The sequence below is a fragment of the Hypanus sabinus genome, unplaced genomic scaffold, assembly GCF_030144855.1.
Source record: "Hypanus sabinus isolate sHypSab1 unplaced genomic scaffold, sHypSab1.hap1 scaffold_1155, whole genome shotgun sequence".
Lineage (NCBI taxonomy): Eukaryota > Metazoa > Chordata > Chondrichthyes > Myliobatiformes > Dasyatidae > Hypanus > Hypanus sabinus.
The window spans coordinates 1-136,168 of NW_026779213.1; the positions used below are offsets into that span (position 1 = coordinate 1).

Below are 136,168 nucleotides of genomic sequence, written 5' to 3' on the forward strand. Positions count from 1 at the left end.
GGGGATGTGCTCAGTGACGGGGGGTGTCGGTTATACGGGGGGTCAGTGACGGGGTGTCGGTGATACGGAGTGGTCAGTGACGGGATGTCGGTGATACGGAGGGGTCAGTGACGGGATGTCGGTGATACGGGGATGTGGTCAGTGACGGGGTGTCGGTGAGACGGTGGGGTCAGTGACGGGGTGTCGGTGATACGGGGGGTCAGTGACGGGGTGTCGGTGATACGGAGGGGTGAGTGACGGGATGTCGGTGATACGGGGATGTGGTCAGTGACGGGGTGTCGATGATACGGGGATGTGGTCAGTGACGGGGTGTCGGTGATATGGGGATGTGGTCTGTGACGGGGTGTCGTTGATACGGGGATGTGGTCAGTGACGGGGTGTCGGTGATACGGGGATGTGGTCAGTGACGGGGTGTCGTTGATACGGGGATGTGGTCAGTGACGGGGTGTCGGTGATATGGGGATGTGGTCAGTGACGGGGTGTCGGTGATACGGGGATGTGCTCAGTGACGGGGTGTCGGTGATACGGGGATGTGGTCAGTGACGGGGTGTCGGTGATACGGGGATGTGGTCAGTGACGGGGTGTCGGTGATACTGGGATGTGGTCAGTGACGGGGTGTCGGTGATACGTGGGGGTCAGTGACGGGGTGTCGGTGAGACGGGGGGGGTCAGTGACGGGGTGTCGGTGATACGGGGGGGTCAGTGACGGGGTGTCGGTGATACGGGGATGTGCTCAGTGACGGGGTCTCTGTTATACGGGGGGGTCAGTGACGGGGTGTCGGTGATACGGGGATGTGGTCAGTGACGGGGTGTCGGTGATACGGGGATGTGGTCAGTGACGGGGTGTCGGTGATACGGGGATGTGGTCAGCGACGGGGTGTCGGTGATACAGGGATGTGGTCAGTGACGGGGTGTCGGTGATACGGGGATGTGGTCAGTGACGGGGTGTCGGTGATACGGGGATGAGGTCAGTGACGGGGTGTTGGTGAAATGGGGATGTGGTCAGTGACGGGGTGTCGGTGATACGGGGATGTGGTCAGTAACGGGGTGTCGGTGACACGGGGATGTGTTCAGTGACGGGGTGTCGGTGATACGGAGGGGTCAGTGACGGGGGTGTCGGTGATACGGAGGGGTCAGTGACGGAGTGTCGGTGATACGGGGATGTGGTCAGTGACTGGGTGTCGGTGATACGGAGGGATCAGTGACGGAGTGTCGGTGATACGGGGATGTGGTTAGTGATGGGGTGTCGGTGATACGGGGGGGGTCAGTGACGGGGTGTCGGTGATACGGGGATGTGGTCAGTCACGGGGTGTCGGTGATACGGGGATGTGGCCAGTGACGGGGTGTCGGTGATACGGGGATGTGGTCAGTGACGGGGTGTCGGTGATACGGGGATGTGGTCAGTGACGGGGTGTCGGTGATACGGGGATGTGGTCAGTGACGAGGTGTCGGTGATACGCGGATGTGGTCAGTGACGGGGTGTCGGTGATACGGGGATGTGGTCAGTGACGGGGTGTCGGTGATACGGGGATGTGGTCAGTGACGGGGTGTCGGTGATACGGGGATATGGTCAGTGACGGGGTGTCGGTGATACGGGGATGTGGTCAGTGACGGGGTGTCGGTGATACGGGGATGTGGTCAGTGACGGGCTGTCGGTGATACGGGGATGTGGTCAGTGACGGAGTGTCGGTGATACGGGGATGTGGTCAGTCACGGAGTGTCGGTGATACGGGGATGTGGTCAGTGACGGGGTGTCGGTGATACGGGGATGTGGTCAGTGACGGGGTGTCGGTGATACGGGGATGTGGTCAGTGACGGGGTGTCGGTGATACGGGGATGTGGTCAGTGACGGGGTGTCGGTGATACGGGGATGTGGTCAGTTGACGGGGTGTCGGTGATACGGCGATGTAGTCGGTGACGGGGTGTCGGTGATACGGGGTGTTCATTGACGGGGTGCCGGTGATACGGGGATGTTGTCAGTGACGGGGTGCCGGTGATACGGGGATGTGGTCAGTGACGGGGTGTTGTTGATACGGGGATGTAGTCAGTGACGGGGTGTCGGTGATACGGGGATGTGGTCAGTGACGGGGTGTCGGTGATACGGGGATGTGGTCAGTGACGGGGTGTCGGTGATACGGGGATGTGGTCAGTGACGGGGTGTCGGTGATACGGGGATGTGGTCAGTGACGGGGTGTCGGTGATACGGGGATGTGGTCAGTGACGGGGTGTCGGTGATACGGGGATGTGGTCAGTGACGGGGTGTCGGTGATACGTGGGGGTCAGTGACGGGGTGTCGGTGAGACGGGGGGGTCAGTGACGGGGTGTCGGTGAGACGGGGGGGTCAGTGACGGGGTGTCGGTGAGACGGGGGGGTCAGTGACGGGGTGTCGGTGAGACGGGGGGGTCAGTGACGGGGTGTCGGTGAGACGGGGGGGTCAGTGACGGGGTGTCGGTGATACGGGGGGGTCAGTGACGCGGTGTCGGTGATACGGGGGGGTCAGTGACGGGGTGTCGGTGATACGGGGATGTGCTCAGTGACGGGGTGTCGGTTATACGGGGGGTCAGTGACGGGGTGTCGCTGATACGGAGGGGTCAGTGACGGGATGTCGGTGATACGGAGGGGTCAGTGACGGGATGTCGGTGATACGGGTATGTGGTCAGTGACGGGGTGTCTTTGATACGGGGATGTGGTCAGTGACGGGGTGTCGGTGATACGGGGGGTCAGTGACGGGGTGTCGGTGATACGGAGGGGTCAGTGACGGGGTGTCGGTGATACGGGGATGTGGTCAGTGACGGGGTGTCGGTGATACGGGGATGTGGTCAGTGACGGGGTGTCGGTGATACGGGGATGTGGTCAGTGACGGGGTGTCGGTGATACGGGGATGTGGTCAGTGAAGGGGTGTCGGTGATACGGGGATGTGGTCAGTGATGGGGTGTCGGTGATACGGGGATGTGGTCAGTGACGGGGTGTCGGTGATACGGGGATGTGGTCAGTGATGGGGTGTCGGTGATACGGGGATGTGGTCAGTGACGGGGTTTCGGTGATACGGGGATGTGGTCAGTGACGAGGTGTCGGTGAGACGGGGGGGGTCAGTGACGGGGTGTCGGTGATACGGGGGGTCAGTGACGGGGTGTCGGTGATACAGAGGGGTCAGTGACGGGATGTCGGTGATACGGGGATGTGGTCAGTGACGGGGTGTCGATGATACGGGGATGTGGTCAGTGAAGGGGTGTCGGTGACATGGGGATGTGGTCTGTGACGGGGTGTCTTTGATACGGGGATGTAGTCAGTGACGGGGTGTCGGTGATACGGGGATGTGGTCAGTGACCGGGTGTCGGTGATACGGGGATGTGGTCAGTGACGGGGTGTCGGTGATACGGGGATGTGGTCAGTGACGGGGTGTCGGTGATACGGGGATGTGGTCAGTGACGGGGTGTCGGTGATACGGGGATGTGGTCAGTGACGGGGTGTCGGTGATACGGGGATGTGGTCAGTGACGGGGTGTCGGTGATACGGGGATGTGGTCAGTGACGGGGTGTCGGTGATACGGGGATGTGGTCAGTGACGGGGTGTCAGTGATACGGGGATGTGGTCAGTGACGGGGTTTCGGTGATACGGGGATGTGGTCAGTGACGAGGTGTCGGTGATACGTGGGGTCAGTGACGAGGTGTCGGTGATACGGGGGGTCAGTGACGGGGTGTCGGTGATATGGGGATGTGGTCAGTGACGGGGTGTCGGTGATACGGGGATGTGGTCAGCGACGGGGTGTCGGTGATACGGGGATGTGGTCAGCGACGGGGTGTCGGTGATACGGGGATGTGGTCAGTGACGGGGTGTCGGTGATACGGGGATGTGGTCAGTGACGGGGTGTCGGTGATACGGGGATGAGGTCAGTGACGGGGTGTTGGTGAAATGCGGATGTGGTCAGTGACGGGGTGTCGGTGATACGGGGATGTGGTCAGTAACGGGGTGTCGGTGATACGGGGATGTGGTCAGTGACGGGGTGTCGGTGATACGGAGGGGTCAGTGACGGAGTGTCGGTGATACGGAGGGGCCAGTGACGGTGTGTCGGTGATACGGGGATGTGGTCAGTGACGGGGTGTCGGTGATACGGAGGGGTCAGTGACGGAGTGTCGGTGATACGGGGATGTGGTCAGTGACGGGGTGTCGGTGATACGGAGGGGTCAGTGACTGAGTGTCGGTGATACGGGGATGTGGTCAGTGACGGGGCGTCGGTGATACGGAGGGGTCAGTGACGGAGTGTCGGTGATACGGGGATGTGGTCAGTGATGGGGTGTCGGTGATACGGGGGGGTCAGTAACGGGGTGTTGGTGATACGGGGATGTGGTCAGTCACGGGGTGTCGGTGATACGGGGATGTGGTCAGTGACGGGGTGTCGGTGATACGGGGATGTGGTCAGTGACGGGGTGTCGGTGATACGGGGATGTGGTCAGTGACGGGGTGTCGGTGATACGGGGGGGTCAGTGACGGGGTGTCGGTGATACGGGGATGTGGTCAGTGACGGGGTGTCCGTGATACGGGGATGTGGTCAGTGACGGGGTGTCGGTGATACGGGGATGTGGTCAGTGACGGGGTGTCGGTGATACGGGGGTGTCAGTGACGGGGTGTCGGTGATACGGGGATGTGGTCAGTGACGGGGTGTCGGTGATACGGGGATGTGGTCAGTGACGGGGTGTCGGTGATACGGGGATGTGGTCAGTGACGGGGTGTCGGTGATACGGGGATGTGGTCAGTGACGGGGTGTCGGTGATACGGGGATGTGGTCAGTGACGGGGTGTCGGTGATACGGGGATGTGGTCAGTGACGGGGTGTCGCTGATACGGGGATGTGGTCAGTGACGGGGTGTCGGTGATACGGGGATGTGGTCAGTGACGGGGTGTCCGTGATACGGGGATGTGGTCTGTGACGGGGTGTCGGTGACACAGGGATGTGGTCAGTGACGGGGTGTCGGTAATACGGGGATGTGGTCAGTGACGGGGTGTCGATGATACGGGGATGTGGTCAGTGACATGGGGTCAGTGACGGGGTGTCGGTGATACGGGGATGTGGTCAGTGACGGGGTGTCGGTGATACGGGGATGTGGTCAGTGACGGGGTGTCGGTGATACGGGGGTTCAGTGACGGGGTGTCTGTGATACGGGGATGTGGTCAGTGACTGGGTGTCGGTGATACGGGGATGTGGTCAGTGACGGGGTGTCGGTGATACGGGGATGTGGTCAGTGACGGGGTGTCGTTGATACGGGGATGTAGTCAGTGACGGGGTGTCGGTGATACGGGGATGTGGTCAGTGACGGGGTGTCGGTGATACGGGGATGTGGTCAGTGACGGGGTGTCGGTGATACGGGGATGTGGTCAGTGACGGGGTGTCGGTGATACGGGGATGTGGTCAGTGACGGGGTGTCGGTGATACGGGGATGTGGTCAGTGACGGGGTGTCGGTGATACGTGGGGGTCAGTGACGGGGTGTCGGTGAGACGGGGGGGTGAGTGACGGGGTGTCGGTGAGACGGGGGGGTCAGTGACGGGGTGTCGGTGAGACGGGGGGGTCAGTGACGGGGTGTCGGTGATACGGGGGGGGTCAGTGACGGGGTGTCGGTGATACGGGGATGTGCTCAGTGACGGGGTGTCAGTTATACGGGGGGTCAGTGACGGGGTGTCGGTGATACGGAGGGGTCAGTGACGGGATGTCGGTGATACGGAGGGGTCAGTGACGGGATGTCGGTGATACGGGTATGTGGTCAGTGACGGGGTGTCGGTGAGACGGGGAGTCGGTGATACGGGGGGTCAGTGACGGGGTGTCGGTGATACGGGGGGTCAGTGACGGGGTGTCGGTGATACGGAGGGGTCAGTGACGGGATGTCGGTGATACGGGGATGTGGTCAGTGACGGGGTGTCGATGATACGGGGATGTGGTCAGTGACGGGGTGTCGGTGACATGGGGATGTGGTCTGTGACGGGGTGTCGGTGATACGGGGATGTGGTCAGTGACGGGGTGTCGGTGATACGGGGATGTGGTCAGTGACGGGGTGTCGGTGATACGGGGATGTGGTCAGTGACGGGGTGTCGGTGATACGGGGATGTGGTCAGTGACGGGGTGTCGGTGATACGGGGATGTGGTCAGTGACGGGGTGTCGGTGATACGGGGATGTGGTCAGTGACGGGGTGTCGGTGATACGGGGATGTGGTCAGTGACGGGGTGTCGGTGATACGGGGATGTGGTCAGTGACGGGGTGTCGGTGAGACGGGGGGGTCAGTGACGGGGTGTCGGTGATACGGGGGGGTCAGTAACGGGCTGTCGGTGATACGGGGGGGTCAGTGACGGGGTGTCGGTGATACGGGGATGTGCTCAGTGACGGGGTGTCGGTTATACGGGGGGGTCAGTGACGGGGTGTCGGTGATACGGGGATGTGGTCAGTGACGGGGAGTCGGTGATACGGGGATGTGGTCAGTGACGGGGTGTCGGTGATACGGGGGGGTCAGTGACGGGGTGTCGGTGATACGGGGATGTGGTCAGTGACGGGGTGTCCGTGATACGGGGATGTGGTCAGTGACGGGGTGTCGGTGATACGGGGATGTGGTCAGTGACGGGGTGTCGGTGATACGGGGATGTGGTCAGTGACGGGGTGTCGGTGATACGGGGATGTGGTCAGTGACGGGGTGTCGGTAATACGGGGATGTGGTCAGTGACGGGGTGTCGGTGATACGGGGATGTGGTCAGTGACGGGGTGTCGGTGATACGGGGATGTGGTCAGTGACGGGGTGTCGGTGATACGGGGATGTGGTCAGTGACTGGGTGTCCGTGATACGGGGATGTGGTCTGTGACGGGGTGTCGGTGACACGGGGATGTGGTCAGTGACGGGGTGTCGGTAATACGGGGATGTGGTCAGTGACGGGGTGTCGATGATACGGGGATGTGGTCAGTGACGTGGGGTCAGTGACGGGGTGTCGGTGATACGGGGATGTGGTCAGTGACGGGGTGTCGGTGATACGGGGATGTGGTCAGTGACGGGGTGTCGGTGATACGGGGGTTCAGTGACGGGGTGTCGGTGATACGGGGATGTGGTCAGTGACTGGGTGTCGGTGATACGGGGATGTAGTCAGTGACGGGGTGTCGGTGATACGGGGATGTGGTCAGTGACGGGGTGTCGGTGATATGGGGATGTGGTCTGTGACGGGGTGTCGTTGATACGGGGATGTAGTCAGTGACGGGGTGTCGGTGATACGGGGATGTGGTCAGTGACGGGGTGTCGGTGATACGGGGATGTGGTCAGTGACGGGGTGTCGGTGATACGGGGATGTGGTCAGTGACGGGGTGTCGGTGATACGGGGATGTGGTCAGTGACGGGGTGTCGGTGATACGTGGGGGTCAGTGACGGGGTGTCGGTGAGACGGGGGGGTCAGTGACGGGGTGTCGGTGAGACGGGGGGGTCAGTGACGGGGTGTCGGTGATACGGGGGGGTCAGTGACGGGGTGTCGGTGATACGGGGATGTGCTCAGTGACGGGGTGTTGGTTATACGGGGGGTCAGTGACGGGGTGTCGGTGATACGGAGGGGTCAGTGACGGGATGTCGGTGATACGGAGGGGTCAGTGACGGGATGTCGGTGATACGGGTATGTGGTCAGTGACGGGGTGTCGGTGAGACGGGGGGGGTCAGTGACGGGGTGTCGGTGATACGGGGGGTCAGTGACGGGGTGTCGGTGAAACGGAGGGGTCAGTGACGGTATGTCGGTGATACGGAGGGGTCAGTGACGGGATGTCGGTGATACGGGTATGTGGTCAGTGACGGGGTGTCGGTGAGACGGGGGGGGTCAGTGACGGCGTGTCGGTGATACGGGGGGTCAGTGACGGGGTGTCGGTGATACGGAGGGGTCAGTGACGGGATGTCTGTGATACGGGGATGTGGTCAGTGACGGGGTGTCGATGATACGGGGATGTGGTCAGTGACGGGGTGTCGGTGACATGGGGATGTGGTCTGTGACGGGGTGTCGGTGAGACGGGGGGGGGTCAGTGACGGGGTGTCGGTGATACGGGGGGTCAGTGACGGGGTGTCGGTGATACGGAGGGGTCAGTGACGGGATGTCGGTGATACGGAGGGGTCAGTGACGGGATGTCGGTGATACGGGGATGTGGTCAGTGACGGGGTGTCGGTGATACGGGGATGTGGTCAGTGACGGGGTGTCGGTGATACGGGGATGTGGTCAGTGACGGGGTGTCGGTGATACGTGGGGGTCAGTGACGGGGTGTCGGTGAGACGGGGGTCAGTGACGGGGTGTCGGTGATACGGGGGGGTCAGTAACGGGGTGTCGGTGATACGGGGGGGTCAGTGACGGGGTGTCGGTGATACGGGGATGTGCTCAGTGACAGGGTGTCGGTTATACGGGGGGGTCAGTGACGGGGTGTCGGTGATACGGGGATGTGGTCAGTGACGGGGTGTCGGTGATACGGGGATGTGGTCAGTGACGAGGTGTCGGTGATACGGGGATGTGGTCAGTGACGGGGTGTCGGTGATACGGGGATGTGGTCAGTGACGGGGTGACGGTGATACGGGAATGTGCTCAGTGACGGGGTGTCGGTGATACGGGGATGTGGTCAGTGACGGGGTGACGGTGATACGGGGATGTGGTCAGTGACGGGGTGACGGTGATACGGGGGGTCAGTGACGGGGTGTCGGTGATACGGGGATGTGGTCAGTGACGGGGTGACGGTGATACGGGGATGTGGTCAGTGACGGGGTGTCGGTGATACGGAGGGGTCAGTGATGGGGTGTCGGTGATACGGGGATGTGGTCAGTGACGGGGTGACGGTGATACGGGGATGTGGTCAGTGACGGGGTGACGGTGATACGGGGATGTGGTCAGTGACGGGGTGTCGGTGATACGGGGATGTGGTCAGTGACGAGGTGTTGGTGATACAGGGATGTGGTCAGTGACGGGGTGTCGGTGATACGGGGATGTGGTCAGTGACGGGGTGTCGGTGATACGGGGATGTGGTCAGTGACGGGGTGTCGATGATACGGGGATCTGGTCAGTGACGGGATGTCGGTGATACGGGGATGTGGTCAGTGACGGGGTGTCGGTGATACGGGGATGTGGTCAGTGACGGGGTGTCGGTGATACGGGGATGTGGTCAGTGACGGGGTTTCGGTGATACGGGGATGTGGTCAGTGACGGGGTGTCGGTGATACACGGATGTGGTCAGTGACGGGGTGTCGGTGATACGGGGATGTGGTCAGCGACGGGGTGTCGGTGATACGGGGATGTGGTCAGCGACGGGGTGTCGGTGATACAGGGATGTGGTCAGCGACGGGGTGTCGGTGATACAGGGATGTGGTCAGTGACGGGGTGTCGGTGATACGGGGCTGTGGTCAGTGACGGGGTGTCGGTGATACGGGGATGAGGTCAGTGACGGGGTGTTGGTGAAATGCGGATGTGGTCAGTGACGGGGTGTCGGTGATACGGGGATGTGGTCAGTAACGGGGTGTCGGTGATACGGGGATGTGGTCAGTGACGGGGTGTCGGTGATACGGAGGGGTCAGTGACGGTGTGTCGGTGATACGGAGGGGTCAGTGACGGTGTGTCGGTGATACGGGGATGTGGTCAGTGACGGGGTGTCGGTGATACGGAGGGGTCAGTGACGGAGTGTCGGTGATACGGGGATGTGGTCAGTGACGGGGTGTCGGTGATACGGGGATGTGGTCAGTGACGGGGTGTCGGTGATACGGGGATGTGGTCAGTGACGGGGTGTCCGTGATACGGGGATGTGGTCTGTGACGGGGTGTCGGTGACACGGGGATGTGGTCAGTGACGGGGTGTCGGTAATACGGGGATGTGGTCCGTGACGGGGTTTCGATGATACGGGGATGTGGTCAGTGACGTGGGGTCAGTGACGGGGTGTCGGTGACATGGGGATGTGGTCTGTGACGGGGTGTCGGTGATACGGGGATGTGGTCAGTGACGGGGTGTCGGTGATACGGGGATGTGGTCAGTGACGGGGTGTCGGTGATACGGGGATGTGGTCAGTGACGGGGTGTCGGTGATACGGGGATGTGGTCAGTGACGGGGTGTCGGTGATACGGGGATGTGGTCAGTGACGGGGTGTCGGTGATACGGGGATGTGGTCAGTGACGGGGTGTCGGTGATACGGGGATGTGGTCAGTGACGGGGTGTCGGTGATACGGGGATGTGGTCAGTGACGGGGTGTCGGTGAGACGGGGGGGTCAGTGACGGGGTGTCGGTGAGACGGGGGGGTCAGTGACGGGGTGTCGGTGATACGGGGGGGTCAGTAACGGGCTGTCGGTGATACGGGGGGGTCAGTGACGGGGTGTCGGTGATACGGGGATGTGCTCAGTGACGGGGTGTCGGTTATACGGGGGGGTCAGTGACGGGGTGTCGGTGATACGGGGATGTGGTCAGTGACGGGGTGTCGGTGATACGGGGATGTGGTCAGTGACGGGGTGTCGGTGATACGGGGGGGTCAGTGACGGGGTGTCGGTGATACGGGGATGTGGTCAGTGACGGGGTGTCCGTGATACGGGGATGTGGTCAGTGACGGGGTGTCGGTGATACGGGGATGTGGTCAGTGACGGGGTGTCGGTGATACGGGGATGTGGTCAGTGACGGGGTGTCGGTGATACGGGGATGTGGTCAGTGACGGGGTGTCGGTGATACGGGGATGTGGTCAGTGACGGGGTGTCGGTGATACGGGGATGTGGTCAGTGACGGGGTGTCGGTGATACGGGGATGTGGTCAGTGACGGGGTGTCGGTGATACGGGGATGTGGTCAGTGACGGGGTGTCGGTGATACGGGGATGTGGTCAGTGACGGGGTGTCGGTGATACGGGGATGTGGTCAGTGACGGGGTGTCCGTGATACGGGGATGTGGTCTGTGACGGGGTGTCGGTGACACGGGGATGTGGTCAGTGACGGGGTGTCGGTAATACGGGGATGTGGTCAGTGACGGGGTGTCGATGATACGGGGATGTGGTCAGTGACGTGGGGTCAGTGACGGGGTGTCGGTGATACGGGGATGTGGTCAGTGACGGGGTGTCGGTGATACGGGGATGTGGTCAGTGACGGGGTGTCGGTGATACGGGGGTTCAGTGACGGGGTGTCGGTGATACGGGGATGTGGTCAGTGACTGGGTGTCGGTGATACGGGGATGTAGTCAGTGACGGGGTGTCGGTGATACGGGGATGTGGTCAGTGACGGGGTGTCGGTGATATGGGGATGTGGTCTGTGACGGGGTGTCGTTGATACGGGGATGTAGTCAGTGACGGGGTGTCGGTGATACGGGGATGTGGTCAGTGACGGGGTGTCGGTGATACGGGGATGTGGTCAGTGACGGGGTGTCGGTGATACGGGGATGTGGTCAGTGACGGGGTGTCGGTGATACGGGGATGTGGTCAGTGACGGGGTGTCGGTGATACGTGGGGGTCAGTGACGGGGTGTCGGTGAGACGGGGGGGTCAGTGACGGGGTGTCGGTGAGACGGGGGGGTCAGTGACGGGGTGTCGGTGATACGGGGGGGTCAGTGACGGGGTGTCGGTGATACGGGGATGTGCTCAGTGACGGGGTGTTGGTTATACGGGGGGTCAGTGACGGGGTGTCGGTGATACGGAGGGGTCAGTGACGGGATGTCGGTGATACGGAGGGGTCAGTGACGGGATGTCGGTGATACGGGGATGTGGTCAGTGACGGGGTGTCGGTGAGACGGGGGGGTCAGTGACGGGGTGTCGGTGATACGGGGGGTCAGTGACGGGGTGTCGGTGAAACGGAGGGGTCAGTGACGGTATGTCGGTGATACGGAGGGGTCAGTGACGGGATGTCGGTGATACGGGTATGTGGTCAGTGACGGGGTGTCGGTGAGACGGGGGGGGTCAGTGACGGCGTGTCGGTGATACGGGGGTTCAGTGACGGGGTGTCGGTGATACGGAGGGGTCAGTGACGGGATGTCTGTGATACGGGGATGTGGTCAGTGACGGGGTGTCGATGATACGGGGATGTGGTCAGTGACGGGGTGTCGGTGACATGGGGATGTGGTCTGTGACGGGGTGTCGGTGAGACGGGGGGGGTCAGTGACGGGGTGTCGGTGATACGGGGGGTCAGTGACGGGGTGTCGGTGATACGGAGGGGTCAGTGACGGGATGTCGGTGATACGGAGGGGTCAGTGACGGGATGTCGGTGATACGGGGATGTGGTCAGTGACGGGGTGTCGGTGATACGGGGATGTGGTCAGTGACGGGGTGTCGGTGATACGGGGATGTGGTCAGTGACGGGGTGTCGGTGATACGTGGGGGTCAGTGACGGGGTGTCGGTGAGACGGGGGTCAGTGACGGGGTGTCGGTGATACGGGGGGGTCAGTAACGGGGTGTCGGTGATACGGGGGGGTCAGTGACGGGGTGTCGGTGATACGGGGATGTGCTCAGTGACAGGGTGTCGGTTATACGGGGGGGTCAGTGACGGGGTGTCGGTGATACGGGGATGTGGTCAGTGACGGGGTGTCGGTGATACGGGGATGTGGTCAGTGACGAGGTGTCGGTGATACGGGGATGTGGTCAGTGACGGGGTGTCGGTGATACGGGGATGTGGTCAGTGACGGGGTGACGGTGATACGGGAATGTGCTCAGTGACGGGGTGTCGGTGATACGGGGATGTGGTCAGTGACGGGGTGACGGTGATACGGGGATGTGGTCAGTGACGGGGTGACGGTGATACGGGGGGTCAGTGACGGGGTGTCGGTGATACGGGGATGTGGTCAGTGACGGGGTGACGGTGATACGGGGATGTGGTCAGTGACGGGGTGTCGGTGATACGGAGGGGTCAGTGATGGGGTGTCGGTGATACGGGGATGTGGTCAGTGACGGGGTGACGGTGATACGGGGATGTGGTCAGTGACGGGGTGACGGTGATACGGGGATGTGGTCAGTGACGGGGTGTCGGTGATACGGGGATGTGGTCAGTGACGAGGTGTTGGTGATACAGGGATGTGGTCAGTGACGGGGTGTCGGTGATACGGGGATGTGGTCAGTGACGGGGTGTCGGTGATACGGGGATGTGGTCAGCGACGGGGTGTCGGTGATACGGGGATGTGGTCAGCGACGGGGTGTCGGTGATACAGGGATGTGGTCAGCGACGGGGTGTCGGTGATACAGGGATGTGGTCAGTGACGGGGTGTCGGTGATACGGGGCTGTGGTCAGTGACGGGGTGTCGGTGATACGGGGATGAGGTCAGTGACGGGGTGTTGGTGAAATGCGGATGTGGTCAGTGACGGGGTGTCGGTGATACGGGGATGTGGTCAGTAACGGGGTGTCGGTGATACGGGGATGTGGTCAGTGACGGGGTGTCGGTGATACGGAGGGGTCAGTGACGGTGTGTCGGTGATACGGAGGGGTCAGTGACGGTGTGTCGGTGATACGGGGATGTGGTCAGTGACGGGGTGTCGGTGATACGGAGGGGTCAGTGACGGAGTGTCGGTGATACGGGGATGTGGTCAGTGACGGGGTGTCGGTGATACGGGGATGTGGTCAGTGACGGGGTGTCGGTGATACGGGGATGTGGTCAGTGACGGGGTGTCCGTGATACGGGGATGTGGTCTGTGACGGGGTGTCGGTGACACGGGGATGTGGTCAGTGACGGGGTGTCGGTAATACGGGGATGTGGTCCGTGACGGGGTTTCGATGATACGGGGATGTGGTCAGTGACGTGGGGTCAGTGACGGGGTGTCGGTGACATGGGGATGTGGTCTGTGACGGGGTGTCGGTGATACGGGGATGTGGTCAGTGACGGGGTGTCGGTGACATGGGGATGTGGTCTGTGACGGGGTGTCGGTGATACGGGGATGTGGTCAGTGACGGGGTGTCGGTGATACGGGGATGTGGTCAGTGACGGGGTGTCGGTGATACGGGGATGTGGTCAGTGACGGGGTGTCGGTGATACGGGGATGTGGTCAGTGACGGGGTGTCGGTGATACGGGGATGTGGTCAGTGACGGGGTGTCGGTGATACGGGGATGTGGTCAGTGACGGGGTGTCGGTGATACGGGGATGTGGTCAGTGACGGGGTGTCGGTGATACGGGGATGTGGTCAGTGACGGGGTGTCGGTGAGACGGGGGGGTCAGTGACGGGGTGTCGGTGATACGGGGGGGTCAGTAACGGGCTGTCGGTGATACGGGGGGGTCAGTGACGGGGTGTCGGTGATACGGGGATGTGCTCAGTGACGGGGTGTCGGTTATACGGGGGGGTCAGTGACGGGGTGTCGGTGATACGGGGATGTGGTCAGTGACGGGGTGTCGGTGATACGGGGATGTGGTCAGTGACGGGGTGTCGGTGATACGGGGGGGTCAGTGACGGGGTGTCGGTGATACGGGGATGTGGTCAGTGACGGGGTGTCCGTGATACGGGGATGTGGTCAGTGACGGGGTGTCGGTGATACGGGGATGTGGTCAGTGACGGGGGTGTCGGTGATACGGGGATGTGGTCAGTGACGGGGTGTCGGTGATACGGGGATGTGGTCAGTGACGGGGTGTCGGTGATACGGGGATGTGGTCAGTGACGGGGTGTCGGTGATACGGGGATGTGGTCAGTGACGGGGTGTCGGTGATACGGGGATGTGGTCAGTGACGGGGTGTCGGTAATACGGGGATGTGGTCAGTGACGGGGTGTCGGTGATACGGGGATGTGGTCAGTGACGGGGTGTCGGTGATACGGGGATGTGGTCAGTGACGGGGTGTCGGTGATACGGGGATGTGGTCAGTGACGGGGTGTCCGTGATACGGGGATGTGGTCTGTGACGGGGTGTCGGTGACACGGGGATGTGGTCAGTGACGGGGTGTCGGTAATACGGGGATGTGGTCAGTGACGGGGTGTCGATGATACGGGGATGTGGTCAGTGACGTGGGGTCAGTGACGGGGTGTCGGTGATACGGGGATGTGGTCAGTGACGGGGTGTCGGTGATACGGGGATGTGGTCAGTGACGGGGTGTCGGTGATACGGGGGTTCAGTGACGGGGTGTCGGTGATACGGGGATGTGGTCAGTGACTGGGTGTCGGTGATACGGGGATGTAGTCAGTGACGGGGTGTCGGTGATACGGGGATGTGGTCAGTGACGGGGTGTCGGTGATATGGGGATGTGGTCTGTGACGGGGTGTCGTTGATACGGGGATGTAGTCAGTGACGGGGTGTCGGTGATACGGGGATGTGGTCAGTGACGGGGTGTCGGTGATACGGGGATGTGGTCAGTGACGGGGTGTCGGTGATACGGGGATGTGGTCAGTGACGGGGTGTCGGTGATACGGGGATGTGGTCAGTGACGGGGTGTCGGTGATACGTGGGGGTCAGTGACGGGGTGTCGGTGAGACGGGGGGGTCAGTGACGGGGTGTCGGTGAGACGGGGGGGTCAGTGACGGGGTGTCGGTGATACGGGGGGCTCAGTGACGGGGTGTCGGTGAGACGGGGGGGTCAGTGACGGGGTGTCGGTGATACGGGGGGCTCAGTGACGGGGTGTCGGTGATACGGGGGGGTCAGTAACGGGGTGTCGGTGATACGGGGGGGTCAGTGACGGGGTGTCGGTGATACGGGGATGTGCTCAGTGACAGGGTGTCGGTTATACGGGGGGGTCAGTGACGGGGTGTCGGTGATACGGGGATGTGGTCAGTGACGGGGTGTCGGTGATACGGGGATGTGGTCAGTGACGAGGTGTCGGTGATACGGGGATGTGGTCAGTGACGGGGTGTCGGTGATACGGGGATGTGGTCAGTGACGGGGTGACGGTGATACGGGGATGTGGTCAGTGACGGGGTGACGGTGATACGGGGGGTCAGTGACGGGGTGTCGGTGATACGGGGATGTGGTCAGTGACGGGGTGACGGTGATACGGGGATGTGGTCAGTGACGGGGTGTCGGTGATACGGAGGGGTCAGTGATGGGGTGTCGGTGATACGGGGATGTGGTCAGTGACGGGGTGACGGTGATACGGGGATGTGGTCAGTGACGGGGTGACGGTGATACGGGGATGTGGTCAGTGACGGGGTGTCGGTGATACGGGGATGTGGTCAGTGACGAGGTGTTGGTGATACAGGGATGTGGTCAGTGACGGGGTGTCGGTGATACGGGGATGTGGTCAGTGACGGGGTGTCGGTGATACGGGGATGTGGTCAGTGACGGGGTGTCGATGATACGGGGATCTGGTCAGTGACGGGATGTCGGTGATACGGGGATGTGGTCAGTGACGGGGTGTCGGTGATACGGGGATGTGGTCAGTGACGGGGTGTCGGTGATACGGGGATGTGGTCAGTGACGGGGTTTCGGTGATACGGGGATGTGGTCAGTGACGGGGTGTCGGTGATACACGGATGTGGTCAGTGACGGGGTGTCGGTGATACGGGGATGTGGTCAGCGACGGGGTGTCGGTGATACGGGGATGTGGTCAGCGACGGGGTGTCGGTGATACAGGGATGTGGTCAGCGACGGGGTGTCGGTGATACAGGGATGTGGTCAGTGACGGGGTGTCGGTGATACGGGGCTGTGGTCAGTGACGGGGTGTCGGTGATACGGGGATGAGGTCAGTGACGGGGTGTTGGTGAAATGCGGATGTGGTCAGTGACGGGGTGTCGGTGATACGGGGATGTGGTCAGTAACGGGGTGTCGGTGATACGGGGATGTGGTCAGTGACGGGGTGTCGGTGATACGGAGGGGTCAGTGACGGTGTGTCGGTGATACGGAGGGGTCAGTGACGGTGTGTCGGTGATACGGGGATGTGGTCAGTGACGGGGTGTCGGTGATACGGAGGGGTCAGTGACGGAGTGTCGGTGATACGGGGATGTGGTCAGTGACGGGGTGTCGGTGATACGGGGATGTGGTCAGTGACGGGGTGTCGGTGATACGGGGATGTGGTCAGTGACGGGGTGTCCGTGATACGGGGATGTGGTCTGTGACGGGGTGTCGGTGACACGGGGATGTGGTCAGTGACGGGGTGTCGGTAATACGGGGATGTGGTCCGTGACGGGGTTTCGATGATACGGGGATGTGGTCAGTGACGTGGGGTCAGTGACGGGGTGTCGGTGATACGGGGATGTGGTCAGTGACGGGGTGTCGGTGATACGGGGATGTGGTCAGTGACGGGGTGTCGGTGATACGGGGGTTCAGTGACGGGGTGTCGGTGATACGGGGATGTGGTCAGTGACGGGGTGTCGGTGATACGGGGATGTGGTCAGTGACGGGGTGTCTGTGATACGGGAATGTGGTCAGTGACGGGGTGTCCTTGATACGGGGATGTGGTCAGTGACGGGGTGTCGGTGATTCGGGGATGTGGTCAGTGATGGGGTGTCGGTGATACGGGGATGTGGTCAGTGACGGGGTGTCGGTGATACGGGGATGTGGTCAGTGACGGGGTGTCGGTGAAATGGGGATGTGGTCAGTGACGGGGTGTCGGTGAAATGGGGATGTGGTCATTGACGAGGATGTCATGCACGTTGGGAGGTCTGTGACTGAGGGGTGGAGTGGTGGTCAGTGACAGTGTGTGCTGGAGAAGGTCAGACACTCATTTGAACTGAACACTGGTCGTCAATGGGAGTCAGGGACAGTGAGGAAACTGAAAGGGCATGAACAGACCGGGGTGGAGACGCCCGATACCCACCGGGGTGGTGGAGATTGCGTTTGCCAGCTGGCAGGGCAGTCCCCAGGCACCACATGTTGTTGGGCATATTTAGGGCAGAGATTGGTAGATTCTTGATCAGTCAGAGGGTTTGGATGATTGGACGAAAGTGCGATGTTAGTGAAATATTAGTGCAGCAGACTTGCTGGGCCCAATGGCCTAATTCTGTTCTTATATCCTGCGTTGGGTGGTGACTGAGGACGGGGAGACTCTGGTGACTCAGATGTAATCATTTCAGGGTTGGGTGTTTCACCGTTCATCGGGAAGGGAGACTCACTGATTATTGACCTGGATTGACCAAAGGCACATGAATCAGAATCTCCACCTCTGGGAATGAATGTGGACAACATCTCTCACCTCATTGATGTAAGCCTCTCTCTCCCGGGGGTCTCTCAGGTTGTTTCGCCCAATGTACAGTACCTGGGCACTGTTAATCATCTCCTCACACTCCTCATCTGACAGGAGCCCTTTCACTGGGAGATTGAGAGAAGAGTTCAGTCAGAGCAGATCCAGAGACAGCAGACTCACACGGTGTGAATGGTGGTTGGGTTGAACCAGGCTGACCCCAGGTTCCCCTCCTGCCCATCGTTCCAGTAACCAGTCCCTCTCCTGATCCACCACCAGCCTCTCTCTGTAAGCACGGGGACCCAGGCTGAGCCCAGGTTCCCCTCCTGCCCATCGTTCCAGTAACCAGTCCCTCCCCCATCCACCACCAGCCTCTCTGTGTAAGCACGGGGACCCAGGCTGACCCCAGGTTCCCCTCCTGCCCATCGTTCCAGTAACCAGTCCCTCCCCCATCCACCACCAGCCTCTCTGTGTAAGCACGGGGACCCAGGCTGACCCCAGGTTCCCCTCCTGCCCATCGTTCCAGTAACCAGTCCCTCTCCCATCCACCACCAGCCTCTCTGTGTAAGCACGGGGGCCCAGGCTGACCCCAGTTTCCCCTCCTGCCCATCGTTCCAGTAACCAGTCCCTCTCCTGATCCACCACCAGCCTCTCTGTGTAAGCACGGGGGCCCAGGCTGACCCCAGGTTCCCCTCCTGCCCATCGTTCCAATAACCAGTCCCTCCCCCATCCACCACCAGCCTCTCTGTGTAAGCACGGGGACCCAGGCTGACCCCAGGTTCCCCTCCTGCCCATCGTTCCAGTAACCAGTCCCTCCCCCATCCACCACCAGCCTCTCTGTGTAAGCACGGGGACCCAGGCTGACCCCAGGTTCCCCTCCTGCCCATCGTTCCAGTAACCAGTCCCTCCCCCATCCACCACCAGCCTCTCTGTGTAAGCACGGGGACCCAGGCTGACCCCAGGTTCCCCTCCTGCCCATTGTTCCAGTAACCAGTCCATACCCCATCCACCACCAGCCTCTCTGTGTAAGCACGGGGACCCAGGCTGACCCCAGGTTCCCCTCCTGCCCATCGTTCCAGTAACCAGTCCCTCCCCCATTCACCACCAGCCTCTCTGTGTAAGCACGGGGACCCAGGCTGACCCAGGTTCCCCTAATGCCCATCGTTCCAGTAACCAGTCCCTCTCCCTTTCACCACCAGCCTCTCTGTGTAAGCACGGGGACCCAGGCTGACCCCAGGTTCCCTCCTACCCATCGTTCTAGTAACCAGTCCCTGCCCCATCCACCACCAGCCTCTCTGTGTAAGCACGGGGACCCAGGCTGACCCCAGGTTCCCCTCCTGCCCATCGTTCCAGTAACCAGTCCCTCCCCCATCCACCACCAGCCTCTCTGTGTAAGCACGGGGACCCAGGCTGACCCCAGGTACCCCTCCTGCCCATCGTTCCAGTAACCAGTCCCTTCCCCATCCACCACCAGTCTGCCTGTGTAAGCACGGGGGCCCAGGCTGACCCCAGGTTCCCCTCCTGCCCATCGTTCCAGTAACCAGTCCCTGTCCACATCCACCACCAGCCTCTCTGTGTAAGCACGGGGACCCAGTCTAACCCTAGGTTCCCCTCCTGCCCATCATTCCAGTAACCAGTCCCTCCCCCATCCACCACAGCCTCTCTGTGTAAGCACGGGGACCCAGGCTGACCCCAGGTTCCCCTCCTGCCCATCGGTCCAGTAACCAGTCCCTACCCCATCCACCACCAGCCTCTCTGCGTAAGCACGGGGACCCAGGCTGACCCCAGGTTCCCCTCCTGCCCATCGTTCCAGTAACCAGTCCCTCTCCCTTTCACCACCAGCCTCTCTGTGAAAGCACGGGGACCCAGGCTGACCCCAGGTTCCCCTAATGCCCATCGTTCCAGTAACCAGTCCCTCCCCCATCCACCACCAGCCTCTCTGTGTAAGCACGGGGACCCAGACTGACCCCAGGTTCCCCTCCTGCCCATCGTTCCAGTAACCAGTCCCTCCCCCATCCACCACCAGCCTCTCTGTGTAAGCACGGGGGCCCAGGCTGACCCCAGGTTCCCCTCCTGCCCATCGTTCCAGTAACCAGTCCCTGTCCCCATTCACCACCAGCCTCTCTGTGTAAGCACGGGGACCCAGGCTGAGCCCAGGTTCCACTCCTGCCCATCGTTCCAATAACCAGTCCCTCCCCCATCCACCACCAGCCTCTCTGTGTAAGCACGGGGACCCAGGCTGACCCCAGGTTCCACTCCTGCCCATCGGTCCAGTAACCAGTCCCTCCCCCATCCACCACCAGCCTCTCTGTGTAAGCATGGGGACCCAGGCTGACCCCAGGTTCCCCTCCTGCCCATCGTTCCAGTAACCAGTCCCTCTCCTGATCCACCACCAGCCTCTCTGTGTAAGCACGGGGACCCAGTCTGACCCCGGGTTCCCCTCCTGCCCATCGTTCCAGTAACCAGTCCCTCTCCTGATCCACCACCAGCCTCTCTGTGTAAGCATGGGGACCCAGGCTGACCCCAGGTTCCCCTCCTGCCCATCGTTCCAGTAACCAGTCCCTCTCCTGATCCACCACCAGCCTCTCTGTGTAAGCACGGGGGCCCAGGCTGACCCCAGGTTCCCCTCCTGCCCCATCGTTCCAGTAACCAGTCCCTTCCCCATCCACCACCAGCCTCTCTGTGTAAGCATGGGGACCCAGGCTGACCCCGGGTTCCCCTCCTGCCCATCGTTCCAGTAACCAGTCCCTCCCCCATCCACCACCAGCCTCTCTGTGTAAGCACGGGGACCCAGGCTGACCCCAGGTTCCCCTCCTGTCCATCGTTCCAGTAACCAGTCCCTCTCCCTTTCACCACCAGCCTCTCTGTGTAAGCACGGGGACCCAGGCTGACCCCAGGTTCCCCTCCTGCCCATCATTCCAGTAACCAGTCCCTCTCCTGATCCACCAGCCTCTCTGTATAAGCACGGGGACCCAGGCTGACCCCAGGTTACCGTCCTGCCCATCGTTCCAGTAGCCAGTCCCTCCGCCCATCCACCACCAGCCTCTCTGTGTAAGCACAGGGACCCAGGCTGACCTCGGGTTCCCCTCCTGTCCATCGTTCCAGTAACCAGTCCCTCCCCCATCCACCACCAGCCTCTCTGTGTAAGCACGGGGACCCAGGCTGACCCCAGGTTCCCCTCCTGTCCATCGTTCCAGTAACCAGTCCCTCTCCCTTTCACCACCAGCCTCTCTGTGTAAGCACGGGGACCCAGGCTGACCCCAGGTTCCCCTCCTGCCCATCGTTGCATTAACCATTTCCTCCCCCATCCACCACCAGCCTCTCTGTGTAAGCACGGGGACCCAGGCTGACCCCAAGGGGTAAAAGTAACCCCATCTAGTGGAATGGATTGAAGAGAAATTTGACCCGAAATCCTGGTTGAAAGTTGGATACTGTGGAGGGGGGGGGGCTTCCCCTCTCAGAGGGAGAGTAATGACATCCAGAGAGGGATCTAGATCTTTCGGTGATAGAGCACAACAGTACAGAAACAAGCCCTTCAGCCCATCTAGTCCTTGCCAAACTATTATTTTGCATTGTGCCATCTACCCGCACCGGGACTGTGTCCCTCCAAATTCCTCTCATCCATGTACTTATCCAAACTTGTGTTACATGTTGAAATCAAACCCAGATCCACCACTTCTGCTGGCAGCTCGTTGTACACTCTGACTACCCTCCGAGTGAAGAAGTTCCCACTCGGGTTTCCCTCAAATATTTCACCTTTCACCCTTAACCCATGAACTCTAGTTCCAGTCCCACCCAACCTCAGTGGAAAAAGATTGTTCACATTTACCCTCTCTGTACCCCTCACAATTTTGTATACCTCTGTCAAATCTCCCCTCTGTCACCTACATCCCCGGGACTAAACTCCTGACCTATCCAACCTTTCCCCAAAACTCAAGACCTCAAGTCTTGGCTACATCCTTGTGAATTTTTTCTGCTCTCTTTCAATCTTATTGATATCTTTCCTGTAGGTAGGTGACCAGAACTACATAAGATCTTCCAAATTAATCCTCACCAATGTCTCGTACAACTTCAGCATAGCATCTTAACACCTGCAGTCAGTACTTGTATTTATGAAGGCCAATGTGCCAAAAGCTCGCTTTACAACCCTATCTACCTGCGGCACCACTTTCAAAGAGTTATGGATCTGTATTCCCAGATTCCTCTGTTCCACCGCACCGTTCCCTGTGTGAGTCTGAACCTGTTTCACATTCCCAAAAGTAAATCAAAAACGCACAAAATCCAATCCCTCCTTCCCGCACAGTCCAAATCCCTCCATCTTTCTCACATCCATCTGTCAATCTAAACGTCCCCTAAAAGCCCCTAATGTATTTGCCTCTACCATCATACCAGGCAGCGATTTCCAGGCATCCACCATTCTGAGTAAAAAAACGTTACCCCTCACATCCCCCTTGAACCTACCCCCTCTTGCCTTCAATGCATGCACTCTGGTATCAGATATTTCTGCCCTGGGAAACACCAAGACAGAGTAAGGACTCCCCCCGCACCCCCCACCGGGCTGAAAGTGGTGGGGTTTGGGAGAGGGGAATGCCAGTCGCTCCATGCAGACCCCAACCACCCGAAGGCCAGATACATCAGAAAGGGTCCCTGTGATCAGGAGTACCTGACGATCCCCTATCAGAACTCAGTGGTTACCTGGGATCATCTCATAGGTTTTGCACGTGGTGTCCGTCGGCTTCTCCTGCCCGGCGTTGGGGCTTGTCCTCCTATCCGAATCTGGGACAAGAGAAGGTCCAGGTGAGAAATGGAGTTTGGGGGATAGGTCCAGGGCTGAGACTGATTCTTCCTGCAACGTCCACACACCAGCCAGTTCTGTTCTTCCACCACACTCCCCCAGTCACAGTTCCATCACTCTGACACACTCCACACACAGACTCCTTCCCAATTCCCCCATTTGCTCATTCGCAACCCCCTCCGTCACTCAGAAGGACAGGCTCGAGGGCAGAGGAAGTGGGGTGACTCTCTTGGTAAAAAATCAAGTCAAATCCTTGGAAACAAGTGAATAAAATTGGAAGATGGTGAATCCTTGTGGGTTGAGTTTAGGAAATGCAAGCATAACAAGACCCTCCTGGGGGTTATATACAGGATTCTCAACAGTAGCCAGGATGTGGGGCAGAAATTACAATGGGAGATAGAAAAGGCAGGACAAAAGGGCAATGTTACAATGGTCATGGGCGATTTCAATGTGCAGCAGATTAGGAAACTCAGATTGGGGCTGGATTCCAAGAGAAGGCATGAGAGTGGAGCTGGCCAAAGTTGATTGAAAGGGAATACTTGCAGGGATGATAGTAGAACTGCAATGGCTGGAATTTCTGGAGCAATTCGGAGAGTGCAGGATAGATAAACCCAAAGAAAAAGAAGTCTCTTAAATGGAGGATGATGCAACCATGATGACAAGGGAAGTGAAAGTCAGCATAAAAGCAGAATAGAGGGCAGAGAATAGAGCAAGAATTAGTGGGAGGTGCGAGGATTCAGAAGCTCTTAAAAACCAATAGAAGGTAACTGGAAAAAACAATAAGGAGAAAAGATGAAATATGAAAGTAAGCCAGCCAATAATATAAAAGAGCATGCAAACAACGTTTTTCAGATATATCATGAGTAAAAGAGAGGTGATAGTAGATATCGGATCGACGGAAAATGATACTGGAGAAGTAGTAATGGGGGGCAAAAAATGGTGGATAAATTTAGTAAATGTCTTCAAGTTTACATTCTAGTTCAGTTTATTGTCATTCAACAGTACACATTTAGCACCAAACGAAACACAGTACATATAAAACACACACATCATAGAGCCATAGAACATTACAGCACAGAAACAGGCCTTTCGGCCCTTCTTGGCTGTGCCAAACCATTTTTCTGCCTAGTCCCGCTGACCTGCACCTGGACCATATCCCTCCAAACCCCTCTCATCCATGTACCTGTCCAAGTTTTTCTTAAATGTTAAAAGTGAGCCCGCATTCACCACTTCATCTGGCAGCTCATTCCACACTCCCACCACTCTCTGTGTGAAGAAGCCCCCACCCAATGTTTCCCTTTAAACTTTCCCCCCTTCACCCTTAACCCATGTCCTCTGGTTTTTTCTCCCCAGGCCGCAGTGGAAAAAGCCTGCTTGCATTCACTCTATCTATACCCATCATAATTTTATATACATCTATCAAATCTCTCCTCATTCTTCTACACTCCAGGGAATAAAGTCCTATCCTATTCAACCTTTCCCTGTAACTCAGTTTCTCAAGTCCTGGCAACATCCTTGTAAACCTTCTCTGCACTCTTTCAACCTTATTAATATCCTTATTAATTCGGTGACCAAAACTGCACAGAATACTCCAATTTCGTCCTCACCAATGTCTTATACAACCTCACCATAACATGCCAACTCTTATACTCAATACTTTGATTAATAAAGGCCAATGTACCAAAAGCTCTCTTTACTATCCTATCTACCTGTGACGCCACTTATAGGATATTTTGTATCTGTATTCTCAGATCCCTCTGTTCTACTGCACTCCTCAGTCCCCTACCATTTACCTTGTATGTTCTACCTTGGTTTTTCCTTCCAAAATGCAACACCTCACACTTGTCTGTATTAAACTCCATCTGCCATTTTTTAGTCCATTTTTCCAGCTGGTCCAAATACCTCTACAAGCTTTGAAAACCTTGCTCACTGTCCACTACACCTCCAATCTTTGTATCATCAGCAAATTTGCTGATCCAATTTACCACATTATCATCCAGATCACTGATATAGATGACAAACAACAATGGACCCAGCACTGATCCCTGTGGCACACCACTCGTCACAGGCCTCCACTACCACTCTCTGGCTTCTCCCATTGAGTCAATGTCTAATCCAATTTACTACCTCACTATGTATACCTAGCGACTGAATCTTCCTAACTAACCTCCCATGTGGGACCTTGTCAAAGGCCTTACTGACGTCCATGTAGACAACATCCACTGCCTTCCCTTCATCCACTTTCCTGGTTACCTCCTCAAAAAACTCCAATAGATTTGTTAAACATGATCTAACACGCACAAAGCTGTGTTGACTCTCCCTAATAAGTCCTTGTCCATTCAAATACTTGTAGATCCTATCTCTTAGTACTCCTTCCAATAATTTACCTACTACCAACGTCAAACTTACCGGCCTATAATTTCCCGGATTACTTTTAGAGCCTTTTTTAAACAACGGAACAACACGAGCTATCCTCCAATCCTCCGGCACCTCACCCGTAGATACCAACATTTTAAATATATCTGCCAGGGCCCCTGCAATTTCAACACTAGTCTCCCTCAAGGTCCAACGGATTTAATCTGTCAGGTCCTGGGGATTTATCTATTCCGATTTGCCTCAAGATAGCAAGCACCTCCGCCTCTTCAATCTGTATAAGTTCCATGAACTCACTACTTGTTTGCCTTATTTCCATTGACTCCATGCCAGTTTCCTTAGTAAATACAGACGCAAAAAAAAGCTTTTAAGATCTCCCCCATTTCTTTTGGTTCCATACACAGCCGACCACTCTGATCTTCAAGAGGACCAATTTTATCCCTTACTATCCTTTTGCTCTTAATATACTTGTAGAAGCTCTTTGGATTATCCTTCACCCTGACTGCCAAAGCTACCTCATGTCTTCTTTTAGCCCTCCGGATTTCTTTCTTAAGTATTTTTTTGCACTTTTTATACTCCTCAAGTACCTTATTTGCTCCCTGTTTCCGATACATGTCACACATCTCTCTTCTTCTTTATCAGAGTTCTAATATCCTGAGAGAACCAAGGTTCCTTATTCTTATTCACTTTAACCCTGACAGGAACATACACTCTCAAAATTTCTCCTCTGAAGGCCTCCCACTTCCCAACGACATCCTTGCCAGAGAACAACCTGTCCCATCTACGCTTTTTAGATCCTTTCTCATTTCTTCATATTTGGCCTTTTTCCAGTTTAGAACCTCAACCCGAGGACCAGATCTACCTTTATCCATGATCAAGTTGAAACTAATGGTGTTATGATCACTGGAACCAAAGTGTTCTCCTACACACACTTCCGTTACCTGTCCTAACTCGTTTCCTAATAGGTCTCGTATTGCACCCTCTCTAGTTGGTAACTCTATATATTGATTTAGAAAACTTCCCTGAACACATTTTACAAACTCTAACCCAGCTAGACCTTTAACAATATGGGAGTCCCAATCAATATGTGAAAAATTAAAATCCCCTACTATCACAACTTATGTTTCCTGCAGTTGTCTGCCATCTCTCTGCAGATTTGCTCCTCCAATTCTCACTGACTATTGGGTGGTCTATAATACAAATTAATATACAACACACACAAAATGCTGGTGGAACACAGCAGGCCAGGCAGCATCCACAAGGAGAAGCACTGTCGACGTTTCGGGCTGAGACCCTTCGTCAGGACTAACTGAAAGGAAAGATAGTAAGAGATTTGAAAGTAGTGGGGGGAGGGGGAAATGCGAAATGATAGGAGAAGACCGGAGGGGGTGGGATGAAGCTAAGAGCTGGAAAGGTGATTGGCAAAAGGGATACAGAGCTGGAAAGGGAGAGGATCATGGGACGGGATCATGATCGGGATCGTCCCATGATCCTTTCCCTTCTCCAGCTCTGTATCACTTTCGCCAATCACCTTTCCAGCTCTTAGCTTCATCCCACCCCCTCCGGTCTTCTCCTATCATTTCGCATTTCCCCCTCCCCTTCCCACTACTTTCAAATCTCTTACTATCTTTCCTTTCAGTTAGTCCCGATGAAGGGTCTCGGCCCGAAACATCGACCTTGCTTCTCCTTATAGATGCTGCCTGGCCTGCTGCGTTCCACCAGCATTTTGTGTGTGTCGTTTAAATTTCCAGCATCTGCAGATTTCCTCGTGTTTGCTATACAAATTAATACCACCACTTGTAAATTCATAAATAATAAGGGGCATTTGCGACACAGGTTAAAAAGTAGACAGCATCATGCTTCAAGTGTGATTTGGCCTGGCAGGAGGCTGGGAGTTTGGCATCTGACAGCCTGGGGGAAGAAGCTATTTTCCATCCTAATGGTTCTTGCATCAGTCTTTACGATGGAAGAAACCAGTCATACACCAGAAATCGGAGAGTGTCTCGGGGTAGAAGTAAGTGAACTTGCTAATACTAAGGAGAAGGTGCTTGGGAAGCTGATAGGGCTGAAGGTAGGTAAGTCACCTGAACCAGATGGACTGCACTCCAGGGTTTTGCAAGAGCTGAAGGCATTAGCAGAGGAATTGGAAAGTGTCACAGGGGAGAAGTGAGTGTCGTTGCTCATACTAAGGAAAAGGTTCTTTTAGAAGTTGAAAGTTCTGAAAGTCGGACCAGATGGACTACACCCCAGTGTTCAGAATGAGGTAGGTGAAAAGATTTTGGAAGTAGTGGTCCCCCTTAACCTTTCAACTAATCTAGATTCTGGAATGGTTCCGGAGGACTGGAAAATTGTAAATGTTACTCCACTCTTCAAGAAGGGAAGGAGGCAAAAGAGAGGAAATTATAGGCCAGGTAGCCTGACTTCATTGTCAGGGAAAATGTTGGAGTCCATGATTAAAAATGAGGTCTCAGGATACTTGGAGGCACACGATAAAATAGGCCATAGTCAGCATCGTTTCTGTTGGAATTCTTTAAGGAAATAACAAGCAGGATAGACAAATGAGAATTAGTGGATGTTGTGTATTTGGACCTTTGACAAGTTGCTGCACATGATGCCACTAAACAATCGCCCATGATAGTACAGGAAAGATACGAGCATACTGTAGTTAGAAGATTGGCTGACTGACAGAGGGAAAGAGTGGGATTAAAGGCCTTTTCTGGTTGGCTGTCGATGACTGCTGGTGTTCCATAGGGTTCGATATTGGGACGGCTTCTCTATCTGCATTCTATTCTGAGTTTCCTGTTTATTATGGTAACTAGTCACATGAGTGGGGATGGGGTAAAAGTGAAGGGAATAAGTTCCGCCTGCATGGTTTGTTCATTGCAGTTTGTCGCATCTTTTGTTGATCACTCGATAAAGCTCAATCACGCTGAACTTACACTTAGGTACACTTAAGTTTAATCGCCTCAAGACTGCATGTTTGCTAATTGCTAATAAAGGATTGAATACACATCCTCGACATTTGGAGCAATAGTTATTGGAGTGAGGATGTGTCATGGAAGTATAACAAATGTGTAGGGTCACTGGCAGCAGCAATTGCTTTCGATTTGGTTTGACTTGGCTGTGACGACTCCTTTCCATATTATATGTCAATGCTATGGATGACAGAATAGATGGCTTCGTGGTCAAGAGCATTTTTCCGACCCTTATCTGAGAAAGGATGTGCTGGCATTCCGGATGATCCAGAGGATGTTGATGAGAATGATCCCGGGATTGAAAAGGTAAAAGTATGAGGAGTGTTTGGTGGCTCTGGGCCTGTACTCGCTGGAGTTTAGAGAACGAGTGCAGGTCTCATTGAAGCCTATCGAATACTGAAAGATTGATATGGAGTGGACATGGAGACAATGTTTTCTATAGTGGGGGAGTCTGGGACCAGAGTGGGCACCACCTCAAAATAGAAGGACGTTCCTTTAGAACACAAGTGAGCAGGAATTTTATTACCAGAGAGTGGTGAATCTATGGAATTTATTGCCACAGGCGGCTGTGGAGGCCAAGTCATTGGGTTCTTGGTCAGTAAAGGCATCAAAAGTTACAGGAGAAGGCAGGAGAACGGAGACGAGAGGAATAGTAAATGCAATGTGATGGAATGGCGGAGCAGACCCGATGGACTGAATGGCCTAATTCTGCTCATGTATCTGATGGTCTTTTCCCTTTCCGTTTGTGTTCATCTCCCCACTTTCGGAAAAGGGACCTAAATGCACGACTGAGAATTGTCCAGACGGGGGACGAGCCACTGACACCGGTGATCCCCACCCACGGGAAACCACATCCCACAGGGGAGACGATGTACGACTGAGAATTGTCCAGACGGGGAACGAGTCACTGACACCAGTGATCCCCACCCCACGGGAAACCACATCCCACCGGGAGATGATGTACAACTGAGAATTGTCCAGACAGGGGACGAGTCAATGACACCGGTGATCCCCACCCCACGGGAAACCACATCCAACAGGGGAGACGATGCACGACTGAGAATTGTCCAGACAGGGGACGAGTCACCGACACCGGTGATCCCCACCCCACGGGAAACCACATCCAACAGGAGAGACGATGCACGACTGAGAATTGTCCAGACAGGGGACGAGTCACTGACACCGGTGATCCCCACCCCACGGGAAACCACATCCAACAGGAGAGACGATGCAGGACTGAGAATTGTCCAGACGGGGGACGAGTCACCGACACCGGTGATCCCCACCCCACGGGAAACCACATCCAACAGGGGAGACGATGCAGGACAGAGAATTGTCCAGACGGGGGACGAGTCACCGACACCGGTGATCCCCACCCCACGGGAAACCACATCCAATAGGGGAGACGATGCACGACTGAGAATTGTCCAGACAGGGGACGAGTCACTGACACCGGTGATCCCCACCCCACCGGAAACCACACCCAACAGGAGAGACGATGAACGACTGAGAATTGTCCAGACAGGGGACGAGTCACTGACACCGGTGATCCCCACCCCACGGGAAACCACATCCCACAGCGGAGACGATGCACGACCGAGAATTGTCCAGACAGGGGACGAGTCACTGACACCGGTGATCCCCACCCCACGGGAAACCACATCCAACAGAGGGATCTCAATACAGGACAGAGAATCGTCCAGACAGGGGACGAGTCACTGACACCGGTGATCCCCACCCCACGGGAAACCACATCCAACAGGGGAGACGATGCACGACTGAGAATTGTCCGGATGGGGGACGAGTCACTGACACCGGTGATCCCCACCCCACGGGAAACCACATCCAACAGGGGAGACGATGCAGGACAGAGAATCGTCCAGACAGGGGACGAGTCACTGACACCGGTGATCCCCACCCCACGGGAAACCACATCCAACAGGAGAGACGATGAACGACTGAGAATTGTCCAGACAGGGGACGAGTCACTGACACCGGTGATCCCCACCCCACGGGAAACCACATCCCACAGCGGAGACGATGCACGACTGAGAATTGTCCAGACAGGGGATGAGTCACTGACACCGGTGATCCCCACCCCACGGGAAACCACATCCAACAGGGGAGACGATGCAGGACAGAGAATTGTCCAGACGGGGGACGAGTCACTGACACCGGTGATCCCCATCCCACGGGAAACCACATCCAACAGGGGAGACGATGCAGGACAGAGAATTGTCCAGACAGGGGATGAGCCACTGACACCGGTGATCCCCACCCCACGGGAATCCACATCCAACAGGGGAGACGATGCACGACCGAGAATTATCCAGACGGGGGACGAGTCACTGACACCGGTGATCCCCACCCCACGGGAAACCACATCCAACAGGGGAGACGATGCACGACTGAGAATTGTCCAGACAGGGGACGAGTCACTGACACCGGTGATCCCCACCCCACGGGAAACCACATCCCACAGGGGAGACAATGCACGACTGAGAATTGTCCAGACAGGGGACGAGTCACTGACACCGGTGATCCCCACCCCACGGGAAACCACATCCCACAGGAGAGACGATGCACGACTGAGAATTGTCCAGACAGGGGACGAGTCACCGACACCGGTGATCCCCACCCCACGGGAAACCACACCCAACAGGGGAGACGATGCACGACTGAGAATTGTCCAGACAGGGGACGAGCCACTGACACCAGTGATCCCCACCCCACGGGAAACCACATCCAACAGGGGAGACGATGCACGACTGAGAATTGTCCAGACAGGGGACGAGTCACTGACACCGGTGATCCCCACCCCACGGGAAACCACATCCCACAGGGGAGACAATGCACGACTGAGAATTGTCCAGACAGGGGACGAGTCACTGACACCGGTGATCCCCACCCCACGGGAAACCACATCCCACAGGAGAGACGATGCACGACTGAGAATTGTCCAGACAGGGGACGAGTCACCGACACCGGTGATCCCCACCCCACGGGAAACCACACCCAACAGGGGAGACGATGCACGACTGAGAATTGTCCAGACAGGGGACGAGTCACCGACACCGGTGACCCCCACCCCACGGGAAACCACATCCAACAGGGGAGACGATGCACGACTGAGAATTGTCCAGACGGGGGACGAGTCACTGACACCGGAGATCCCCACCCCACGGGAAACCACACCCAACAGGGGAGACGATGCACGACTGAGAATTGTCCAGACAGGGGACGAGCCACTGACACCGGTGATCCCCACCTCATGGGAAACCACATCCAACAGGGGAGACGATGTACATCAGCTACAAGGACATCCAGTGAGAGAGATTCTCCATTCCCCACAGAAACAAGGTCTTGGTTCCTGAGGATGTATCTCCTGCTGGGACAGAAGGCAGATCCCGGCTGAGTTCAACAGTAGACAATCCTTTGGCTTGTTCCTCTGTGGAATTCCAGTGGACTGGAATAAAGGACCACAGACGTGGGAGGGGGACGGAGAGGAGACAACAGACCTGGTGACCAGACCAGGACGGGGGAAGAAACCAAAACCATTCGGTGTCACTTCACCGATTCGCTCTCTCAAACCTCCGTCACTCCACGTGACTCCCCTCAGTGGGAGTGAGGAGGAATTTCCAGGACTGAAACCGAGGAGAATCATTCCCTTTGCTGAACCCAACCATGGATACCTGAGCTTGCAGACCCTGCTGGGGTGGTGGACAAACCCGGACCAGGTCCTCCAGTCGCAGACCCCTGGGGTTCCTGAGTTGTGTCCGACTGGGAATCTACAAAGAGAGAAACAGGGTGGGTGGGGAGAGGCGAGCAGCGGATCAGGGTGGAGAGAGTAAATGAGATGGAGAGTGGTCATCACGACGATAAACATGTCTAATCTACCAGTGTGAAACTGGATCAGACACAACATAATTCTCTCAGGCACTCCGCACCTCCCTCTTCAGTCAATCCTCTCCTCTCAACTCAGTGCCCATTCCTCACTTCTCCCCCCACTCACCCCTCTCTCCTCCATCTCCCACCCTCCCTCACCCTACAACGATCTTTCTCATCCACTTAAATCCTCTCACCCAGCAAACTGCTCCTCTTAGTCCTTGTTCTCTGACATCATCATCATGTGTTGTATGACATGGATGACCAAGATCTATCGATGACCATGATTGTTCCTGATTGACCATAACAGAAGCAGTTTGCTACTTACTGCCTTCTACTTGGCAATATCTTTAGAAAATGGCTGCTCCAGCCATTATCAATACTCTTCAGAGATTGTCAGTCTGGCGTCAGTGGTTGCAGACCCAGGGCATGTGATATGCACCGGCTGTTCAACAACCAGCCACTACCTGCTCCCATGTCTTCCCGTAACCCTGATCAGGCAGCTGGGGAGCGGGTAAGGAGGGTTGCTACACTTCAGCCACACTTGAGTAGCAGGGTAACAGAAGGAAGGAGCACCTTACACCTCCTTTGGTAGAGATGTATCTCCACCCCACCAGTTCTCTGCCATCTTATAGCAACCAACCCCGTGGACTGTTCACCACAACAACACTCACTGCCTTTGGAGAGACTGTGCATGTTGGTGAAATTTGATGCAAGATGGAGAGAAGGATCAGCTGAACAATCACTATCACCTCACCAGGACGCACATCCAGCAGGTGAATCAGTCTATAAGAGGTTCGATGTCACAGAGCGAGAAACTGAAAAACCCCAATGGTCACGAGACCTGATACCTGAGGATCTCTGTCCCACTGAGACAGAGGATGGTGATGGGATGTGTTGTCCTGTAGATGATCCATCGGGATGATCCATTGTGGAAACCTTCACATCTGGAACAAAGTAACAGAGACATGGGAGAGTGGCAGAGATTAAACAGGGACAATAATTCATAAAGATGAGAGATTCTGCAGATGCTGAAAATCCAGAGCAACACACACAAAATGCTGGAAGAACTCAGCGGGTCAGGCCGCATCTCTGGAGGGGAATAAACAGTGAATGTTTTGGGCTGAGGTCCTTCATCAGCACTGGAAAGGAAGGGGGAAGAAGCCAGAATAAAGAGGTGGGGAGGAGTACAGCTGGCAGGTGACAGGTGAAGCCAGGTGAGTGGGAAGGTGGGTGGGTGAGGGAGGGGTGATTTGAGAAGCTGGGAGGTGATATGTGGAAGAGGAAAAGGGCTGAAGGAGGAGTAATCCAACTGGAGACAACAGAATAAAGCAATGGAGGAGGGGGACCAGAGGGAGATGATGGGCAGGTGAGGAGAACAGAGTGGGAATGGATAAAGAGAGAAGTGGAAAGGGGGAGAAATTACCAGAAGTTAGAGAAATCAGTGTTCATGCTGTTAGTCTGGAGGCTACCCAGACACAATATGAGGTGTTGCCCCTCCAATCAAAGTTTGACCTCATCATGTCAGTGGCGGAGGCCTTGGACAGACACGTGGGAACGGGAATGGGAAGTTGAATTGAAATGGGAGCCACTGGGACAATAATTTGAAAAGGAGGTCTCTGATCTGAAGAGATACCAAAACCATCCAGTCCCTGTTCAGCAACTCTCCCTGGTGAATGTCTGTGACCGGTCACTACTCTCAGTCAAAGCCCAGATGAATAGAGGATTGCAGAAGGGAAAGATAATTCCCTTCAATGACCCCCTTCCCAATGCAGATACCTGAGTTCACAGACCCCGGTGGAGTTGTGGTTAAACCCAGTCCAGATTCTCCAGTTGCTGATCTCTGGGGTTCCTGAGTTCTGTCCAGCTGGGAATCTGTACGTAAGCTCGAAGACCCTGCTGGGGCGGTGGTCAAATCCAATCCAGATTGATCTGTCACTGATCCCTGGGGTTCCCGAGTCGTGTCTGACTGGGAATCTGTGATAAGAAGATATACAAAGGAAGGGTAAAGTAGTGAACAAGTTTTACCTTCAATCAGGAAGCAATTCAATGGTAGGAACAGGAGGCTCTAGTCCAGGTCAAATCTTTCCTCTGAAATACACACACTCCCGCCTGCTTGGCTCTTTAATTCCTCTCCTCACATCTCCTTCTCTCAGCATTCACTCTGTCTGCATCACTCTCTTTTCAGTCTCTCCTTCCCTCCCTCCAGTTGGAGCATCCTCTCACTGATCTCTCTGCCCAACACTCCTCACACAGTCATCACTCTCTCTTCACGCCTCATTCCTCCTACTCCAGCATCCCACTTCTCTCTCCATCCCTCTCTCCTGTGTGTTTTCACCCATTTCCTTCTGTCCACATACCGAATTATGCAAATCCCTCTCCGGTCATTTCTATGTCTCATCAGTCACCGTGCAATTCCTCACAGTCATTCCTCCCTTCCTCTCTCTGACCATCCTCCCCTCTCACCTCCATCACTCCTCCCCTCCCTCCTGTGTCACTCAGTCACTCCACACCTCTCCACTCATTCCTCCCAGCCTACTCTCTCCAACCCCCACCAGAGCCTCATCCCTCACGACTCACCAAACCCAACCCAACAGACAGGAGAGAGGAACCACTGACTCCATCATTCACACCCCTACCCACAATGCACTGTACATCCAGTAAGTGAACTGGTCCATGGGAGGTTCAACCTCACAGAGTGACAGAGACTGAATGAACACAGACCGACATGAGACTTGGTACCTGAGGATGTGTCTCCCGCTGGGACAGAGGACAGTTCCTGGGTGTGCTCTCCAGTCGATAACTCTTTAGGCTGTTCCCATGAGTAAGTTTTCAGATCAGGAATAAAGGAACAGGAACACGGGAATGCGTCCAACCCTCCTGGCACACTGAAGTCCCTGCTAAATAGCTCAGCAATATCCTGACCCTCCTCGTGCCCCCGATGCCCAGGGCCAGCACTCACTCACTCACATTGCAAACATCTAGTGTACTCTAATGGTCAATCTGCCAACATCCTCTCCCATATCAGGACCTGCTGAATATCCTCGGATATCCAGTCCCCCTGCAGGAATTATCTCTGAAAGACGATGACCCAAGAAGGCAGAATCCATCATTAAGGACTCTCACCACCCAGGACACACCCTCCTCTCGTTGCTACCATCAGGGAGGGGGTACAGGAGCCTGAAGACACAAACTCAACACTTTTAGAAGTTTCTTCCCTTACATCAGATTTCTGAACGATCCATGAACTCTTGAATACGACCTCACTATTCCTCCTTTTGCACTAGTGTTACGAATGTGAAGCAACTCTGAGGGGCCGAAGGGTACAAAGTCCTTTTTGAGAATCGCAAGATCGCTATTAATTCGGGTTTGGAACCCAGGAAATGAGAGAGAGACACTAGAATACACAAGGCTTGGAATGTGTCCTGGCCTCAGCGGAACGGAACCACTGATAACGGCCATTGTCTCTTGGAGACGGAATTGTGTATTGAGTACTGTACTATTCATTGAAGCCCCTCAGGGGACAACCAGAGTGGTCTGGTTGAGGGATTACATCATCCCAACCTGACTGACATCTGAGACCCTGTGAGTAAGGATAAGAGAGGGTCTGGGGAACAACCCCTTTAGACACACCAGGAGAAACACTAGAAATCCCGTGACAGCGTTTTATAGCAAAAGACGGTGAGAGCTCGTGTGTGTCCTCCCTTGCCTGGGTGGCGGGCTCATCACGGAAGAACGGTTTAGCTAAAGGAGAGGTCACACTTGAACGGCCACACCAACGAGACACCGACGGACCGAAATCATAAAGGAAAGCCGGCAAGTTTTTCTCCAAATCTCTCTCTCTCTCTCCAACAATTGCAACACAGCGGTCCCCAACGGCTGCAGCCTGCATGAACTGAGTGAACTTTATATTTCCATCAGACCATACATTATCCCCTAGACAACGATAGAGCTTATTTCTTATTGATTATTATTATACCCGCACTTTTAGATTTAGTATTGACGACGTATATTATCGGTATATTTGCATTAATATTATTTTTGTGTATTTTTACTAATAAATACTGTTAAAAATAGTATCATCAGACTTCAACGGACGCCTCCATCTTTGCAGGTAAGTGACCCAGTTACGGGGTTCATAACACTAGTTATTTATTTTTTTGATTGGAATGTACAGGAATATTTTTTTATGTCTTGTACTGTACTGCTGCCAAAAAACAATAGATTTCACAAGAGACGTTAGTGATAATAATCCTGATTCTGATCCTGAATCTCTGACCACTGACCATAAATCAATGTCCTCTAGTTATATTCACCCTGATCAGTGGTAATATTCCCAGCAGGACGTCCCACACCACCAGCTTCAGAAACATTTATCACCCACAACCATCAGACTCCTGACCGGCGTGGATAACTTCACTCACATCAACTCTGAACTGGTTCCACAACCTACAGACTCACTTTCAAGGAATCTACAACTCATCAGTTCAGTATTATTTAATATTTTATTTGTACAATTTGCTTTCTTTTGCACGTTGGTTGTTTGTCAGTCATTGTTTTTGTATAGGTTTTCATAAATTCTGTTGTATTTCTTTATTTTCCTGTAAATGACTGCAATAAAATGAATCTCAGTGTAGTGTATGGTGACAAATAAGTACTTGGATAATAAATTTTACTTTCACTCTTAGTCAACCCTATCTGTACCCCTCGTAATCTTCCATACATTTTTATATATCCTCAGAATCAGAATCAGACCAATTATCACCACTGGGCATCACTGGAAATTTGTTGTTTTACAGCAACAGTGCAGTGGAAAACTTGAATTTCCTTTAAACTACTTAAAAATATTTATTCATTTATAGGAAGGTACAGCAGGGTAACGGGTCCTTTCAGCCCAACAAGTCCGTGCTGTCCTATTACACCCATGCGGACAAACATTGTGCAAAAGACAACAAACTGTGCAAATACAAAAAGATTACAGTAATATATGAATAAACAATAAGTATCGGGAACATGAGGTGAAAAGCCCTTGGAAGTGAGTCCATAGGTTGTGGGAACGGTTCAGTAATGGGGTGAGTGTTGAGTGAAATTATCCTCTCTGGTTCAAGAGCCTGATGTCTGAGGGGTAATAACTGTCCCTGAACCTGGTGGTGTGGGTCCTGAGGCTCCTGTGCCTTCTTCCTGATGGCAACCACATGAAGAGAGCATGTCCTGGGTGGTGGAGGTTCCTGATGATGAATGCTGACAATTCTCCATGTCGATATGCTCAATGGTGGGGAGGGCTTTATCTGTGAAGGACTGGGCCATCAATTGTTTACAGATTCAGCACAGTAACTGGCCCAATGAGCCCCACCACCCATGTGACCAATTAACCTACTAACCCAGACGTCTCTGTAATGTGGGAGGAAACCGACACAGTCACAGGGAGAATGTATAATCTCCTTACAGCCAGTGACGGTAACAATTAAACAAATAGTGAAAATGTCCTGCCTGAACATCACTCCAAACCTCACCCACCGGACACTTTCATTTCCCCACCCCTGAGCACCAGGTCTCAGCCCCCTGCTCTGTCACTGAGCCGTCTCCACATCTGCCAGACCGGCCTCCATCCAAGGCAGGTCATTCCCGATGAGTGAATCACCCTTTCCGGAGAGCTCATGTACTCCTGGGATTGTCAGTGGGGATAGAACGGACTCCATCGTTCACATCCCACTGAGAGACACAGATGACCACTGAATCAGCTCACGAGAGCCTGTCGACCACAGAGTTGTGGAATGACCCTCCTCTCCACTGTCACAGGACTTACCACCTGAGGATGTGTCTCCCGATGGGACAGAGGGCGGTTCCTGGGTAACCCCTCCAGTCAATGACCCTTTGACCTGTTCCCTTGGAGAAGTCCCCAGGTCTGAGATAAAGGAACTAAGACGTGGGAGAAAGAATATCACCAGAACATCGTACCTCTGAGTCTCCTCCAAAATCTTCATCACTACGGGTGACTCCCGTCATTCGGAGTCGGGATGAAATTCTGGGACTGACCATGGGGATCAGCGTTCCCGTCGATGATCCCCACCACCAGTTCCTGAGCTGTGGACCGTCCTGCATCCATCGTCTCTCTCCCCCCCACCACCCCCAAAACTGTCCCTCCCAGTATCCCTCCTTCCTCCAGTCCCCATCTCATGCCCCAGACCTCTCTCCCATCCACAGCCACAATCTCCCTCCATTGTCCTCATTCCTTCTCCCTCCTCATCACTCCCCTTTCTCTCCCCACCACTCTCCCTCCTCTCCACTTTCCCACTTCCCTGCACCACAGTCATTCCCCTCCAGCCCCTCCATTCTCCTCAATGTGCCCTCCCCTCTTCCCCCCAACAATCTTCACATGGTCCCTATGTGTGACCTGGAAGCCTGGGAGTCTCAGGTCACCTTATTGCAGGAAGGATGTGGAAGACTTAGAGAGAGTGCAGAATAGATTTACCAGGATGATGTCCCGATTACAGAGCAGGTCTTCTGGGGAGAGGTTGAGTGAGTAAAGGCTTTTCTCTTTGGAGTGAAGGACGATGAGAGGTGACGTGATGGAGATGTACGAGATGGTAAGAGGCATAGATCGAGTTATCAGCCAGACTTTTCCCCAGGGAGGAAGTGGCTGAATCCAGAGGGTGTGATTTTAAAGTGACTGGAGGAAAGTATGGGTGGATGTCAACGTTCTTACACAGAGAGTGGTGGGTGCGTGGAACACCCTGCAAGGGGAGGTGGTACAGACAGGTACATCAGGGGCATTGAACAAAGTCATAGACGCATGGATGACAGAAACATGAAGGGTTATGTAGGAGGGAAGGGTTAGATTGATCTCAGAGTGTGTCTGCACAACATTGTGGGCCGAAGGGCCTGTGCTGTGCTGTACTGTTCTGTGTTCTATGATCTCTGTCACAGGTCAGACTGGGCAGTTTCATTCTGACCCCGGTGTGAAGGGGGATACGGGAAAGGTGATCACAGACCATGGGCAGGGCAGCCGACTGGAAAACTCAGCCCGTGGTGTGTGTTGGTGACTCAGGACGTCCCAGAATTTCCCCACAACTACCACACTGCTGTGTCTCTGGGGAACGGTGACCTACCTGTACAGTACACAGTGTTACTCCTGGTTGTCGGCCACAGCCGATACACAAAGTAACCGGAGCAGTTTTTCACCCTGATCTCCCGGCTCCAGTGACAGGAGGCTTGAGCGTGACTGAAGCAGACGGTCCTGGTCACCTCCCCCTCTCCCACGTTGGGATGGGAACCTGGAATGAGATTTATAAACACTGTAAAATGTACCCGGTCCCACAGTACAGCGGGGAATGTGAATCAGGACCCACTGTAAATCAGTGGTTCACAACCCACGGTCCGGTCCGGCCTCAGTCAGCACTGAGCTGCTGCCCTCTCCCTCTCCACCCCACCCTCCCCGCAGCAGCACCTTCATCTTCTGAATGAGCCTCCCATGAGGGACCTTGTCAAACATGTTATGAGGGGAAGGCATGAGAATGGGACTAAGAGGGAAAGCAAATCAGCTATGATGGAATGGTGTTGCAGACTCAATGGGCTGAATGGACTAATTCTGTTCCTCTGTCTGGTGAAATTATGGTTGAAAGTATTTGAGGACAACAACCTCAGCTGTAACTTCATCAATCGTCTCTGTCAACTCCTCGAAAAATCAAGCAGGTCAATGAGTCACAACTTGTCCCTTAAGAAGAAATGTTGACTGTCACTAATTCACCCAGGGACTTCCAAAAGTTCAGAAGTCCAGTCCCTCAGAATCCTCTTCACTAGCTTCCCTACCACTGACATGAGACTTGCTGTCACACAATCATAGAGTCATAAAAAACTGGAATACAGAAAAAGGTCCCTCGGCCCATCCAGTTCGTTTTGACCCATTTACACTGCCTCGTCCCATCAACTTGCACCTGGTGACACATCACTCCATACCCCTCCCATCCATGTACCAACCAAACTTCTCTTCAAAATTGAAATCAAAATGGCATCCACCACTTGCTCAGGCAGCTCCATCCACACTGTAGTTTCCAGGATTATTCCAGTTTCCTGTCATTTTCTCCACATTTGAACTGAACGTTCAGTCCATTTTGCATTCTTATTTACTTATCTATTTGGCAATCAAGCGTGAAGTAGGAGCTTCTGACATTTTGAGCCACACCACCCCAGTAACCCTCGACAACCCTATTATTGACCCAAACCTAATCATGGGACAATTTAAATCTCTTTTATTTATTTATCTATTTGACAATAAAACACGGAGTAGGGCCTTCTGACCCTTCGAGCCACACTGCCTCTGCAACCCTCGACAATCCCGAAAAATCCGATCATCATCATGGGACAATTTACAGTGACCAATGATCCCACCCGGTACATCTTTGGACAGTGGGAGGAAACCGGAGAACCCGGGGAAAACCCATGCATTCCATGGGGAGGACGGACAGAGACTCCTTACAGATGACACTGAATTGAACTCTGAACTCCGACACCCCGAGCTGTAATAGTGACGTGCTAACCGCTACGTCACCATGGCAACCATGAATTTATCCCACAAATGGTGAATGATGATGTCTGCAGACTCCCCCAACTCCCTGGAGATTGCCCCACCACTGAAATGGGTCTGGGGTCATTGAAACTCCTCCGGGTGGTATCCAGAATGGGGTCAGTGGGCAGATCAGTTCTGTAACCCAACTCCAGGAAGTTGTCACTCCTCCACCGGACTCCATGACGATACAGGACCGTAGAGCGGTCTGAGTGACTGTGGGGAGACCTCTCAGGGAGATGGGGTTCTGAGTCTATGCTAGGGTCCTCTGAAGAGATCCGGGTCATCAGTTTGACCCTCCCCAAAAATAACCGAGCCCCACTGATGTAAACTCTGACCCTACCGTTTAACCAGCCTGGGGTCTCCCCGGAACAGCGACCCTGTGGAACAACCGTCTCGGGAATCTTCCATCCTCCAGAACTGAAACAACAATCAGAGAGTCAGTCCCTGATCTGAGGGAGTTTATTCACTCAGAGAGACATGGGAAATTACACTCACCCTGTCCGTACCCTGTCTCTGGTCAATAATCCCCCCAATCCTGGGAATTCCCTCTCTGTTGTACCTCCCCGTTGTCTCTACCCCGAGAATGTGGGATCTCCCCTCTCCCTGTATTTACTTCCCATCTCAGTGTAGTCACTGATGATCCCAGTCTCCCTGCATTTCCCATTCACACACCCCTTGTTCCCCTGTTTACATTCCCCTTCTGTGTCCAATTTCTCAGTGATTATCTCCTCACTTTACCTGTTAAATCTGTACCATCTGACTGTAAGATTTCTATCATTTCTCCATTGTCCATTGGTACACACAGTGTGGGTACAATCTGTGCTCCTCCAGGGCTGATCCAGGACGGTGTGGTTTACACACGGATCACCGAGTGTGGAGTCTATGACTGAGGGACAGAACGGTGTTCAGTGTTAATGTACAGCTCACGTTCCCAATCCTCTTTCTCTGGCAACCACAACCCCCATCTGCACTTCCACCCTCAGCAACCCCTGGGCAACAATATTTATTTCTACACATTAGAGGGACGTAAGTTTCAGAGGCTTTAACTGCCCCACCGGAGGTACCCACTGTACTGTGGGACCGGGTACATTTTACAGTGTTTATAAATCTCATTCCAGGTCCCCATCCCAGCGTGGGAGAGGGGGAGGTGACCAGGAGACAGGAGATCAGGGTGAAAAGCTGCTCCGGTTACTTTGTGTATCTGCTGGGGCCGACACCCTGGCATTACGCTGTGTACTGTACAGGTAGGTCACCGTTCCCCAGTGACACAGCAGTGTGGTAGTTGTGGGGAAATTCTGGGACGTCCTGAGTCACCAACACACACCACGGGCTGAGTTTTCCAGTCGGCTGCCCTGCCCGTGGTCTGTGATCACCTTTCCCGTATCCCCCTTCACACCGGGGTCAGAATGAAACTGCCCAGTCTGACCTGTGACAGAGATCATAGAACACAGAACAGTACAGCACAGCACAGGCCCTTCGGCCCACAATGCTGTGCAGACCTACTCTGAGATCAATCTAACCCTGTTTCCATCCAAGGGGTCAGTGTGGACATGGTGGAGGATTACAAATACCTGGGGATACGAGTGGACAATGAACTGGACTGGTCAAAGAACACTGAGGCTGCCCACAAGAAGGGTCAGAGCCGTCTCTACTTCCTGAGGAGACTGAGGTCCTTCAACATCTGCCAGATGATATGGAGTATGTTCTATGAGGCTGTGGTGGCCAGTGCTGTCATGTTTGCTGTTGTGTGCTGGGGCAGCAGGCTGAGGGTAGCAGACACCAACAGAATCAACAAACTCATTCGTAAGGCCAGCGATGTTGTGGGGGTGGAACTGGACACTCTGACGGTGGGGTCTGAAAAGAGGAAGCTGTCCAAGTTGCATGCCATCTTGGACAATGACTCCCATCCACTCCATAATGTACTGGTTAGGCAGAGACTCATTCCACCGAGATGTAACACTGAGCGTCATAGGAAGTCATTCCTGCCTGTGGCCATCAAATTTTACAATTTGGACTTATTTTTTCCACTTGGCATGATTAACTTATTACTATTTAATTATTTATATTTTTATATTGCAATATTTCTTCGCTATTCTTGGTGGTGCGGTTGCAACAAAACCCAATCCGAAACCACCACCTTTGACTGGACAGCATACTGTCGAAGTACTAAAGACATTGCTGGGTTACAGTGATAACTTTATCAAGGAATTACTTACGGCTGAGGCAGTCACTCAGCATGAACTAAACTGAGGGCTAATCTATACTAGAAAACTGGTTTTTATCTTTCTGAGGTCAACCTCTTTCACACTTTAGATCTTTTACAATTGCATACAATAAATGAACCAAGGTAAATTGAGCTCTAGATTGTTGAAAGGCTGATCAGCCGCGTTTTCTGTAATGTAATTAGCCGCAGAGTGATCAATGAAGATGCATAACACGTGCCTGGTGTGGACCTTCAAAGCTGGTGCCCTAAAGGCCATATAACATTGGAGCAAAATTAGGCTATTCAACCCATCAAGTTTGCTCTGTCATTCCATCACAGCTCAATCCCATTCTCCTGCCTTCTCCCTGTAACCCTTGACAGCCTGACTAATCAAGAACATATCAACTTCCGTTTTAAATATACCCAATGACTTGGCCTCCACAGCTGTCTGTGGCAATGAATTCCACAGATTCACCACCCTCTGGCTAACGAAATTCCACCTCAACGCTGTCCTAAAGGGATGCCCTTATATTCTGAGTCTGTCCCTCTGGTCATAAGTTCACCCATTATAGGAAACGTCCTCTGCACATCCACTCTATCTTGGCCTTAAAGTATGATAAAGTATGTCTGTCTAACCCTTCCCTCCTACATCACCCTCCATGTTTCTGTCATCTACGTACCTATCAGTTTCTTAAATGCCCCTGATGTATCTGTCTGTACCACCACCCTTTGCAGCCTGTTCCACAAACCCACCACTCTCTGAGTAAAGAACTTTACCTCTGACATCCACCCTATACTTTCCTCCAGTCATTTTAAAATTACACCCCCTGGTATTAGCCACTTCTTCCCTGGGGAAAAGTCTGGCTGTCCACTTGATCTCTGCCTCTTACCATCTTGTCCACCTCCATCAATCACCCCTCATCCTCCTCAACTCGACAGAAAAAGCCCGCACTCACTCGACCTCTCTTCACAAGACCTGCTCTCTAATCCAGATATTGTCCTGGGAAATCTATTCTGCACTCTCTCTGAAGCTTCCACATCCTTCCTACAATGAGGTGACCTGTCACCCTCTCACACACAATGAGCATGTGAAGATCGTAAAGGGAAGAGAGGAGGGGACATTGAAAAGAAGGGAGGGGTAAGAAGGGAATGACTTCCCCCCCACACCTCTAATCACCTCGCTTCATCCCACACACAGGACCTTAATCCTCCCCTGATGTCTCCTCCCCACCCTTCTTCCTCTCCCCTTGTTCTTCCCTCCACCCCAGTCTTTCCCCTCCTACTCCTCCATTCTCCTTCACTCTTCCCCATTCCCTCACTCCCCACCGTGGCCTTTACAATGTTTCCCTGCTCCCCATGTGTGTCAGGGCAGACTGGGCTGGGTGGTTCTGCTCACCTCATTATGGGAAGGATGTGGAAGCTTTCGAGAGTGTGCTCAGGCTTTTATCACTGGAGTGAAGGAGGATGAGAGGGGACTTGATAAAGGTGTGAAAGATGGGAAGAGGAATGGATCGAATGGACAGCCAGCTATTTCTCCCCCAGGACGGAAGTTGCTAATACCAGGGGCCATAATTTTCAAAGGTAAGGTATTTTCTTCTTTTTTTTACACACAGAGAGTGGTGGGTGCATGGAACGTCCTGCCAGGGGTGGTGTTAGATTCAGATATATCAGGGACATTTAAGAAATACTGAGATAAATATTGACGTTATCCACACTGGTTCTATTGTACAGCACTCCCCAGACACCATCTTGACCATCGATTGTACAACACTCCCCAGACACCATCTTGACGATCTATTGTACAACACTCCCCAGACACCATCTTGACCGTCTAATGTACAACACTCTCCAGACACCATCTTGACTGTCTATTGTACAACACTCACCACCATCTTGACCATCGATTGTACAACATTCCCCAGACACCATCTTGACCATCGATTGTACAATACTCCCCAGACACCATCTTGACCATCTAATGAACAACACTCCCCAGACACCATCTTGACCGTCTAATGTACAACACTCCCCAGACACCATATTGACCGTCTATTGTACAACACTCACCACCATCTTGACCATCGATTGTACAACATTCCTCAGACACCATCTTGACCATCGATTGTACAACACTCCCCAGACACCATCTTGACCATCTATTGTACAACACTCCCCAGACACCACCTTGACCATCGATTGTACAACACTCCCCAGACACCATCTTGACCATCTATTGTACAACACTCCCCAGACACCACCTTGACCATCTGTTGTACAACACTCCCCAGACACCATCTTGACCATCGATTCTACAACATTCCCCAGACACCATCTTGACCATCGATTGTACAACACTCCCCAGACACCATCTTGACCGTCTACTGTCCAACACTCCCCAGACACCATCTTGACCATCGATTGTACAACATTCCCCAGACACCATCTTGACCATCGATTGTACAACACTCCCCAGACACCATCTTGACCGTCTACTGTCCAACACTCACCAGAAGCCATCTTGACAATCTGTTCTACAACATTCGCCAGACACCATCTTGACCATCGATTGTACAACACTTCCCAGACACCATCTTGACCATCGATTGTACAACACTCTCCAGACACCATCTTGACAATCTATTGTACCACACTCCCCAGACACCACCTTGACCATTGATTGTACAACACTCCCCAGACACCATCTTGACCATTAATTATACAACACTCTCCAGACACCATCTTGACAATCTATTGTACCACACTCCACAGACACCACCTTCACCATTGATTGTACAACACTCCCCAGACACCATATTGACCATCTATTGTACAACACTCTCCAGACACCATCTTGACCATCGACTGGACAACACTCCCCAGACACCATCTTGACCGTCTATTGTACAACACTCCCCAGACACCATCTTGACCATCTGTTGTACAAAACTCCCCAGATACCACCTTGACCATCCATTGTACAACACTCCCCAGACACCATCTTGACAATCTATTGTACAACATTCCCCAGACACCATCTTGACCATCTATTAAACAACATTCCCCAGACACCAGCTTGACCGTCGATTGTACAACACTCCCCAGACACCATCTTGAAAATCTATTGTTCAACACTCCCCAGGCACCACCTTCACCATCTATTGAACAACACTCCCCAGACACCATCTTAACCATCGATTGTACAACACTCCCCAGACACCATCTTGAAAATCTATTGTACAACACGCCCCAGACACCATCTTGACCATCTATTGTACAACACTCCCCAGACACCACCTTGAGAATCTGTTGTACAACACTCCCCAGACACCATCTTGACCATCGATTGTACATTCCCCAGACACCATCTTGACCATCGATTGCACAACACTCCCCAGACACCATCTTGACCGTCTATTGTACAACACTCCCCAGACACCATCTTGACCATCCGTTGTACAAAACTCCCCAGATACCACCTTGACCATCGATTGTACAACATTCCCCAGACACCACCTTGACCATCGATTGTACAACACTCCCCAGACACCATCTTGACAATCTATTGTACAACATTCCCCAGACACCATCTTGACCATCTATTAAACAACATTCCCCAGACACCAGCTTGACCATCGATTGCACAACACTCCCCAGACACCATCTTGACCGTCTACTGTCCAACACTCACCAGAAGCCATCTTGACAATCTGTTCTACAACATTCGCCAGACACCATCTTGACCATCGATTGTACAACACTTCCCAGACACCATCTTGACCATCGAATGTACAACACTCTCCAGACACCATCTTGACAATCTATTGTACCACACTCCCCAGACACCACCTTGACCATTGATTGTACAACACTCCCCAGACACCACCTTGCCCATTGATTGTACAACACTCCCCAGACACCATCTTGACCATTAATTATACAACACTCTCCAGACACCATCTTAACAATCTATTGTACCACACTCCACAGACACCACCTTCACCATTGATTGTACAACACTCCCCAGACACCATATTGACCATCTATTGTACAACACTCTCCAGACACCATCTTGACCATCGACTGGACAACACTCCCCAGACACCATCTTGACCGTCTATTGTACAACACTCCCCAGACACCATCTTGACCATCTGTTGTACAAAACTCCCCAGATACCACCTTGACCATCGATTGTACAACACTCCCCAGACACCATCTTGACAATCTATTGTACAACATTCCCCAGACACCATCTTGACCATCTATTAAACAACATTCCCCAGACACCAGCTTGACCGTCGATTGTACAACACTCCCCAGACAACATCTTGAAAATCTATTGTTCAACACTCCCCAGGCACCACCTTCACCATCTATTGTACAACACTCCCCAGACACCATCTTAACCTTCGATTGTACAACACTCCCCAGACACCATCTTGACCATCTATTGTACAACACTCCCCAGACACCACCTTGAGAATCTGTTGTACAACACTCCCCAGACACCATCTTGACCATCGATTGTACAACATTCCCCAGACACCATCTTGACAATCGATTGCACAACACTCCCCAGACACCATCTTGACCGTCTACTGTCCAACACTCACCAGAAGCCATCTTGACAATCTGTTCTACAACATTTGCCAGACACCATCTTGTCCATCGATTGTACAACACTCTCCAGACACCATCTTGACAATCTATTGTACCACACTCCCCAGACACCATCTTGACCATTGATTGTACAACACTCCCCAGACACCACCTTGACCATCGATTGTACAACACTCCCGACACCATCTTGACAATCTATTGTAGAACACTCTCCAGACACCATCTTGACAATCTATTGCACCACACTCCCCAAACACCATCTTGACCATTGATTGTACAACACTCCCCAGACACCATCTCGACAATCTATTATACCACACTCCCCAGACACCACCTTCACCATTGATTGTACAAAACTCCCCAGACACCATATTGACCATCTATTGTACAACACTCTCCAGACACCACCTTGACCATCGATTGTACAACACTCCCCAGACACCATCTTGACCGTCTATTGTACAACACTCCCCAGACACCATCTTGACCATCCGTTGTACAAAACTCCCCAGATACCACCTTGACCATCGATTGTACAACATTCCCCAGACACCACCTTGACCATCGATTGTACAACACTCCCCAGACACCATCTTGACAATCTATTGTACAACATTCCCCAGACACCATCTTGACCATCTATTAAACAACATTCCCCAGACAGCAGCTTGACCATCGATTGCACAACACTCCCCAGACACCATCTTGAAAATCTATTGTTCAACACTCCCAGGACACAACCTTGACAATCTATTGTACAACACCCCCAGACACCATCTTAACCATCGATTGTACAATACTCCCCAGACACCATCTTGAAAATCTATTGTACAACACTCCCCAGACACCATCTTGACCATCTATTGTACAACACTCCCCAGACACCACCTTGACCATCTATTGTACAACAATCCCCAGACACCATCTTGACCATCGATTGTACAACATTCCCCAGACACCATCTTGACCATCGATTGTACAACACTCCCCAGACACCATCTTGACCGTCTACTGTACAACACTCCCCAGACACCACCTAAACCATCGATTGTACAACACTCCACAGACACCATCTTCTCCATCGCTCGTACAAAACTCCCCAGATACCACCTTGACCATCGATTGTACAACATTCCCCAGACACCACCTTGACCATCGATTGTACAACATTCCCCAGACACCATCTTGACCATCTATTGCACAACACTCCCCAGACACCATCTTGACCGTCTACTGTCCAACACTCACCAGAAGCCATCTTGACAATCTGTTCTACAACATTCGCCAGACACCATCTTGACCATCGATTGTACAACTCTCCCCAGACACCATCTTGACCATCGATTGTACAACACTCTCCAGACACCATCTTGACAATCTATTGTACCACACTCCCCAGACACCACCTTGACCATTGATTGTACAACACTCCCCAGACACCACCTTGACCATTGATTGTACAACACTCCCCAGACACCATCTTGACCATTAATTATACAACACTCTCCAGACACCATCTTGACAATCTATTGTACCACACTCCACAGACACCACCTTCAACATTGATTGTACAACACTCCCCAGGCACCATATTGACCATCTATTGTACAACACTCTCCAGACACCATCTTGACCATCGACTGGACAACACTCCCCAGACACCATCTTGACCGTCTATTGTACAACACTCCCCAGACACCATCTTGACCATCTGTTGTACAAAACTCCCCAGATACCACCTTGACCATCGATTGTACAACACTCCCCAGACACCATCTTGACAATCTATTGTACAACATTCCCCAGACACCATCTTGACCATCTATTAAACAACATTCCCCAGACACCAGCTTGACCGTCGATTGTACAACACTCCCCAGACACCATCTTGAAAATCTATTCTTCAACACTCCCCAGGCACCACCTTCACCATCTATTGTACAACACTCCCCAGACACCATCTTAACCATCGATTGTACAACACTCCCCAGACACCATCTTGAAAATCTATTGTACAACACACCCCAGACACCATCTTGACCATCTATTGTACAACACTCCCCAGACACCACCTTGAGAATCTGTTGTACAACACTCCCCAGACACCATCTTGACCATCGATTGTACAACATTCCCCAGACACCATCTTGACAATCGATTGCACAACACTCCCCAGACACCATCTTGACCATCGATTGTACAACATTCCCCAGACACCATCTTGACCATCGATTGTACAACACTCCCCAGACACCATCTTGACCGTCTACTGTACAACACTCACCAGAAGCCATCTTGACAATCTGTTCTACAATATTTGCCAGACACCATCTTGTCCATCGATTGTACAACACTCTCCAGACACCATCTTGACAATCTATTGTACCACACTCCCCAGACACCATCTTGACCATTGATTGTACAACACTCCCCAGACACCACCTTGACCATCGATTGTACAACACTCCCGACACCATCTTGACAATCTATTGTACAACACTCTCCAGACACCATCTTGACAATCTATTGTACCACACCCCCCAGACACCATCTTGACCATTGATTGTACAACACTCCCCAGACACCATCTTGACCATTAATTATACAACACTCTCCAGACACCATCTCGACAATCTATTATACCACACTCCCCAGACACCACCTTCACCATTGATTGTACAACACTCCCCAGACACCATATTGACCATCTATTGTACAACACTCTCCAGACACCACCTTGACCATCGATTGTACAACATTCCCCAGACACCATCTAGACCATCTATTGAACAACATTCCCCAGACACAACCTTGACCATCGATTGTACAACACTCCCCAGACACCATCTTGAAAATCTATTGTACAACACTCCCAGGACACCACCTTGACCATCTATTGAACAACACTCCCCAGACACCATCTTAACCATCGATTGTACAACACTCCCCAGACACCATCTTGACCATCCGTTGTACAAAACTCCACAGATACCACCTTGACCATCGATTGTACAACATTCCCCAGGCACCACCTTGACCATCGATTGTACAACACTCCCCAGACACCATCTTGACAATCTATTGTACAACATTCCCCAGACACCATCTTGACCATCTATTAAACAACATTCCCCAGACACCAGCTTGACCATCGATTGCACAACACTCCCCAGACAGCATCTTGAAAATCAATTGTTCAACACTCCCAGGACACCACCTTGACCATCTATTGTACAACACTCCCCAGACACCATCTTAACCATCGATTGTACAATACTCCCCAGACACCATCTTGAAAATCTATTGTACAACACTCCTCAGACACCATCTTGACCATCTATTGTACAACACTTCCCAGACACCACCTTGACCATCTGTTGTACAACAATCCCCAGACACCATCTTGACCATCGATTGTACAACATTCCCCAGACACCATCTTGACCATCGATTGTACAACACTCCCCAGACACCATCTTGACCGTCTACTGTACAACACTCCCCAGACACCACCTAGACCATCGATTGTACAACACTCCACAGACACCATCTTCTCCATCGATTGTACAACACTCCCCAGACACCATCTTGACAATCTATTGTACAACATTCCCCAGACACCATCTAGACCATCTATTGAACAACATTCCCCAGACACAACCTTGACCATCGATTGTACAACACTCCCCAGACACCATCTTGAAAATCTATTGTACAACACTCCCAGGACACCACCTTGACCATCTATTGAACAACACTCCCCAGACACCATCTTAACCATCGATTGTACAACACTCCCCAGACACCATCTTGAAAATCTATTGTACAACACTCCCCAGACACCATCTTGACCATCTATTGTTCAACACTCCCCAGACACCACCTTGACCATCTGTTGTACAACACTGCCCAGGCACCATCTTGACCATCGATTGTACAACATTCCCCAGACACCATCTTGACCATCGATTGTACAACACTCCCCAGACACCATCTTGACCGTCTACTGTACAACACTCCCCAGACACCACCTAAACCATCGATTGTACAACACTCCACAGACACCATCTTCTCCATCGATTGTACAACACTCCCCAGACACCATCTTGACCATCTGTTGTACAAAACTCCCCAGATACCACCTTGACCAACGATTGTACAACATTCCCCAGACACCACCTTGACCATCGATTGTACAACATTCCCCAGACACCATCTTGACCATCTATTGCACAACATTCCACAGACACCATCTTAACAATCTATTGTACAACATTCCCCAGACACCATCTTGACCATCTATTGAACAGCATTCCCCAGACACCACCTTGACCATCGATTGTACAACACTCCCCAGACACCATCTTGTAAATCTATTGTACAACACTCCCCAGGCACCAGCTTGACCATCGATTGTACAACATTCCACAGACACCACCTTGACCATCGATTGTACAACAGTCCGCAGACCCCACCTTGACCATCGATTACCCAACACACCCCAGACACCACCTTGACCATCGATTGTACAACACTCCCCAGACACCATATTGACCATCTATTGTACAACACTCCCCAGACACCATCTTGACAATCTATTGTACAACATTCCCCAGACACCACCTTGACAATCTATTGTACAACACTCCCCAGACACCACCTTGACCATCTATTGTACAACACTCTCCAGACACCATCTTGACCATCGATTGTACAACACTCCCCAGACACCATCTTGACAATCTATTGTACAACATTCCCCAGACACCACCTTGACCATCTATTGTACAACACTCCCCAGACACCACCTTGACCATCTATTGTACAACACTCTCCAGACACCATCTTGACAATCTATTGTACAACATTCCCCAGACACCACCTTGACCATCGATTGTACAACACTCCCCAGACACCATCTTGAAAATCTATTGTACAACACTCCCCAGATACCACCTTGACCATCGACTCTACAACACTCCCCAGACACCACCTTGACCATCTGTTGTACAACACTCCCCAGACACCATCTTGACCATCTGCTGTACAAAACTCCCCAGACACCATCTTGACCATCGATTGTACAACATCCCCCAGACACCACCCTGACCATCGATTGTACAACACTCCCCAGATACCACCTTGACCATCTATTGTACAACACTCTCCAGACACCATCTTGACCATCGATTGTACAACACTCCCCAGACACCATCTTGACCATCTGCTGTACAAAACTCCCCAGATACCACCTTGACCATCGATTGTACAAAATTCCCCAGACACCATCTTGAAAATCTATTGTACAACACTCCCCAGACACCATCTTGACCATCGATTGAACAACACTCCCCAGACACCACCTTGACCATCGATTGAACAACACTCCCCAGACACCATCTTGAAAATCTATTGTACAACACTTCCCAGACACCACCTTGACCATCGATTGAACAACACTCCCCAGACACCATCTTGAAAATCTATTGTACAACACTCCCCAGACACCACCTTGACCATCGATTGTACAACACTCCCCAGACACCACCTTGACCATCGATTGAACAACACTCCCCAGACACCATCTTGAAAATCTATTGTACAACACTCCCCAGACACCATCTTGAAAATCTATTGTACAACACTCCCCAGACACCACCTTGACCATCGATTGTACAACACACCCCAGACACCATCTTGACCATCGAGTGTACAACACTCCCCAGACACCATCTTGACCATCTATTGTACAACACTCCACAGACAACACCTTGACCATTTGTTGTACAACACTCCCCAGACACCAACTTGACCATCAGTTGTACAAAACTCCCCAGACACCATCTTGACCATCGATTGTACAACATCCCCCAGACACCATCTTGACCATCAGTTGTACAAAACTCCGCAGACACCACCTTTACCATCGATTGTACAACACTCCTCAGACACCATCTTGACCATCTGTTGTACAAAACTCCCCAGATACCAGCTTGACCATCGATTGTACAACATTCCCCAGACACCACCTTGACCATCGATTGTACAACACTCCCCGGACACCATCTTGACCATCTATTGGACAACACTCCCCAGACACCACCTTGACCATCGATTGTACAACACACCCCAGACACCACCTTGACCATCGATTGTACAACACTCCCCAGACACCATCTTAACCATCGACTGTACAACACTCCCCAGACACCATCTTGAAAATCTATTGTACAACACTCCCCAGACACCACCTTGACCATCGATTGCACAACACACCCCAGACACCATCTTGACCATCGATTGCACAACACTCCACACACACCATCTTCACCATTGATTGTACAACACTCCCCAGACACCATATTGACCATCTATTGTACAACACTCCCCAGACACCATCTTCACCGTCTACTGTACAACACTCCCCAGACACCATCTTGACCATCTGTTGTACAAAACTCCCCAGACACCACCTTGACAATCTATTGTACAACATTCCCCAGACACCACCTTGACCATCTATTGAACAACATTCCCCAGACACCAGCTAGACCATCGATTGTACAACACTCCCCAGACACCATCTTGACCGTCTACTGTACAACACTCCCCAGACACCATCTTGACCATCTGTTGTACAAAACTCCCCAGATACCACCTTGACCATCGATTGTACAACATTCCCCAGACATCACCTTGACCATCGATTGTACAACACTCCCCAGACACCATCTTGACCATCTGTTGTACAAAACTCCCCAGATACCACCTTGACCATCGATTGTACAACATTCCCCAGACACCACCTTGACCATCGATTGTACAACACTCCCCAGACACCATATTGACCATCTATTGAACAACATTCCCCAGACACCAGCTTGACCATCGATTGTACAACACTCCCCAGACACCATCTTGAAAATCTATTGTACAACACTCCCCAGACACCATCTTGACCATCTATTGTACAACACTCGCCAGACACCTCCTTAACCATCTGTTGTACAACACTCCCCAGACACCATCTTGACCATCGATTGAACTACACTCCCCAGACACCATCTTGACCATCTATTGTACAACACTCCCCAGACACCACCTTGGCCATCTGTTGTACAACACTCCCCAGACACCATCTTGACAATCTATTGTACAACATTCCCCAGACACCATCTTGACCATCTATTGAACAACATTCCCCAAACACCACCTTGACCATCTATTGTACAACACTCCCCAGACACCATTTTAACCATCGATTGTACAACACTCCCCAGACACCATCTTGAAAATCTATTGTACAACACTCCCCAGACACCACCTTGAGCATCGATTGTACAACACTCCCCAGACACCACCTTGACCATCGATTGCACAACACTCCCCAGACACCATCTTGAAAATCTATTCTACAACACTCTCCAGACACCACCTTGACCATCTATTGTACAACAAACCCCAGACACCATCTTAACAATCGACTGTACAACACTCCCCAGACACCATCTTGAAAATCTATTGTACAACACTCCCCAGACACCACCTTGACCATCTATTCTACAACAATCCCCAGACACCATCTTAACAATCGACTGTACAACACTCCCCATACACCATCTTGAAAATCTATTCTACAACACTCCCCAGACAACATATTGACCATCTATTGTACAACACTCCCCAGACACCACCTTGACCATCTGTTGTACAACACTCCCCAGACACCATCTTGACAATCTATTGTACAACATTCCCCAGACACCATCATGGCCATCTATTGAACAACATTCCCCAGACACCACCTTGACCATCGATTGTACAACACTCCCCAGACACCATCTTGAAAAACTATTGTACAACACTCCCCAGATACCACCTTGACCATCTATTGCACAACACTCCTCAGACACCATCTTAACCATCAATTATACAACACTCCCCAGATACCATCTTGAAAATCTATTGTACAACACACCCCAGACACCATCTTGATCATCTATTGTACAACACGCCCCAGACACCATCTTGAAAATCTATTGTACACCACTCCCCAGACACCATCTTGACCATCTATTGTACAACACTCCCCAGACACCACCTTGACAATCTGTTGTACAATACTCCCCAGAGACCATCTTGACCATCTATTGTACAACTCTCCCCATACACCATCTTAACCATCGACTGTACAACACTCACCAGACACCGTCTTGAAAATCTATTGTACAACACTCCCCAGACACCACCTTGACCATCGATTGCACAACACACCCCAGACACCATCTTGACCATCGATTGCACAACACTCCCCAGACACCATATTGACCATCTATTGTACAACACTCCCCAGACACCATCTTCACCGTCTACTGTACAACACTCCCCAGACACCATCTTGACCATCTGTTGTACAAAACTCCCCAGACACCACCTTGACAATCTATTGTACAACATTCCCCAGACACCATCTTGACCATCTATTGAACAACATTCCCCAGACACCAGCTAGACCATCGATTGTACAACACTCCCCAGACACCATCTTGACCGTCTACTGTACAACACTCCCCAGACACCATCTTGACCATCTGTTGTACAAAACTCCCCAGATACCACCTTGACCATCGATTGTACAACATTCCCCAGACATCACCTTGACCATCGATTGTACAACACTCCCCAGACACCATCTTGACCATCTGTTGTACAAAACTCCCCAGATACCACCTTGACCATCGATTGTACAACATTCCCCAGACACCACCTTGACCATCGATTGTACAACACTCCCCAGACAGCATATTGACCATCTATTGAACAACATTCCCCAGACACCAGCTTGACCATCGATTGTACAACACTCCCCAGACACCATCTTGAAAATCTATTGTACAACACTCCCCAGACACCATCTTGACCATCTATTGTACAACACTCGCCAGACACCTCCTTAACCATCTGTTGTACAACACTCCCCAGACACCATCTTGACCATCGATTGAACAACACTCCCCAGACACCATCTTGACCATCTATTGTACAACACTCCCCAGACACCACCTTGGCCATCTGTTGTACAACACTCCCCAGACACCATCTTGACAATCTATTGTACAACATTCCCCAGACACCATCTTGACCATCTATTGAACAACATTCCCAAAACACCACCTTGACCATCGATTGTACAACACTCCCCAGACACCATCTTGAAAAACTATTGTACAACACTCCCCAGATACCACCTTGACCATCTATTGTACAACACTCCCCAGACACCATTTTAACCATCGATTTTACAACACTCCCCAGACACCATCTTGAAAATCTAATGTACAACACTCCCCAGACACCATCTTGATCATCTATTGTACAACTCTCCACAGACACCACCTTGACCATCTGTTGTACAACACTCCCCAGACACCATCTTGACCATCTATTGTACAACACTCCCCAGACACCACCTTGAGCATCGATTGTACAACACTCCCCAGACACCACCTTGACCATCGATTGCACAACACTCCCCAGACACCATCTTGAAAATCTATTCTACAACACTCTCCAGACACCACCTTGACCATCTATTGTACAACAATCCCCAGACACCATCTTAACAATCGACTATACAACACTCCCCAGACACCATCTTGAAAATCTATTGTACAACACTCCCCAGACACCACCTTGACCATCTATTGTACAACAATCCCCAGACACCATCTTAACAATCGACTGTACAACACTCCCCAGACACCATCTTGAAAATCTATTGTACAACACTCCCCAGACAACATATTGACCATCTATTGTACAACACTCCCCAGACACCACCTTGACCATCTGTTGTACAACACCCCCCAGACACCATCTTGACAATCTATTGTACAACATTCCCCAGACACCATCATGGCCATCTATTGAACAACATTCCCCAGACACCACCTTGACCATCGATTGTACAACACTCCCCAGACACCATCTTGAAAAACTATTGTACAACACTCCCCAGATACCACCTTGACCATCTATTGCACAACACTCCTCAGACACCATCTTAACCATCAATTGTACAACACTCCCCAGATACCATCTTGAAAATCTATTGTACAACACACCCCAGACACCATCTTGATCATCTATTGTACAACACTCCCCAGACACCATCTTGAAAATCTATTGTACACCACTCCCCAGACACCATCTTGACCATCTATTGTACAACACTCCCCAGACACCACCTTGACAATATGTTGTACAATACTCCCCAGAGACCATCTTGACCATCTATTCTACAACATTCCCCAGACACCATCTTGACCATCTATTGAACAACATTCCCCAGACACCACCTTGACCATCGATTGTACAACACTCCCCAGACACCATCTTGAAAATCTATTGTACAACACACCACAGATACCACCTTGACCATCTATTGTACAACACTCCCCAGACACCATCTTAACCATCGATTGTACAACACTCCCCAGACACAATCTTGTAATCAATTGTACAACACTCCCCAGACACAATCTTGTAATCTATTGTACAACACTCCCCAGACACCATCTTGACCATCTATTGTACAACACTCCCCAGACACCACCTTGACCATCTGTTCTACAACACTCCCCAGACAGCAGCTTGACCATCTGTTGTACAAAACTCCCCAGACACCATCTTGATCATCGATTGTACAACATCCCCCAGACACCACCTTGAGCATCGATTGTACAACACTCCCCAGACACCATCTTGACCATCTGTTGTACAAAACTCCCCAGACACCACCTTGACCATCGATTGAACAACATTCCCCAGACACCACCTTGACCATCGATTGTACAACACTCCCCGGACACCATATTGACCATCTATTGTACAACAGTCCCCAGACACCACCTTGACCATCGATTGTACAACACTCCCCAGACACCACCTTGACCATCGATTGTACAACACTCCCCAGACACTATCTTGAAAATCTATTGTACAACACTCCACAGACACCACCTTGACCATCTATTGTACAACACTCCCCAGACACCATCTTAACCATCGACTGTACAACACTCCCCAGACACCATCTTGAAAATCTATTGTACAACACTCCCCAGACACCATCTTGACCATCTGTGGTACAACACTCCCCAGACACCATCTTGACAATCTATTGTACAACATTCCCCAGACACCATCTTGACCATCTATTGAACAACACTCCCCAGACACCACCTTGACCATCGATTGTACAACACTCCCCAGACACCATTTTGAAAATCTATTGTACAACACTCCCCAGATACCACCTTGACCATCTATTGTACAACATACCCCAGACACCACCTTGACCATCGATTGTACAACACTCCCCGGACACCATATTGACCATCGATTGTACAACACTCCCCAGACACCATCTTGAAAATCTATTGTACAACACTCTCCAGACACCATCTTGACCATCTATTGTACAACACTCGCCAGACACCTCCTTAACCATCTGTTGTACAACACTCCCCAGACACCATCTTGACCATCGATTGAACAACACTGCCCAGACACCATCTTGACCATCTATTGTACAACACTCCCCAGACACCACCTTGGCCATCTGTTGTACAACACTCCCCAGACACCATCTTGACAATCTATTGTACAACATTCCCCAGACACCATCTTGACCATCTATTGAACAACATTCCCCAAACACCACCTTGACCATCGATTGTACAACACTCCCCAGACACCATCTTGAAAAACTATTGTACAACACTCCCCAGATACCACCTTGACCATCTATTGTACAACACTCCCCAGACACCATTTTAACCATCGATTGTACAACACTCCCCAGACACCATCTTGAAAATCTATTGTACTACACTCCCCAGACACCATCTTGATCATCTATTGTACAACTCTCCACAGACACCACCTTGACCATCTGTTGTACAACACTCCCCAGACACCATCTTGACCATCTATTGTACAACACTCCCCAGACACCACCTTGAGCATCGATTGTACAACACTCCCCAGACACCACCTTGACCATCGATTGCACAACACTCCCCAGACACCATCTTGAAAATCTATTCTACAACACTCTCCAGACACCACCTTGACCATCTATTGTACAACAATCCCCAGACACCATCTTAACAATCGACTGTACAACACTCCCCAGACACCATCTTGAAAATCTATTGTACAACACTCCCCAGACACCACCTTGACCATCTATTGTACAACAATCCCCAGACACCATCTTAACAATCGACTGTACAACACTCCCCAGACACCATCTTGAAAATCTATTGTACAACACTCCCCAGACAACATATTGACCATCTATTGTACAACACTCCCCAGACACCACCTTGACCATCTGTTGTACAACACCCCCCAGACACCATCTTGACAATCTATTGTACAACATTCCCCAGACACCATCATGGCCATCTATTGAACAACATTCCCCAGACACCACCTTGACCATCGATTGTACAACACTCCCCAGACACCATCTTGAAAAACTATTGTACAACACTCCCCAGATACCACCTTGACCATCTATTGCACAACACTCCTCAGACACCATCTTAACCATCAATTGTACAACACTCCCCAGATACCATCTTGAAAATCTATTGTACAACACACCCCAGACACCATCTTGATCATCTATTGTACAACACTCCCCAGACACCATCTTGAAAATCTATTGTACACCACTCCCCAGACACCATCTTGACCATCTATTGTACAACACTCCCCAGACACCACCTTGACAATATGTTGTACAATACTCCCCAGAGACCATCTTGACCATCTATAGTACAACATTCCCCAGACACCATCTTGACCATCTATTGAACAACATTCCCCAGACACCACCTTGACCATCGATTGTACAACACTCCCCAGACACCATCTTGAAAATCTATTGTACAACACACCACAGATACCACCTTGACCATCTATTGTACAACACTCCCCAGACACCATCTTAACCATCGATTGTACAACACTCCCCAGACACAATCTTGTAATCAATTGTACAACACTCCCCAGACACAATCTTGTAATCTATTGTACAACACTCCCCAGACACCATCTTGACCATCTATTGTACAACACTCCCCAGACACCACCTTGACCATCTGTTCTACAACACTCCCCAGACAGCAGCTTGACCATCTGTTGTACAAAACTCCCCAGACACGACCTTGACCATCGATTGAACAACATTCCCCAGACACCACCTTGACCATCGATTGTACAACACTCCCCGGACACCATATTGACCATCTATTGTACAACAGTCCCCAGACACCACCTTGACCATCGATTGTACAACACTCCCCAGACACCACCTTGACCATCGATTGTACAACACTCCCCAGACACTATCTTGAAAATCTATTGTACAACACTCCACAGACACCACCTTGACCATCTATTGTACAACACTCCCCAGACACCATCTTAACCATCGACTGTACAACACTCCCCAGACACCATCTTGAAAATCTATTGTACAACACTCCCCAGACACCATCTTAACAATCGACTGTACAACACTCCCCAGACACCATCTTGACAATCTATTGTACAACATTCCCCAGACACCATCTTGACCATCTATTGAACAACACTCCCCAGACACCACCTTGACCATCGATTGTACAACACACCCCAGACACCATCTTGAAAATCTATTGTACAACACTCCCCAGATACCACCTTGACCATCTATTGTACAACATTCCCCAGACACCACCTTGACCATCGATTGTACAACACTCCCCGGACACCATATTGACCATCTATTGTACAACAGTCCCCAGACACCACCTTGACCATCGATTGTACAACACTCCCCAGACACCACCTTGACCATCGATTGTACAACACTCCCCAGACACCATCTTGACCATCTATTGTACAACACTCCCCAGACACCACCTTGACCATCTGTTCTACAACACTCCCCAGACACCATCTTGACCATCTGTTGTACAAAACTCCCCAGACACCATCTTGATCATCGATTGTACAACATCCCCCAGACACCACCTTGAGCATCGATTGTACAACACTCCCCAGACACCATCTTGACCATCTGTTGTACAAAACTCCCCAGACACCACCTTGACCATCGATTGTACAACATTCCCCAGACACCACCTTGACCATCGATTGTACAACAATCCCCGGACACCAGATTGACCATCTATTGTACAACAGTCCCCAGACACCACCTTGACCATCGATTGTACAACACTCCCCAGACACCACCTTGACCATCGATTGTACAACACTCCCCAGACACAATCTTGTAATCTATTGTACAACACTCCCCAGACACCATCTTGACCATCTATTGTACAACACTCCCCAGACACCACCTTGACCATCTGTTGTACAACACTCCCCAGACAGCATTTTGACCATCTGTTGTACAAAACTCCCCAGACACAATCTTGACCATCGATTGTACAACATCCCCCGGACACCACCTTGAGCATCGATTGTACAACACTCCCCACACACCATCTTGACCATCTGTTGTACAAAACTCCCCAGACACCACCTTGACCATCGATTGTACAACATTCCCCAGACAACACCTTGACCATCGATTGTACAACACTCCCCGGACACCATATTGACCATCTATTGTACAACACTCCCCAGACACCACCTTGACCATCGATTTTACAACACTCCCCAGACACCACCATGACCATCGATTGTACAACACTCCCCAGACACCATCTTGAAAATCTATTGTACAACACTCCACAGACACCACCTTGACCATCCATTGTACAACACTCCCCAGACACCATCTTGACCATCTATTGAACAACATTCCCCAGACACCAGCTTGACCATCGATTGTACAACACTCACCAGACACCATCTTGAAAATCTATTGTACAACACTCCCCAGACACCATCTTGACCATCTATTGTACAACACTCCCCAGACACCTCCTTGACCATCTGTTGTACAACACTCCCGAGACACCATCTTGAAAAACTATTGTACAACACTCCCCAGATACCACCCTGACCATCTATTGTACAACACTCCCCAGACACCATTTTAACCATCGATTGTACAACACTCCCCAGACACCATCTTCAAAATCTATTGTACAACACTCCACAGACACCATCTTGATCATCTATTGTACAACTCTCCACAGACACCACCTTGACAATCTATTGTACAACACTCCCCAGACACCATCTTGATCATCTATTGTACAACTCTCCACAGACACCACCTTGACCATCTATTGTACAACACTCCCCAGACACCATCTTGATCATCTATTGTACAACTCTCCACAGACACCACCATGACCATCTGTTGTACAACACTCCCCAGACACCATCTTGACCATCTATTGTACAACACTCCCCAGACACCATCTTGAAAATCTATTGTACAACACTCTCCAGACACCTTGACCATCTATTGTACAACACTCCCCAGACACCATCTTAACAATCGACTGTACAACACTCCCCAGACACCATCTTGAAAATCTATTGTACAACACTCCCCAGACACCACCTTGACCATCGATTGTACAACACTACCCAGACACCATCTTGACCATCTGTTGTACAAAACTCCCCAGATACCACCTTGACCATCGATTGTACAACATTCCCCAGACACCACCTTGACCATCGATAGTACAACACTCCCCAGACACCATCTTGACAATCTATTGTACAACATTCCCCAGACACCATCTTGACCATCTATTGAACAACATTCCCCAGACACCAGCTAGACCATCGATTGAACAACATTCCCCAGACACCACCTTGACCATCGATTGTACAACACTCCCCGGACACCATATTGACCATCTATTGTACAACATTCCCCAGACACCATCATGACCATCTATTGAACAACATTCCCCAGACACCAGCTAGACCATCGACTGTACAACACTCCCCAGACACCATCTTGAAAATCTATTGTACAACACTCCCCAGACACCATCTTAACAATCGACTGTACAACACTCCCCAGACACCATCTTGACAATCTATTGTACAACATTCCCCAGACACCATCTTGACCATCTATTGAACAACACTCCCCAGACACCACCTTGACCATCGATTGTACAACACACCCCAGACACCATATTGAAAATCTATTGTACAACACTCCCCAGATACCACCTTGACCATCTATTGTACAACATTCCCCAGACACCACCTTGACCATCGATTGTACAACACTGCCCGGACACCATATTGACCATCTATTGTACAACAGTCCCCAGACACCACCTTGACCATCGATTGTACAACACTCCCCAGACACCACCTTGACCATCGATTGTACAACACTCCCCAGACACCATCTTGACCATCTATTGTACAACACTCCCCAGACACCACCTTGACCATCTGTTCTACAACACTCCCCAGACACCATCTTGACCATCTGTTGTACAAAACTCCCCAGACACCATCTTGATCATCGATTGTACAACATCCCCCAGACACCACCTTGAGCATCGATTGTACAACACTCCCCAGACACCATCTTGACCATCTGTTGTACAAAACTCCCCAGACACCACCTTGACCATCGATTGTACAACATTCCCCAGACACCACCTTGACCATCGATTGTACAACAATCCCCGGACACCAGATTGACCATCTATTGTACAACAGTCCCCAGACACCACCTTGACCATCGATTGTACAACACTCCCCAGACACCACCTTGACCATCGATTGTACAACACTCCCCAGACACAATCTTGTAATCTATTGTACAACACTCCCCAGACACCATCTTGACCATCTATTGTACAACACTCCCCAGACACCACCTTGACCATCTGTTGTACAACACTCCCCAGACAGCATTTTGACCATCTGTTGTACAAAACTCCCCAGACACAATCTTGACCATCGATTGTACAACATCCCCCAGACACCACCTTGAGCATCGATTGTACAACACTCCCCACACACCATCTTGACCATCTGTTGTACAAAACTCCCCAGACACCACCTTGACCATCGATTGTACAACATTCCCCAGACAACACCTTGACCATCGATTGTACAACACTCCCCGGACACCATATTGACCATCTATTGTACAACACTCCCCAGACACCACCTTGACCATCGATTTTACAACACTCCCCAGACACCACCATGACCATCGATTGTACAACACTCCCCAGACACCATCTTGAAAATCTATTGTACAACACTCCACAGACACCACCTTGACCATCCATTGTACAACACTCCCCAGACACCATCTTGACCATCTATTGAACAACATTCCCCAGACACCAGCTTGACCATCGATTGTACAACACTCACCAGACACCATCTTGAAAATCTATTGTACAACACTCCCCAGACACCATCTTGACCATCTATTGTACAACACTCCCCAGACACCTCCTTGACCATCTGTTGTACAACACTCCCGAGACACCATCTTGAAAAACTATTGTACAACACTCCCCAGATACCACCCTGACCATCTATTGTACAACACTCCCCAGACACCATTTTAACCATCGATTGTACAACACTCCCCAGACACCATCTTCAAAATCTATTGTACAACACTCCACAGACACCATCTTGATCATCTATTGTACAACTCTCCACAGACACCACCTTGACAATCTATTGTACAACACTCCCCAGACACCATCTTGATCATCTATTGTACAACTCTCCACAGACACCACCTTGACCATCTATTGTACAACACTCCCCAGACACCATCTTGATCATCTATTGTACAACTCTCCACAGACACCACCATGACCATCTGTTGTACAACACTCCCCAGACACCATCTTGACCATCTATTGTACAACACTCCCCAGACACCATCTTGAAAATCTATTGTACAACACTCTCCAGACACCTTGACCATCTATTGTACAACACTCCCCAGACACCATCTTAACAATCGACTGTACAACACTCCCCAGACACCATCTTGAAAATCTATTGTACAACACTCCCCAGACACCACCTTGACCATCGATTGTACAACACTCCCCAGACACCATCTTGACCGTCTATTGTACAACACTCCCCAGACACCATCTTGACCATCTGTTGTACAAAACTCCCCAGATACCACCTTGACCATCGATTGTACAACATTCCCCAGACACCACCTTGACCATCGACTGTACAACACTCCCCAGACACCATCTTGACCATCTATTGTACAACACTCCCCAGACACTACCTTGGCCATCTGTTGTACAACACTCCCCAGACACCATCTTGACAATCTATTGTACAACATTCCCCAGACACCATCTTGACCATCTATTGAACAACATTCCCCAGACACCAGCTAGACCATCGATTGTACAACACTCCCCAGACACCATCTTGACCGTCTACTGTACAACACTCCCCAGACACCATCTTGACCATCTGTTGTACAAAACTCCCCAGATACCACCTTGACCATCGATTGTACAACATTCCCCAGACACCACCTTGACCATCGATTGTACAACACTCCCCAGACAACATCTTGACAATCTATTGTACAACATTCCCCAGACACCATCTTGACCATCTATTGAACAACATTCCCCAGACACCAGCTTGACCATCGATTGTACAACACTCCCCAGACACCATCTTGAAAATCTATTGTACAACACTCCCCAGACACCATCTTGACCATCTATTGTACAACACTCCCCAGACACCTCCTTGACCATCTGTTGTACAACACTCCCCAGACACCATCTTGACCATCGATTGTACAACACTCCCCAGACACCATCTTGACCATCTATTGTACAACACTCCCCAGACACCACCTTGGCCATCTGTTGTACAACACTCCCCAGACACCATCTTGACAATCTATTGTACAACATTCCCCAGACACCATCTTGACCATTTATTGAACAACATTCCCCAGACACCAGCTAGACCATCGATTGTACAACACTCCCCAGACACCATCTTGACCGTCTACTGTACAACACTCCCCAGACACCATCTTGACCATCTGTTGTACAAAACTCCCCAGATACTACCTTGACCATCGATTGTACAACATTCCCCAGACACCATCTTGACCATCTATTGAACAACATTCCCCAGACACCACCTTGACCATCGATTGTACAACACTCCCCAGACACCATCTTGAAAAACTATTGTACAACACTCCCCAGATACCACCTTGACCATCTATTGTACAACAATCCCCAGACACCATTTTAACCATCGATTGTACAACACTCCCCAGACACCATCTTCAAAATCTATTGTACAACACTCCACAGACACCATCTTGATCATCTATTGTACAACTCTCCACAGACACCACCTTGACCATCTATTGTACAACACTCCCCAGACACCATCTTGATCATCTATTGTACAACTCTCCACAGACACCACCTTGACCATCTATTGTACAACACTCCCCAGACACCATCTTGATCATCTATTGTACAACTCTCCACAGACACCACCATGACCATCTGTTGTACAACACTCCCCAGACACCATCTTGACCATCTATTGTACAACACTCCCAGACACCATCTTGAAAATCTATTGTACAACACTCTCCAGACACCTTGACCATCTATTGTACAACACTCCCCAGACACCATCTTAACAATCGACTGTACAACACTCCCCAGACACCATCTTGAAAATCTATTGTACAACACTCCCCAGACACCACCTTGACCATCGATTGTACAACACTACCCAGACACCATCTTGACCGTCTATTGTACAACACTCCCCAGACACCATCTTGACCATCTGTTGTACAAAACTCCCCAGATACCACCTTGACCATCGATTGTACAACATTCCCCAGACACCACCTTGACCATCGATAGTACAACACTCCCGAGACACCATCTTGACAATCTATTGTACAACATTCCCCAGACACCATCTTGACCATCTATTGAACAACATTCCCAGACACCATCTTGACCATCTATTGTACAACAATCCCCAGACACCATCTTAACAATCGACTGTACAACACTCCCCAGACACCATCTTGAAATCTATTCTACAACACTCCCCAGACAACATATTGACCATCTATTGTACAACACTCCCCAGACACCACCTTGACCATCTGTTGTACAACATTCCCCAGACACCATCTTGACAATCTATTGTACAACATTCCCCAGACACCATCATGGCCATCTATTGAACAACATTCCCCAGACACCACCTTGACCATCGATTGTACAACACTCCCCAGACACCATCTTGACCGTCTACAGTACAACACTCCCCAGACACCATCTTGACCATCTGTTGTACAAAACTCCCGAGATACCACCTTGACCATCGATTGTACAACATTCCCCAGACACCACCTTGACCATCGATTGTACAACACTCCCCAGACACCATCTTGACCATCTATTGTACAACACTCCCAGACACTACCTTGGCCATCTGTTGTACAACACTCCCCAGACACCATCTTGACAATCTATTGTACAACATTCCACAGACACCATCTTGACCATCTATTGAACAACATTCCCCAGACACCACCTTGACCATCGATTGTACAACACTCCCCAGACACCATCTGAAAAACTATTGTACAACACTCCCCAGATACCACCTTGACCATCTATTGTACAACACTCCCCAGACACCATCTTGAAAATCTATTGTACAACACTCCACAGACACCATCTTGATCATCTATTGTACAACTCTCCACAGACACCACCTTGACCATCTATTGTACAACACTCCCCAAACACCATCTTGATCATCTATTATACAACTCTCCACAGACACCACCTTGACCATCTATTGTACAACACTCCCCAGACACCATCTTGATCATCTATTGTACAACTCTCCACAGACACCACCATGACCATCTGTTGTACAACACTCCCTAGACACCATCTTGACCATCTATTGTACAACACTCCCCAGACACCACCTTGACCATCGATTGTACAACACTCCCCAGACACCACCTTGACCATCGATTGCACAACACTCCCCAGACACCATCTTGAAAATCTATTGTACAACACTCTCCAGACACCACCTTGACCATCTATTGTACAACAATCCCCAGACACCATCTTAACAATCGACTGTACAACACTCCCCAGACACCATCTTGACCATCTATTCAACAACATTCCCCAGACACCACCTTGATCATTGATTGTACAACACTCCCCAGACAACATATTGACCATCTATTGTACAACACTCCCCAGACACCACCTTGACCATCTGTTGTACAACACTCACCAGACACCATCTTGACAATCTATTGTACAACATTCCCCAGACACCATCTTGACCATCTATTGAACAACATTCCCCAGACACCAGCTTGAAAAACTATTGTACAACACTCCCAGATACCACCTTGACCATCTATTGCACAACACTCCTCAGACACCATCTTAACCATCAATTGTACAACACTCCCCAGACACCATCTTGAAAATCTATTGTACAACGCTCCCCAGACACCATCTTGATCATCTATTGTACAACACTCCCCAGACACCATCTTGAAAATCTACTGTACACCACTCCCCAGACACCATCTTGACCATCTATTGTACAACACTCCCCAGACACCACCTTGACAATCTGTTGTACAATACTCCCCAGAGACCATCTTGACCATCTATTCAACAACATTCCCCAGACACCACCTTGACCATCGATTGTACAACACTCCCCAGACACCATCTTGAAAATCTATTGTACAACACACCCCAGATACCACCTTGACCATCTATTGTACAACACTCCCCAGACACCATCTTAACCATCGATTGTACAACACTCCCCAGACACAATCTTGTAATCTATTGTACAACACTCCGCAGACACCACCTTGACCGTCTATTGTACAACACTCCCCAGACACCATCTTAACCATCGACTGTACAACACTCCCCAGACACCATCTTGAAAATCTATTGTACAACACTCTCCAGACACCATCTTGACCATCGATTGTACAACACTCCCAGACACCATCTTCACTGTCTACTGTACAACACTCCCCAGACACCATCTTGACCATCTATTGTACAACACTCCCCAGACACCACCTTGAGCATCGATTGTACAACACTCCCCAGACACCACCTTGACCATCGATTGCACAACACTCCCCAGACACCATCTTGAAAATCTATTCTACAACACTCTCCAGACACCACCTTGACCATCTATTGTACAGCAATCCCCAGACACCATCTTAACAATCGACTGTACAACACTCCCCAGACACCAATCTGAAAATCTATTGTACAACACTCCCCAGACACCACCTTGACCATCTATTGTACAACAATCCCCAGACACCATCTTAACAATCGACTGTACAACACTCCCCAGACACCATCTTGAAAATCTATTGTACAACACTCCCCAGACAACATATTGACCATCTATTGTACAACACTCCCCAGACACCACCTTGACCATCTGTTGTACAACACCCCCCAGACACCATCTTGACAATCTATTGTACAACATTCCCCAGACACCATCATGGCCATCTATTGAACAACATTCCCCAGACACCACCTTGACCATCGATTGTACAACACTCCCCAGACACCATCTTGAAAAACTATTGTACAACACTCCCCAGATACCACCTTGACCATCTATTGCACAACACTCCTCAGACACCATCTTAACCATCAATTGTACAACACTCCCCAGATACCATCTTGAAAATCTATTGTACAACACACCCCAGACACCATCTTGATCATCTATTGTACAACACTCCCCAGACACCATCTTGAAAATCTATTCTACACCACTCCCCAGACACCATCTTGACCATCTATTGTACAACACTACCCAGACACCACCTTGACAATATGTTGTACAATACTCCCCAGAGACCATCTTGACCATCTATTGTACAACATTCCCCAGACACCATCTTGACCATCTATTGAACAACATTCCCCAGACACCACCTTGACCATCGATTGTACAACACTCCCCAGACACCATCTTGAAAATCTATTGTACAACACACCACAGATACCACCTTGACCATCTATTGTACAACACTCCCCAGACACCATCTTAACCATCGATTGTACAACACTCCCCAGACACAATCTTGTAATCAATTGTACAACACTCCCCAGACACAATCTTGTAATCTATTGTACAACACTCCCCAGACACCATCTTGACCATCTATTGTACAACACTCCCCAGACACCACCTTGACCATCTGTTCTACAACACTCCCCAGACAGCAGCTTGACCATCTGTTGTACAAAACTCCCCAGACACCACCTTGACCATCGATTGAACAACATTCCCCAGACACCACCTTGACCATCGATTGTACAACACTCCCCAGACACCACCTTGACCATCGATTGTACAACACTCCCCAGACACCATCTTGAAAATCTATTGTACAACACTCCGCAGACACCACCTTGACCGTCTATTGTACAACACTCCCCAGACACCATCTTAACCATCGACTGTACAACACTCCCCAGACACCATCTTGAAAATCTATTGTACAACACTCTCCAGACACCATCTTGACCATCGATTGTACAACACTCCCCAGACACCATCTTCACTGTCTACTGTACAACACTCCCCAGACACCATCTTGACCATCTATTGTACAACACTCCCCAGACACCACCTTGAGCATCGATTGTACAACACTCCCCAGACACCACCTTGACCATCGATTGCACAACACTCCCCAGACACCATCTTGAAAATCTATTCAACAACATTCCCCAGACACCACCTTGACCATCGATTGTACAACACTCCCCAGACACCATCTTGAAAATCTATTGTACAACACACCCCAGATACCACCTTGACCATCTATTGTACAACACTCCCCAGACACCATCTTAACCATCGATTGTACAACACTCCCCAGACACAATCTTGTAATCTATTGTACAACACTCCCCAGACACAATCTTGTAATCTATTGTACAACACTCCCCAGACACCATCTTGACCATCTATTGTACAACATCCCCCAGACACCACCTTGAGCATCGATTGTACAACACTCCCCAGACACCATCTTGACCATCTATTGTACAAAACTCCCCAGACACCACCTTGACCATCGATTGTACAACATTCCCCAGACACCATATTGCCCATCTATTGTACAACACTCCCCAGACACCACCTTGACCATCGATTGTACAACACTCCCCAGACACCATCTTGAAAATCTATTGTACAACACTCCGCAGACACCACCTTGACCGTCTATTGTACAACACTCCCCAGACACCATCTTAACCATCGACTGTACAACACTCCCCAGACACCATCTTGAAAATCTATTGTACAACACTCTCCAGACACCATCTTGACCATCGATTGTACAACACTCCCCAGACACCATCTTCACTGTCTACTGTACAACACTCCCCAGACACCATCTTGACCATCTATTGTACAACACTCCCCAGACACCACCTTGAGCATCGATTGTACAACACTCCCCAGACACCACCTTGACCATCGATTGCACAACACTCCCCAGACACCATCTTGAAAATCTATTCTACAACACTCTCCAGACACCACCTTGACCATCTATTGTACAACAATCCCCAGACACCATCTTAACAATCGACTGTACAACACTCCCCAGACACCATCTTGAAAATCTATTGTACAACACTCCCCAGACACCACCTTGACCATCTATTGTACAACAATCCCCAGACACCATCTTAACAAACGACTGTACAACACTCCCCAGACACCATCTTGAAAATCTATTGTACAACACTCCCCAGACAACATATTGACCATCTATTGTACAACACTCCCCAGACACCACCTTGACCATCTGTTGTACAACACCCCCCAGACACCATCTTGACAATCTATTGTACAACATTCCCCAGACACCATCATGGCCATCTATTGAACAACATTCCCCAGACACCACCTTGACCATCGATTGTACAACACTCCCCAGACACCATCTTGAAAAACTATTGTACAACACTCCCCAGATACCACCTTGACCATCTATTGCACAACACTCCTCAGACACCATCTTAACCATCAATTGTACAACACTCCCCAGATACCATCTTGAAAATCTATTGTACAACACACCCCAGACACCATCTTGATCATCTATTGTACAACACTCCCCAGACACCATCTTGAAAATCTATTGTACACCACTCCCCAGACACCATCTTGACCATCTATTGTACACCACTCCCCAGACACCACCTTGACAATATGTTGTATAATACTCCCCAGAGACCATCTTGACCATCTATTGTACAACATTCCCCAGACACCATCTTGACCATCTATTGAACAACATTCCCCAGACACCACCTTGACCATCGATTGTACAACACTCCCCAGACACCATCTTGAAAATCTATTGTACAACACACCACAGATACCACCTTGACCATCTATTGTACAACACACCCCAGACACCATCTTAACCATCGATTGTACAACACTCCCCAGACACAATCTTGTAATCAATTGTACAACACTCCCCAGACACCATCTTGACCATCTATTGTACAACACTCCCCAGACACCACCTTGACCATCTGTTCTACAACACTCCCCAGACAGCAGCTTGACCATCTGTTGTACAAAACTCCCCAGACACCACCTTGACCATCGATTGAACAACATTCCCCAGACACCACCTTGACCATCGATTGTACAACACTCCCCGGACACCATATTGACCATCTATTGTACAACAGTCCCCAGACACCACCTTGACCATCGATTGTACAACACTCCCCAGACACCACCTTGACCATCGATTGTACAACACTCCCCAGACACTATCTTGAAAATCTATTGTACAACAGTCCCCAGACACCACCTTGACCATCGATTGTACAACACTCCCCAGACACCACCTTGACCATCGATTGTACAACACTCCCCAGACACCATCTTGACCATCTATTGTACAACACTCCCCAGACACCACCTTGACCATCTGTTCTACAACACTCCCCAGACACCATCTTGACCATCTGTTGTACAAAACTCCCCAGACACCATCTTGATCATCGATTGTACAACATCCCCCAGACACCACCTTGAGCATCGATTGTACAACACTCCCCAGACACCATCTTGACCATCTGTTGTACAAAACTCCCCAGACACCACCTTGACCATCGATTGTACAACATTCCCCAGACACCACCTTGACCATCGATTGTACAACACTCCCCGGACACCAGATTGACCATCTATTGTACAACAGTCCCCAGACACCACCTTGACCATCGATTGTACAACACTCCCCAGACACCACCTTGACCATCGATTGTACAACACTCCCCAGACACAATCTTGTAATCTATTGTACAACACTCCCCAGACACCATCTTGACCATCTATTGTACAACACTCCCCAGACACCACCTTGACCATCTGTTGTACAACACTCCCCAGACAGCATTTTGACCATCTGTTGTACAAAACTCCCCAGACACAATCTTGACCATCGATTGTACAACATCCCCCAGACACCACCTTGAGCATCGATTGTACAACACTCCCCACACACCATCTTGACCATCTGTTGTACAAAACTCCCCAGACACCACCTTGACCATCGATTGTACAACATTCCCCAGACAACACCTTGACCATCGATTGTACAACACTCCCCGGACACCATATTGACCATCTATTGTACAACACTCCCCAGACACCACCTTGACCATCGATTTTACAACACTCCCCAGACACCACCATGACCATCGATTGTACAACACTCCCCAGACACCATCTTGAAAATCTATTGTACAACACTCCACAGACACCACCTTGACCATCCATTGTACAACACTCCCCAGACACCATCTTGACCATCTATTGAACAACATTCCCCAGACACCAGCTTGACCATCGATTGTACAACACTCACCAGACACCATCTTGAAAATCTATTGTACAACACTCCCCAGACACCATCTTGACCATCTATTGTACAACACTCCCCAGACACCTCCTTGACCATCTGTTGTACAACACTCCCGAGACACCATCTTGAAAAACTATTGTACAACACTCCCCAGATACCACCCTGACCATCTATTGTACAACACTCCCCAGACACCATTTTAACCATCGATTGTACAACACTCCCCAGACACCATCTTCAAAATCTATTGTACAACACTCCACAGACACCATCTTGATCATCTATTGTACAACTCTCCACAGACACCACCTTGACAATCTATTGTACAACACTCCCCAGACACCATCTTGATCATCTATTGTACAACTCTCCACAGACACCACCTTGACCATCTATTGTACAACACTCCCCAGACACCATCTTGATCATCTATTGTACAACTCTCCACAGACACCACCATGACCATCTGTTGTACAACACTCCCCAGACACCATCTTGACCATCTATTGTACAACACTCCCCAGACACCATCTTGAAAATCTATTGTACAACACTCTCCAGACACCTTGACCATCTATTGTACAACACTCCCCAGACACCATCTTAACAATCGACTGTACAACACTCCCCAGACACCATCTTGAAAATCTATTGTACAACACTCCCCAGACACCACCTTGACCATCGATTGTACAACACTCCCCAGACACCATCTTGACCATCTGTTGTACAAAACTCCCCAGATACCACCTTGACCATCGATTGTACAACATTCCCCAGACACCACCTTGACCATCGATAGTACAACACTCCCCAGACACCATCTTGACCATCTATTGTACAACATTCCCCAGACACCATCTTGACCATCTATTGAACAACATTCCCCAGACACCAGCTAGACCATCGATTGTACAACACTCCCCAGACACCATCTTGACCGTCTACTGTACAACACTCCCCAGACACCATCTTGACCATCTGTTGTACAAAACTCCCCAGATACCACCTTGACCATCGATTGTACAACATTCCCCAGACACCACCTTGACCATCGATTGTACAACACTCCCCAGACAACATCTTGACAATCTATTGTACAACATTCCCCAGACACCATCTTGACCATCTATTGAACAACATTCCCCAGACACCAGCTTGACCATCGATTGTACAACACTCCCCAGACACCATCTTGAAAATCTATTCTACAACACTCCCCAGACACCATCTTGACCATGTATTGTACAACACTCCCCAGACACCTCCTTGACCATCTGTTGTACAACACTGCCCAGACACCATCTTGACCATCGATTGTACAACACTCCCCAGACACCATCTTGACCATCTATTGTACAACACTCCCCAGACACCACCTTGGTCGTCTGTTGTACAACACTCCCCAGACACCATCTTGACAATCTATTGTACAACATTCCCCAGACACCATCTTGACCATCTATTGAACAACATTCCCCAGACACCAGCTAGACCATCGATTGTACAACACTCCCCAGACACCATCTTGACCGTCTACTGTACAACACTCCCCAGACACCATCTTGACCATCTGTTGTACAAAACTCCCCAGATACCACCTTGACCATCGATTGTACAACATTCCCCAGACACCATCTTGACCATCTATTGAACAACATTCCCCAGACACCACCTTGACCATCGATTGTACAACACTCCCCAGACACCATCTTGAAAAACTATTGTACAACACTCCCCAGATAACACCTTGACCATCTATTGTACAACACTCCCCAGACACCATTTTAACCATCGATTGTACAACACTCCCCAGACACCATCTTCAAAATCTATTGTACAACACTCCACAGACACCATCTTGATCATCTATTGTACAACTCTCCACAGACACCACCTTGACCATCTATTGTACAACACTCCCCAGACACCATCTTGATCATCTATTGTACAACTCTCCACAGACACCACCTTGACCATCTATTGTACAACACTCCCCAGACACCATTTTGATCATCTATTGTACAACTCTCCACAGACACCACCATGACCATCTGTTGTACAACACTCCCCAGACACCATCTTGACCATCTATTGTACAACACTCCCCAGACACCATCTTGAAAATCTATTGTACAACACTCTCCAGACACCTTGACCATCTATTGTACAACACTCCCCAGACACCATCTTAACAATCGACTGTACAACACTCCCCAGACACCATCTTGAAAATCTATTGTACAACACTCCCCAGACACCACCTTGACCATCGATTGTACAACACTACCCAGACACCATCTTGACCGTCTATTGTACAACACTCCCCAGACACCATCTTGACCATCTGTTGTACAAAACTCCCCAGATACCACCTTGACCATCGATTGTACAACATTCCCCAGACACCACCTTGACCATCGATAGTACAACACTCCCGAGACACCATCTTGACAATCTATTGTACAACATTCCCCAGACACCATCTTGACCATCTATTGAACAACATTCCCCAGACACCAGCTAGACCATCGATTGTACAACACTCCCCAGACACCATCTTGACCGTCTACAGTACAACACTCCCCAGACACCATCTTGACCATCTGTTGTACAAAACTCCCGAGATACCACCTTGACCATCGATTGTACAACATTCCCCAGACACCACCTTGACCATCGACTGTACAACACTCCCCAGACACCATCTTGACCATCTATTGTACAACACTCCCCAGACACTACCTTGGCCATCTGTTGTACAACACTCCCCAGACACCATCTTGACAATCTATTGTACAACATTCCCCAGACACCATCTTGACCATCTATTGAACAACATTCCCCAGACACCAGCTAGACCATCGATTGTACAACACTCCCCAGACACCATCTTGACCGTCTACTGTACAACACTCCCCAGACACCATCTTGACCATCTGTTGTACAAAACTCCCCAGATACCACCTTGACCATCGATTGTACAACATTCCCCAGACACCACCTTGACCATCGATTGTACAACACTCCCCAGACAACATCTTGACAATCTATTGTACAACATTCCCCAGACACCATCTTGACCATCTATTGAACAACATTCCCCAGACACCACCTTGACCATCGATTGTACAACACTCCCCAGACACCATCTTGAAAATCTATTGTACAACACACCCCAGATACCACCTTGACCATCTATTGCACAACACTCCTCAGACACCATCTTAACCATCAATTGTACAACACTCCCCAGACACCATCTTGAAAATCTATTGTACAACGCTCCCCAGACACCATCTTAACCATCGATTGTACAACACTCCCCAGACACAATCTTGTAATCTATTGTACAACACTCCCCAGACACAATCTTGTAATCTATTGTACAACACTCCCCAGACACCATCTTGACCATCTATTGTACAACACTCCCCAGACACCACCTTGACCATCTGTTCTACAACACTCCCCAGACACCATCTTGACCATCTGTTGTACAAAACTCCCCAGACACCATCTTGATCATCGATTGTACAACATCCCCCAGACACCACCTTGAGCATCGATTGTACAACACTCCCCAGACACCATCTTGACCATCTATTGTACAAAACTCCCCAGACACCACCTTGACCATCGATTGTACAACATTCCCCAGACACCACCTTGACCATCGATTGTACAACACTCCCCGGACACCATATTGACCATCTATTGTACAACACTCCCCAGACACCACCTTGACCATCGATTGTACAACACTCCCCAGACACCATCTTGAAAATCTATTGTACAACACTCCGCAGACACCACCTTGACCATCTATTGTACAACACTCCCCAGACACCATCTTAACCATCGACTGTACAACACTCCCCAGACACCATCCTGAAAATCTATTGTACAACACTCTCCAGACACCATCTTGACCATCGATTGTACAACACTCCCCAGACACCATCTTCACTGTCTACTGTACAATTCTCCCCAGACACCATCTTGACCATCTGTTGTACAAATCTCCCCAGATACCACCTTGACTATCGATTGTACAACATTCCCCAGACACCACCTTGACCATCGATTCTACAACACTCCCCAGACACCATCTTGACAATCTATTGTACAACATTCCCCAGACACCATCGTGACCATCTGTTGTACAACACTCCCCAGACACCATCTTGACAATCTATTGTACAACATTCCCCAGACACCATCTTGACCATCTATTCAACAACATTCCCCAGACACCACCTTGACCATCTATTGTACAACACTCCCCAGACACCATCTTGAAAATCTATTGTACAACACTCCACAGACACCATCTTGATCATCTATTGTACAACTCTCCACAGACACCACCTTGACCATCTATTGTACAACACTCCCCAGACACCATCTTGATCATCTATTGTACAACTCTCCACAGACACCACCTTGACCATCTATTGTACAACACTCCCCAGACACCATCTTGATCATCTATTGTACAACTCTCCACAGACACCACCATGACCATCTGTTGTACAACACACCCCAGACACCATCTTGACCATCTATTGTACAACACTCCCCAGACACCACCTTGACCATCGATTGTACAACACTCCCCAGACAACATATTGACCATCTATTGTACAACACTCCCCAGACACCACCTTGACCATCTGTTGTACAACACTCCCCAGACACCATCTTGACAATCTATTGTACAACATTCCCCAGACACCATCTTGACCATCTATTGAACAACATTCCCCAGACACCAGCTTGAAAAACTATTGTACAACACTCCCCAGATACCACCTTGACCATCTATTGCACAACACTCCTCAGACACCATCTTAACCATCAATTGTACAACACTCCCCAGACACCATCTTGAAAATCTATTGTACAACGCTCCCCAGACACCATCTTGATCATCTATTGTACAACACTCCCCAGACACCATCTTGACCATCTATTGTACAACACTCCCCAGACACCACCTTGACCATCGATTGTACAACACTCCCCAGACAACATATTGACCATCTATTGTACAACACTCCCCAGACACCACCTTGACCATCTGTTGTACAACACTCCCCAGACACCATCTTGACAATCTATTGTACAACATTCCCCAGACACCATCTTGACCATCTATTGAACAACATTCCCCAGACACCAGCTTGAAAAACTATTGTACAACACTCCCCAGATACCACCTTGACCATCTATTGCACAACACTCCTCAGACACCATCTTAACCATCAATTGTACAACACTCCCCAGACACCATCTTGAAAATCTATTGTACAACGCTCCCCAGACACCATCTTGATCATCTATTGTACAACACTCCCCAGACACCATCTTGACCATCTATTGTACAACACTCCCCAGACACCACCTTGACCATCGATTGTACAACACTCCCCAGACAACATATTGACCATCTATTGTACAACACTCCCCAGACACCATCTTGAAAATCTATTGTACAACGCTCCCCAGACACCATCTTGATCATCTATTGTACAACACTCCCCAGACACCATCTTGAAAATCTATTGTACACCACTCCCCAGACACCATCTTGACCATCTATTGTACAACACTCCCCAGACACCACCTTGACAATCTGTTGTACAATACTCCCCAGAGACCATCTTGACCATCTATTGAACAACATTCCCCAGACACCACCTTGACCATCGATTGTACAACACTCCCCAGACACCATCTTGAAAATCTATTGTACAACACACCCCAGATACCACCTTGACCATCTATTGCACAACACTCCTCAGACACCATCTTAACCATCAATTGTACAACACTCCCCAGACACCATCTTGAAAATCTATTGTACAACGCTCCCCAGACACCATCTTGATCATCTATTGTACAACACTCCCCAGACACCATCTTGAAAATCTATTGTACACCACTCCCCAGACACCATCTTGACCATCTATTGTACAACACTCCCCAGACAACATCTTGACTATCGATTGTACAACACTCCCCAGACACCATCTTAACCATCGATTGTACAACACTCCCCAGACACAATCTTGTAATCTATTGTACAACACTCCCCAGACACAATCTTGTAATCTATTGTACAACACTCCCCAGACACCATCTTGACCATCTATTGTACAACACTCCCCAGACACCACCTTGACCATCTGTTCTACAACACTCCCCAGACACCATCTTGACCATCTGTTGTACAAAACTCCCCAGACACCATCTTGATCATCGATTGTACAACATCCCCCAGACACCACCTTGAGCATCGATTGTACAACACTCCCCAGACACCATCTTGACCATCTATTGTACAAAACTCCCCAGACACCACCTTGACCATCGATTGTACAACATTCCCCAGACACCACCTTGACCATCGATTGTACAACACTCCCCGGACACCATATTGACCATCTATTGTACAACACTCCCCAGACACCACCTTGACCATCGATTGTACAACACTCCCCAGACACCATCTTGAAAATCTATTGTACAACACTCCGCAGACACCACCTTGACCATCTATTGTACAACACTCCCCAGACACCATCTTAACCATCGACTGTACAACACTCCCCAGACACCATCCTGAAAATCTATTGTACAACACTCTCCAGACACCATCTTGACCATCGATTGTACAACACTCCCCAGACACCATCTTCACTGTCTACTGTACAATTCTCCCCAGACACCATCTTGACCATCTGTTGTACAAATCTCCCCAGATACCACCTTGACTATCGATTGTACAACATTCCCCAGACACCACCTTGACCATCGATTCTACAACACTCCCCAGACACCATCTTGACAATCTATTGTACAACATTCCCCAGACACCATCGTGACCATCTGTTGTACAACACTCCCCAGACACCATCTTGACAATCTATTGTACAACATTCCCCAGACACCATCTTGACCATCTATTCAACAACATTCCCCAGACACCACCTTGACCATCTATTGTACAACACTCCCCAGACACCATCTTGAAAATCTATTGTACAACACTCCACAGACACCATCTTGATCATCTATTGTACAACTCTCCACAGACACCACCTTGACCATCTATTGTACAACACTCCCCAGACACCATCTTGATCATCTATTGTACAACTCTCCACAGACACCACCTTGACCATCTATTGTACAACACTCCCCAGACACCATCTTGATCATCTATTGTACAACTCTCCACAGACACCACCATGACCATCAGTTGTACAACACACCCCAGACACCATCTTGACCATCTATTGTACAACACTCCCCAGACACCACCTTGACCATCGATTGTACAACACTCCCCAGACAACATATTGACCATCTATTGTACAACACTCCCCAGACACCACCTTGACCATCTGTTGTACAACACTCCCCAGACACCATCTTGACAATCTATTGTACAACATTCCCCAGACACCATCTTGACCATCTATTGAACAACATTCCCCAGACACCAGCTTGAAAAACTATTGTACAACACTCCCCAGATACCACCTTGACCATCTATTGCACAACACTCCTCAGACACCATCTTAACCATCAATTGTACAACACTCCCCAGACACCATCTTGAAAATCTATTGTACAACGCTCCCCAGACACCATCTTGATCATCTATTGTACAACACTCCCCAGATACCATCTTAACCATCGATTGTGCAACACTCCCCAGACACCATCTTGAAAATCTATTGTACAACAGTCCCCAGACACCATCTTGACCATCTATTGTACAACACTCCCCAGACACCACCTTGACCATCTATTGTACAACATTCCCCAGACACCATCTTGACCATCGATAGTACAACACTCCCCAGACACCATCTTGAAAATCTATTGTACAACACTCCACAGACACCACCTTGACCATCGATTGTACAACACTCCCCAGACACCATCTTGACTATCGATTGTACAACACTCCCCAGACACCATCTTAACCATCGATTGTACAACACTCCCCAGACACCATCTTGAAAATCTATTGTACAACACTCTCCAGACACCATCTTGACCATCAATTGTACAACATCCCCCAGACACCATCTTGACCATCTATTGTACAACACTCCCCAGACACCATCTTGACCGTCTATTGTACAACACTCCCCAGACACCATCTTGACCATCTGTTGTAGAAAACTCCCCAGATACCACCTTGACCATCGATTGTTCAACATTCCCCAGACACCACCTTGACCATCGATTGTACAACACTCCCCAGACACCATCTTGACAATCTATTGTACAACATTCCCCAAACACCATCTTGACCATCTATTGAACAACATTCCCCAGACACCACCTTGACCATCGATTGTACAACACTCCCCAGACACCATCTTGAAAATCTATTGTACAACACTCCCCAGACACCACCTTGACCATCTATTGTACAACACTCCCCAGACACCATCTTAACCATCTATTGTACAACACTCCCCAGACACCATCTTGAAAATCTATTGTACAACACTCCCCAGACAACATCTTGACCATCTATTGTACAACACTCCCCAGACACCACCTTGACCATCTGTTGTACAACTCTTACAGACACCATCTTGACAATCTATTGTACAACATTCCCCAGACACCTTCTTGACCATCTATTGAACAACATTCCCCAGACACCACCTTGACCATCGATTGTACAACACTCCCCAGACACCATCTTGAAAATCTATTGTACAACACTCCCCAGATACCACCTTGACCATCTATTGTACAACACTCCCCAGACACCACCTTGACCATCTGTTGTACAACACTGCCCAGACACCATCTTGACCATCGATTGTTCAACATCCCCCAGACACCACCTTGACCATCGATTGTACAACACACCCCAGACACCATCTTGACCATCTGTTGTACAAAACTCCCCAGACACCACCTTGACCATCAATTGTACAACATTCCCCAGACACCACCTTGACCATCTATTGTACAACACTCCCCAGACACCACCTTGACAATCTATTGTACAACATTCCCCAGACACCATCTTGACCATCTATTGAACAACATTCCCCAGACACCACCCTGACCATCGATTGTACAACACTCCCCAGACACCATCTTGACCGTCTATTGTACAACACTCGCCAGACACCATCTTGACCATCTATTGTACAACACTCCCCAGACACCATCTTAACCATCGATTGTGCAACACTCCCCAGACACCACCTTGACAATCTATTGTACAACATTCCCCAGACACCATCTTGACCATCTATTGAACAACATTCCCCAGACACCACCTTGACCATCGATTCTACAACACTCCCCAGACACCATCTTGACAATCTATTGTACAACATTCCCCAGACACCATATTGACCATCTATTGAACAACATTCCCCAGACACCACCTTGACCATCGATTGTACAACATTCCCCAGACACCATCTTGAAAATCTATTGTACAACACTCCAAAGACACCACCTTGACCATCGATTGTACAACACTCCCCAGACACCATCTGAACCATCGACTGTACAACACTCCCCAGACACCATCTTGAAAATCTATTGTACAACACTCCGCAGACACCACCTTGACCATCGATTGCACAACACTCCCCAGACACCATCTTCACCATTGATTGTACAACACTCCCCAGACACCATATTGACCATCTATTGTACAACACTCCCCAGACACCATCTTCACCATCGATTGTACAACACTCCCCAGACACCATATTGACCATCTATTGTACAACACTCCCCAGACACCATCTTGACCATCTGTTGTACACAACTCCCCAGATACTACCTTGACCATCGATTGTACAACATTACCGAGACACCACCTTGACCATCGATTGTACAACACTCCCCAGACACCATCTTGACCATCTATTGTACAACACTCCCCAGACACCATCTTGACAATCTATTGTACAACATTCCCCAGACACCATCTTGACCATCTATTGTACAACATTCCCCAGACACCAGCTTGACCATCGATTGTACAACACTCCCCAGACACCATCTTGACCGTCTATTGTACAACACTCCCCAGACACCATCTTGACCATCTATTGTACAACACTCCCCAGACACCATCTTAACCATCGATTGTGCAACACTCCCCAGACACCATCTTGAAAATCTATTGTACAACAGTCCCCAGACACCATCTTGACCATCTATTGTACAACACTCCCCAGACACCACCTTGACCATCTATTGTACAACATTCCCCAGACACCATCTTGACCATCGATTGTACAACACTCCCCAGACACCATCTTGAAAATCTATTGTACAACACTCCACAGACACCACCTTGACCATCGATTATACAACACTCCCCAGACACCATATTGACCGTCTATTGTACAACACTCTCCAGACACCATCTTGACCATCAATTGTACAACATCCCCCAGACACCATCTTGACCATCTATTGTACAACACTCCCCAGACACCATCTTGAACATCTGTTGTACAAAACTCCCCAGACACCATCTTGACCATCGATTGTACAACATTCCCCAGACACCACCTTGACCATCGATTGTACAACATTCCCCAGACACCACCTTGACCATCGATTGTACAACACTCCCCAGACACCATCTTAACCATCTATTGTACAACACTCCCCAGACACCACCTTGACCATCTATTGTACAACACTCCCCAGACACCATCTTAACCATCGATTGTACAACACTCCCCAGACACCACCTTGACCATCTGTTGTACAACTCTCCCCAGACACCATCTTGTCCATCGATTGTACAACACTCCCCAGACACCATCTTGAAAATCGATTGTACAACACTCCCCAGACACCACCTTGACCATCTATTGTACAACACTCCCCAGACACCATCTTAACCATCGATTGTACAACACTCCCCAGACACCACCTTGACCATCTGTTGTACAACTCTCCCCAGACACCATCTTGTCCATCTATTGTACAACACTCCCCAGACACTATATTGACGATCTTTATCTGCCTGGCCTGCTGAGTTCCTCCAGCATTTTGTGTGGAAAACCTCTCACCCACCAAACTGCAGCTCTCAGTCCTTGTTCTCCAACATCATTATCATTGCGTGCCGTATCATATCACGTTTGCAATCAAGATCTGTCCATTACCCTGATTGTTCTGGGTGGTGAGACAGAAGTGGTTTGCCATTGCCTTCTTCTGCGCAGTGTCTTCACAGGATGGGTGACTCCATCCATTAGTTTACACACACTTTGTTAGCATTTGGTAGCATTGCTTTTAAATTTCATATGAGCAAACTATAGTTTTCACAAGACGTTGAGGACACCTACATTGTGCACAACACGAATAATTTTTCTAACAATTGTTAACAGACAGATTATTTCACTTTTAATTGACAATACTGTATCACAATTCCAGTGAGTCAGTTGTTTGCAAACAAAATCCAAAGAAATCAGCCAAGACAACAGCAAAAAAAAAATTGTGGACCTCCACAAGTCTGGTTCACCCTTGGGAGCAAGTTCCAAACACTTGAAGGTACAACGTTCATCTGTACAAACAATACTACTCAAGTATAAACACCATGGGACCACGCAGCCGTCATACCGCTCAGGAAGGAGACACGTTCTGTCTCCTAGAGATGAACGTACTTTGGCGCGATAAGTGCAAATCAATACCAGAATAACAGCGAAGGGCCTTGTGAAGATGCTGGAGGAAACAGGCAGACAAGTATCTATATCCACAGTAAAACGAGTCCTATATTGACATAACGTGAAAGGCTGCTCAGCAAGGAAGAAGCCACTGCTCCAAAACCGCCATAAAAACGCCAGACTACAGTTTGCAAGTGCACATGGGGACAAAGATCTTACTTTTTGCTCCTCTGCTCCAATGAAACAAAAATTGAACTGTTTGGCCATAATGACCATCGTTATGTTTGGAGGAAAAGAGTGAGGCTTGCAAGCCGAAGAACACCATCCCAACCGTGAAGCATGGGGGTGGCAGCATCATGTTGTGGGGGTGCTTTGCTGCAGGAGGGACTGGTGCACTTCACAAAATAGATGGCATCATGAGGAAAGAAAATTAAGTGGATATATTGAAGCAACATCTCAAGACATCAGCCAGGAAGTTAAAGCTCGGTCGCAAATGGGTCTTCCAAATGGATAATGACCCCAAGCATACCTCCACAGTTTTGGCAAAATTGCTTAAGGACAACAAAGTCAATGTATTGGAGTGGCCATCACAAAGCGCTGACCTCAATCCGATAGAAAATTTGTGGCAGAACTGGAAAATGCATGTATGAGCAAGGAAGCCTACAAACCTGACTCAGTTACACCAGTTCTGTCGGGAGGAATGGAACAAAATTCCAGCAACTTATTGTGAGAAGCTTGTGGAAGGCTACCCAAAATGTTTGACCCAAGTTAAACAATTTAAAGGCCAAATACTAACAAAGTGTATGTAAACCTCTCACCCACTGGGGATATGATGAAAGAAATAAAAGCTGAAATAACTCATTCTCTCTGCGATTATTCTGACATTTCATATTCTTAAAATAAAGTTGTGATCCTAACTGACCTAAGACAGGGAATGTTTTCTAGGATTAAATATCAGGAATTGTGAAAAACTGAGTGTAAATGTATTTGGCTGAGGTGTATGCAAACTTCTGACTTCAACCGTATGTGATATGCACCAGTTGTTCATACAACCATTCAGTACCTGCTCCCACACCTTCCCGTGACCCTGCTCATGGGGTGGGGGGTGGGTGGGCTAAGATCTCGACAGATCTCTGGCTATCATCTTATAGCAGCCAACCCTGTGGACTGTTCACCACAACAATGCTCACTGCCTTTGGAGAGATGGTGGATGTTGGTGGAATTTGATGCAAGATGGAGAGAAGGATCAGCTGAACAATCACTATCACCTCACCAGGACGCACATCCAGCAGGTGAATCAGTCTATAAGAGGTTCGATGTCACAGAGCGAGAAACTGAAAAACCCCAATGGACACGAGACCTGATACCTGAGGATCTCTGTCCCACTGAGACAGAGGATGGTGATGGGGTGGGTTGTCCTGTAGACGATCCTTCAGGCTGATCCACTGTGGAAGCCTTCACATCTGGAACAGAGACATGGGAGAGTGGCAGAGGTTAAACAACACAACATGAACAATAATTCACAAAGACAAAAATCCAGAGCATCACACACAAAATAATGGAAGAACTCAGCAGGTCAGGCTGCATCTCTGGAGGGGAATAAACAGTGAATGTTCTGGGCTGATACTCTTCATCAGCATTGGAGAGGAAGGGAGAAGAAGCCAGAATAAAGAGGTGGGGAGGAGTACAGCTGGCAGGTGATAGGTGAAGCCAGGTGAGTGGGAAGGTGGGTGGGTGAGGGAGGAGGTGATTTGAGAAGCTGGGAGGTGATATGTGGAAGAGGAAAAGGGCTGAAGGAGGAGTAATCCAACTGGAGAGGACGATGGACCAGAGAATAAAGGAATGGAGGAGGGGTCCAGAGGGAGATGATGGGCAGGTGGAGAGAAGAGAAACACGAAGAGGGGAGCCAGGATGGGAATGGAAATACAGTAGAGTGAAGTGGAAGGGGAGAGGAATTACAGGAAGTTGGAGAAACCAATGTTCATGCCATCAGTTTGGATACTACCCAGACGGAATATGAGATGTTGCCCCTCCAATCTGAGTTTGGCCTCATCATATCAATGGCTGAGGCCTTGGACAGACACGTCGGAATGGGAATGGGGAGTTGAATTGAAATGGGTAGCCACTGGGACAACAATTTGGAAAGGAGGTCTCTGATCTGATGATATACCAAAACCGTCCAGTCCCTGTTCAGCAACTCTCCCTGGTGAATGTCTGTGACCGGTCACTACTCTGTCAAAGCCCAGATGCATATTGAGGACAGAAGGAGGGAAACATGACCCGACCACGGATACCTGAGCTCACAGACCCTAGTTGGGTGGTGAACAATCCTGGACCAGATTCACCCGCCACTGATCCCAGGGGTTCTCAAAATGTGTCTGACAGGGGATCTGTACCTCAGGTCACCGACCCTGCTGTGGTGGTGGTCAAACCCAGACCACGTTCTCCCATCACTGACCCCTGGGCTTCCCAACCTGCATCAGACTGGAAATACATACCTGAGCTCGCAGATCTTGCTGGGGTGGTGGTCAAAGCCGGACCTGGCTCTCCTGTCGCTGATCGCTGGGCTTCCTGAGCTGTGTCTGACTGGGTATGTATACCTTCTGGTCTGTTGTTCAAATCCAGATTTTGTTCTTCAGTCACCGTTCTGTGGGCTTCCTGATTTGTGTCCGGCAAGGAGTTTGCCGACCCCAGGGGTGGATCGTCTTCTCCCATCGCTGATCCCTGGAGTTCCCGAGCTGTGTTCGACTGGGGAGCTGTAGTCGAAATCCAAGACCCTGCTTGGCTGGTGGTCAACACCCAACCGCTGTTTCCTGTCTTTGATCCCTGGGGTTCCCGCGTTGTGTCCGACTGGGAAGCTGTGCCTGAAACCGCAGACCCCACAGGGCTTGTGGTCAAACCCACACCAGGTTCTCCCAGTGCAGACCCCTGGGCTTCCAGAGTTGCATTTGTCTGGGAATGTGTATCAGAGAGCGCAAGCCATGCAGAGCTGGAGGTCAAACCCCGACCATGCTCTCCCGTCACTGACCCCTGGGCTTTCCCAGTTGTATCCGACTGGGAATCAGCACCTGAAGACACAGACCTAGCAACTGTGGTAGTGAAACCTGGACCAAGTTCTCTGCTCACTGATCCCTGGGGGAAGGGAGTTCTATATGACTGGGAAACTGTATCTGAGCCTGCAGACCCACCTCGACTGGTGGCCAAACCCAGATTAGGTTCTCCAGTTGCTGATCCCTGGGCCTCCCCAGTTTTGTATGACTGGGAATCTGTACCTGAGCTCACCAGCACTGCTGGGTTGGTGGTCGCTTGGGTGGTAGTCAAACCAGGACCAGATTCTCCTGTCACTGATCTCTGTACTCTCGTAGTTGAGTCTGACCGGGCATCTGCCCCTGAGCTCAAAGACCCTGCTGTGATGGTGGTCAAACCCGGCCCAGATACACCCGTTGCTAATCCGTGGGTTTCCTGAGCTGTGTCCGAATGGGAATCTGCACCTGATATCGCAGAGCCAGCTTCTTTAGTAGTCAAACCTGGACTAAGTTCTCTGGTCACTGATCCCTGGGGTAACCGAGTTGTACGTGGTTGTGAGTCTGTACCTGAGCCCGCAGACACAGCTCGGCTGGTGGTCAAACCTGGACCAGGTTCTCTAGTTGTTGATCCCTTGGCCTCCCCGGTTTTGTATGACGGGGAAAACGTACCAGAGCTGGCTGACCCTTCTCTGGTGGTTGTCAATACTGGCCCAGACACTCCCGCCACTGATCTGTGGGTTTCCTGAGTTGTGTCTGACTGGGGTCCTGTCACTGACCTCGAAGATCCTGCTGGGGTGGTGGTCAAACTCAAACCAGGTTCTCCAGTCGCTGTTACCTGGGGTTTATGAGTTGTGTCTGACTGGGAATCTGTACCTGAGCCCGCAGACATAGTTCGGCTGATGGTCAAACCTGGACCAGGTTCTCTAGTTGTTGATCCCTGGGCCTCCCCGGTTTTGTATGATGGGGAAAACGTACCAGAGCTGGCTGACCCTTCTCTGGTGGTGGTCAATACTGGCCCAGATACTCCTGCCACTAAACTGTGAGTTTCCTGAGTTGTGTCCGACTGGGAATCTGTCACTGATCTCGAAGACCCTGCTGGGGTGGTGGTCAAACCCGAACCAGGTTCTCCAGTCACTGATCTGTTTGTTTCCTGAGTTGTGACTGACTGGGGACCTGTCATTGAGCTCGAAGACCCTGTTGTGGGGGAGGTCAGACTTGGCCTAGACATTCCCGCCGTGGATCTGTGAGTTTTACGAGGTGTGCCTGACTGGGAATCTGAACCCGAGCTCCCAGATCCTGCCGGGGTGGTGGAAAAAGCCGGACCGGATTCTCCTCTCACTGATCCCTGGGTTTCCCGAGTTGTGTTCGACACAGAATCTGTTCCTGAGCTCACAGACATGCCTGTGGTGATACTCGTACCCAGAGCAGACTCTCCCATCGCTGTCCTGTGGGGTTCCCGAGATGATTGTGACCGGGAATCGTTACCTGAGCTCGAAGACCCTGTTGCATTTGTGGTCAATCCCCGATTAGGTTCTTCCGAAGCTGATCCCTGGGCTTCCAGCGTTGTGTCCGACTGGGAAACTGTGCCTGAACCCACAGATCCAGTTGGGGTGGTGGTCAAACCCAGATCAGGCTTTCCCGTCACTGATTCCTGAGCTTCCCGAGTTGTGTTTGCCTGGGAATCTGAGCCTGATGTCGGAGACTTGGTTTCGGTGGTAGTCAAACTTGGAGCAGGTTCTCTGCTCACTGAGCCCTGGGGTAACCGAGTTGGATCTGACTGGGAAACTGTATCTGAGCCTGCAGACCCACCTCGACTGGTGGCCAAACCCAGATTAGGTTCTCCAGTTGCTGATCCCTGGGCCTCCCCAGTTTTGTATGACTGGGAATCTGTACCTGACCTCACCAGCACTGCTGGGTTGGTGGTCGCTTGGGTGGTAGTCAAACCAGGACCAGATTCTCCTGTCACTGATCTCTGTACTCTCGTAGTTGAGTCTGACCGGGCATCTGCCCCTGAGCTCAAAGACCCTGCTGTGATGGTGGTCAAACCCGGCCCAGATACACCCGTTGCTAATCCGTGGGTTTCCTGAGCTGTGTCCGAATGGGAATCTGCACCTGATATCGCAGAGCCAGCTTCTTTAGTAGTCAAACCTGGACTAAGATCTCTGGTCACTGATCCCTGCGGTAAACGAGTTGTACGTGGTTGTGAGTATGTACCTGAGCCCTCAGACACAGTTCGGCTGGTGGTCAAACCTGGACCAGGTTCTCTAGTCCTTAATCCCTGGGCTTCTCCGGTTTTGTATGACTGGAAATCCGTAACAGAGCTGGCTGATCCTTCTCTGGTGGTTGTCAATACTGGCCCAGATACACTCGCCGCTGATCTGTGGGTTTCCTGATTTGTGTCTGACTGGGGACCAGTCACTGAGCTCGAAGATCCTGCTGGGGAGGTGGTCAAACTCAAACCAGGTTCTCCAGTCGCTGTTATTTGAGTTTTATGAGTTGTGTCCGACTGGAGATCTGTCACTGAGCTTGCAGACCCTGTTGGGTTGGTGGTCAAACCCGGACCAGGTTCTCCTCTTAATGTTACCTGGGTTTTATGAGTTGTGTCTGACTGGGGATCTGTACCTGAGCTCGCAGACCCTGCTGGGCTGGTGGTCAAACCCAGACCAGGCTCGTTGGTCATTGATCCTTGCAGTTCCTGAGTCGTGTGAGGCTGGGTATCTGTACTTGATCTCGCAGTCCCTGCTGGGGAGGTGGTCAAACCCGAACCAGGTTCTCCAGTCGCTGATCTGTTTGTTTCCTGAGTTGTGACTGACTGGGGACCTGTCATTGAGCTCGAAGACCCTGTTGTGTGGGAGGTCAGACTCGGCCTAGACATTCCCGCCGTGGATCTGTGAGTTTTACGAGGTGTGTCTGACTGGGAATCTGAACCCGAGCTCCCAGACCCTGCCAGGGTGGTGGAAAAAGCCAGACCAGGCTCGTTGCTCATTGATCCTTGCAGTTCCTGAGTCGTGTGAGGCTGGGAACCTGTACTTGATCTCGCAGTCCCTGCTGGGGAGGTGGTCAAACTCAAACCAGGTTCTCCAGTCACTGATCTGTTTGTTTCCTGAGTTGTGACTGACTGGGGACCTGTCATTGAGCTCGCAGTCCCTGCTGGGGAGGTGGTCAAACCCGAACCAGGTTCTCCAGTCGCTGATCTGTTTGTTTCCTGAGTTGTGACTGACTGGGGACCTGTCATTGAGCTCGAAGACCCTGTTGTGTGGGAGGTCAGACTCGGCCTAGACATTCCCGCCGTGGATCTGTGAGTTTTACGAGGTGTGTCTGACTGGGAATCTGAACCCGAGCTCCCAGACCCTGACAGGGTGGTGGAAAAAGCCAGACCAGGCTCGTTGCTCATTGATCCTTGCAGTTCCTGAGTTGTGTGAGGCTGGGAACCTGTACTTGATCTCGCAGTCCCTGCTGGGGAGGTGGTCAAACTCAAACCAGGTTCTCCAGTCACTGATCTGTTTGTTTCCTGAGTTGTGACTGACTGGGGACCTGTCATTGAGCTCGCAGTCCCTGCTGGGGAGGTGGTCAAACCCGAACCAGGTTCTCCAGTCGCTGATCTGTTTGTTTCCTGAGTTGTGACTGACTGGGGACCTGTCATTGAGCTCGAAGACCCTGTTGTGTGGGAGGTCAGACTCGGCCTAGACATTCCCGCCGTGGATCTGTGAGTTTTACGAGGTGTGTCTGACTGGGAATCTGAACCCGAGCTCCCAGACCCTGCCAGGGTGGTGGAAAAAGCCAGACCGGATTCTCCTCTCACCGATTCCTGGGTTTCCCGCGTTGTGTCCGACACAGAATCTGTTCCTGAGCTCATAGACGTGCCTGTGGTGATACTCGTACCCAGAGCAGACTCTCCCATCGCTGTCCTGTGGGGTTCCCGAGATGATTGTGACCGGGAATCGTTACCTGAGCTCGAAGACCCTGTTGCATTTGTGGTCAATCCCCGATCAGGTTCTTCCGACGCTGATCCCTGGGCTTCCTGCGTTGTGTCTGACTGGGAAACTGTGCCTGAACCCACAGATCCAGTTGGGGTGGTGGTCAAACCCAGATCAGGCTTTCCCATCACTGATTCCTGAGCTTCCCGAGTTGTGTTTGCCTGGGAATCTGAGCCTGATGTCGGAGACTTGGTTTCGGTGGTAGTCAAACTTGGAGCAGGTTCTCTGCTCACTGATCCCTGTGGTAACCGAGTTGGATCTGACTGGGATTCTGTACCTGAGCCCACAGACATAGTTCGGCTGGTGGTCAAACCTGGACCAGGTTCTCTAGTTGTTGATCCCTGGGCCTCCCTAGTTTTGTATGACAGGGAAAATGTACCAGAGCTGGCTGACCCTTCTCTGGTGGTGGTCAATACTGGCCCAGACACTCCCGCCACTGATCTGTGGGTTTCCTGAGTTGTGTCTGACTGGGGTCCTGTCACTGACCTCGAAGATCCTGCTGGGGTGGTGGTCAAACTCAAACCAGGTTCTCCAGTCACTGTTACCTGGGTTTTATGAGTTGTGTCCGACTGGAAATCTGTACCTGAGCTCGCAGACCCTACTGGGCTGGTGGTCAAACCCGGACCAGGTTCTTTGGTCATTGATCCTTGGGGTTCCTGAGTCGTGAGAGGCTGGGAATCTGTACCTGAGCTCGCAGTCCCTGCTGGGGAGGTGGTCAAACTCAAACCAGGTTCTCCAGTCACTGATCTGTTTGTTTCCTGACTTGTGACTGACTGGGGACCTGTCATTGAGCTCGAAGACTCTGCTGTCAGTGAGGTTTGATTCAGCCTCGATATCCCCGTCACAGATTTGTGGGTTTTACGAGTTGTGTCTGACTGGGAATCTGTACTTGACCTTGAAGATCCTGCTGGGGAGGTGGTCAAACCCGGACCAGGTTCTCCAGTCGCTGATCTGTTTGTTTCCTGAGTTGTGACTGACTGGGGACCTGTCATTGAGCTCGAAGACCCTGTTGTGGGGGAGGTCAGACTCAGCCTAGACATTCCAGTCGTGGATCTGTTTGTTTCCTGAGTTGTGTCCGACTGGGGACCTGTCATTGAGCTCGAAGACCCTGTTGTGGGGGAGGTCAGACTCGGCCTAGACATTCCAGTCGTGGATCTGTTTGTTTCCTGAGTTGTGACTGACTGGGAATCTGAACCCGAGCTCGCAGTCCCTGCTGGGGAGGTGGTCAAACTCAAACCAGGTTCTCCAGTCACTGTTACCTGGGTTTTATGAGTTGTGTCCGACTGTGAATCTGTCACTGAGCTCGCAGACCCTGCTGGGGAGGTGGTCAGACCCAGACCAGGTTCCTTGGTCATTGCTCCTTGCGTTTCCTGAGTCGTGTGAGGCTGGGAATCTATACTTGATCTCGCAGTCCCTGCTGGGGAGGTGGTCAAACTCAAACCAGGTTCTCCAGTCGCTGTTATTTGAGTTTTATGAGTGGTGTCCGACTGGAGATCTGTACCTGAGCCCGCAGACATAGTTCGGCTGGTGGTCAAACCTGGACCAGGTTCTCTAGTTGTTGATCCCTGGGCCTCCCCGGTTTTGTATGACGGGGAAAATGTACCAGAGCTGGCTGACCCTTCTCTGGTGGTGGTCAATACTGGCCCAGACACTCCCGCCACTGATCTGTGGGTTTCCTGAGTTGTGTCTGACTGGGGTCCTGTCACTGACCTCGAAGATCCTGCTGGGGTGGTGGTCAAACTCAAACCAGGTTCTCCAGTCGCTGTTACCTGGGTTTTATGAGTTGTGTCCGACTGGAAATCTGTACCTGAGCTCGCAGACCCTACTGGGCTGGTGGTCAAACCCGGACCAGGTTCTTTGGTCATTGATCCTTGGGGTTCCTGAGTCGTGAGAGGCTGGGAATCTGTACCTGAGCTCGCAGTCCCTGCTGGGGAGGTGGTCAAACTCAAACCAGGTTCTCCAGTCACTGATCTGTTTGTTTCCTGACTTGTGACTGACTGGGGACCTGTCATTGAGCTCGAAGACTCTGCTGTCAGTGAGGTCAGATTCGGCCTAGATATCCCCGTCACGGATTTGTGGGTTTTACGAGTTGTGTCTGACTGGGAATCTGTACTTGACCTTGAAGATCCTGCTGGGGTGGTGGTCAAACCCGGACCAGGTTCTCCAGTCGCTGATCTGTTTGTTTCCTGAGTTGTGACTGACTGGGGACCTGTCATTGAGCTCGAAGACCCTGTTGTGGGGGAGGTCAGACTCGGCCTAGACATTCCAGTCGTGGATCTGTTTGTTTCCTGAGTTGTGTCCGACTGGGGACCTGTCATTGAGCTCGAAGACCCTGTTGTGGGGGAGGTCAGACTCGGCCTAGACATTCCAGTCGTGGATCTGTTTGTTTCCTGAGTTGTGACTGACTGGGAATCTGAACCCGAGCTCGCAGTCCCTGCTGGGGAGGTGGTCAAACTCAAACCAGGTTCTCCAGTCACTGTTACCTGGGTTTTATGAGTTGTGTCCGACTGTGAATCTGTCACTGAGCTCGCAGACCCTGCTGGGGAGGTGGTCAGACCCAGACCAGGTTCCTTGGTCATTGCTCCTTGCGTTTCCTGAGTTGTGTGAGGCTGGGAATCTATACTTGATCTCGCAGTCCCTGCTGGGGAGGTGGTCAAACTCAAACCAGGTTCTCCAGTCGCTGTTATTTGAGTTTTATGAGTGGTGTCCGACTGGAGATCTGTACCTGAGCCCGCAGACATAGTTCGGCTGGTGGTCAAACCTGGACCAGGTTCTCTAGTTGTTGATCCCTGGGCCTCCCCGGTTTTGTATGACGGGGAAAACGTACCAGAGCTGGCTGACCCTTCTCTGGTGGTGGTCAATACTGGCCCAGACACTCCCGCCACTGATCTGTGGGTTTCCTGAGTTGTGTCTGACTGGGGTCCTGTCACTGACCTCGAAGATCCTGCTGGGGTGGTGGTCAAACTCAAACCAGGTTCTCCAGTCGCTGTTACCTGGGTTTTATGAGTTGTGTCCGACTGGAAATCTGTACCTGAGCTTGCAGACCCTACTGGGCTGGTGGTCAAACCCGGACCAGGTTCTTTGGTCATTGATCCTTGGGGTTCCTGAGTCGTGAGAGGCTGGGAATCTGTACCTGAGCTCGCAGTCCCTGCTGGGGAGGTGGTCAAACTCAAACCAGGTTCTCCAGTCACTGATCTGTTTGTTTCCTGACTTGTGACTGACTGGGGACCTGTCATTGAGCTCGAAGACTCTGCTGTCAGTGAGGTCAGATTCGGCCTAGATATCCCCGTCACGGATTTGTGGGTTTTAAGAGTTGTGTCTGACTGGGAATCTGTACTTGACCTTGAAGATCCTGCTGGGGTGGTGGTCAAACCCGGACCAGGTTCTCCAGTCGCTGATCTGTTTGTTTCCTGAGTTGTGACTGACTGGGGACCTGTCATTGAGCTCGAAGACCCTGTTGTGGGGGAGGTCAGACTCGGCCTAGACATTCCAGTCGTGGATCTGTTTGTTTCCTGAGTTGTGACTGACTGGGAATCTGAACCCGAGCTCGCAGTCCCTGCTGGGGAGGTGGTCAAACTCAAACCAGGTTCTCCAGTCACTGTTACCTGGGTTTTATGAGTTGTGTCCAACTGTGAATCTGTCACTGAGCTCGCAGACCCTGCTGGGGAGGTGGTCAGACCCAGACCAGGCTCGTTGGTCATTGATCCTTGCAGTTCCTGAGTCGTGTGAGGCTGGGAATCTATACTTGATCTCGCAGTCCCTGCAGGGGAGGCGGTCAAACTCAAACCAGGTTCTCCAGTCACTGATCTGTTTGTTTCCTGACTTGTGACTGACTGGGGACCTGTCATTGAGCTCGAAGACTCTGCTGTCAGTGAGGTCAGATTCGGCCTAGATATCCCCGTCACGGATTTGTGGGTTTTACGAGTTGTGTCTGACTGGGAATCTGTACTTGACCTTGAAGATCCTGCTGGGGTGGTGGTCAAACCCGGACCAGGTTCTCCAGTCGCTGATCTGTTTGTTTCCTGAGTTGTGACTGACTGGGGACCTGTCATTGAGCTCGAAGACCCTGTTGTGGGGGAGGTCAGACTCGGCCTAGACATTCCAGTCGTGGATCTGTTTGTTTCCTGAGTTGTGTCTGACTGGGGTCCTGTCACTGAGCTCGAAGATCCTGCTGGGGTGGTGGTCAAACTCAAACCAGGTTCTCCAGTCACTGTTACCTGGGTTTTATGAGTTGTGTCTGACTGGAAATCTGTACCTGAGCTCGCAGACCCTACTGGGCTGGTGGTCAAACCCGGACCAGGTTCTTTGGTCATTGATCCTTGGGGTTCCTGAGTCGTGAGAGGCTGGGAATCTGTACCTGAGCTCGCAGTCCCTGCTGGGGTGGTGGTCAAACTCAAACCAGGTTCTCCCGTCACTGATCTGTTTGTTTCCTGAGTTGTGACTGACTGGGGACCTGTCATTGAGCTCGCAGTCCCTGCTGGGGAGGTGGTCAAACTCAGAGCAGGTTTTCCTGTCGCTGATCTGTTTGTTTCCTGAGTTGTGACTGACTGGGGACCTGTCATTGAGCTCGAAGACTCTGCTGTCAGTGAGGTCAGATTCGGGCTCGATATCCCCGTCACGGATTTGTGGGTTTTACGAGTTGTGTCTGACTGGGAATCTGTACTTGACCTTGAAGATCCTGCTGGGGAGGTGGTCAAACCCGGACCAGGTTCTCCAGTCACTGCTCTGTTTGTTTCCTGAGTTGTGACTGACTGGGGACCTGTCATTGAGCTCGCAGTCCCTGCTGGGGAGGTGGTCAAACTCAGAGCAGGTTCTCTAGTTGCTGTTATCTGGGTTTTATGAGTTGTGTCCGACTGGGGACCTGTCATTGAGCTCGCAGTCCCTGCTGGGGAGGTGGTCAAACTCAGATCATGAGCTCCTGTCACTGTCCCCTGGGCTTCCCGAGTTGTCTTTGTCTGGGTCTGTGTACCTGAGCTCACAGACACTTCTGCGCTGCTGGTCAAATCCCGATTCTGCTTTGCTGTCACTGATCCCTGGGGTTCTCGAGTTAAGTTTGTCTGGGAATCTGCACCTGATGTCACAGAGCCAGCTCGGCTGGTGGTCAAACCTGGACTAAGTTCTCTGGTCACTGATCCCTGGGGTAACCGAGTTGTACGTGACTGTGAGTCTGTACCTGAGCCTGCAGACCCAGCTCGGCTGCTGGTCAAAACTGGACCAGGTTCTCTAGTTGTTGATCCCTGGGCCTCCCCGGTTTTGTATGACGGGGAAAATGCACCAGAGCTGGCTGACCCTTCTCTGGTGGTGGTGAAACTCAAACCAGGTTCTCCAGTCGCTGTTATTTGGGTTTTATGAGTTGTGACTGACTGGGGACCTGTCACTGAGCTCGAAGACCCTGCTGTCAGTGAGGTCAGATTCGGCCTAGATATCCCCGTCACGGATTTGTGGGTTTTACGAGTTGTGTCTGACTGGGAATTTGTACTTGACCTTGAAGATCCTGCTGGGGTGGTGGTCAAACCCGGACCAGGTTCTCCAGTCGCTGATCTGTTTGTTTCCTGAGTTGTGTCTGACTGGGGACCTGTCACTGAGCTCGAAGACTCTGCTGTCAGTGAGGTCAGATTCGGCCTAGATATCCCCGTCACGGATTTGTGGGTTTTACGAGTTGTGTCTGACTGGGAATTTGTACTTGACCTTGAAGATCCTGCTGGGGTGGTGGTCAAACCCGGACCAGGTTCTCCAGTCGCTGATCTGTTTGTTTCCTGAGTTGTGACTGACTGGGGACCTGTCATTGAGCTCGAAGACCCTGTTGTGCGGGAGGTCAGACTTAGCCTAGACATTCCCGTCGTGGATCTGTGAGTTTTACGAGGTGTGTCTGACTGGGAATCTGAACCCAAACTCCCAGACCCTGCCGGGGTGGTGGAAAAAGCCAGACCGGATTCTCCCATCACTGATTCCTGTTGTTCCTGAATTGTGTCCGACTGGGAACCTGTAATAAGAAGTAAAATAGTAAACACATCCTACATCAGATCAGAGAGGAAGTCAGTGGCTGGGAACAGGAGTCTCAATTCCTGGTCAAATCTGCCCTTTGCAATACCTACACCCTCCTCTCCTACCTCTTTAATACCTCTAATCCTTGCCTCCCAAATCTGCCTCATGACTCATCTCTCTCTCAGCATTCACTCCAACTGAATCACTCTCCTGTCAGTCACTCCTTCCTTCCCTGCAGTTGGAGCATCACTCTCACTAACCTCTCTGACCATCTTTCCTCACACAGTCATCACTCGCTCTCCACTTGCCCCATTCCTCCCAGTCAAGCATACCACCACCCTCTCTCCTTCCAAGTGTTTTTTCTCACTTTCTTCTGTCCACATACTTAATCACTCATGGCTAGAATCAACTCTTGACCTGGACCAGCTGCAATTTACCTATCCCCACAATAGGGGTACTGAAGGTGCAATCTAATCTCCCTGGCTTTTCACTCAGCCTTGCATCACTTAGGCAGTGGTAAAACTTACCTCAGGCTGCTGTTTATCGACTACAGCTCAGCATTCAACACAATCAGGAAGCTCCAGAATCTGTAGCTCCCTGTGCAACTGGATCCTTGGTTTCCTCACACTGGGAGACCACAGTCTGCGCAGATCCGTAATAACATGTCCTCCTCACATTGACACAACTCATGGATGCATACTCAGCCCACTGGTCCACTCTCTCTACACCCACGACTGTGTGGCCAGCCACAGCTCAGTGCCATCTGTAAATCTGCTGACGACACAACTACTCAACGGCACAATTTCAGACGGTGACGAGGAGCTGTACAGGAGCGAGAGAGATCAGCTGGGTGAGTGCTGCTGCAGCAACGGCCTTACACTCAACATTAATGAGACCAAGGAAATGATTATGGACTTCAGGAAGGGTAAGTCAAGGGAACACACAACCATGTGTGTGGGATCAGAAATGGGAAGCATTCTGACTGTTTGCATCACGGTCTGGTACAAAGGGGCCACTGTACAGGATCAGAAAAGGCTGCAGAATGTTGTCAATTCAGCCATTGTCATGATGGGCACGAGTGTCTCCAGCATCCAGGCCACCTCCAAGAGGTGATGCCCCTAAAAGCAGCATCCCTCATTTGACGTCACCCCCCATCACTCAGGACGTGCCCTCCTCTCAGTCATAGGTCAGTGCAATTCCTCACAGTCATTCCTCTCTTCCTCTCTGTGACCATCCTCCCCTCTCACCTCCACCACTCCTCCCCTCCCTCCTGTGTCACTCTCAGTCTCTCCGCACCTCTGTTCATTCCTCCCACGCCACACTCTCCTACTCCCAACAGAGCCTCATCCCTCACGACTCACCAAACCCAACCCAACAGACAGGAGAGAGGAACCACTGACTCCATCATTCACACCCCTACCCACAATGCACTGTACATCCAGTAGGTGAACTGGTCCATGGGAGGTTCAACCTCACAGAGTGACAGAGACTGAATGAACACAGACCGACATGAGACTTGGTACCTGAGGATGTGTCTCCCGCTGGGACAGAGGACAGTCCCTGGGCGTGCTCTCTAGTCGATGACCTTTTGGGCTGCTCCCACATGAAAGTTTTCGAAACTAAAATAAAGGAACAGGGACACGGGAATGTGTCCAAAACTCCTTGCACACTGAAGTCCCTGCTAAATAGCTCAGCAATACCCTGACCCTCCTCGAGCCCCCGATGCCCAGGGCCAGCACTCACTCACTCACATTGCAAACATCTAGTGTACTCTAATGGTCAATCTGCCAACATCCTCTCCCATATCAGGACCTGCTGAATATCCTCTGATTTCCAATTGTCCTGCTGGAATTGCCTCTGAAAGATGATGCCCGAAGAAAACAGCAACCACCATTAAGGACTCTCACCATCCAGGACACACCCTCCTCTCGTAGGACCATCAGGGAGGGGGTACAGGAGCCTGAAGACACAAACTCAACGTTTTAGGAACAGTTTCTTCCCCTCCACCATCAGATTTCTGAACGATCCACGAACTCATGAACACAACCTCACTATTCCTCTTTTTGCACAGTTTATTTATTTTATTTTTGATTGGAACCTACAGGAATTTTTTTTTATGTCTTGTACTGTACTGCTGTCAAAAGAAACAACATATTTCACAAGAGACATTAGTGATAATAATCCTGATTCTGATCCTGAATCTCTGACCACTGACCATAAATCGATGTCCTCTAGTTATATTCACCCTGATCAGTGGTAATATTCCCAGCAGGACGTCCCACACCACCAGCTTCAGGAACATTTATCACCCCACAACCATTAGACTCCTGACCGGTGTGGATAACTTCACTCACATCAACTCTGAACTGATTCCACAACCTACAGACTCACTTTCAAGGAACCTACAACTCAACAGCTCAGTATTATTTAATATTTTATTTGTACAATTTGCCTTCTTTTGCACATTGGTTGTTTGTCAGTCTTTTGTATAGTTTTTCATAAATTCTGTTGTATTTCTTTATTTTCCTGTAAATGACTGCAATAAAATTAATCTCAGGGTAGTGTATGGTGATAGATAAGTACTTTGATAATAAATCTTACTTTGACTCTGAGTCAACCCTATCTGCACCTCTTGTAATCTTCCATACATTTTTATATATCCTCAGAATCAGAATCAGACCAATTATCACCACTGGGCATCACTGGAAATCTGTTGTTTTTATAGCAGTAGTGCCGTACAAAACTTAATTTTCCTTTAAATTTGTTAAAAATAATTACTCATTTATTGGAAGGTTCAGCAGGGTAACGGGTCCTTTCAGCCCAACAAGTCCGTGCTGTCCTATTACACCCATGCGGACAAACATTGTGCAAACGACAACAAACTGTGCAAATACAAAAGAGGAAAAAAATATAAACAATAAATATTGAGAACATGAGATGAGAGTCCTTGGAAGTGAGTCCATAGGTTGTGTGATGGGATAATTGTTGAGTGAAATTATCCTCTCTGGTTCAAGAGTCTGATGTCTGAGGGGTAATAACTCTTCCTGAACCTGGTGGTGTGGGTCCTGAGACTCCTGTACCTTCTTCCTGGTGGCAACGACACGAACAGAGCATGTCCTGGGTGGTGGAGGTTCCTGATGATGAACGCTCCATGTCGATATGCTCAATGGTGGGGAGGGCTTTATGGACTGGGCCATCAATTATTTGCAGATACAGCACAATAACCGGCCCCACGAGCCCACACCACCCATGTGACCATTTAACCTGCTAACCCAGACGTCTTTGTAATGTGGGAGGAAACCGACACAGTCACAGGGAGAATGTACAATCTCCTTACAGACAGTGACGGTAACAATTAAACAACTGGTGAAAATGTCCTGCCTGAATGTCACTCCAAACCTCACCCACCGGACACTTTCATTTCCCCACCCCTGAGCACCAGGTCTCAGCCCCCTGCTCTGTCACTGAGCCGTCTCCACATGTCTTCCAGACCGGCCTCCGTCCAAGGCAGGTCATTCCGGATGAGTGTATCACCCTTTCCGGAGAGCTCATGTACTCCTGGGATTGTCAGTGGGGATAGAACGGACTCCATCATTCACATCCCACTGAGAGACACAGATAACCACTGAATCAGCTCACGAGAGCCTGTCGACCACAGAGTTGTGGAATGACTCCCCTCCCCACTGTCACAGGACTTACTACCTGAGGACGTGTCTCCTGATGGGAAGGCGGGCGGTTCCTGGGTGGTCCCTCCAGTTGATGACCCTTTGGCCTGTACCCTTGGAGAAATCCCCAGGTCTAGGATAAAGGAACGGAGACATGGGAGAAAGAAATCACCAGAACATCGTACCTCTCTCTCACCACTGTCTCCTCCAAAATCTTCATCACTACAGGTGACTCCCGTCATTTGCAGTTGGGATGAAATTCTGGGACTGACCATGGGGATCAGCGTTCCCTTAGATGATCCCACCACCAATTCCTGAGCTGTGGACCATCCTGCATCCATGTCTCCACCCACCATCTGTTTTTGGCTTCCTATCATCACCCCCCCCCCTTCCTCCAGTCCCCATCTCGTACCCCAGACCTCTCTCCCAACCCCACCCACAATCTCCCACTATCGTTCTCATTCCTCCTCCTCACTCCCCTTTCTCTCTCCATCACTCTCTCTCCCCTCTCCACTTTCCCACTTCCCTCCACCCCAGTCATTCCCCTCCCAACCCTCCATTCTCCTCAATGTCCCCTCCCTGACAATGATCAGGTGGTCCCCATGTGTGACAGGGAAGGCCAGGAGGCGGGGCAGGGGGTCTCCGGTCACCCCACTGTAGGAAGGATGTGGAAGCTGTAGAGAGAGTGCAGAATAGATTTACCAGGATGATGTCCCGATTAGAGAGCAGGACTTGTGAGGAGAGGCTGAGTGAGTGAGGGCTTCTCTCTATGGAGTGAAGGAAAATGAGAGGCAACTTGATGGAGGTGTACGAGATGGTAAGAGGCACAGATCGAATAGACAGCCAGACTTTTCCCCAGGGAGGAAGTGGCTGAATCCAGAGGGTGTGATTTTAAAGTGACTGGAGGAAAGTATGGGTGGATGTCAAAGTTCTCACACAGAGAGAGGTGGGTGCGTGGAACACCCTGCAAGGGGAGGTGGTACAGACAGGTACATCAGGGGCATTGAACAAAGTCATAGACGCATGGATGACAGAAACATGAAGGGTTATGTAGGAGGGAAGGGTTAGATTGATCTCAGAGTGTGTCTGCACAACATTGTGGGCCGAAGGGCCTGTGCTGTGCTGTACTGTTCTGTGTTCTATGAAATCTGTCACAGGTCAGACTGGGCAGTTTCATTCTGACCCCGGTGTGAAGGGGGATACGGGAAAGGTGATCACAGACCACGGGCAGGGCAGCCGACTGGAAAACTCAGCCCGTGGTGTGTGTTGGTGACTCAGGACGTCCCAGAATTTCCCCACAACTACCACACTGCTGTGTCTCTGGGGAACGGTGACCTACCTGTACAATACACAGCGTTAGTCCATGGTGACGGCTTCAGCCAATACACAAAGTAACCGGAGCAGTTTTTCACCCTGATCCCCCGGCTCCAGTGACAGGTGTTTTCACCCACAGTGAAGCAGACGGTCCTGGTCACCTCCCCCACTCCCACGTTGGGATGGGGACCTGGAATGAGATTTATAAACACTGTAAAATGTACCCGGTCCCACAGTACAGCGGGGAATGTGAATCAGGACCCACTGTAAATCAGTGGTTCACAACCCACGGTCCGGTCCGGCCTCAGTCAGCACTGAGCTGCTGCCCTCTCCCTCTCCACCCCACCCTCCCCGCAGCAGCACCTTCATCTTCTGAATGAGCATCTCATGATGGACCTAGTCAAACACAACAAGAACCTCCCTTTAGAACAAAGATGAGGAAAAATTTCTTTAGCCAAAAGGTGGTGAATCTGTGGAATTCATTGCCACAGGCAGCTTTGGAGGGCACATCATTCATAAATGTAAAACGGATGATGAGAGGGTTTTTTTTATTTGTAAGGGTGTCAAAGGTTATGAGGGGAAGGCATGAGAATGGGACTGGGTGGGATAGTAAATCAGCCATGATGTACTGGTGTTGCAGACTCAATGGGCTGAATGGCCTAATTCTGCACCTCTCTCTGATGAGCTTATGGTCTAAAATCCATGAAGACAACATCCACAGCTCTACCTTCATCAGTCACCTCTGTCGACCCCTCAACAAACTCAAGCACGGCAGTAAGTCATGACCTGCCCTGCAGAAAGAGATGCTAACTGTCCCTCATTCACTCACTCGATGCTCATCAGTCCCATCGATAAGAACCCTCTCCACTGTCTTCCCTACCACTGACTTTAATGGTCAGAGAGTCACAGAAAGCCACAGCACAGAAACAGGCCCTTCGGCCCATCCAATCCATGGTGAACCATTTAAACTGCCTTGTCCCATCAACCTGCACCCGGACCACAGCCGTCCATCTCTCCCATCCACGTACCAACCAAACTTCTCTTAAACATTGAAATCGAAATGGCATCCACCACTTGCTCAGGCAGCTCGTTCCACACTGTAGTTTCCAGGATTATTCCTGTTTCCCGACATTCAACAGGACTTTCAATCTGTTTTATTTATTTATTTATCTATTTGACAATAAAACGCGGAGTAGGGCCTTCTGACCCTTTGAGCCACACTGCCTCTGCAACCCTCGACAATCCCGAGAAAGCCGATCGTCATCGTGGGACAATTTACAGTGACCAATGATCTCACCCGGTACGTCTTTGGACAGTGGGAGGAAACCGGAGAACCCGGAGAAAACCCATGCATTCCATGGGGAGAACGGACAGAGACTCCTTACAGATGACACTGGAATTGAACTCTGAACTCCGACACCCCGAGCTGTAATAGTGACTCGCTAACCGCTACGTTACCAAGGCAACCATTAAATAATCCCACTAACTGGTGAACGATGATGTCTGCAGACTCCCCCACCACTGAAGTGAGTCTGGGGTCATTGAAACTCCTCCAGGTCGTATCCAGAATGGGGTCAGTGGGCAGATCAGTTCTGTAACCCAACTCCAGGAAGTTGTCACTCATCCACCGGACTCCATGACGATACAGGACCGTAGAGCGGTCTGAGTGACTGTGGGGAGACCTCTCAGGGAGATGGGGTTCTCTGTCCATGCTAGGGTCCTCTGAAGAGATCCGGGTCATCAGCTTGACTTTCCCCATAAATAACTGAGCCCCACTGATGTAAACTCTGACCCTACCGTTTAACCAGCCTGGGGTATTCCCGGAGCAGCGATACAGTGGAACAACCGTCTCGGGAATCTTCCATCCTCCGGAACTGAAACAACAATCAGAGAGTCAGTCCCTGATCTGAGGGAGTTTATTCACTCAGAGAGACATGGGAAATTACACTCACCCTGTCCGTACCCTGTCTCTGGTCAATAACCCCTGAATCCTGGGAATTCTCTCTCTTTTGAATCTCCACTTGTCTCTACCCCGAGAATATGGGATCTCCCCTCTCCCTGTATTTACCCCCCATCTCAGTGTAGTCACTGATGATCCTGGTCTCCCTCATTTCCCATTCACACACCCCTTGTTCCCCTGTTTACATTCCCCTTCTGTGTCCAGTTTCTCAGTGATTATCTCCTCACTTTACCTGTTAAATCTGTACCATCCCACTGCAAGATTTCCATCATCCATCAATTGTCCACCGGTACACTCAGTGTTGGAACAATCCGTGCTCCTCCAGGGCTGATCCAGGACGGTGTGGGTTACACACGGATCACCGAGTGTGGAGTCTGTGACTGAGGGACAGAACGGTGTTCAGTGTTAATGTACAGCTCACGTTCCCAGTCCTCTTTCTCTGCCATCCACAACTCCCATCTGCACTTCCACCCTCAGCAACCCCTGGGCAACAATATTTATTTTTATTCCTCGAAGGGGCGTGAGTTTCAGAGGCTGAGCCAGTGTAGAACTGCCCCTCCAGAGGTTCCCTTGAGAAGGTGGTGGTGGTGGCCTCTCCTTGGCCTGTTGCAATCCTTGATGTGTGGGGACACCCACAATGATTTCAGGAGTTCCAGGGTTTTGACCCAGTGACACTGAGGGAGCAGCAAAGTATTTCCAAGGCATGGCAATATGGAATTTGGAGGAAAACATCCAGCTGTCTATAGCCCCCTCTCAACATCCCTCCTCCACTCCAGTCCCCTCTCAACATCCCTCCTCAACTCCAGTCCCCTCTCAACATCCCTCCTCCACTCCAGTCCCCTCTCAACATCCCTCCTCCACTCCAGTCCCCTCTCAACTTCCCTCCTCCACTCCAGTCCCCTCTCAACATCCCTCCTCCACTCCAGTCCCCGAACTTCCCTGCTCCACTCCAGTCCCCTCTCAGCATCCCTCCTCCATTCCAGTCCCCTCTCAACGTCCCTCCTCCACTCTAGTCCCCTCTCAGCATCCCTCCTCCACTCCAGTCCCCTCTCAACGTCCCTCCTCCACTCCAGTCCCCTCTCAACGTCCTTCCTTCACTCCAATCACCTCTTTTCATCCCACAGCTCATTACTCTCCTCTCCCCTGCACTGGTGTCCATCTATATGCCCCATTTCCCTACTCCCTCCTCTCTTCCTCATTCACCTTTCCCTCGTCACTCTCCTCCACTCTCCCTTTCGGGCCAGTAAGCCCATGCTGTCCCTGTGACCAATTAGCCGACTAACCCGTATCTCTTTGCAATGTGGGTGGTTACAGGAACAGAGACATGGGAGAGGGGGAAACACCTAAACACTGTCCCTCTCTCCCTCCACTCTCTCTCCTCTGCAATCTGTCACTCCCGGAGACTCCCAATAGCAGAATTGGGATGAAATTCCAGGACTGACCATGGGATGCAGCGATCCCTTCGATGATTCCTACCTCTCATTCCCGAGCACTGTCCAGTTGTGGGCCTGTGAACGTCCGGGATACCTTTTAACCACATCCACTGTTACCCCCACACAAACTCTCTGTCACCCCTCTCAGCACCACTCCCCCCCCCCCGCCGCCCACTCTCATCCCACATCCCAGACCTCTCTCCCATCCCCAACTACACTCCCCCTCCTCTCCCTTTCCTACTTCCCTCCACCCCAGTCTCTCCCATCCTGTCCCTCCCTTCTCCAATGTTCCAATCCCCTCCCCTCCATTAAAAACTTCACGTGGTCCTAGATTAGGTGCGTGGGGGGCGGGGGGTGGCTTCTGGTCACCTCAGTCTATGAAGGTTGTGGAAGCTTTAGAAATGGTACAAAGCAGATTTACCAGGACAACACCTGGATCTGGGAGCACGTCTTCTGAGAAATGTTTGAGGGAGCTGGAGTTTCCCTCTTTGGATCGATGGAGGATGAGAGGTGATTGACAGAGGTGTACAAGCTGATAAGAGACATAAATCGAGTGAAGAGACAGAGACTGTCTTCCCAGGGGGGAAGTGACTAATACCAGGGGGTACAGATCGAGTGAAGAGACAGAGACTGTTTTCCCAGGGTGGAAGTGACTAATACCAGGGGGTACAGATCGAGTGAAGAGACAGAGACTGTTTTCCCAGGGTGGAAGTGACTAATACCAGGGGGTACAGATCGAGTGAAGAGACAGAGACTGTTTTCCCAGGGTGGAAGTGACTAATACCAGGGGGTACAGATCGAGTGAAGAGACAGAGACTGTTTTCCCAGGGTGGAAGTGACTAATACCAGGGGTACAGATCGAGTGAAGAGACAGAGACTGTTTTCCCAGGGTGGAAGTGACTAATACCAGGGGGTACAGATCGAGTGAAGAGACAGAGACTGTTTTCCCAGGGTGGAAGTGACTAATACCAGGGGTACAGATCGAGTGAAGAGACAGAGACTGTTTTCCCAGGGTGGAAGTGACGAATACCAGGGGTACAGATCGAGTGAAGAGACAGGGACTGTTTTCCCAGGGTGGAAGTGACTAATACCAGGGGTACAGATCGAGTGAAGAGACAGAGACTGTTTTCCCACGGTGGAAGTGACTAATACCAGGGGGTACAGATCGAGTGAAGAGACAGAGACTGTTTTCCCAGGGTGGAAGTGACTAATACCAGGGGTACAGATCGAGTGAAGAGACAGAGACTGTTTTCCCAGGGTGGAAGTGACTAATACCAGGGGGTACAGATCGAGTGAAGAGACAGAGACTGTTTTCCCAGGGGGGAAGTGACTAATACCAGGGGGTACAGATCGAGTGAAGAGACAGAGACTGTTTTCCCAGGGGGGAAGTGACTAATACCAGGGGGTACAGATCGAGTGAAGAGACAGAGACTGTTTTCCCAGGGTGGAAGTGACTAATACCAGGGGGTACAGATCGAGTGAACAGACAGAGACTGTTTTCCCAGGGTGGAAGTGACTAATACCAGGGGTATAGATCGAGTGAAGAGACAGAGACTGTTTTCCCAGGGTGGAAGTGACTAATACCAGGGGTACAGATCGAGTGAAGAGACAGAGACTGTTTTCCCAGGGTGGAAGTGACTAATACCAGGGGTACAGATCGAGTGAAGAGACAGAGACTGTTTTCCCAGGGTGGAAGTGACTAATACCAGGGGGTACAGATCGAGTGAAGAGACAGAGACTGTTTTCCCAGGGTGGAAGTGACTAATACCAGGGGTACAGATCGAGTGAAGAGACAGAGACTGTTTTCCCAGGGTGGAAGTGACTAATACCAGAGGGTACAGATCGAGTGAAGAGACAGAGACTGTTTTCCCAGGGTGGAAGTGACTAATACCAGGGGGTACAGATCGAGTGAAGAGACAGAGACTGTTTTCCCAGGGTGGAAGTGAGTAATACCAGGTGTACAGATCGAGTGAACAGACAGAGACTGTTTTCCCAGGGTGGAAGTGACTAATACCAGGGGTACAGATCGAGTGAAGAGACAGAGACTGTTTTCCCAGGGTGGAAGTGACTAATACCAGGGGGTACAGATCGAGTGAAGAGACAGAGACTGTTTTCCCAGGGTGGAAGTGACTAATACCAGGGGTACAGATCGAGTGAAGAGACAGAGACTGTTTTCCCAGGGTGGAAGTGACTAATACCAGGGGGTACAGATCGAGTGAAGAGACAGAGACTGTTTTCCCAGGGGGGAAGTGACTAATACCAGGGGGTACAGATCGAGTGAAGAGACAGAGACTGTTTTCCCAGGGTGGAAGTGACTAATACCAGGGGGAACAGATCGAGTGAAGAGACAGAGACTGTTTTCCCAGGGTGGAAGTGACTAATACCAGGGGGTATAGATCGAGTGAAGAGACAGAGACTGTTTTCCCAGGGTGGAAGTGACTAATACCAGGGGGTACAGATCGAGTGAAGAGACAGAGACTGTTTTCCCAGGGTGGAAGTGACTAATACCAGGGGGTACAGATCGAGTGAAGAGACAGAGACTGTATTCCCAGGGTGGAAGTGACTAATACCAGGGGGTACAGATCGAGTGAAGAGACAGAGACTGTATTCCCAGGGTGGAAGTGACTAATACCAGGGGGTACAGATCGAGTGAAGAGACAGAGACTGTTTTCCCAGGGTGGAAGTGACTAATACCAGGGGGTACCGATTGAGTGAAGAGACAGAGACTGTTTTCCCAGGGTGGAAGTGACTAATACCAGGGGGTACAGATCGAGTGAAGAGACAGAGACTGTTTTCCCAGGGTGGAAGTGACTAATACCAGGGGTACAGATCGAGTGAAGAGACAGAGACTGTTTTCCCAGGGTGGAAGTGACTAATACCAGGGGGTACAGATCGAGTGAAGAGACAGAGACTGTTTTCCCAGGGTGGAAGTGACTAATACCAGGGGTACAGATTGAGTGAAGAGACAGAGACTGTTTTCCCAGGGTGGAAGTGACTAATACCAGGGGGTACAGATCGAGTGAAGAGACAGAGACTGTTTTCCCAGGGGGGAAGTGACGAATACCAGGGGGTACAGATCGAGTGAAGAGACAGGGACTGTTTTGCCAGGGTGGAAGTGACTAATACCAGGGGGTACAGATCGAGTGAAGAGACAGAGACTGTTTTCCCACGGTGGAAGTGACTAATACCAGGGGGTACAGATCGAGTGAAGAGACAGAGACTGTTTTCTCAGGGTGGAAGTGACTAATACCAGGGGTACAGATCGAGTGAAGAGACAGAGACTGTTTTCCCAGGGGGGAAGTGACTAATACCAGGGGGTACAGATCGAGTGAAGAGACAGAGACTGTATTCCCAGGGTGGAAGTGACTAATACCAGGGGTACAGATCGAGTGAAGAGACAGAGACTGTTTTCCCAGGGTGGAAGTGACTAATACCAGGGGCTACAGATCGAGTGTAGAGACAGAGACTGTTTTCCCAGGGTGGAAGTGACTAATACCAGGGGTACAGATCGAGTGAAGAGACAGAGACTGTTTTCCCAGGGTGGAAGTGACTAATACCAGGGGGTACAGATCGAGTGAAGAGACAGAGACTGTTTTCCCAGGGTGGAAGTGACTAATACCAGGGGGTACAGATCGAGTGAAGAGACAGAGACTGTTTTCCCAGGGTGGAAGTGACTAATACCAGGGGGTACAGATTGAGTGAAGAGACAGAGACTGTTTTCCCAGGGTGGAAGTGACGAATACCAGGGGGTACAGATCGAGTGAAGAGACAGAGACTGTTTTCCCAGGGTGGAAGCGACTAATACCAGGGGTACAGATCGAGTGAAGAGACAGAGACTGTTTTCCCAGGGTGGAAGTGACTAATACCAGGGGGTACAGATCGAGTGAAGAGACAGAGACTGTTTTCCCAGGGTGGAAGTGACTAATACCAGGGGGTACAGATCGAGTGAAGAGACAGAAACTGTTTTCCCAGGGTGGAAGTGACTAATACCAGGGGTACAGATTGAGTGAAGAGACAGAGACTGTTTTCCCAGGGTGGAAGTGACTAATACCAGGGGGTACAGATCGAGTGAAGAGACAGAGACTGTTTTCCCAGGGGGGAAGTGACGAATACCAGGGGGTACAGATCGAGTGAAGAGACAGGGACTGTTTTGCCAGGGTGGAAGTGACTAATACCAGGGGGTACAGGTCGAGTGAAGAGACAGAGACTGTTTTCCCACGGTGGAAGTGACTAATACCAGGGGGTACAGATCGAGTGAAGAGACAGAGACTGTTTTCTCAGGGTGGAAGTGACTAATACCAGGGGTACAGATCGAGTGAAGAGACAGAGACTGTTTTCCCAGGGGGGAAGTGACTAATACCAGGGGGTACAGATCGAGTGAAGAGACAGAGACTGTATTCCCAGGGTGGAAGTGACTAATACCAGGGGTACAGATCGAGTGAAGAGACAGAGACTGTTTTCCCAGGGTGGAAGTGACTAATACCAGGGGCTACAGATCGAGTGAAGAGACAGAGACTGTTTTCCCAGGGTGGAAGTGACTAATACCAGGGGTACAGATCGAGTGAAGAGACAGAGACTGTTTTCCCAGGGTGGAAGTGACTAATACCAGGGGGTACAGATCGAGTGAAGAGACAGAGACTGTTTTCCCAGGGTGGAAGTGACTAATACCAGGGGGTACAGATCGAGTGAAGAGACAGAGACAGTTTTCCCAGGGTGGAAGTGACTAATACCAGGGGGTACAGATTGAGTGAAGAGACAGAGACTGTTTTCCCAGGGTGGAAGTGACGAATACCAGGGGGTACAGATCGAGTGAAGAGACAGGGACTGTTTTGCCAGGGTGGAAGTGACTAATACCAGGGGGTACAGATCGAGTGAAGAGACAGAGACTGTTTTCCCAGGGGGGAAGTGACTAATACCAGGGGGTACAGATCGAGTGAAGAGACAGAGACTGTTTTCCCAGGGTGGATGTGACTAATACCAGGGGGTACAGATTGAGTGAAGAGACAGAGACTGTTTCCCCAGGGTGGAAGTGACTAATACCAGGGGTACAGATCGAGTGAAGAGACAGAGACTGTTTTCCCAGGGTGGAAGTGACTAATACCAGGGGGTATAGATCGAGTGAAGAGACAGAGACTGTTTTCCCAGGGTGGAAGTGACTAATACCAGGGGTACAGATCGAGTGAAGAGACAGAGACTGTTTTCCCAGGGTGGAAGTGACTAATACCAGGGGGTACAGATCGAGTTAAGAGACAGAGACTGTTTTCCCAGGGTGGAAGTGACTAATACCAGGGGTACAGATCGAGTGAAGAGACAGAGACTGTTTCCCCAGGGTGGAAGTGACTAATACCAGGGGTACAGATCGAGTGAAGAGACAGAGACTGTTTCCCCAGGGTGGAAGTGACTAATACCAGGGGTACAGATCGAGTGAAGAGACAGAGACTGTTTTCCAAGGGTGGAAGCGACTAATACCAGGGGTACAGATCGAGTGAAGAGACAGAGACTGTTTTCCCAGGGTGGAAGTGACTAATACCAGGGGGTACAGATCGAGTGAAGAGACAGAGACTGTTTTCCCAGGGTGGAAGTGACTAATACCAGGGGGTACAGATCGAGTGAAGAGACAGAGACTGTTTTCCCAGGGTGGAAGTGACTAATACCAGGGGTACAGATTGAGTGAAGAGACAGAGACTGTTTTCCCAGGGTGGAAGTGACTAATACCAGGGGGTACAGATCGAGTGAAGAGACAGAGACTGTTTTCCCAGGGGGGAAGTGACGAATACCAGGGGGTACAGATCGAGTGAAGAGACAGGGACTGTTTTGCCAGGGTGGAAGTGACTAATACCAGGGGGTACAGGTCGAGTGAAGAGACAGAGACTGTTTTCCCACGGTGGAAGTGACTAATACCAGGGGGTACAAATCGAGTGAAGAGACAGAGACTGTTTTCTCAGGGTGGAAGTGACTAATACCAGGGGTACAGATCGAGTGAAGAGACAGAGACTGTTTTCCCAGGGGGGAAGTGACTAATACCAGGGGGTACAGATCGAGTGAAGAGACAGAGACTGTATTCCCAGGGTGGAAGTGACTAATACCAGGGGTACAGATCGAGTGAAGAGACAGAGACTGTTTTCCCAGGGTGGAAGTGACTAATACCAGGGGCTACAGATCGAGTGAAGAGACAGAGACTGTTTTCCCAGGGTGGAAGTGACTAATACCAGGGGTACAGATCGAGTGAAGAGACAGAGACTGTTTTCCCAGGGTGGAAGTGACTAATACCAGGGGGTACAGATCGAGTGAAGAGACAGAGACTGTTTTCCCAGGGTGGAAGTGACTAATACCAGGGGGTACAGATCGAGTGAAGAGACAGAGACTGTTTTCCCAGGGTGGAAGTGACTAATACCAGGGGGTACAGATTGAGTGAAGAGACAGAGACTGTTTTCCCAGGGTGGAAGTGACGAATACCAGGGGGTACAGATCGAGTGAAGAGACTGGGACTGTTTTGCCAGGGTGGAAGTGACTAATACCAGGGGGTACAGATCGAGTGAAGAGACAGAGACTGTTTTCCCAGGGGGGAAGTGACTAATACCAGGGGGTACAGATCGAGTGAAGAGACAGAGACTGTTTTCCCAGGGTGGATGTGACTAATACCAGGGGGTACAGATTGAGTGAAGAGACAGAGACTGTTTCCCCAGGGTGGAAGTGACTAATACCAGGGGTACAGATCGAGTGAAGAGACAGAGACTGTTTTCCCAGGGTGGAAGTGACTAATACCAGGGGGTACAGATCGAGTTAAGAGACAGAGACTGTTTTCCCAGGGTGGAAGTGACTAATACCAGGGGTACAGATCGAGTGAAGAGACAGAGACTGTTTCCCCAGGGTGGAAGTGACTAATACCAGGGGTACAGATCGAGTGAAGAGACAGAGACTGTTTTCCCAGGGTGGAAGTGACTAATACCAGGGGGTACAGATCGAGTGAAGAGACAGAGACTGTTTTCCCAGGGGGGAAGTGACTAATACCAGGGGGTACAGATCGAGTGAAGAGACAGAGACTGTTTTCCCAGGGTGGAAGTGACTAATACCAGGGGGTACAGATCGAGTGAAGAGACAGAGACTGTTTTCCCAGGGTGGAAGTGACTAATACAAGGGGGTACAGATCGAGTGAAGAGACAGAGACTGTATTCCCAGGGTGGAAGTGACTAATACCAGGGGGTACAGATCGAGTGAAGAGACAGAGACTGTATTCCCAGGGTGGAAGTGACTAATACCAGGGGGTACAGATCGAGTGAAGAGACAGAGACTGTTTTCCCAGGGTGGAAGTGACTAATACCAGGGGTACAGATCGAGTGAAGAGACAGAGACTGTTTTCCCAGGGTGGAAGTGACTAATACCAGGGGGTACCGATTGAGTGAAGAGACAGAGACTGTTTTCCCAGGGTGGAAGTGACTAATACCAGGGGGTACAGATCGAGTGAAGAGACAGAGACTGTTTTCCCAGGGTGGAAGTGACTAATACCAGGGGTACAGATCGAGTGAAGAGACAGAGACTGTTTTCCCAGGGTGGAAGTGACTAATACCAGGGGGTACAGATCGAGTGAAGAGACAGAGACTGTTTTCCCAGGGTGGAAGTGACTAATACCAGGGGTACAGATTGAGTGAAGAGACAGAGACTGTTTTCCCAGGGTGGAAGTGACTAATACCAGGGGGTACAGATCGAGTGAAGAGACAGAGACTGTTTTCCCAGGGGGGAAGTGACGAATACCAGGGGGTACAGATCGAGTGAAGAGACAGGGACTGTTTTGCCAGGGTGGAAGTGACTAATACCAGGGGGTACAGATCGAGTGAAGAGACAGAGACTGTTTTCCCACGGTGGAAGTGACTAATACCAGGGGGTACAGATCGAGTGAAGAGACAGAGACTGTTTTCTCAGGGTGGAAGTGACCAATACCAGGGGTACAGATCGAGTGAAGAGACAGAGACTGTTTTCCCAGGGGGGAAGTGACTAATACCAGGGGGTACAGATCGAGTGAAGAGACAGAGACTGTATTCCCAGGGTGGAAGTGACTAATACCAGGGGTACAGATCGAGTGAAGAGACAGAGACTGTTTTCCCAGGGTGGAAGTGACTAATACCAGGGGCTACAGATCGAGTGTAGAGACAGAGACTGTTTTCCCAGGGTGGAAGTGACTAATACCAGGGGAACAGATCGAGTGAAGAGACAGAGACTGTTTTCCCAGGGTGGAAGTGACTAATACCAGGGGGTACAGATCGAGTGAAGAGACAGAGACTGTTTTCCCAGGGTGGAAGTGACTAATACCAGGGGGTACAGATCGAGTGAAGAGACAGAGACTGTTTTCCCAGGGTGGAAGTGACTAATACCAGGGGGTACAGATTGAGTGAAGAGACAGAGACAGTTTTCCCAAGGTGGAAGTGACGAATACCAGGGGGTACAGATCGAGTGAAGAGACAGAGACTGTTTTCCCAGGGTGGAAGCGACTAATACCAGGGGTACAGATCGAGTGAAGAGACAGAGACTGTTTTCCCAGGGTGGAAGTGACTAATACCAGGGGGTACAGATCGAGTGAAGAGACAGAGACTGTTTTCCCAGGGTGGAAGTGACTAATACCAGGGGGTACAGATCGAGTGAAGAGACAGAGACTGTTTTCCCAGGGTGGAAGTGACTAATACCAGGGGTACAGATTGAGTGAAGAGACAGAGACTGTTTTCCCAGGGTGGAAGTGACTAATACCAGGGGGTACAGATCGAGTGAAGAGACAGAGACTGTTTTCCCAGGGGGGAAGTGACGAATACCAGGGGGTACAGATCGAGTGAAGAGACAGGGACTGTTTTGCCAGGGTGGAAGTGACTAATACCAGGGGGTACAGGTCGAGTGAAGAGACAGAGACTGTTTTCCCACGGTGGAAGTGACTAATACCAGGGGGTACAGATCGAGTGAAGAGACAGAGACTGTTTTCTCAGGGTGGAAGTGACTAATACCAGGGGTACAGATCGAGTGAAGAGACAGAGACTGTTTTCCCAGGGGGGAAGTGACTAATACCAGGGGGTACAGATCGAGTGAAGAGACAGAGACTGTATTCCCAGGGTGGAAGTGACTAAAACCAGGGGTACAGATCGAGTGAAGAGACAGAGACTGTTTTCCCAGGGTGGAAGTGACTAATACCAGGGGCTACAGATCGAGTGAAGAGACAGAGACTGTTTTCCCAGGGTGGAAGTGACTAATACCAGGGGTACAGATCGAGTGAAGAGACAGAGACTGTTTTCCCAGGGTGGAAGTGACTAATACCAGGGGGTACAGATCGAGTGAAGAGACAGAGACTGTTTTCCCAGGGTGGAAGTGACTAATACCAGGGGGTACAGATCGAGTGAAGAGACAGAGACTGTTTTCCCAGGGTGGAAGTGACTAATACCAGGGGGTACAGATTGAGTGAAGAGACAGAGACTGTTTTCCCAGGGTGGAAGTGACGAATACCAGGGCGTACAGATCGAGTGAAGAGACAGGGACTGTTTTGCCAGGGTGGAAGTGACTAATACCAGGGGGTACAGATCGAGTGAAGAGACAGAGACTGTTTTCCCAGGGGGGAAGTGACTAATACCAGGGGGTACAGATCGAGTGAAGAGACAGAGACTGTTTTCCCAGGGTGGATGTGACTAATACCAGGGGGTACAGATTGAGTGAAGAGACAGAGACTGTTTCCCCAGGGTGGAAGTGACTAATACCAGGGGTACAGATCGAGTGAAGAGACAGAGACTGTTTTCCCAGGGTGGAAGTGACTAATACCAGGGGGTATAGATCGAGTGAAGAGACAGAGACTGTTTTCCCAGGGTGGAAGTGACTAATACCAGGGGTACAGATCGAGTGAAGAGACAGAGACTGTTTTCCCAGGGTGGAAGTGACTAATACCAGGGGGTACAGATCGAGTTAAGAGACAGAGACTGTTTTCCCAGGGTGGAAGTGACTAATACCAGGGGTACAGATCGAGTGAAGAGACAGAGACTGTTTCCCCAGGGTGGAAGTGACTAATACCAGGGGTACAGATCGAGTGAAGAGACAGAGACTGTTTCCCCAGGGTGGAAGTGACTAATACCAGGGGTACAGATCGAGTGAAGAGACAGAGACTGTTTCCCCAGGGTGGAAGTGACTAATACCAAGGGTACAGATCGAGTGAAGAGACAGAGACTGTTTTCCCAGGGTGGAAGTGACTAATACCAGGGGGTACAGATCGAGTGAAGAGACAGAGACTGTTTTCCCAGGGTGGAAGTGACTAATACCAGGGGTACAGATCGAGTGAAGAGACAGAGACTGTTTTCCCAGGGGGGAAGTGACTAATACCAGGGGTACAGATCGAGTGAAGAGACAGAGACCGTTTTCCCAGGGTGGAAGTGACTAATACCAGGGGTACAGATCGAGTGAAGAGACAGAGACTGTTTTCCCAGGGTGGAAGTGACTAATACCAGGGGGTACAGATCGAGTGAAGAGACAGAGACTGTTTTCCCAGGGGGGAAGTGACTAATACCAGGGGGTACAGATCCAGTGAAGAGACAGAGACTGTTTTCCCAGGGTGGAAGTGACTAATACCAGGGGGTATAGATCGAGTGAACGGACAGAGACTGTTTTCCCAGGGTGGAAGTGACTAATACCAGGGGTACAGATCAAGTGAAGAGACAGAGACTGTTTTCCCAGGGTGGAAGTGACTAATACCAGGGGTACAGATCGAGTGAAGAGACAGAGACTGTTTTCCCAGGGTGGAAGTGACTAATACCAGGGGGTACAGATCGAGTGAAGAGACAGAGACTGTTTTCCCAGGGTGGAAGTGAGTAATACCAGGGGTACAGATCGAGTGAAGAGACAGAGACTGTTTTCCCAGGGTGGAAGTGACTAATACCAGGGGGTACAGATCGAGTGAAGAGACAGAGACTGTTTTCCCAGGGTGGAAGTGACTAATACCAGGGGTACAGATCGAGTGAAGAGACAGAGACTGTTTTCCCAGGGTGGAAGTGACTAATACCAGGGGTACAGATCGAGTGAAGAGACAGAGACTGTTTTCCCAGGGTGGAAGTGACTAATACCAGGGGGTACAGATCGAGTGAAGAGACAGAGACTGTTTTCCCAGGGTGGAAGTGACTAATACCAGGGGGTACAGATCGAGTGAACAGACAGAGACTGTTTTCCCAGGGTGGAAGTGACTAATACCAGGGGGTACAGATCGAGTGAAGAGACAGAGACTGTTTTCCCAGGGTGGAAGTGACTAATACCAGGGGGTACAGATCGAGTGAAGAGACAGAGACTGTTTTCCCAGGGTGGAAGTGACTAATACCAGGGGTACAGATCGAGTGAAGAGACAGAGACTGTTTTACCAGGGTGGAAGTGACTAATACCAGGGGGTACAGATCGAGTGAAGAGACAGAGACTGTTTTCCCAGGGTGGAAGTGACTAATACCAGGGGGTACAGATCGAGTGAAGAGACAGAGACTGTTTTCCCAGGGTGGAAGTGACGAATACCAGGGGTACAGATCGAGTGCAGAGACAGAGACTGTTTTCCCAGGGTGGAAGTGACTAATACCAGGGGGTACAGATCGAGTGAAGAGACAGAGACTGTTTTCCCAGGGTGGAAGTGACTAATACCAGGGGGTACAGATCGAGTGAAGAGACAGAGACTGTTTTCCCAGGGTGGAAGTGACTAATACCAGGGGGTACAGATCGAGTGAAGAGACAGAGACTGTTTTCCCAGGGTGGAAGTGACTAATACCAGGGGGTACAGATCGAGTGAAGAGACAGAGACTGTTTTCCCAGGGTGGAAGTGACTAATACCAGGGGTACAGATTGAGTGAAGAGACAGAGACTGTTTTCCCAGGGTGGAAGTGACTAATACCAGGGGTACAGATCGAGTGAAGAGACAGAGACTGTTTTCCCAGATTGGAAGTGACTAATACCAGGGGGTACAGATCGAGTGAAGAGACAGAGACTGTTTTCCCAGGGTGGAAGTGACTAATACCAGGGGGTACAGATCGAGCGAAGAGACAGAGACTGTTTTCCCAGGGGGGAAGTGACTAATACCAGGGGTACAGATCGAGTGAAGAGACAGAGACTGTTTTCCCAGGGTGGAAGTGACGAATACCAGGGGTACAGATTGAGTGAAGAGACAGAGACTGTTTTCCCAGGGTGGAAGTGACTAATACCAGGGGGAACAGATCGAGTGAAGAGACAGAGACTGTTTTCCCAGGGTGGAAGTGACTAATACCAGGGGGAACAGATCGAGTGAAGAGACAGAGACTGTTTTCCCAGGGTGGAAGTGACTAATACCAGGGGTACAGATTGAGTGAAGAGACAGAGACTGTTTTCCCAGGGTGGAAGTGACTAATACCAGGGGGTACAGATCGAGTGAAGAGACAGAGACTGTTTTCCCAGGGTGGAAGTGACTAATACCAGAGGGTACAGATCGAGTGAAGAGACAGAGACTGTTTTCCCAGGGTGGAAGTGACTAATACCAGGGGGTACAGATCGAGTGAAGAGACAGAGACTGTTTTCCCAGGGTGGAAGTGACTAATACCAGGGGTACAGATCGAGTGAAGAGACAGAGACTGTTTTCCCAGGGGGGAAGTGACTAATACCAGGGGTACAGATCGAGTGAAGAGACAGAGACTGTTTTCCCAGGGTGGAAGTGACTAATACCAGGGGTACAGATCGAGTGAAGAGACAGAGACTGTTTTCCCAGGGTGGAAGTGACTAATACCAGGGGTACAGATCGAGTGAAGAGACAGAGACTGTTTTCCCAGGGTGGAAGTGACTAATACCAGGGGTACAGATCGAGTGAAGAGACAGAGACTGTTTTCCCAGGGGGGAAGTGACTAATACCAGGGGGTACAGATCGAGTGAAGAGACAGAGACTGTTTTCCCAGGGTGGAAGTGACTAATACCAGGGGGTATAGATCGAGTGAACAGACAGAGACTGTTTTCCCAGGGTGGAAGTGACTAATACCAGGGGTACAGATCGAGTGAAGAGACAGAGACTGTTTTCCCAGGGTGGAAGTGACTAATACCAGGGGGTACAGATCGAGTGAAGAGACAGAGACTGTTTTCCCAGGGTGGAAGTGACTAATACCAGGGGTACAGATTGAGTGAAGACACAGAGACTGTTTTCCCAGGGTGGAAGTGACTAATACCAGGGGGTACAGATCGAGTGAAGAGACAGAGACTGTTTTCCCAGGGGGGAAGTGACGAATACCAGGGGGTACAGATCGAGTGAAGAGACAGGGACTGTTTTGCCAGGGTGGAAGTGACTAATACCAGGGGGTACAGATCGAGTGAAGAGACAGAGACTGTTTTCCCACGGTGGAAGTGACTAATACCAGGGGGTACAGATCGAGTGAAGAGACAGAGACTGTTTTCTCAGGGTGGAAGTGACTAATACCAGGGGTACAGATCGAGTGAAGAGACAGAGACTGTTTTCCCAGGGGGGAAGTGACTAATACCAGGGGGTACAGATCGAGTGAAGAGACAGAGACTGTATTCCCAGGGTGGAAGTGACTAATACCAGGGGTACAGATCGAGTGAAGAGACAGAGACTGTTTTCCCAGGGTGGAAGTGACTAATACCAGGGGCTACAGATCGAGTGTAGAGACAGAGACTGTTTTCCCAGGGTGGAAGTGACTAATACCAGGGGTACAGATCGAGTGAAGAGACAGAGACTGTTTTCCCAGGGTGGAAGTGACTAATACCAGGGGGTACAGATCGAGTGAAGAGACAGAGACTGTTTTCCCAGGGTGGAAGTGACTAATACCAGGGGGTACAGATCGAGTGAAGAGACAGAGACTGTTTTCCCAGGGTGGAAGTGACTAATACCAGGGGGTACAGATTGAGTGAAGAGACAGAGACAGTTTTCCCAGGGTGGAAGTGACGAATACCAGGGGGTACAGATCGAGTGAAGAGACAGAGACTGTTTTCCCAGGGTGGAAGCGACTAATACCAGGGGTACAGATCGAGTGAAGAGACAGAGACTGTTTTCCCAGGGTGGAAGTGACTAATACCAGGGGGTACAGATCGAGTGAAGAGACAGAGACTGTTTTCCCAGGGTGGAAGTGACTAATACCAGGGGGTACAGATCGAGTGAAGAGACAGAGACTGTTTTCCCAGGGTGGAAGTGACTAATACCAGGGGTACAGATTGAGTGAAGAGACAGAGACTGTTTTCCCAGGGTGGAAGTGACTAATACCAGGGGGTACAGATCGAGTGAAGAGACAGAGACTGTTTTCCCAGGGGGGAAGTGACGAATACCAGGGGGTACAGATCGAGTGAAGAGACAGGGACTGTTTTGCCAGGGTGGAAGTGACTAATACCAGGGGGTACAGGTCGAGTGAAGAGACAGAGACTGTTTTCCCACGGTGGAAGTGACTAATACCAGGGGGTACAGATCGAGTGAAGAGACAGAGACTGTTTTCTCAGGGTGGAAGTGACTAATACCAGGGGTACAGATCGAGTGAAGAGACAGAGACTGTTTTCCCAGGGGGGAAGTGACTAATACCAGGGGGTACAGATCGAGTGAAGAGACAGAGACTGTATTCCCAGGGTGGAAGTGACTAATACCAGGGGTACAGATCGAGTGAAGAGACAGAGACTGTTTTCCCAGGGTGGAAGTGACTAATACCAGGGGCTACAGATCGAGTGAAGAGACAGAGACTGTTTTCCCAGGGTGGAAGTGACTAATACCAGGGGTACAGATCGAGTGAAGAGACAGAGACTGTTTTCCCAGGGTGGAAGTGACTAATACCAGGGGGTACAGATCGAGTGAAGAGACAGAGACTGTTTTCCCAGGGTGGAAGTGACTAATACCAGGGGGTACAGATCGAGTGAAGAGACAGAGACTGTTTTCCCAGGGTGGAAGTGACTAATACCAGGGGGTACAGATTGAGTGAAGAGACAGAGACTGTTTTCCCAGGGTGGAAGTGACGAATACCAGGGGGTACAGATCGAGTGAAGAGACAGGGACTGTTTTGCCAGGGTGGAAGTGACTAATACCAGGGGGTACAGATCGAGTGAAGAGACAGAGACTGTTTTCCCAGGGGGGAAGTGACTAATACCAGGGGGTACAGATCGAGTGAAGAGACAGAGACTGTTTTCCCAGGGTGGATGTGACTAATACCAGGGGGTACAGATTGAGTGAAGAGACAGAGACTGTTTCCCCAGGGTGGAAGTGACTAATACCAGGGGTACAGATCGAGTGAAGAGACAGAGACTGTTTTCCCAGGGTGGAAGTGACTAATACCAGGGGGTATAGATCGAGTGAAGAGACAGAGACTGTTTTCCCAGGGTGGAAGTGACTAATACCAGGGGGTATAGATCGAGTGAAGAGACAGAGACTGTTTTCCCAGGGTGGAAGTGACTAATACCAGGGGCACAGATCGAGTGAAGAGACAGAGACTGTTTTCCCAGGGTGGAAGTGACTAATACCAGGGGTACAGATCGAGTGAAGAGACAGAGACTGTTTTCCCAGGGGGGAAGTGACTAATACCAGGGGTACAGATCGAGTGAAGAGACAGAGACTGTTTCCCCAGGGTGGAAGTGACTAATACCAGGGGTACAGATCGAGTGAAGAGACAGAGACTGTTTCCCCAGGGTGGAAGTGACTAATACCAGGGGTACAGATCGAGTGAAGAGACAGAGACTGTTTCCCCAGGGTGGAAGTGACTAATACCAAGGGTACAGATCGAGTGAAGAGACAGAGACTGTTTTCCCAGGGTGGAAGTGACTAATACCAGGGGGTACAGATCGAGTGAAGAGACAGAGACTGTTTTCCCAGGGTGGAAGTGACTAATACCAGGGGTACAGATCGAGTGAAGAGACAGAGACTGTTTTCCCAGGGGGGAAGTGACTTATACCAGGGGTACAGATCGAGTGAAGAGACAGAGACTGTTTTCCCAGGGTGGAAGTGACTAATACCAGGGGTACAGATCGAGTGAAGAGACAGAGACTGTTTTCCCAGGGTGGAAGTGACTAATACCAGGGGTACAGATCGAGTGAAGAGACAGAGACTGTTTTCCCAGATTGGAAGTGACTAATACCAGGGGGTACAGATCGAGTGAAGAGACAGAGACTGTTTTCCCAGGGTGGAAGTGACTAATACCAGGGGGTACAGATCGAGCGAAGAGACAGAGACTGTTTTCCCAGGGGGGAAGTGACTAATACCAGGGGTACAGATCGAGTGAAGAGACAGAGACTGTTTTCCCAGGGTGGAAGTGACGAATACCAGGGGTACAGATTGAGTGAAGAGACAGAGACTGTTTTCCCAGGGTGGAAGTGACTAATACCAGGGGGAACAGATCGAGTGAAGAGACAGAGACTGTTTTCCCAGGGTGGAAGTGACTAATACCAGGGGGAACAGATCGAGTGAAGAGACAGAGACTGTTTTCCCAGGGTGGAAGTGACTAATACCAGGGGTACAGATTGAGTGAAGAGACAGAGACTGTTTTCCCAGGGTGGAAGTGACTAATACCAGGGGGTACAGATCGAGTGAAGAGACAGAGACTGTTTTCCCAGGGTGGAAGTGACTAATACCAGAGGGTACAGATCGAGTGAAGAGACAGAGACTGTTTTCCCAGGGTGGAAGTGACTAATACCAGGGGGTACAGATCGAGTGAAGAGACAGAGACTGTTTTCCCAGGGTGGAAGTGACTAATACCAGGGGTACAGATCGAGTGAAGAGACAGAGACTGTTTTCCCAGGGGGGAAGTGACTAATACCAGGGGTACAGATCGAGTGAAGAGACAGAGACTGTTTTCCCAGGGTGGAAGTGACTAATACCAGGGGTACAGATCGAGTGAAGAGACAGAGACTGTTTTCCCAGGGTGGAAGTGACTAATACCAGGGGGTACAGATCGAGTGAAGAGACAGAGACTGTTTTCCCAGGGTGGAAGTGACTAATACCAGGGGGTACAGATCGAGTGAAGAGACAGAGACTGTTTTCCCAGGGTGGAAGTGACTAATACCAGGGGTACAGATCGAGTGAAGAGACAGAGACTGTTTTCCCAGGGGGGAAGTGACTAATACCAGGGGTACAGATCGAGTGAAGAGACAGAGACTGTTTTCCCAGGGTGGAAGTGACTAATACCAGGGGTACAGATCGAGTGAAGAGACAGAGACTGTTTTCCCAGGGTGGAAGTGACTAATACCAGGGGGTACAGATCGAGTGAAGAGACAGAGACTGTTTTCCCAGGGTGGAAGTGACTAATACCAGAGGGTACAGATCGAGTGAAGAGACAGAGACTGTTTTCCCAGGGTGGAAGTGACTAATACCAGGGGGTACAGATCGAGTGAAGAGACAGAGACTGTTTTCCCAGGGTGGAAGTGACTAATACCAGGGGTACAGATCGAGTGAAGAGACAGAGACTGTTTTCCCAGGGGGGAAGTGACTAATACCAGGGGTACAGATCGAGTGAAGAGACAGAGACTGTTTTCCCAGGGTGGAAGTGACTAATACCAGGGGTACAGATCGAGTGAAGAGACAGAGACTGTTTTCCCAGGGTGGAAGTGACTAATACCAGGGGGTACAGATCGAGTGAAGAGACAGAGACTGTTTTCCCAGGGTGGAAGTGACTAATACCAGGGGGTACAGATCGAGTGAAGAGACAGAGACTGTTTTCCCAGGGTGGAAGTGACTAATACCAGGGGGTACAGATCGAGTGAAGAGACAGAGACTGTTTTCCCAGGGTGGAAGTGACGAATACCAGGGGTACAGATCGAGTGAAGAGACAGAGACTGTTTTCCCAGGGTGGAAGTGACTAATACCAGGGGGTACAGATCGAGTGAAGAGACAGAGACTGTTTTCCCAGGGTGGAAGTGACTAATACCAGGGGGAACAGATCGAGTGAAGAGACAGAGACTGTTTTCCCAGGGTGGAAGTGACTAATACCAGGGGGTACAGATCGAGCGAAGAGACAAGAGACTGTTTTCCCAGGGGGGAAGTGACTAATACCTGGGGTACAGATCGAGTGAAGAGACAGAGACTGTTTTCCCAGGGTGGAAGTGACGAATACCAGGGGTACAGATTGAGTGAAGAGACAGAGACTGTTTTCCCAGGGTGGAAGTGACTAATACCAGGGGGAACAGATCGAGTCAAGAGACAGAGACTGTTTTCCCAGGGTGGAAGTGACTAATACCAGGGGGAACAGATCGAGTGAAGAGACAGAGACTGTTTTCCCAGGGTGGAAGTGACTAATACCAGGGGTACAGATTGAGTGAAGAGACAGAGACTGTTTTCCCAGGGTGGAAGTGACTAATACCAGGGGGTACAGATCGAGTGAAGAGACAGAGACTGTTTTCCCAGGGTGGAAGTGACTAATACCAGAGGGTACAGATCGAGTGAAGAGACAGAGACTGTTTTCCCAGGGTGGAAGTGACTAATACCAGGGGGTACAGATCGAGTGAAGAGACAGAGACTGTTTTCCCAGGGTGGAAGTGACTAATACCAGGGGTACAGATCGAGTGAAGAGACAGAGACTGTTTTCCCAGGGGGGAAGTGACTAATACCAGGGGTACAGATCGAGTGAAGAGACAGAGACTGTTTTCCCAGGGTGGAAGTGACTAATACCAGGGGTACAGATCGAGTGAAGAGACAGAGACTGTTTTCCCAGGGTGGAAGTGACTAATACCAGGGGGTACAGATCGAGTGAAGAGACAGAGACTGTTTTCCCAGGGGGGAAGTGACTAATACCAGGGGGTACAGATCGAGTGAAGAGACAGAGACTGTTTTCCCAGGGTGGAAGTGACTAATACCAGGGGGTATAGATCGAGTGAACAGACAGAGACTGTTTTCCCAGGGTGGAAGTGACTAATACCAGGGGTACAGATCAAGTGAAGAGACAGAGACTGTTTTCCCAGGGTGGAAGTGACTAATACCAGGGGTACAGATCGAGTGAAGAGACAGAGAATGTTTTCCCAGGGTGGAAGTGACTAATACCAGGGGTACAGATTGAGTGAAGAGACAGAGACTGTTTTCCCAGGGTGGAAGTGAGTAATACCAGGGGGTACAGATCGAGTGAAGAGACAGAGACTGTTTTCCCAGGGTGGAAGTGACTAATACCAGGGGGTACAGATCGAGCGAAGAGACAGAGACTGTTTTCCCAGGGGGGAAGTGACTAATACCAGGGGTACAGATCGAGTGAAGAGACAGAGACTGTTTTCCCAGGGTGGAAGTGACGAATACCAGGGGTACAGATTGAGTGAAGAGACAGAGACTGTTTTCCCAGGGTGGAAGTGACTAATACCAGGGGGAACAGATCGAGTGAAGAGACAGAGACTGTTTTCCCAGGGTGGAAGTGACTAATACCAGGGGGAACAGATCGAGTGAAGAGACAGAGACTGTTTTCCCAGGGTGGAAGTGACTAATACCAGGGGGTACAGATCGAGCGAAGAGACAGAGACTGTTTTCCCAGGGGGGAAGTGACTAATACCAGGGGTACAGATCGAGTGAAGAGACAGAGACTGTTTTCCCAGGGTGGAAGTGACGAATACCAGGGGTACAGATCGAGTGAAGAGACAGAGACTGTTTTCCCAGGGTGGAAGTGACTAATACCAGGGGGAACAGATCGAGTGAAGAGACAGAGACTGTTTTCCCAGGGTGGAAGTGACTAATACCAGGGGGAACAGATCGAGTGAAGAGACAGAGACTGTTTTCCCAGGGTGGAAGTGACTAATACCAGGGGGTACAGATCGAGTGAAGAGACAGAGACTGTTTTCCCAGGGTGGAAGTGACTAATACCAGAGGGTACAGATCGAGTGAAGAGACAGAGACTGTTTTCCCAGGGTGGAAGTGACTAATACCAGGGGGTACAGATCGAGTGAAGAGACAGAGACTGTTTTCCCAGGGTGGAAGTGACTAATACCAGGGGTACAGATCGAGTGAAGAGACAGAGACTGTTTTCCCAGGGGGGAAGTGACTAATACCAGGGGTACAGATCGAGTGAAGAGACAGAGACTGTTTTCCCAGGGTGGAAGTGACTAATACCAGGGGTACAGATCGAGTGAAGAGACAGAGACTGTTTTCCCAGGGTGGAAGTGACTAATACCAGGGGTACAGATCGAGTGAAGAGACAGAGACTGTTTTCCCAGATTGGAAGTGACTAATACCAGGGGGTACAGATCGAGTGAAGAGACAGAGACTGTTTTCCCAGGGTGGAAGTGACTAATACCAGGGGGTACAGATCGAGCGAAGAGACAGAGACTGTTTTCCCAGGGGGGAAGTGACTAATACCAGGGGTACAGATCGAGTGAAGAGACAGAGACTGTTTTCCCAGGGTGGAAGTGACTAATACCAGGGGGTACAGATCGAGTGAAGAGACAGAGACTGTTTTCCCAGGGTGGAAGTGACTAATACCAGGGGGAACAGATCGAGTGAAGAGACAGAGACTGTTTTCCCAGGGTGGAAGTGACTAATACCAGGGGTACAGATTGAGTGAAGAGACAGAGACTGTTTTCCCAGGGTGGAAGTGACTAATACCAGGGGGTACAGATCGAGTGAAGAGACAGAGACTGTTTTCCCAGGGTGGAAGTGACTAATACCAGAGGGTACAGATCGAGTGAAGAGACAGAGACTGTTTTCCCAGGGTGGAAGTGACTAATACCAGGGGGTACAGATCGAGTGAAGAGACAGAGACTGTTTTCCCAGGGTGGAAGTGACTAATACCAGGGGTACAGATCGAGTGAAGAGACAGAGACTGTTTTCCCAGGGGGGAAGTGACTAATACCAGGGGTACAGATCGAGTGAAGAGACAGAGACTGTTTTCCCAGGGTGGAAGTGACTAATACCAGGGGTACAGATCGAGTGAAGAGACAGAGACTGTTTTCCCAGGGTGGAAGTGACTAATACCAGGGGGTACAGATCGAGTGAAGAGACAGAGACTGTTTTCCCAGGGTGGAAGTGACTAATACCAGGGGGTACAGATCGAGTGAAGAGACAGAGACTGTTTTCCCAGGGTGGAAGTGACTAATACCAGGGGGTACAGATCGAGTGAAGAGACAGAGACTGTTTTCCCAGGGTGGAAGTGACGAATACCAGGGGTACAGATCGAGTGAAGAGACAGAGACTGTTTTCCCAGGGTGGAAGTGACTAATACCAGGGGGAACAGATCGAGTGAAGAGACAGAGACTGTTTTCCCAGGGTGGAAGAGACTAATACCAGGGGTACAGATTGAGTGAAGAGACAGAGACTGTTTTCCCAGGGTGGAAGTGACTAATACCAGAGGGTACAGATCGAGTGAAGAGACAGAGACTGTTTTCCCAGGGTGGAAGTGGCTAATACCAGGGGTACAGATCGAGTGCAGAGACAGAGACTGTTTTCCCAGGGTGGAAGTGACAAATACCAGGGGGTACAGATCGAGTGAAGAGACAGAGACTGTTTTCCCAGGGTTGAAGTGACTAATACCAGGGGGTACAGATCGAGTGAAGAGACAGAGACTGTTTTCCCAGGGTGGAAGTGACTAATACCAGGGGGTACAGATCGAGTGAAGAGACAGAGACTGTTTTCCCAGGGTGGAAGTGACTAATACCAGGGGGTACAGATCGAGTGAAGAGACAGAGACTGTTTTCCCAGGGTGGAAGTGACTAATACCAGGGGTACAGATCGAGTGAAGAGACAGAGACTGTTTTCCCAGGGTGGAAGTGACTAATACCAGGGGTACAGATCGAGTGAAGAGACAGAGACTGTTTTCCCAGATTGGAAGTGACTAATACCAGGGGGTACAGATCGAGTGAAGAGACAGAGACTGTTTTCCCAGGGTGGAAGTGACTAATACCAGGGGGTACAGATCGAGCGAAGAGACAAGAGACTGTTTTCCCAGGGGGGAAGTGACTAATACCTGGGGTACAGATCGAGTGAAGAGACAGAGACTGTTTTCCCAGGGTGGAAGTGACGAATACCAGGGGTACAGATTGAGTGAAGAGACAGAGACTGTTTTCCCAGGGTGGAAGTGACTAATACCAGGGGGAACAGATCGAGTCAAGAGACAGAGACTGTTTTCCCAGGGTGGAAGTGACTAATACCAGGGGGAACAGATCGAGTGAAGAGACAGAGACTGTTTTCCCAGGGTGGAAGTGACTAATACCAGGGGTACAGATTGAGTGAAGAGACAGAGACTGTTTTCCCAGGGTGGAAGTGACTAATACCAGGGGGTACAGATCGAGTGAAGAGACAGAGACTGTTTTCCCAGGGTGGAAGTGACTAATACCAGAGGGTACAGATCGAGTGAAGAGACAGAGACTGTTTTCCCAGGGTGGAAGTGACTAATACCAGGGGGTACAGATCGAGTGAAGAGACAGAGACTGTTTTCCCAGGGTGGAAGTGACTAATACCAGGGGTACAGATCGAGTGAAGAGACAGAGACTGTTTTCCCAGGGGGGAAGTGACTAATACCAGGGGTACAGATCGAGTGAAGAGACAGAGACTGTTTTCCCAGGGTGGAAGTGACTAATACCAGGGGTACAGATCGAGTGAAGAGACAGAGACTGTTTTCCCAGGGTGGAAGTGACTAATACCAGGGGGTACAGATCGAGTGAAGAGACAGAGACTGTTTTCCCAGGGGGGAAGTGACTAATACCAGGGGGTACAGATCGAGTGAAGAGACAGAGACTGTTTTCCCAGGGTGGAAGTGACTAATACCAGGGGGTATAGATCGAGTGAACAGACAGAGACTGTTTTCCCAGGGTGGAAGTGACTAATACCAGGGGTACAGATCAAGTGAAGAGACAGAGACTGTTTTCCCAGGGTGGAAGTGACTAATACCAGGGGTACAGATCGAGTGAAGAGACAGAGAATGTTTTCCCAGGGTGGAAGTGACTAATACCAGGGGTACAGATTGAGTGAAGAGACAGAGACTGTTTTCCCAGGGTGGAAGTGAGTAATACCAGGGGGTACAGATTGAGTGAAGAGACAGAGACTGTTTTCCCAGGGTGGAAGTGAGTAATACCAGGGGGTACAGATCGAGTGAAGAGACAGAGACTGTTTTCCCAGGGTGGAAGTGACTAATACCAGGGGTACAGATCGAGTGAAGAGACAGAGACTGTTTTCCCAGGGTGGAAGTGACGAATACCAGGGTTACAGATCGAGTGAAGAGACAGAGACTGTTTTCCCAGGGTGGAAGTGACTAATACCAGGGGGAACAGATCGAGTGAAGAGACAGAGACTGTTTTCCCAGGGTGGAAGTGACTAATACCAGGGGGAACAGATCGAGTGAAGAGACAGAGACTGTTTTCCCAGGGTGGAAGTGACTAATACCAGGGGTACAGATTGAGTGAAGAGACAGAGACTGTTTTCCCAGGGTGGAAGTGACTAATACCAGAGGGTACAGATCGAGTGAAGAGACAGAGACTGTTTTCCCAGGGTGGAAGTGGCTAATACCAGGGGTACAGATCGAGTGAAGAGACAGAGACTGTTTTCCCAGGGTGGAAGTGACTAATACCAGGGGGTACAGATCGAGTGAAGAGACAGAGACTGTTTTCCCAGGGTGGAAGTGACTAATACCAGGGGGTACAGATCGAGTGAAGAGACAGAGACTGTTTTCCCAGGGTGGAAGTGACTAATACCAGGGGGTACAGATCGAGTGAAGAGACAGAGACTGTTTTCCCAGGGTGGAAGTGACTAATACCAGGGGGTACAGATCGAGTGAAGAGACAGAGACTGTTTTCCCAGGGTGGAAGTGACTAATACCAGGGGTACAGATCGAGTGAAGAGACAGAGACTGTTTTCCCAGGGTGGAAGTGACTAATACCAGGGGGTACAGATCGAGTGAAGAGACAGAGACTGTTTTCCCAGGGGGGAAGTGACTAATACCAGGGGGTCCAGATCGAGTGGAGAGACAGAGACTGTTTTCCCAGGGTGGAAGTGACGAATACCAGGGGGTACAGATCGAGTGAAGAGACAGAGACTGTTTTCCCAGGGGGGAAGTGACTAATACCAGTGGTACAGATCGAGTGAAGAGACAGAGACTGTTTTCCCAGGGGGGAAGTGACTAATACCAGGGGTACAGATCGAGTGAAGAGACAGAGACTGTTTTCCCAGGGTGGAAGTGACTAATACCAGGGGGTACAGATCGAGTGAAGAGACAGAGGCTGTTTTCCCAGGGGGGAAGTGACTAATACCAGGGGGTACAGATCGAGTGAAGAGACAGAGACTGTTTTCCCAGGGGGGAAGTGACTAATACCAGGGGATACAGATCCAGTGAAGAGACAGAGACTGTTTTCCCAGGGTGGAAGTGACTAATACCAGGGGGTATAGATCGAGTGAACGGACAGAGACTGTTTTCCCAGGGTGGAAGTGACTAATACCAGGGGTACAGATCAAGTGAAGAGACAGAGACTGTTTTCCCAGGGTGGAAGTGACTAATACCAGGGGTACAGATCGAGTGAAGAGACAGAGACTGTTTTCCCAGGGTGGAAGTGACTAATACCAGGGGGTACAGATTGAGTGAAGAGACAGAGACTGTTTTCCCAGGGTGGAAGTGAGTAATACCAGGGGTACAGATCGAGTGAAGAGACAGAGACTGTTTTCCCAGGGTGGAAGTGACTAATACCAGGGGGTACAGATCGAGTGAAGAGACAGAGACTGTTTTCCCAGGGTGGAAGTGACTAATACCAGGGGTACAGATCGAGTGAAGAGACAGAGACTGTTTTCCCAGGGTGGAAGTGACTAATACCAGGGGTACAGATCGAGTGAAGAGACAGAGACTGTTTTCCCAGGGTGGAAGTGACTAATACCAGGGGGTACAGATCGAGTGAAGAGACAGAGACTGTTTTCCCAGGGTGGAAGTGACTAATACCAGGGGGTACAGATCGAGTGAACAGACAGAGACTGTTTTCCCAGGGTGGAAGTGACTAATACCAGGGGGTACAGATCGAGTGAAGAGACAGAGACTGTTTTCCCAGGGTGGAAGTGACTAATACCAGGGGGTACAGATCGAGTGAAGAGACAGAGACTGTTTTCCCAGGGTGGAAGTGACTAATACCAGGGGTACAGATCGAGTGAAGAGACAGAGACTGTTTTCCCAGGGTGGAAGTGACTAATACCAGGGGGTACAGATCGAGTGAAGAGACAGAGACTGTTTTCCCAGGGTGGAAGTGACTAATACCAGGGGGTACAGATCGAGTGAAGAGACAGAGACTGTTTTCCCAGGGTGGAAGTGACGAATACCAGGGGTACAGATCGAGTGAAGAGACAGAGACTGTTTTCCCAGGGTGGAAGTGACTAATACCAGGGGGAACAGATCGAGTGAAGAGACAGAGACTGTTTTCCCAGGGTGGAAGAGACTAATACCAGGGGTACAGATTGAGTGAAGAGACAGAGACTGTTTTCCCAGGGTGGAAGTGACTAATACCAGAGGGTACAGATCGAGTGAAGAGACAGAGACTGTTTTCCCAGGGTGGAAGTGGCTAATACCAGGGGTACAGATCGAGTGAAGAGACAGAGACTGTTTTCCCAGGGTGGAAGTGACTAATACCAGGGGGTACAGATCGAGTGAAGAGACAGAGACTGTTTTCCCAGGGTGGAAGTGACTAATACCAGGGGGTACAGATCGAGTGAAGAGACAGAGACTGTTTTCCCAGGGTGGAAGTGACTAATACCAGGGGGTACAGATCGAGTGAAGAGACAGAGACTGTTTTCCCAGGGTGGAAGTGACTAATACCAGGGGGTACAGAGCGAGTGAAGAGACAGAGACTGTTTTCCCAGGGTGGAAGTGACTAATACCAGGGGTACAGATCGAGTGAAGAGACAGAGACTGTTTTCCCAGGGTGGAAGTGACTAATACCAGGGGTACAGATCGTGTGAAGAGACAGAGACTGTTTTCCCAGATTGGAAGTGACTAATACCAGGGGGTACAGATCGAGTGAAGAGACAGAGACTGTTTTCCCAGGGTGGAAGTGACTAATACCAGGGGGTACAGATCGAGCGAAGAGACAGAGACTGTTTTCCCAGGGGGGAAGTGACTAATACCAGGGGTACAGATCGAGTGAAGAGACAGAGACTGTTTTCCCAGGGTGGAAGTGACGAATACCAGGGGTACAGATCGAGTGAAGAGACAGAGACTGTTTTCCCAGGGTGGAAGTGACTAATACCAGGGGGAACAGATCGAGTGAAGAGACAGAGACTGTTTTCCCAGGGTGGAAGTGACTAATACCAGGGGGAACAGATCGAGTGAAGAGACAGAGACTGTTTTCCCAGGGTGGAAGTGACTAATACCAGGGGGTACAGATCGAGTGAAGAGACAGAGACTGTTTTCCCAGGGTGGAAGTGACTAATACCAGAGGGTACAGATCGAGTGAAGAGACAGAGACTGTTTTCCCAGGGTGGAAGTGACTAATACCAGGGGGTACAGATCGAGTGAAGAGACAGAGACTGTTTTCCCAGGGTGGAAGTGACTAATACCAGGGGTACAGATCGAGTGAAGAGACAGAGACTGTTTTCCCAGGGGGGAAGTGACTAATACCAGGGGTACAGATCGAGTGAAGAGACAGAGACTGTTTTCCCAGGGTGGAAGTGACTAATACCAGGGGTACAGATCGAGTGAAGAGACAGAGACTGTTTTCCCAGGGTGGAAGTGACTAATACCAGGGGGTACAGATCGAGTGAAGAGACAGAGACTGTTTTCCCAGATTGGAAGTGACTAATACCAGGGGGTACAGATCGAGTGAAGAGACAGAGACTGTTTTCCCAGGGTGGAAGTGACTAATACCAGGGGGTACAGATCGAGCGAAGAGACAGAGACTGTTTTCCCAGGGGGGAAGTGACTAATACCAGGGGTACAGATCGAGTGAAGAGACAGAGACTGTTTTCCCAGGGTGGAAGTGACGAATACCAGGGGTACAGATTGAGTGAAGAGACAGAGACTGTTTTCCCAGGGTGGAAGTGACTAATACCAGGGGGAACAGATCGAGTGAAGAGACAGAGACTGTTTTCCCAGGGTGGAAGTGACTAATACCAGGGGGAACAGATCGAGTGAAGAGACAGAGACTGTTTTCCCAGGGTGGAAGTGACTAATACCAGGGGTACAGATTGAGTGAAGAGACAGAGACTGTTTTCCCAGGGTGGAAGTGACTAATACCAGGGGGTACAGATCGAGTGAAGAGACAGAGACTGTTTTCCCAGGGTGGAAGTGACTAATACCAGAGGGTACAGATCGAGTGAAGAGACAGAGACTGTTTTCCCAGGGTGGAAGTGACTAATACCAGGGGGTACAGATCGAGTGAAGAGACAGAGACTGTTTTCCCAGGGTGGAAGTGACTAATACCAGGGGTACAGATCGAGTGAAGAGACAGAGACTGTTTTCCCAGGGGGGAAGTGACTAATACCAGGGGTACAGATCGAGTGAAGAGACAGAGACTGTTTTCCCAGGGTGGAAGTGACTAATACCAGGGGTACAGATCGAGTGAAGAGACAGAGACTGTTTTCCCAGGGTGGAAGTGACTAATACCAGGGGGTACAGATCGAGTGAAGAGACAGAGACTGTTTTCCCAGGGGGGAAGTGACTAATACCAGGGGGTACAGATCGAGTGAAGAGACAGAGACTGTTTTCCCAGGGTGGAAGTGACTAATACCAGGGGGTATAGATCGAGTGAACAGACAGAGACTGTTTTCCCAGGGTGGAAGTGACTAATACCAGGGGTACAGATCGAGTGAAGAGACAGAGACTGTTTTCCCAGGGTGGAAGTGACTAATACCAGGGGTACAGATCGAGTGAAGAGACAGAGACTGTTTTCCCAGGGTGGAAGTGACTAATACCAGGGGGTACAGATCGAGTGAAGAGACAGAGACTGTTTTCCCAGGGTGGAAGTGACTAATACCAGGGGGTACAGATCGAGTGAAGAGACAGAGACTGTTTTCCCAGGGTGGAAGTGACTAATACCAGGGGGTACAGATCGAGTGAAGAGACAGAGACTGTTTTCCCAGGGTGGAAGTGACTAATACCAGGGGGTACAGATCGAGTGAAGAGACAGAGACTGTTTTCCCAGGGTGGAAGTGACTAATACCAGGGGGTACAGATCGAGTGAAGAGACAGAGACTGTTTTCCCAGGGTGGAAGTGACTAATACCAGGGGGTACAGATCGAGTGAAGAGACAGAGACTGTTTTCCCAGGGTGGAAGTGACTAATACCAGAGGGTACAGATCGAGTGAAGAGACAGAGACTGTTTTCCCAGGGTGGAAGTGACTAATACCAGGGGGTACAGATCGAGTGAAGAGACAGAGACTGTTTTCCCAGGGTGGAAGTGACTAATACCAGGGGGTACAGATCGAGTGAAGAGACAGAGACTGTTTTCCCAGGGTGGAAGTGACTAATACCAGGGGGTACAGATCGAGTGAAGAGACAGAGACTGTTTTCCCAGGGTGGAAGTGACTAATACCAGGGGGTACAGATCGAGTGAAGAGACAGAGACTGTTTTCCCAGGGTGGAAGTGACGAATACCAGGGGTACAGATCGAGTGAAGAGACAGAGACTGTTTTCCCAGGGTGGAAGTGACTAATACCAGGGGTACAGATCGAGTGAAGAGACAGAGACTGTTTTCCCAGGGTGGAAGTGACTAATACCAGGGGTACAGATCGAGTGAAGAGACAGAGACTGTTTTCCCAGGGTGGAAGTGACTAATACCAGGGGGTACAGATCGAGTG

The 136,168-nt window shown here is 50.5% G+C and overlaps 1 protein-coding gene across 1 annotated transcript; it reads right to left on the reverse strand.

The window, feature by feature from the left end:
• Positions 1-18,025: 18,025 nt before the first annotated feature.
• LOC132386425 (mucin-2-like) lies at positions 18,026-95,736 on the reverse strand (the record flags this gene model as incomplete). The annotated part of the gene is made up of 10 exons (XM_059958698.1): positions 88,653-95,736; positions 87,522-87,617; positions 41,346-41,493; positions 40,948-41,024; positions 39,151-39,315; positions 33,821-34,018; positions 32,893-32,988; positions 31,849-31,944; positions 22,709-22,789; positions 18,026-18,141 (listed from the first exon to the last, which is right to left on the reverse strand). Coding segments are annotated over exons 1-10 (8,157 nt in total), but the record flags the coding sequence as incomplete, so codon positions are not given.
• Positions 95,737-136,168: the final 40,432 nt, after the last annotated feature.